At 43.0% G+C, this 121896-nt stretch overlaps 1 protein-coding gene and 1 pseudogene across 2 annotated transcripts; one reads left to right on the top strand and one right to left on the bottom strand.

Moving 5' to 3' along the window:
• Nucleotides 1-7216: 7216 nt before the first annotated feature.
• On the top strand, nucleotides 7217-54149 carry LOC311134035 (caspase-7-like; annotated as a pseudogene). Its single transcript has 6 exons — nucleotides 7217-7254; nucleotides 30488-30636; nucleotides 30896-31024; nucleotides 31406-31575; nucleotides 52830-52961; nucleotides 53916-54149. The product of its transcript is annotated as a caspase-7-like (transcript).
• A 3722-nt stretch (nucleotides 54150-57871) lies between these two features.
• On the bottom strand, nucleotides 57872-92397 carry LOC311134024 (zinc-binding protein A33; the record flags this gene model as incomplete). The annotated part of the gene is made up of 6 exons (XM_084167638.1): nucleotides 57872-58449; nucleotides 72150-72292; nucleotides 74140-74159; nucleotides 91533-91760; nucleotides 92126-92221; nucleotides 92380-92397. The coding sequence occupies 6 exons, from the start codon at nucleotides 92395-92397 to the stop codon at nucleotides 57872-57874; spliced, it is 1083 nt and encodes a 360-aa protein (XP_084023764.1).
• Between the last annotated feature and the right edge of the window lie 29499 nt (nucleotides 92398-121896).

The following is a 121896-nucleotide window of genomic DNA, read 5'->3' as shown; positions in this document are numbered from 1 at the left end:
GGCGTCAAGCTCATTGATGAACTCTCCAAGGGAACCTTGAGGGCGATAAATGACAAGGATGTTAAGCTTGAATGGGCTAGTGACTGTGACAGCATGGAATTCAAATGAGGAGATAGACAGATGGGTCGGGGGAAAAGAGAGAATGTCCACTTGGGAGAGATGAGGATTCCTGTGCCACCGCCGCGATGACCAGATGCTCTCGGGGTATGCGAGAACACATGATCAGACGAGGAAAGAGCAGTAGGAGTAGCAGTGTTTTCTGTGGGAATCCATGTTTCCGTCAGCGCCAAGAAGTCGAGGGACTGGAGGATGGCATAGGCTGTGATGAACTCTGCCTTGTTGGCCGCAGAACGGCAGTTCCAGAGGCTACCGGACACCTGGAACTCCACGTGGGTCAAGCGCGCAGGGACCACCAGATTAGAGTGGCAGCAGCCACGCCATGTGAAGCGTTTGTATGGCCTGTGCGGAGAGGAGAGAACAGGGATAGACAGACACATAGTTGACAGGCTACAGAAAAACTCTTTAGTCATATCCCAGTTTACCTATTTGCTTATGGCCTTGCCTACACCTAGCGACTTGTTTTTTAAATTATATGATCAAAAAATATTTTATTTTATTTGGAACGGCAAGCCAGACAAAATTAAACCGGTCTATTTATATAACGGAGTGCAGAATATGAATTCGGAGTGCAGAAACTATGAAATATTAAAGCATTAGACCTCTCACTGAAGGCTTCAGTGATACAAACGTTATACTTAAATCCGAACTGGTTCTCTGGCAGATTAGTAAGAATATCTCACCCCATGTTCAAGAATGGCCCTTTTCCCTTTATTCAGATGTCAACCTCTCACTTCCGGTTATTTGAAAATGAAATAATCTCCTAAATATCACTATTTTTAAAACAAGCCATAGAAAGTTGGTTGCAATTTCAGTTTAATCCACCAGAAAAGACAGAACAAATAATACAATAAATATTATGGTTAAACTCAAATATACTAATTGATAAAAAAACGTTATTTTTGGAACAAAAAATAAAATAATTATAATCTTTGTAAATTATATCATAAATAGGATTGGTGGAGTTACTGTATGTCACACATGCAGCTAACAAATATATATTTGTCTGTTCTACCCAAAATTACAACCAACTAATTGCAGCATTACAGCAAAAATAGAAGAGGCAAGTGGAAGGGAGGAAGAGTAAATAACTTGTCTGTCAGCTTCATGAGAAAATATGTTGTCCAGCAAGTGGGAGGGTTTTCAGCGGTTGAATTACATTTATTCAGCGCGCACAAGGGAACCACGCCTGCAAAGCCCGTTACACACCTGAATAAGGTAAGTCTGAATAACAATTACTAAGAAGTGCGTAGGAAAGGCGAATATTTCCTAACTCTGAATCGGGCCCTATGTGTGGATGATATTGCCAGTATGTATTTACTAAATGTGACCCTCTTGGTGTCAGTTTGGAGGAATACAAACTCTGCTTGAGCTAATTTGAATGTGTAAAACTGTGTAAAACCAAAGGACTGCACCAAAATGTTCTTACCGACACTTGCTAAACGAAAGTCTATCACCCCTCTATAGGCAGACGGGTTGGGTCCCACATTAACAATGTTACGACCTACACTACTAAGCACATACACACAACTTCTGACCACAGAACTACTGAACACTCATCTACTGACCACAACAGCTGACCAACAACCACACAACTTCTGATTTGACTTCTTGGCTCGGATTTGAAAGTTGAGTAAAAGCAAATGATATGTAGCTTTATTTGATTTATTTGAATGTTGAGTGAACATAGTTCTTAGCTGAGTCAACACTATTTCAGAATTTAAGAGAATTTCATGAGTTGTCTTAACTTCATATTTTTAGTCAACACAAATATTGTTACTTTGGTTGATATGACTTGTAGGTTCTGATTTGAAAGTTGAGTAAACACGTAGTTCTTAGCTGATTCAACTTTATTTCAGAAGTTAAGATAATTTCATGAGTTGTAGTCATATTAACTTGACAGTTTTTCAACATAATTTATGTTGCTTTAGTTGATTTAACTTTGTGGTTTTGATTTGAAAATGGAGTAAACATATAGTTCTTACCTGAGTCAACAATATTTCAGAAGTTAAGATAATTTAATGAGTTGTCTTAACCACCACAGCCACACAACTATTGACCAATCTCTAGGTAGAGCAGTTTTAGTAACCCATCGCTTGCTCTCTTCTAACAACAGGTCTCTGTGTCATTATTGAGATTCCAAAACATAAACCGTTGCTAGGATACTCACTGACACTGAGGGCCAAAATGATGAGGAGAGAAAAGAGACTGACCAATATTACTGACCACAACAACACAACTTTTGACCTCAACTGCACAACTTCTGACCACATCTAGTATCCATAGTGAAAGTTGAGTAAACACATAGTTCTTTATCATGTTTCAGGAGAAGACCCAGATGCAGGCAGTGTCGAAGTAAAATAAGTTTATTACAAAAACAGGGGGCAGGCAAACGACAGGTCAAGGGCAGGCAGAGGTCAGTAATCCAGATCAGAGTCCAAAAGGTACAGGATGGCAGGCAGTCTCAGGGTCAGGGCAGGCAGAGATCAATAATCCAGGGTGGTGTGACAAGGTACAGAACAGCAGGCAGGCTCAGGGTCAGGGCAGGCAGAATGGTCAAAACTGGGAAAACTAGAAAACAGGAATTTGAGAAAGACAGGAGCAAGGGAAAATATGCTGGTAGGCTTGACGAAACAAAACGAACTGGCAACAGACAAACAGAGAACACAGGTAAAAATACAATGGGGATAATGGGGAAGATGGGCGACACCTGGAGGGGGGTGGAGACAATCACAAAGACAGGTGATACAGATCAGTGTGTGACAGTAACACCCCCTCTAGGGGTTCCTCCTGGTGTCCTACCTGGGCGCATTCCTGGTTGACCGGGGTGCCGGCGTTTAAACTCAGCGATGAGGCCTGGATCCAGGATGTCCCTAGCGGGGACCCAGCACCTCTCCTCCGGGCCATAACCAGGTACTGGAATCCCCTGCCCAGAGGTCGAACCTTCAGGAGACGCCTCACCGTGTACGCCGGTTGGCCGTCGATGAGACAGGGGAGAGGGGTGGGCCTGGAAACAGGAGACAAAGGGCTGTGAGACATGGGTTTGATCCTAGACACATGAGAAGTGGGATGTATACTGAGGGTATGGGGCAACAGAAGACAAACAGCAGAGGGGCTAATGATCTTGGAGATGGGGAAAGGGCCGATAAACCAGGGGGAAAGTTTGCGGGACTCCACCCGGAGTCTTGGTTTTGATTGAAAAGTTGAGAAAACATATACCTCTTAGCTGATTCAACTCTATTTCAGAAGTTTAGACAAGTTGATGAGTTGTAGTCTCCTTAACTTGACATGTTTTGTCAACACAACTGTTATGTTGCTTTAGTTGATTTGACTTCTTGGTTTTGATTTGGAAATGGAGTAAACACATAGTTCTTAGCTGGTTCAATGTGATTTCATAAGTTAAGACAATTTGATGAGTTGTAGATATCTTAACTTGACATGTTTTGTCAACACAACTATTATGTTGCTTTAGTTGATTTGACTTCTTGGTTCTGATTTGAAAGTTGGGTAAACATATTGTTCTTAGCTTATTCAACTCTATTTCATAATTCAAGGCAATTTGATGAGTTCTGATTTGATGAGTTCTTTCTGATTTGAAAGTTTAGTGAACCACACATTGTTCTTTATTAACTCAATTTGATTTTATACGTTTTTACATTTTGAGTGAGTTGAATTGTAGCAAATTTTGTTGACTTGGCTAGATAAAACAAGTTATTTTGACTAAAACTGAAAACATATTCGACAGTTTAGCCGGTGCAGGCAGGGACCTGCAGGCGTGTTGCTGTGAGACCACCAAGACATATATGTTTGCATGGCGTAACTCCTTCACGAGCGGCCTGGACCCTGTAAAGGCTTTCTTGCCTGCCTGCCTGTCTGTCTGTGTTTCTTCCTTTGTGAGTCTTTTTCTCTCTATATCCCTTTCTTTGTTGGTCTGTCTGTCTCTCTCTCTGTGTTAGTTGATCAATAAATAATCAAATTCTCACCCAGATGTTTGCATTCTTAAAAAAATATATAGATATATATACAGTTGAAGTCGGAAGTTTACATACACCTTAGCCAAATACATTTAAACTCAGTTTTTCACAATTCCTGATATTTAATCCTAGTAAAAATTCCCTATCTTAGGTCAGTTAGGATCACCACTTTATTTTAAGAATGTGAAATGTCAGAATAATAGTAGAGATAATGATTTATTTGCGATTTTATTGCTTTCATCACATTCCCAGTCAGAAGTTTACATACACTCAATTAGTATTTGGTAGCGTTGCCTTTAAATTGTTTAACTTGGGTCAAACGTTTCGGGCAGCCTTCCACAAGCTTCCCACAATAAGTTGGGTGAATTTTGGCCCATTCCTCCTGACAGACCTGGTGTAACTGAGTCAGGTTTGTAGGCCTCTGTCATAAAAAATGTCAGTGTAATGCGAAGGATCGAAGTCAGGCGCAGGACACAGAACTCATTGAAACGTACTTTACTGAACAAGTAAAGAAACCAATACAAAATACCTCCACACAGGGAGGAACCATCCCACTGGACCCAGGTGGCAAAGGGGTGGACAGTGGTATGGGTGGTTGAGTAGTTGGAGGAGGTGTAGGAAAGCCACCTCTCTCCCATCGGTCCATAGCATTCACCACCCTCTCCATAGCGGTGCCGAGAGCCTGGATCATGCTCTCCTGTCGTTGAACGCGTTCCTCCATCAATCCGGACTGACTGGCTGTACCTGCTGACTCCATCTTTGGTGCGTGCTTCTGTCACGAATGTCAGTGTAATGCGGTGGATCAAAGTCAGACGCAGGACACAGAACTCATTGAAACGTACTTTACTGAATAAGTAAAGAAACCACTACAAAATACCTCCACACAGGGAGGAACAAACCCGCTCACCAACGACACACAAAACGAAAAATAAACACGCACAAAACACATTGGGAGTCACCGGGTTAAATAGGGAAGGAGTAATCACATAATGGGAAACAGGTGTGTAACAATCAGACAACAGGTAGAACATAGAAACATAGATCTGCAGAAGCTTATATTCCGGTGACGACGAACGCCGAAGCCTGCCCGAGCAAGGAGGAGGGGCAGCCTCGGCAGAATCCGTGACGGTTTTTCAGATGACTGAACGCCCTGTCCGCCTCAGCTGACCACCGCAGATGCAGCGGTCCCCCCTTCAGCAACGAGGTAATGGGAGCCGCTACCTGACCAAAGCCCCGGATAAACCTCCGGTAGTAATTGGCAAACCCCAAAAATCAGTGCACCTCCTTCACCGTGGTTGGAGTCGCCCAATTACGCACAGCCGAAATGCGGTCACTCTCCATCCTCACCCCAGACATGTGGTGCCCTAGGAAGGAGATGGACTCCTGGAAGAACAGGTATTTCTCCGCCTTGGCATACAGGTCATGCTTCAACAGTTGTCCAAGCACTTTACGCACCAGGGACACATGCTCGGCCCGTGTAGCGGAGTATATGAGAATGTCATCAATATACACCACTACACCCTGTCCGTGCAGATCCCTGAAAATCTCATCGACAAAGGATTGGAAGACTGATGGAGCATTCACCAACCCGTATGGCATGACGAGGTACTCATAGTGTCCTGAGGTAGTACTGAATGCTGTCTTCCACTCATCTCCCTCCCGGATACGCACCAGGTTGTACGCGCTCCTGAGATCCAATTTCGTGAAGAAGCGCGCCCCGTGCAATGACTCCTTCATACAAGCTATCAGAGGTAATGGATAGCTGTACTTGATGGTGATCTGATTAAGACCACAGTAATCAATGCACGGGCGTAACCCACCATCCTTCTTCTTCACGAAAAAGAAACTTGAGGAAACAGGTGAAGTGGAAGGCCGAATGTATCCCTGTCTCAGAGATTCGGAGACGTATGTTTCCATAGCCGCCTTCTCCTCCTGTGACAGAGGGTACACGTGACTCCGGGGAAGTGCAGCGCCTACCTGGAGATTTATCGCACAATCCTCCAGATGATGGAGTGGTAATTTAGTCGCCCTCTTTTTACTGAAGGCGAGAGCCAAATCGGCATACTCGGAAGGAATGTGCATTGTGGAGACCTGGTTTGGACTCTCCACCGTAGTAGCCCCTAAGGAAACCCCTACACAACTCCCTGAGCACTGACTGGACCATCCCTTGAGAGCCCTCTGTTGCCAAGAAATAGTGAAGGTCATGAGTGGTTAACCAGGGAAGCCCCAACACCACAGGATACGCAGGAGAATCAATCAGATAGAGACCAATCCTCTCCTCATGACCCCCCTGCATCCTCATTAAGAGTGGTGCGGTAACCTCCCTTATTAGGCCTGACCCTAACGGGCGACTATCTAATGCATGTACAGGGAAGGGCACATCAACACGAACAGTGGGAATCCCTAAACTAAGTGAATACTGATGATCAATGAAATTCCTAGCTGCGCCTGAATCTACTAGCGCCTTATGCTGGGAATTTGAGAAAACTCTGGGAAAACAACCTCTATACACAGCTGATCAACAGGGAGCTCTGGGTGAGTCGGGTGCTTACTCACCTGGGATGGTCGACCAGTGCTCTGCCTACTGCCTCAACTCCCTGGGGACCCTCCCCGACACCGACCCGCAGTGTCCTCTGCGGCCAGTTGGTGCAGGGGACGGCCCCTCTCCTGGTCTCCCTAAGCGCAGCACCTCCGAGCTACATGGGGGTAGGGTCGGAGGTGCTGGGAGATGGAATGAATTGGCCCTGATCAGAACGTTCGCGGGTCTCCAACAGGTGATCCAGCCTGATGGACATCTCCACCAGTTGGTCCAGGTTGAGGTTGGTATCCCTGCAGGCCAGTTCCGGCCGAACGTCCTCCCTTAGGCTGCAACGATAGTGGTCGATCAGGGCCCTCTCATTCCATCCTGCGCTGATTGCCAGAGTCCTGAACTCCAGCGCAAAATCCTGGGCGCTCCTCCTCTCCAGTCTTAGGTGGAACAGCCGCTCGCCCGCCGCTCTCCCCTCCGGTGGATGATCGAATACCGCCCGGAAGCGGTGGGTGAATCCTCGTAGGGGACAGATGTAGCGTCAATTCCTCCCCACTCGGCATTGGCCCACTCGAGCGCCTTCCCCGACAGACACGAGATGAGGACGGACACGCTCTCGTCTCCCGAGGGCGCCGGGTGAATGGTTGCCAGGTTGAGCTCTACCTGGAGAAGGAAACCCTGACACCCGGCTGGTGTACCGTCATATGCCCTCAGGAGCGAGAGCCGAAAAACACTGGGCCCAGGTGGCAAAGGGGTGGACAGTGGTATGGGTGGTTGAGTAGTTGGAGGAGGTGTAGGAAAGCCACCTCTCTCCCATCGGTCCATAGCATTCACCACCCTCTCCATAGCGGTGCCGAGAGCCTGGATCATGCTCTCCTGTCGTTGAACACGTTCCTCCATCAATCCGGACTGACTGGCTGTACCTGCTGACTCCATCTTTGGTGCGTGTTTCTGTCACGAGTGTCAGTGTAATGCGGTGGATCCAAGTCAGGCGCAGGACCCAGAACTCATTGAAACGTACTTTACTGAATAAGTAAAGAAACCACTACAAAATACCTCCACACAGGGAGGAACAAACCCGCTCACCAACGACACACGAAACGAAAAACAAACACGCACAAAACACATTGGGAGCCACCGGGTTAAATAGAGAAGGAGTAATCACATAATGGGAAACAGGTGTATAACAATCAGACAACAGGTAGAACATAGAAACATAGAACATAGATCGGTAGTAGTTAGTATTCCGGTGACGACGAATGCCGAAGCCTGCCCGAGCAAGGAGGAGGGGCAGCCTCGGCAGAATCCGTGACAGCCTCCTTGCTCACACACACTTTTTCAGTTATGCCCACAAATGTTCTATATGATTGTGGTCAGGGCTTTGTGATGGCCACTCCAATACATTGACTTTGTTGTTCTTAAGCCATTTTGCCAAAACTTTGGAAGTATGCTTGGGGGTCATTGTCCATTTGGAAGACCCATGTGCGACCAAGCTTTAAGTTCCTGACTGATATCTTGAGATGTTGCTTCAATATGTCCACATAATTTTCCTTCCTCATGATGCCATCTATTTTGTGAAGTGCACCAGTCCCTCCTGCAGAAAAGCACCCCCACAGCATGATGCTGCCACCCCCGTTCTTCACAGTTGGGATGGTGTTCTTCGGCTTGCAAGCGTTCCCCATTTTCCTCCAAACATAACGATGGTCATGATGGCCAAACAATTCTATTTTTGTTTCATCAGACCAGAGGACATTTCTCCAAAAAGTACGATCTTTGTGCAGTTGCAAACGGTATTCTGGCTTTTTTATGGCGGTTTTGGAGCAGTGGCTACTTCCTTACTGAGCGGCCTTTCAGGTTATGTCGATATAGGACTCGTTTTTCTGTGGATATAGACACTTTTGTACCTGTTTCCTCCAGCATCTTCACAAGGTCCTTTGCTGTTGTTCTGGGATTGATTTGCACTTTTCGCACCAAAGTACTTCATCTCTAGGAGAAAGAACGAGTCTCCTTCCTGGGCGGTATGATGGCTGCGTGGTCCCATGGTGTTTACACTTGCGTACTATTGTTTATACAGATGAACGTGGTACCTTCAGGGGTTTGGAAATTGCTCCCAAGGATAAACCAGACTTGTGGATGTCTACAATTTTTTTTTTGAGGTCTTGGCTGATTTCTTTTGATTTTCCCATGATGTCAAGCAAAGAGGCACTGAGTTTGAAGGTAGGCCTTGAAATACATCCACAGGTACACCTCCAATTGACTCAAATTATGTCAATTAGCCTATCAGAAGCTTCTAAAGCCATGACATCATTACCTGGAATTTTCCAAGCTGTTTAAAGGCACAGTCAATTTAGTGTATGTAAACTTCTGACCCACTGGTATTGTGATACAGTGAATTATAAGTGAAATAATCTGTCTGTAAACAATTGTTGGAAAAATTACTTGTGTCACACACAAAGTAGATGTCCTAGCCGACTTGCCAAAACTATAGTTTGTTAACAAGAAATGTATGGAGTGGTTGAAAAACGAGTTTTAATGACTCCAACCGAAGTGTATGTAAACTTCTGACTTCAACTGTATACACCACCAGTCAGAAGTTTGGACACACCTACTCATTCAAGGGTTTTTCTTTATTTTTTACTATTTTGTACATTGTAGAATAATAGTGAAGACATCAAAACTATTAAATAACACATATGGAATCATGTAGTAAACATTTTTTTTTTTAAACAAATCAAAATATATTTTATATTTGAGATTCTTCAAATAGCCACCCTTTGCCTTGATGACAGATTTGCACACTCTTGGCATTCTCTCAACCAGTTTCACTTGAAATGCTTTTCCAACAGTCTTGAAGGAGTTCCCACATATGCTGCCCGAATGGTGCAGTGGTCTAAGGCACTACATCGCAGTGCTAGCTGTGCCACTAGAGATCCTGGTTCGAGTCCAGGCTCTGTCGCAGCCGGCCATGTCCGGGAGACCCATGGGCGGCGCACAATGGGTCCAGCGTCGTCCAAGGTAGGGGAGGGTTTGGCCGGCAGGGATGTGGGTTCGTTTCCCACGGGGGGGCAGTATAAAAAATAATAAAAAATGTATGCATTCACAAACTTTAAGTCGCTCTGGATAAGAGCGTCTGCTAAATGACCAAAATGTAAAATGTAAATATGCTGAGCACTTGTTGGCTTCTTTTCCTTCACTCTGCAGTCCGACTTATCCCAAACCATCTCAGTTTGGTTGAGGTCGGGGGATTGTGGAGGCCAGGTCATCTGATGCAGCACTCCATCATTCCCCTTCATGGTAAAATATCCCTTACACAGCCTGGAGGTGTGTTGGGTCATTGTCCTGTTGAAAAACAAATGATAGTCCAACTAAGCCCAAACCAGATGGGATGGTGAATCGCTGCAGAATGCTGTGGTAGGCGTGCTGGTTAAGTGTGCCTTGAATTCTAAATAAATCACTGACAGTGTCACCAGCAAAGAAGGATTACTTTTATACTATTCCAGGTATACCTTAAAGAGGTAGGGTTTCAAGTGTCCCCGGAAGTTGGTCAGTGACTCCGCTATCCTAGCATCGTGGGGGAGCGTGTTCCACCATTGGGGTGCCAGAGCAGCGAATAGCTTTGACTGGGCTGAGCAGGAACTGTGCTTCTGTAGAGGTAAGGGGGCTAGCAGGCCAGAGGTGGATGAATGTAGTGCCCTCGTTTGGGTGTAAGGTCTGATCAGAGCCTGAAGGTAAGGAGGTGCCGTTCCCCTCACAGCTCCGTAGGCAAGCACAATGGTCTTGTAGTAGATGCGAGCTTCAACTGGAACCCAGTGGAGTGTGCGGAGGAGCGGGTTGACATGAGAGAACTTGGGAAGTTTGAACACCAGACGGGCTGCAGCGTTCTGGATAAGTTGTAGGGGTTTAATGGCACAGGCAGGGAGCTCAGCCGACAGCGAATTGCAGTAATCCAGACGGGAGATGACAAGCGCCTGGATTAGGACCTGTGCCACTTTCTGTGTAAGGTAGGGTCGTACTCTGCAAATGTTGTAGAGCATGAACATGCAGGATCTGGTCACTTTGATGTTAGAGGAGAACGACAGGGTGTTGTCCAGGGTCACGCCAAGGTTCTTTGTACTCTGGAAAGAGGACACAATGGAGTTGTTAACCGTGATGGCGAGATCATGGAGCGGGCAGTCCTTCCCCGGGAGGAAGAGCAGCTCCGTCTTGCCGAGGTTCAGCTTGAGGTGGTGATCCGACATCCATACTAATATGTCTGCCAGACATGCAGAGATGCAATTCGCCACCTGGTTATCAGAAGGGGGAAAGGAGAAAATGTATTGTGTGTCATCTAAGTAGCAATGATAGGAGAGACCATGTGAGGATATGACAGAGCCAAGTGACTTGATGTATAGAGAGAATAGGAGAGGGTCTAGAACTGAGCCCTGGGGGACACCAGTGGTGAGAGCACGTGGTGCGGAGACAGATTCTCGCCACGCCACCTGGTAGGAGCGACCTGTCAGGTAGGACGCAATCCAAGAGTGAGCAGCGCCGGAGATGCCCAACTCGGAGAGGGTGGAGAGGAGGATCTGATGGTTCACAGTATCAAAGGCAGCAGATAGGTCTAGAAGGATAAGAGCAGAGGAGAGAGAGTTAACTTTAGCAGTGCGAAGAGCCTCCGTAACACAGAGAAGAGCAGTCTCAGTTGAATGACCAGTCTTGAAACCTGACTGGTTTGGATCAAGAAGGTCATTCTGAGAGAGATGGCAGGAGAGTTGGCTAGAGACGACACACTGAAGAGTTTTGGAGAAAAAATAAAGAAGGGATACTGGTCTGTAGTTGTTGACATCGGAGGGATCGAGTGTAGGTTTTTTGAGGAGGGGTGCAACTCTCGCTCTCTTGAAGACGGAAGGGATATGGCCAGCGGTCAAGGATGAGTTGATGAGCGAGGTGAGGTAAGGGAGAAGGTCTCCGGAAATGGTCTGGAGAAGAGAGGAGGGGATAGGGTCAAGCGGGCAAGTTGTTGGGAGGCCGGCTGTCACAAGTCGCAAGATTTCATCTGGAGAGAGGGGGTGAAATAAGTCAAAGCATAGGGTAGGGCAGTGTGAGCAGGACCAGCGGTGTCATTTTACTTAATAAATGAGGATCGGATATAACTATAACTTGAGGAAAGTATTGTGGGGATATTCCCTGCTGTTTGTTAAGGATGTTTTGAATAAGATCTCTATGAATGCTAGCAAAACGTTCCTGTAATGTTTTCTCAGAACCACTTCTATATCTCCCACATTTTGTTGCGGCAATATGTTCTCAGAACATTACTGGAACATTGTGTTATTACATTCCCTGGCAACCTAATAAAAACCTTAGGGGAATGTTCTGTTGTAATTGGTAAACCGATGTTGTGCACAACATTTTAGTGAACATTAGGAGAAAATGTCAAACATTTTCTTCCTAAAAACATTTTGTTGTCAAAATAATTATTAGAATGTTTGTGGGATGTTATCATCCTAATGTTAGATCAAACCCTAACTAGTACTTAATGGGAATGCTCCCGGTTTGCTGGGTGGCTATCTGCATCCACATTGTGTTTGTCTCTGTCATGTTTTCGAAGGGATTATTTTTCAAGAAAGCATTTCCCGCTCGCATTTTAAGCCCTGCCTACCCAAAACTGGTGATTTGTTGGGAGAGTTGTCTGTCTGAAGAGCACCCTCCCCATAAATGTTTTTCCCCCATTTCGAGGTGGTCCAGAAAATACAGCATGTTAACCAGACCTAGTGCTGTTGCCCCAGGTCTAGGATTTCCGAGACTACCCCACTTATGGATTTAGTTTGCCTGTTGCCTAGAATCTTACATCTAGCCTGCTACTTATTACCATATCACCTATAGCCTGTTCTTTAGAACCATGATAACCTATAGTCTGATGTTCATAACCATACAGTAACATATTATTAGGTTATACAGTTATAACCACATATGTGATGCGCTCTATCATAATCAGTTAGATGTTCCCACGGGGGGCCAGTAACATTTTTAATTTTTTAAAATAATAATAATAATGTGTGCACTCACTAACTGTAAGTCGCTCTGGATAAGAGCGTCTGCTAAATGACTAAAATGTAAAATGTAAATGTAATGTCGCAACGGCTAATTTGCATATAAATTGTGTTTTTGTCAAAATTGAGATTTTCTGCTTTCATTTGGTTTTAACAAAACAATGTCTTTGCTTTCATAATCTGTATTACATTTACGTTTACGTCTTTTAGCAGACGCTCTTATCCAGAGCGACTTACAAATTGGTGCATTCACCTTATGATAGCCAGTGGGACAACCACTTTACAATTTGTTTTTTATTATTTTATTATTAATATTTTTTTAAATATTTTGTTGGGGTGGGGTAGGGGGGGATGTATTATTGCCAAATTCAGAATATAAATATAGTTTAGAATCTTATAAACATTGAACATAGCAACTGAGCACTTTCACATCGGTTCGGTGGATGCTAGCTTGTAACACATCACGTCAGGCTTTCGCGGCACTATCTTACAGTATCTGCACTATTAAAACCCTCCCCTATTCCGAAATGATGAATGAATTACAAACTGTCTAGCTAGCTATATATTTTGAATCAAGCTACAATAGGCTATTCAATCAGATTATTTTCCTGTTTGTCAAAGTTACTGTAGCGTATCATCCGCAGAAAAACAAAAAGTGTACCTTAGGCTACACTCTTGCATTTCAGAACCCATCATATATAGTCTAACTGTCACTACTGACTACACCTTAACTAGTAGCTAGCTAGCTTAGCTTTGTACTGTATCGATGGATTCCCAGGAGAGAGAAATCGCTAGATTTTTTTATAGTAATGATGTTGTGCTGGTAGCTGGTTCAGATGATCAGTGGCGTCAACTTATTGGCTACTACTTTTTGACCTGAGCCGAGGAGACTCCGTAAACCGCACAGACACCGACTCAGACAAGCTCACTGAAGTCGAGGCCAAACCCCTTGAGGAGGAAACCGAGGAAGATCACAGATTTTGCAGGTTTTCCTACTTACAAAGCATGTAGAGGTCCTTTCATTTCTATCATAGGTACACTTCAACTGTGAGAGACGGAATCTAAAACAAAAATCCAGGAAATCACATTGTATGATTTTTAAGTAATTAATTTGCATTTTATTGCATGACATAAGTATTTGATACATCAGAAAAGCAGAACTTAATATTTGGTACAGAAACCTTTGTTTGCAATTACAGAGATCATACGTTTCCTGTAGGTCTTGACCAGGTTTGCACACACTGCAGCAGGGATTTTGGCCCACTCCTCCATACAGACCTTCTCCAGATCCTTCAGGTTTCGGGGCTGTCGCTGGGCAATACGGACTTTCAGCTCCCTCCAAATATTTTCTATTGAGTTCAGGTCTGGAGACTGGCTAGGCCACTCCAGGACCTTGAGATGCTTCTTACGGAGCCACTCCTTGGTTGCCCTGGCTGTGTGTTTCGAGTCGTTGTCATGCTGGAAGACCCAGCCACGACCCATCTTCAATGCTCTTACTGAGGGAAGGAGGTTGTTGGCCAAGATCTCGCGATACATGGCCCCATCCATCCTCCCCTCAATACGGTGAAGTCGTCCTGTCCCCTTTGCAGAAAAGCATCCCCAAAGAATGATGTTTCCACATCCATGCTTCACTGTTGGGATGGTGTTCTTGGGGTTGTACTCATCCTTCTTCTTCCTCCAAACATGGCGAGTGGAGTTTAGACCAAACAGCTCTATTTTTGTCTCATCAGACCACATGACCTTCTCCCATTCCTCCTTTGGATTATCCAGATGGTCATTGGCAAACTTCAGACGGGCCTGGACATGCGCTGGCTTGAGCAGGGGGACCTTGCGTGCGCTGCAGGATTTTAATCCATGACGGCGTAGTGTGTTACTAATGGTTTTCTTTAAGACTGTGGTCCCAGCTCTCTTCAGGTCATTTTCCAGGTCCTGCCGTGTAGTTCTGGGCTGATCCCTCACCTTCCTCATGATCATTGATGCCCCACGAGGTGAGATCTTGCATGGAGCGCCAGACCGAGGGTGATTGACCGTCATCTTGAACTTCTTCCATTTTCTAATAAATGCGCCAACAGTTGTTGCCTTCTCACCAAGCTGCTTGCCTATTGTCCTGTAGCCCATCCCAGCCTTGTGCAGGTCTACAATTTTATCCCTGATGTCCTTACACAGCTCTCTGGTCTTGGCCATTGTGGAGAGGTTGGAGTCTGTTTGATTGAGTGTGTGGACAGGTCTCTTTTATACAGGTAATGACTTCAAACAGGTGCAGTTAATGTAGGTAATGAGTGGAGAACAGGAGGGCTTCTTAAAGAAAAACTAACAGGTCTGTGAGAGCCGGAATTCTTACTGGTTGGTAGGTGATCAAATACTTATGTCATGCAATAAAATTCAAATTAATTTTAATTACTTAAAAATCATACAATGTGATTTTCTGCATTTTTGTTTTAGATTCCGTCTCTCACAGTTGAAGTGTACCTATGTTACATATTACAGACCTCTACATGCTTTGTAAGTAGGAAAACCTGCAAAATTGGCAGTGTATCAAATACTTGTTCTCCCCACTGTATATATATATATATATATATATACACTACCGTTGAAAGGTTTGGGGTAACTTAGAAATGTTCTTGTTTTTGAAAGAAAAGCAATTTTTATGTCCATTAAAAGAACATAAAATTGATCAGAAATGGCGATTGTAGCTGGAATTTTTAGATTTTTAGAATATTTTGGAATATCTACATAGGCGTACAGAGGTCCATTATCAGCAACCATCAGTCCTGTGTTCCAATGGCACGTTGTGTTTGCTAATCCAAGTTGATCATTTTAAAAGACTAATTAATCATTAGAAAACCCTTTTGCAATTATGTTAGCACAGCTGAAAACTGTTGTGCTGATTAAAGAAGCAATAAAACTGGCCTTCTTGAGACTAGTTGAGTATCTGGAGCATCAGCAATTGTCGGTTCGATTATAGGCTCAAAATGGCCAGAAACAAATAACTTTCTTCTGAAACTCGTCAGTCTATCCTTGTTCTGAGAAATGAAGGATATTCTATGCGAGAAATTGACAAGAAACTGAAGATCTCGTACAACTATTCTTAGGTAGCGGAATGACTTTTGCTTCCTTCCAAGCCTGGGGGCACACACATTCTAGTAGGCTTAAATTGAAAATAAGGCAAATAGGAGTGGCAATATCATCCGCTATTATCCTCAGCAATTTTCCATCCAAATTGTCAGACCCCGGTGGCTTGTCATTGTTAATAGACAACAATAATGTTTTCACCTCTTCCACACTCACTTTACGGAATTCAAAATTACAATGCTTGTCTTTCCTAATTTGGTCAGATATACTTGGATGTGTAGTGTCCGCAATTGTTGCTGGCATGTCATGCCTACGTTTGTGTGATGAGTGAGTTCGAATGAGTCAAGCGTAGGAAGGTAAATCACAGAATAACAGGATTTATTCCGCAACACAAAGTTATGCAGTAAAGCGTTAAAACACTCCATTGCACAAAACAGGGGCACTGGAAACTACAAGGCACACAGGGAAATATCCCGCCAATACAAATATCAGGAGCTCCACCGAGCTTCTCTACCCTCACAATAAACAATCATACACAAAGACAAGGGGTTAGAGCTCCAGCAGCATGCCGACACCGGCCTCGGGGACGGCCAAGAGGACGCGGAGCAGGGCGAGCCAGATGGCGACGGTGAAAATCCCGCAATAGGGAGGGATCGAGGATATCCATCACCAGAACCCAGCACCGCTCCTCCGGACCGTACCGATCCCACTCCACGAGGTACTGAAGGCCCCCCAACCAACGCCTCAAATCCAGGATGGAACGGACGGAGTACGCTGGGCCCCCCTCGATGTCCAGAAGGCGCGGAGTAACCTCCCGCAACTCAGACTACTGGAGTGGACCTGCAACCACCAGCCTGAGGAGAGACCCATGGAACGAGGGGTTAATACGGTAATCTGTAGGGAGTAATAACCTATATGTAACCTTGTTTGTCCTCCTCAGGACTTTGAACGGCCCCACAAACTGCGGGCTCAGCTTCCGGCAGGGCAGGCGGATGGACAGATTCCGGGTCGAGAGCCAGACCCGATCACCCGATACCAAGACGTCAGCCAATTACGCATGGCTGAAATGCGATCTCCCTCCATCTCCACACTTGAGGTGGTAATGCGGTATCTGAGGAAGGAGACAGACTGTTGGAAAAACAGACACTTTTCTGCCTTGGCATAAAGGTCATGTTCCAACAGTTGGGCCAGCACTTTGCGAATCAGGGATACATGCTCGGCGCGCGTAGCGGAATACACCAGAATGTCATCGATGTAGACAACTACACCGCTACCAAGCATGTCCCGAAACACCTCGTTCACATAGAACTGGAAGACGGATGGAGCATTCATCAAACCGTACGGCATCACCAGGTATTCGTAATGCCCCGTGGTTGTGCTGAATACTGTCTTCCACTCGTCCCCCTCTCGGACACGCACCAGGTTGTATGCACTCCGGATATCTAATTCTGTGAAGAAGTGCATTGACTCAATCACAGATGGAATGAGGGGGTAGAGGATAACTATAACGTATTGTCCCCTTGTTCAGTGCTCGGTAATCAATGCAAGGGTGCAGACCTCCGTCTTTCGTCTTTACAAAAAAGAAACTTGAGGAGGCGGGCGAAGTGGAGGGACATATGAACCCCTGGCGCAGGGACTCGGAGAGTCCCTGCATATGTCTCCATCGCCTCCGTTTCAGCCTGCGACAGGGGACACAAATGACTCATGGGAGGCACAGCCTCTACCCGGAGGTTAATCGCACAATCCCCCGCCCGATGAGGTGGTCATTTGGTCGCCTGCGTTTTGGAAAACGCGTGCGCCAAATCGAGGTATTCGAGGGGAATGCATACAGTGGAGGTAGTGTCTGGACTTTCCACCGTGGTTGCACCAACGGAAACATCTAGACACCTACACTTACACTCTCGAGACCACCCCTTAAGAACCCTCTGCGGCCATGAAAAGGGGGGATTGTGTAATGCTAACCAGGGAAGACCTAACACAACAGGGAAATCAGGAGACTCAGTAATACAAAAAAGTGACTTGCTCTCTATGCTCTCGTGCATAACCATAGTGACTGGTGCTGTAACTTCCCTAATGAACCCGGAGCCTAATGGTCGACTGTCAAGTGCTCTGATGAGGAGTGGAATGGATAGGGGAACCAAGGTAATACCTAGACTATGTGCTAACGACCTGTCCATAAAGTTCCCAGATGCTCCTGAATCATCCAGTGCCTTACACTGGGGAACTACCAGGTAATCAGGAAAGCGGATGTGTAGGATACAGTGCGCAGCAGAGGGCTCTGAACGAGTGTGGGTGTTCGATTCCTGGGGTGACGCGAGAGTGCCCTGCCTGCCGCCTCCAGATCCGAAAGAACGCTGACGACAGCGTACAGTAGAATGTCCTTTCGTGCCACAAGATGAATGAGCAATCTGATTCAATGAATGATGGGTTCTCCAAAGCTTTTTACTATATTTCTTTATGTTATTTATCCTTGTTTCATAGTTTTCTTTTTATTCAGTTTAGTCACATGATTTCTCAATTTGCAATATGTTTGCCAATCGTTTGTCCAGCCAGACTTATTTGCCATTGCTTTTGCCTCATCCCTCTCAACCATACAATTTTTATATTCCTCATCAATCCACGGGGAATTAACAGTTTTTACAGTCATTTTCTTAATAAGTGCGTGCTTATTAGTAACTGGAATAAGCAATTTCATAAATGTGTCAAGTACAGTGTCTGTTTGCTCCTCATTACACACCATGGACCAACATATATTCTTTATATCAACAACATAGGAATCACTACAAAACGTATTGTATGACCCCTTAATCACAATATTAGGCCCAGCCTTTGGAACTTTGGTTTTCCTAGATATGGCTACTATATTGTTGCACTTCGGAGTTCGTCGAAGGAGGAGGTCGTCGGGTAAGCTTGGCGTCGGGTAAGCTTGGCTTTATACATAACTTGGGCTTTGTCGAGTAAGGCTTAAACTATGTATTTAGATTGTAGTTAGGTATTGTAGGTAGTTATCGTGGGTTGTTGTATGTAATTATTGTAGGTTAGTATTGTATTCTATGTGCCCGGTGTAGCACGAAGCTAGCTAGCTAACCCACCACCTGGACTAGCTGGCGAGTAGCTATTAGCAACGGTATAGTTGTTTCACGCCTGAGAGTGCCTGTAATTACGCCAGCTGGCTGCCTACAATAATTACATACAATAATTGCCTACCATTCAGTTGTTTTCTAACCTCATTGTCTGAACCGTTAACGTTAGGTAGAAAGTGGCTACTGTGCTTGAAATTTAGCTAGCTTGTTGCTACCTGGATAGCTACTAGTAAACAATAGCTGGAACGACCTAGCGAACAGATGCGAACTGGCTGAGTCAATTCAGTGGCTAGCTTTGCACTTGGCTAGCTAACAGTAGCTGCTAGGGGTAAGTCATAACTTACATTTGTGTTTTGTTTTTTTACATATTGGTAGCCCGAGTCGTTCAAGGAATTTGGGACATGGGTGACTAGTTAACGTTAGCATGGCTCTCTCTGTGTGTTCGTGCCGTGAAAGGAGGGGTTCTTCTTTGTCTGAAAGCAATGGCTAGCTAGCTTGCTAACTATTCTAGCTAACTAACTGGCTGAATAAGTTGACGATGGACTCGCTCAAGCTGTCGGGACTAACCCACAACGTTAGACACGGACACGAATGATCTGCTTGCGTGTTGATACACTGGTGGTTTGTTGTGGCCAAGTATTGGCGCTAAACCGTGTTGTTGGAGTCCGGCATGCTAGCTGGCTTTGGCGTCTTATGACTAGGTGCCCGGACGATTTTCATGGAATAATACTGTACCAAGTTAGCTAGCTGAATAAACTAAGTTAGTCTATTCCTATAAAACATTGAACCGCTGTAGTTTACAACAATTATAGTTTCTGAGGTGGAAGTTGGGAGAGTTATATTTGGGAGTTGTGGTGAGGGAGGCCCCGCTCTATCCTTTCCCAGATGTTTAGTTCATTTCATTCCGATCTCCTCTGCATTATTGTAGCCATTTGCTGCAGCCTGTCAACTATGCCTCTGCCTATTCCTGTTCTCTCCTCTCCGCACAGGCTATACAAACGCCTCACACCGCGTGGCTGCTGCCTCTCTAACCTGGTGGTCCCTGCACGCACCACCCACGTGGAGTTCCAGGTCTCAGGCAGCCTCTGGAACTGCCGTTCTACTGCCAACAAGGCAGAGTTCATCTCAGCCTATGCTAACCTCCAGTCCCTCGAATTCTTGGCGCTGACGGAAACATGGATTACCACTGAAAAAACTGCTACTCCTACTGCTCTGTCCTCGTCTGACCATGTGTTCTCGCATACCCCGAGAGCATCTGGTCAGCGGGGGGGGTGGCACAGGAATCCTCATCTCTCCCAAGTGGACATTCTCAATTTTTCCCCTGACCCATCTGTCTATCTCCTCATTTGAATTCCATGCTGTCACAGTCACTAGCCCATTTAAGCTTAATATCCTTGTCATCTATCGCCCTCCAGGTTCCATTGGAGAGTTCATCAATGAGCTTTACGCCTTGATAAGTTCCTTTCCTGAGGATGGCTCACCCCTCACAGTTCTGGGGGATTTCAACCTCCCTACGTCTACATTTGACTCATTTCTCTCTGCCTCCTTCTTTCCACTCCTCTCCTCTTTTGACCTCACCCTCTCACCGTCCCCCCCTACTCACAAGGCAGGAAATACGCTTGACCTCATCTTTACTAGATGCTGTTGTTCTACTAATCTCACTGCAACTCCCCTCCATGTCTCCGACCACAACTTTGTATCCTTTTCTCTCTCGCTCTCCTCCAACACTACTCACTCTGCCCCTACACAGATGGTAATGCGCCGTCGCAACCTTCGCTCTCTCTCTCCCGCTACTCTCTCCTCTTCCATCCTATCATCTCTTCCCTCTGCTCAATCCTTCTCCCTCCAATCTCCTGATTCTGCCTCCTCAACCCTCCTCTCCTCCCTTTCTGCATCCTTTGACTCTCTATGTCCCCTATCCTCCCGGCCGGCCGGCTCGGTCCTCCCCTCCAGCTCCGTGGCTTGATGACTCATTGCGAGCTCACAGAACAGAGCTCCGGGCAGCTGAGCGGAAATGGAAGAAAACTAGACTCCCTGCGGACCTGTCATCTTTTCACTCCCTCCTCTCTACATTTTCTTCATCTGTTTCTGCTGCTAAGGCCACTTTCTACCACTCTAAATTCCAAGCATCTGCCTCTAACCCTAGGAAGCTCTTTGCCACATTCTCCTCCCTGCTGAATGCCCCCCCCCCCCCTCCTCCCTCTCTGTGGATGACTTCGTCAACCATTTTGAAAAGAAGGTTGACGACATCCGATCCTCGTTTGTTAAGTCAAATGACACTGCTGGTCCTGCTCACACTGCCCTACCCTATGCTTTGACTACTTTCTCCCCTCTCTCTCCAGATAAAATCTTGCGACTTGTGACGGCAGGCCGCCCAACAACCTGCCCGCTTGACCCTATCCCCTCCTCTCTTCTCCAGACCATCTCCGGTGACCTTCTCCCTTACCTCACCTCGCTGATCAACTCATCCTTGACCGCTGGCTATGTCCCTTCCGTCTTCAAGAGAGCGAGAGTTGTACCCCTTCTCAAAAAACCAACACTTGACCCCTCTGATGTCAACAACTACAGACCAGTATCCCTTCTTTCTTTTCTCTCCAAAACTATTGAGCGTGCCGTCTTTAGCCAACTCTCTTGCTATCTCTCTCAGAATTACCTTCTTGATCCAAACCAGTCAGGTTTCAAGACTGGTCATTCAAATGAGACTGCTCTTCTCTGTGTCACGGAGGCTCTCCGCATAGCTAAAGCTAACTCTCTCTCCTCTGCTCTTATCCTTCTAGACCTATCTGCTGCCTTTGATACTGTGAACCATCAGATCCTCCTCTCCACCCTCTCCGAGTTGGGCATCTCCGGCGTGGCTCACTCTTGGATTGCGTCTTACCTGACAGGTCGCTCCTACCAGGTGGCGTGGCGAGAATCTGTCTCCACACCACGTGCTCTTACCACTGGTGTCCCCCAGGGCTCAGTTCTAGGCCCTCTCCTATTCTCTCTATACACCAAGTCACTTGGCTCTGTCATATCCTCACATGGTCTCTCCTATCATTGCTACGCAGACGACACACAATTAATCTTCTCCTTTCCCCCTTCTGATAACCAAGTGGCGAATCGCATCTCTGCATGTCTGGCAGACATATTAGTGTGGATGTTGGATCACTACCTCAAGCTGAACCTCGGCAAGACGGAGCCGCTCTTCCTCCAGGGGAAGGACTGCCCGCTCCATGATCTTGCCATCACGGTTGACAACTCTGTTGTGTCCTCCTACCAGAGTGCAAAGAACCTTGGCGTGACCCTGGACAACACCATGTCGTTCTCCGCTAACATCAAAGCGGTGACCCGATCCTGTAGGTTCATGCTCGACAACATTCGCAGAGTACCACCCTACCTTACACAGGAAGCGGCACATATCAAATTATGTTTTTTTTGTTAGTGTCTAGGAGAGAGTTAATCAGCTCTTTAAAATCCAGTTTTAACTGTTCAGAGCTGCCCTTCATAATGTCATTGAAACCCACATGGACTAAGATAGATTCGATTTGCATGGCCTGACGTAGTACATTCGGGAGCAGCTTAGTAATGTAATTTACTCAAGCTCCGGGATAGGACATTGTTTTTGCACCAGGAATGGTCACGTCTTACCATGTATCTGCCCCAAATCACGGCTGGTGAGAAGGACGAGGAAATCCGTCCACTCCCACGCTTCACAGGATGCAGGCCTCCAACAGATGGAGAAGCCCCTCCCGATCCAGAGCAGGGACGGAAGGTTGCCGACGTCGACTTCGAAATCGTAGTAGGCACTGCGGCCGCAGACACAGGCACCCCCAGCGACGAAGGTGCAGGAAGATCAGGCTCCAGGACAGCGCACTATTCATGGTTTGTATCCACGCCGGGCCTCTCGTTGGAAATGTAGACTCCCGTCTACACTTCCGAGTGGCGCAGTGGTCTAAGGCTCTGCATCGCAGTGCTAGCTGTGCCACTAGAAATCCTGGTTCGAATCCAGGTTCTGCTGTAGCCGGCCGCAACCGGGAGACCAATGGGGTAGGGGAGGGAATGGCCGGCAGGGAGGTAGCTCAGTTGGTAGAGCATGGCGTTTGCAACGCAAGGGTTGTGGGTTCGATTCCCATGGGGTATGAAAATTAAAAAGAATAATGTATGCACTAACTGTATGTCGCTCTGGATAAGAGCATCTGCTAAATGACGTAAATGTAAATGTAGACTGCTTTGCGGGAGGTCGCTGTCTTCGGCTTCCACGGCTCGTGACATGCGACCATCGTTGATTGCCTTTCTCCTCATGCTGTGCTCCTTCGACGGCGCTATCAGATGGGGGAGCTCTGGGCAACACCTGCCAGTCGGATAACGACAAACAACAAGGTGGAGATCCATCCAACAAGCGCGAATGCCATCCAGCCACCGGCATAGAAAATGTAAACATTCCACTCTGCATTTTCCCCAGTTTCTTAAGTAGGCTGGCGACCTGCGTGATCAAGGAAGCCACCTCAAGCCTATAATCCTCGGCAAGTAAACAATAGCCGCATTGGAACTCCGAATGATCAGGTTTGTCCCGAAACAAAGCGTAATCGATACAGCTCCTACAGCGCTGGAACCGTTCGTTAGCTTGATGGCTAGCAGCTTAGCGTCTCTGTCAAGCAGGCGTCAGCCTGTCTCTTAAGCGGGATTCCAGGACAAGAAATAGCGGTCTTAGCTGTTAAAAGCTAACCGAGCAGTTGTGCGTACGGCCCAGTACATCACTGGGGCCAAGCTTCCTGCCATCCAGGTCCTCTATACCATGCAGTGTCAGAGGAAGGCCCTAACAATTGTCAAAGACTCCAGCCACCCTAGTCATAGACTGTTTTCTCTGCTACCGCACGGCAAGCGGTACCGGAGCGCCAAGTCTAGGCTTCTAAACAGCTTCTACACCCAAGTCTAGGCTTCTAAACAGCTTCTACACCCAAGCCATAAGACTCCTGAACATCTAATCAAATGGCTACCCAGACTATTTGCATTGCCCCCCCTCTCTTTTATGCTGCTGCTACTCTCTGTTTATTATCTATGCATAGTCACTTTAATAACTCTACCTACATGTACACATTATCTCAATTACCTCGACTAACCGGTGCCCCCGCACATTGACTCGGTACCGGTACCCCCTTTATATAGCCTTGCTATTGTTATTTTTACTGCTGCTCTTTACTTATTTGTTATTCTTTCTTAAAACTGCATTGTTGGTTAAGGGCTTGTAAGTAAGCATTCGGCGCATGTGACAAATAACATTTGATTTGATTTTAATGTTACCGAATAGATAACAACAATAGAAATAATAATCTGGTGGCATTGGTAGAGAGTCAGGCGGAGAATGGAATGAAAGTGCACTGTCCTGTAAGTACGCAACAACGCTGTGGGCCAGGTGTAAATTGTTTAGCAGCCTTTCCAATAAATTGGAATACAAAAGAAGCCATCCACCCTTGATGGGCTATCAGCAGGACATTAGACTCCTACTGAGTTTAGGGACTTTAAATGCATTAATGGATGTTTGCGAGGCATGTCACTTCACCCATCTCTTTGCTTAGCCAACCACATGCACTGTTTTCTAACCACATCTGGATGGATCCATAAGAAATTATTATGGGAAAAAATATCACTGAATGACAGAAATGTTGAAATAAAGTAGGCTAATGCAATTAAAGGCAACAAATTGTTGCTTACTGACACACCCAAAATCATCCAAGTGTTATAATAGGATTTGAAGCTAACATCAAGGCGGTGACCCGATCTTGCAGGTTCATGCTCTACAACATTCGGAGAGTACGACCCTGCCTTACACAGGAAGCGGCACAGGTCCTAATCCAGGCACTTGTCATCTCCCGTCTGGATTACTGCAACTCGCTGTTGGCTGGGCTCCCTGCCTGTGCCATTAAACCCCTACAACTCATCCAGAATGCCGCAGCCCGTCTGGTGTTCAACCTTCCCAAGTTCTCTCACGTCACCCCCCTCCTCCGCACACTCCACTGGCTTCCAGTTGAAGCTCGCATCCGTTACAAGACCATGGTGCTTGCCTATGGAGCAGTGAGGGGAACGGCACCTCCGTACCTTCAGGCTCTGATCAGTCCCTACACCCAAACGAGGGCATTGCGTTCATCCACCTCTGGCCTGCTGGCTCCCCTTCCTCTGCGGAAGCATAGTTCCCGCTCAGCCCAGTCAAAACTGTTCGCTGCTCTGGCACCCCAATGGTGGAACAAGCTCCCTCACGACGCCAGGACAGCGGAGTCACTCACCACCTTCCGGAGACATTTGAAACCCCACCTCTTTAAGGAATACCTGGGATAGGATAAAGTAATCCTTCTACCCCCCCCCCCCCAAAAAAAATAAATAAATAAATAAATAAATACAAATTTGTAAAGTGGTTATCCCACTGGCCATAGGGTGAATGCACCAATTTGTAAGTCACTCTGGATAAGAGCGTCTGCTAAATGACGTAAATGTAAATGTAAATGTAATGAAGCAATAGCCTACCCACGTGTGGTCAACTATTTCAACACCATTTCCGCTGCTTTAAGACAAGCATGGGGACTGGTCTTGCTAAATCAATCAGATTTTTATTTTCACTGAAACTCCGTTTGGGTATTGGTTAGCCTACAATTAGGGTGTAGAAATGTTAGGATTATTTTGCTCTTCACTCACAGTTGTTTATTAGCCTAGGCCTACTCCCGACCGGTCACATTGTACAGCGCAATATATTTTCCTGACGGAAACCCTGAGGCCTACATAGGCTACTGTAAAATGCATTTGAGTTTTTTTTGTAATAATATAAACACCATAATATTAATCAATTTAATTAAGCAACATTTCTAACAGCATAAACAGCACAACAAATACTCCGTGCTCGGTCAGGCTGCATTCTTCAGTTATTGCCGTTCTCACAATATCCTCCAACATGTTTCATACTCTCTTCCAAGCCTAACAGTTCTCCTTCTTCTTCGCCGTCCAGCCCAACTCCCACTGTCACGCCCTGGCTCTAGGGACTCTTTTAAGTTGAGCCAGGGTGTGCAGAGTTTATGTTTTGTGCTCGTTGTGTCTAGTCTATTTTTTGTATATCTATGTTGGCCAGAGTGGTTCTCAATCAGAGGCAACGAGTATCAGCTGTTGCTGGTTGTCTCTGATTGGGAACCATATTAAGTCAGGTGGTTTTCCCACAGTGTTTGTGGGATCTTGTTCATTGTTGGTTTGTGTTTTGCACCTGTGGACGTCACGTATCGATTTGTTTTTTGTTCGTGTATCATTTAATAAATAAGTATGTTCACCTTCCACGCTGCGCCTTGGTCCTCTATATCCGACGATCGTGACACCCACTCACATTGCCAAACAGCAACACAATGTAATCTCAACTTGCCCTACGCTCACACATTACCAGGTAGTAGTCTTATGATTCTAACACATCTCACACAGTTTCAGAGTATAATAATTAGTCACTACCAAGAAAGTACTAATCATACTTAAAACAATTACATTTCACAACTCTATTTAAGGGTGGAACATTTAGTCATTACTTTTAACCTGTATATATATTTTAATTTCTATATCATTTTGATAGCTTGCTACTACTATAATTGATTTTCTTAAAAACAATATGTTTCTTGCCCTTGATGTATTTATTAGAGTTGTTGACCTCACAATAAGCCAGATTGAAGTAATTTACATTGTGGTGCTGAAACTTGAAAAAGCAGCCATGGCACAATCAATCGGAAATAAATAAGAGGTAGGCCTACCTGTAAGACAGACAAAATTAGACTATATGCTGCTATATCCATACATTTGTCGGTCAATTCCTCCACCCACCATGCACTCTTTAAATAGCCTACCTCCGTGTCAGTGAAGGGCTGTTAAGTTAAAACCAAGACTTGAATTGGGAGGAATGAGAGGGTATACCATAGGCCTACCTTTTATTAAAGAAAATTGCAAAAAGCACAGTTAAAAATTTGGATGAAAATAAAACGGATCCAATTATATAAAGTGATCTATAACAGCGCTTTGGTCCGCGATACTTTATGCTAGAAACAAACTTTACCTGGGAAAGATGTGACTCCGATGCGTATGGGGATATCATTGTTAAAACGGCTCTCCTGTGAAGTAGTGACCCTTAACATACGCCTAGTTTCCTGAAACCGGTCACATATATATACATTTTTACCCCTTTTTTCTCCCCAATTGGTAGCTACAGTCTTGTCCCATCGCTTGTCCTCCAAAACACGACCCTGCCAAGCCGCACTGCTTCTTGACACACTGCCCGGAAGCCAGCCGCACCAATGTCGGAGGAAACACCGTACAACTGGCGACAGTGTCAGCGTGGAGTCGCTAGTCGCATCCTGGCCGGCCAAACCCTCCCCTATCCCGGATGAGGCTGGGCCAATTGTGCACCGCCTCATGGGTCTCCCAGTTGCGACACAGCCTGGGATCGAACCAGGGTCTGTAGTGACGCCTCAAGCACTACAATGCAGTGCCTTAGACCGCTGCACCACTTGGGAGTCCAGTTTTTGAAATATTTAGGACTGTCTTATTCCTTGCCACCCATTATGAAACTTACTGCAGCTCTTTGTTAAGTGTTGCAGTGATTTCACTCGCTGTAGTAGCTTACATGTATAGTGTTGATTCATCCGCATACATAGACACACTGGCTTTACAATTAGTAAAGATTGAAAAAAGTAAGGGGCCTAGACAGCTGCAATGGAGAATTCCTGATTCTACCTGGATTATGTGGGAGAGAACATGCCTACCGTTTTCATGCAATGCTTTTACTATAAAGGAGATCTTTCCACCCCTATTCTTGTCCACGGTGGTCAGCGAACCCACAACCTTCTGGCCCTTCTGTGCGCTATCAAATGACATGTAATGCTTACAGGACAAAGAAACAATTTCTAAAACTGCATATCTAAGGCTCTGGTCTATCCAATAAGTGAGGGTAAATGGTAGGCATGTTCTCTGCTATCCACTTTTTTAAATTAGTATTTTGGAAATAGGGGAGGGTCACATTTTTTTTTTAAGCCTTCAGGGAGGGTTTAGATAAAATATGTCTTGCTGAAGGGAGAGCCATCCATTTTCATTTCAGAGAGATCCGATTTTCTCCATGTAAGCCTTATTATAAATAATGTTCACTCCCTAATTACTTTAAAAGTGGCATTAATAATTATGTGGGAACTGTTTGAAGGCATATTGTTCTATCTAGTGCTTAAAAATAACTACCATTAAGATTCACCCCTTGAAAGTAAAACTTGGTAACATTTCTTGGCAGAGGAATTTTGTTGTTGAGTTGTTTACCAGAGGTTATAGATGTAGGCCTATCCAAACAAGTTGGGCTGTTGGTGTGAGTAAAACCAACTCCATATTTAACCCTTTGAAACGTACCAACAAACGGGTGTGATCATTCTACAGTGGTCGCTGCAGTGTACGCTAAACCGGTGTGATTAGAACGCTTATTTAGAATGTCCAGTTTTGATTAACGCAACAGTCAGAGTTTGAGCTGGCCACTGTTTTTTCACAGAAAATTTTTCCACAAACACAGTCCTTAAAAAGATTTGTCCTGAATGTGACCTGTTTATTTTTGGATGCAATGTTCAGACATTGACAGAAGTAGTGACAGCATAACACAATCATCCAATCCGGAAAATGTAGGCTACATTAGTCCTAGCGCTAACTGAGGAAAGATTGACATAACACAAGCGGTCATATTTAGCTAACTCTCGGCTGACAGAAACCACAATATAAATTAGCTAATAGCAATGACTATTTACAATTCATCACATCACGGGTGAACTCACCATTGATCAAAATAATTTACTAAAACACTTTATAAAAATCGAAAGTAATTTGACGATGGGTAGTTTGTGCGTGCCACCATATTTGTTATTTCACGTCAACCAAAGATAATAAGAGGAGACAAGAAGAGTTTGGTCTGTTTGCAGTATGTATGTTGAAGGGGGGGTGTCATCTACGATCATTCACTTCCCTTCACTCACTTCCGGAAGTTTACTCGAAAGACGAGTGAACCATTCCTTCACCTCATTTTAATATCTTTGTTTTGACAGGAGTTTACATAACACCCAGAATGCATTGTACAATGTCAACAGTAGCTAGGATGGGGAGAAGTTTGTCTATAATAATGCGCTGCTCTGCATTCTTAACAGCACTATCAACAAGGCAGGTCCTACAGGCCCTAGTTTTGTCACACCTGGACTACTGTTCAGTCATGTGGTCAGGTGCCACAAAGAGCCACTTAGGAAAATTGCAATTGGCTCAGAACAGAGCAGCATGGCTGGCCCTTGGATGTACACAGAGAGCTGACATTAATAATTCATGTCAATTTCTCCTGGCTCAAAGTGGAGGAGAGATTGACTTCATCACTACTTGTATTTGAAAGAGGTATTGACATGTTGAATGCACCTAGCTGTCTGTTTGAACTACTGGCACACAGCTCGGACACCCATGCATACCCCACAAGACATGCCACCAGAGGTGTATTCACAGTCCCCAAGTCAAGAACAGACTATGGGAGACGCACAGTACTACATAGAGCCATGACTACATGGAACTCTTTTCCACATCAATTAATTCATGCCATCAGTCAAATTAGATTTAAAAAACACATAAAAATACACCTTATGGAACAGCGGGGACTGTGAAGCAACACAAACATAGACACATGCATACAAACACAAGATAACATACGCACTATAAACACATGTACACATGGATTTTGTGTTAGATATGTGGTAGTAGAGTAGAGGCCTGAGGGCACACACTTAATATGTTGTGAAATCTGTTATGAATGTATTGTAATGTTTTTAAAATGTATAACTGCCTTAATTTTGCTGGACCCCAGGAAGAGTATCTGCTGTCTTGGCAGCAGCTAATGGGGATCCATAATAAATACAAATACAAATACTTAATGTATGCTACAGTAGAAACGACAACACGATATAAGGCACTTACTTTGATAGGAACGCACACATGTCCAAAGTTATTATTGGTAAGGAAAACAACAATGAAGGCAATGAGAGCGGCATCCAGAAAATGTGCCACGGGGAAAAAGTTAGTGTATGACTGCACAAATGTCTGCATACTTGATCTGCGGAAACACTGGGGAAGTGCTTGGGCTCTCCTCGAAGAGAGAAGTTTGTCCGGCTCAGTAAAGCCTTCTATGTGAATTAATGAGGAGGCGGAACAAACCTCAAAAGTTGAAACATAGTCTATAGATAATTAGCAGGCAGCATGGGTTAACTGTCCTGTTGAGTAACAATCACATTTTGGAACAGTGAGTGCATTCTGACATCACGTGCATAAAACAACTCACGCTGGAGCAACCGTTAGCGATATTTGGAACTCACACGTGAAAAGGTTAACAGTAAAATGCTAGACATAACAGTATGTATTTGAACTGGGTTCAAATACATTTTATGTAACTTTACCTGAAACATTTATCCAGGTATATCTGCAAGTGTCTAGTGGGCAAGCCCAAACTCTTCTTCATCCAGATGAGGACTAGAGCCTAACCTGGGCTGGACAGATCCACTAAACCCAAGCTTTTGTTCTAGCTAGGCTTGATTGAAGCACTTATTGTTGAGCTTAGATTCCTAACCTTATAGAAGAGGTAGATGTGTTGTCTTTAAATTAACCTTTCTATTTTGTCTATTATGTCTTGCTCAGTAAGAAGAATAAGGATGGCCAGACGCGGGAGCAGGACTACTTTTCTGAAAGCCATTACAGAATTGTTTCACCAACATTCCAGTATAAGATGAGCCACCAGCGAGTGGGCAAGTGCATCATCATCAACAAAAACTTTGACGAAAAGACGGGTATGGCATCACCTTTTACATTGACTTGGATACATGGTTGTCTAACACATCTATATCATCCACAGCTATTCACACCGTTTTATTACATTTATACAACAAATGTATGTAACACGGTTACTCTTAATAAGATTGTTAATTTCCATACATCCCATTAGATATTGCTTGATTTAACAAGTGGCCTATTGTATAACACTGTGTAAGCTATACACTGTACATGTTGAGTATAGTGAATGTGAATGCTGTTTATATTGTTTGTCAGGGATGGTTAAACGGAATGGCACAGATCGAGACGCAGGCGAGTTGTTCAAGTGCTTTAAGAGCCTGGGCTTCGACGTCTGCATCTACAAAGACCAGACCTGTCAGAAGATGGAGTGTCTTCTCAGAGAAGGTGAGCAACACACTGGGTAGACATTGTCCTTCGGCCTTACATAAGTATCTATTCAGTGAGAGTAACCTGTCTCACTGTCGCCCCCTGTTGTTCCAGTGCGGGACATTTTCAAACAGGGGGCACCAACAGTCCATCACATTCACTGTGGCAGGTTTAATACTCATAAACCTGCCTGTTTTAGTGCTGTTACTTAGATCCCCTGATTTCCATTTGCCTGTATACCTGAGTAGCTATTTTGCCTTTTTTTTAACATACTTTTTTATTGAAATCCTACAAACATAAGGGTTACAATAAATAGGAAACTGGTAATGCCAATGCATTAAAAAGTTTATTTAAGCCTATGTCAATTGCAATTTTAAAAAATGTGCGCGTGTGTCCTAGCCTCGGAAAAGAACCACAGCTCCTGCTTTGTCTGCATCCTGCTGAGTCACGGTGAGGAGGGTATAATCTATGGCACTGATGGAGCCATGCCCATCAAGAGCATTACCTCACTCTTCAGGGGTGAAATGTGCAAGAGTCTAGTGGGCAAGCCCAAACTCTTCTTCATCCAGGTGAGGACTAGAGCCTACCCTGGGCTGGACAGATTGACTAAACACAAGCTTTTGTTCTAGCTAGGCTTGATTGAAGCACTTATTGTTGAGCTTAGATTCATAACCTTTAAGAAGAGGTAGATGATAAATCATGGTGAGATATTGTTAGTTGGCACCTAACTGGTAACAGAACGTGAAAGGTTGTCTAACCCTGGAAGACAAGATGCTGATTTTCTTTTTTATATGTTTTGATATTTTTGAATTTTAGATTTTAGGTGGGGACTATTAGGTCCTAGGCAAACTAGATAGCTTACAACAGTGTTCACCAACCTTTTCTGAGTCAAGATCACTTTCGTAGTCAAAAAGCAAGCCGAGATCTACCGCTCAGAACTGTTTTTAAACATGACTTACATTGTTTTACATTAACCTAATAAATACTGTTCTGTAGGAATTAAGTTTGTGCAGTAGGCCTAATACATTATCACAGTATATTGGCTATATGCCTGGCCTTCCAATATTGTTCTTCTCAGACCATATCTTATTTCAAAACTCGAGCTTTGATAACAAAATAGATCAGTTGGTGTAACACTTGCGAGGCACAGCTGAGCATAAATTAAAATAATTTGCATTTACATTTACATTTTACATTTTAGTCATTTAGCAGACGCTCTTATCCAGAGCGACTTACAGGAGCAATTAGGGTTAAGTGCCTTGCTCAAGGGCACATTAACGTCATTTAGCAGACGCTCTTAGCCAGAGCGACTCACAAATTGGTGCATTCACCCTATAGCCAGTGGGATAACCACTTTACAATTGGGGGGGGGGGGGGGGGTAGAAGGATTCCTTTATCCTATCCCAGGTATTCCTTAAAGAGGTGGGGTTTCAAATGTCTATTTGCAAATAGCTTTTTTAATTTTACTGGACTAATGGTACCTGCATCTGATGGTCATGGTGCTTTCAAGACAACTGGGAACTCGGGAAAAAGACTTGGTAAAATCATGACGTCAGGGATCTTCAGGTCGGAAAGTCTGCGCTCTAGAAAGATGCCAGAGTTTCGGACTTGGAATTCCGAGTTGGATGACTGTTCAAAAATATTTTTTACAGTTGGATCTCGTTTTTTTCCGAGTTCCCAGTTGTCTTGAATGGACTGAAGTGGGAAGTCAGAGATTTCTGAGTTCCCAGTTGTTTTGAACATGGCATTACTCTCAGCGGAGGGAGGGAAAGAGCAGCAGAGGGTCAGCCTCTCACGGTCCCTGTGCTCTCCTTCCTTTCCTCCTGTGAGACTGACCTGATGGCAAAACTCGAGTCGCACCACATCTGCCTCATGCACAAATTCATGTTCTTCATGTGACCAGAGAAAGCAAAATATTCCATGATATTAAAATAGACACGAAGAGCTGCTGCTAATAATACAAACGCAGGGCTATCGATACACTTGGCTGCTCATTCATTGAAGCTGCAGCACTAGTGGAAGTAGGGAGAAGTGCGTTTTATGTTTTATAAGTGTTGAATAAAAACAGTGTTTATAGAAGAGGTAGATGATAAATTATGGTGAGATATTGTTAGTTGGCACCTAATTGGTAACAGAACGTGAAAGGTTGTCTAACCCTGAATAAAAAGTTAGACATGAACTCACTTATAAAAACAGCAGCTCTTTGCTGTATTCTTTGACAGTCTCTCTCTGGTCATGGTTTTAAAAGTTATGAAATCTCACGTAGGCTAGTATCAAACTTTGCTGTGGCCGGGGTCATGAATTTAGCCACAGATCTCCCAGTCCGCCAGGTAGGCTGAGTTTGTCTTTTCAGACAAATGACACCCTGCGCCTACCCGGGTGCGCAGGGTTCTGAATCAAGTGCACCTACCGCCAACAGCGCAATATGAGAAAAAAAACAGCGCAAGCCTTTATGCCTTTATCGTTGGCTTTTCTACAGAAATGTTTGGTGGCTGCTGAGGGGAGGATGGCTCATAATAATGGCTGGAACGGAGTTGATGGAATGGCATCAAATCTTGTGTTTGATGTATTTGATACCATTCCACTTATTCCGCTCCAGCCATTACCACGAGCCCGTCCTCCCCAATCAAGGTGCCACCAACCTCCTGTGCTAGAAATGCCTTGAAGTTCGACTGGTTGGTGACTACTGGCTTACACAATATCTGTAAGTAAGCTGTGCATTTGGGTCTTTCTATAATTAATGGGGCCAATGTGTGACATTGGGATAAAAATGTCTAAATGGTTTGAAACAAAAATAATAATACAATTATGCAGTTCCATATGGAATAAAAGTGAATGCAAATTGACCCAGACTACAGCTATACAACAACATAGGCCTCCCTAAAGTCGATATCCGCGCACCCGCGGAAATCAATTAGCATAATAAACGAATCCCCATAAAAATCTGTCAGTTTAAGCTAGAGATATCAGTTTTTTTGCATTGGATGTGTCTCAATCCACCACTTTCGCCTATGTAACACTTCCACATCTGCGGTGAAAGGTGACAGAGCTAGAACGGTGTTTGTCAGATCATGAGACATGCCGAAAAATCGGTCTTCTTACAAAATCATCTGTAGAGTCCAACGGTGTGGCCTACAAACTCTGGTGTTCTCTGTTTTGCTCTACGACCCCTCGTTCAGCCACGTAGTATGTGTCACAAAACGAGTCTGAAAACATAGGTGTCTGAATCTCCTATAAATTACTTTGTCCCGATGTACTATTTAGCCACATTTTAAAGGGGAAGTGATGTGACTCGTCTGAAATCGGTACAACCGATCTGCCAACTTCTTTCTGTAGCGTCCAAACTATTTGGGCTACACACTAATATGACCTCTCTGTGGAAAGGTGAGACTCTCACGAACACGTTGGTTGTTTTGCTCTAGGATGACCACAATACTCATCTGAAGGTTCTCCGGTACCAGTTAAAATGTTTTTACGGAAGTACAGTATATATGTGACTCTTTTCAGGAAACTATGCGTATGTAGCGTGTCACTACTTAACAGGAGCGCCATTTGAACGTAAAGTTTTTTAACAAATCTAAATGTATTTTTTGGCAGAAATGCCTTCTGGAACATGTGAACTTTCATGTGCCTTAATAACAAACTTGTATGCCATCTGTAAATATGAATAAATTGTTAAATTAAGAGTTGGTTTAGCCACGGAAAAAGACAGAAACCTTCCCGCTAGCCATGATTGGCTGAGATAATGAGTGGGCTGGACATGCCGAGAGTTGAGTTCGGATTGGCATGTAGCACGCTTCTTTCCATAACATGTGTAGGTAATCCTTTCTAACATGTATTTTTTAAAAAGATATCACGTAGTAGATTTGCATAAGTGTTGCTCTCCACTTTCTGGAGGACCGAGTTTTGAAATCAGTGGAATTAGAGTATGATAGCTAAGAAGATGGAGAAAAGTCTGGCGTTTGATTGCAAATATGCAGACTGAGTCGAAAAGAGAACACACAGAAGGCTGTTGTATAAAACACCTGTCTCCGGATTACATCTTCTTCAAACTAAGGGCAACCATGGCATCCGTGACAGAGAGGGAGAAGCGTCCATCCATGTATACGGGTAAGAGAGTCTAGCTAGCTACATTTTCAGATATTACACATTTCTAATTTTGACAGAAAGGAGTTTTAATTTCAAGTTAAAGTGTACTATTAGCTAGCTAGCTAACGTTAGCTGGCTGGGTAGCTAGCTAACGTTACGTGTATTATCTGAGTAGTAATATTATTCGTATCTCAGAGCCATTTGCATTGCTAGTTATAGCCTAGTGTTAGCTAGCTAACATTGAAGTTGGTTGGTTAGCTACCTGCAGATTCATGCAGGGTAGTAACGTTATGAGTTGGGATTATGATTCATTGTTTAGCTAGCTAGCTACATGTCTAAACAAAAGACTCCACTATGCAAGTAACCATTTCAATACAATGTTCATGGTGTCACTGCGACAACTGTCGGTAGATGTAGCTGGTAGGTTCGCTCTGGCTATCAACCTTACTCCTCGGTCAGAGCGTCCAGTGTGCGATCTGAACGCTCCAAGACCGAAACGCTCTGAGTTTACGAAAGGACAATCTGACAACGCTCTGAGTTTACGAACGCCCAGAGCACACTCTGGCATTCCAGATTAAATTTACGAACACACCCGTAGTATAAACCAACCTTTAGTCTTGAAATCTTTGGTTGTTTAGTACATAGCCTCACATGTGAATCCTTAAAGAGATGGGTGGGGCTAAAGCTTAAGAGGGTGTGAACGATGCTGAATGGCTGTAGACAAAGAAGTGGACTCCAGTAGGCACCAAAACATTCAAGGGCCATTTTCACAAAAGTGAGGTTACAAGTTGATCAACTTTCAAAGCAGAATTACTTTCCCATTGTTCCTCAACTGTAGTGTATGATATACCATTTTCTAGCTCTAAGTCTCTACTTTTATCCAATGTAAAAAACACAATTTCAATTTTTGCTACATAAGACCGAATCGAGCCGGTCGGTCACATATGGCGACTGTTTAGTTCCAAAAATAAGGGGTTAAATACATGTCCAAAAAAAAACAAATGTTTCCTTATCTGTCTTATATCTCTCAGATATAGGACAGACACTTCAGAACAAACTTCCTTTAGATTTTTTGGGGGGACATTCTGTTGTTCCGTGTAGTGAATCTGTTTTTCAATGCATTTGTATGGGCTAATAGCAGTAAGGCCAAAAATACTTTTTCATCAAATAATTGTATATTCAGGGGACTTACATTTTCAAAATCAAAGAGCAAAATGATCCTTGGTATGACCTTTTTAAAACAATTCCATATAGCTTAGACAGTGCTTAGACTCTTAGTCAGGGTTCATACAGACATTGGCAAGTCAAATTTAAGGATTTCAGGGACTTTTTCAAGAACTTAATTGTAATTTTCAAGGACCTCAATGTTATACAATTGTATAAGTTATATAATTGTAGATATAGGGTCTATTATAGAACCCCTCTCCCCAAATATGCATGCAAAGAGTGCAAAAAAAAGTAGGCCATTACCACTTTAAGATTATTATTATATTTTGGGCCCTGCCAATTATTATTACATTCTAAAATATGTGAGAATAATGTGGACATTGCCTGACTAAGTAGATTGGATTCATGCATGGCAATTTGTCTGTAGCCTATGTGGTCGACGCAGCCACACATAATATAAAACCATGAAGAGTGGTAGCATTAATCTCACCATTTGAATCTCACTATCGCTGTTTTTACAGTGGCTTGCGAAAGTATTCACCCCCCTTGGCATTTTTCCTATTTTGTTGCCTTACAACCTGGAATTAAAATAGATTTTTGGGGGGTTTGTATCATTTGGATTTACACAACATGCCTACCACTTTGAAGATGCAAAATATGTTTTCTTGTGAAACAAACAAGAAAAAAGACAAAAAAACAGAAAACTTGAGCGTGCATAACTATTCACCCCCACAAAATCAATACTTTGTAGAGCCACCTTTTGCAGCAATTACAACTGCAAGTCTCTTGGTGTATGTCTCTATAAGCTTGGCACATTTAGCCACTGGGATTTTTGCCCATGCTTCAAGGCAAAACTGCTCCAGCTCCTTCAAGTTGGATGGGTTCCGCTGGTGTACAGCAATCTTTAAGTCATACCACAGATTCTGAATTGGATTGAGGTCTGGGCTTTGACTAGGCCATTCCAAGATATTTAAATGTTTCCCCTTAAACCACTCAAGTGTTGCTTTAGCAGTATGCTTAGGGTCATTGTCCTGCTGGAAGGTGAACCTCCGTCCCAGTCTCAAATCTCTGGAAGACTGACACAGGTTTCCCTCAACAATTTCCCTGTATTTAGTGCCATCCATCATTCCTTCAATTCTGACCAGTTTCCCAGTCCCTGCTGATGAAAAACATCCCCACAGCATGATGCTGCCACCACCATGCTTCACTGTGGGGATGGTGTTCTCGGGTGATGAGAGGTGTTGGGTTTGCGCCAGACATAGCGTTTTCCTTGATGGCCAAAAAGCTCAATTTTATACTCATTTGACCAGAGTACCTCCTTCCATATGTTCTCTTGGCAGGTTTGTTGTGGTGCCATATTCTTTCCATTTTTTTATAATGGATTTAATGGTGCTCCGTGGGATGTTCAAAGTTTCTGATATTCTTTTATAACCCAACCCTGATCTGTACTTCTCCACAACTTTGTGCCTGACCTGTTTAGAGCGCTCCTTGGTCTTCATGGTGCTGCTTGCTTGGTGGTGCCCCTTGCTTAGTGGCGTAGCAGATGCTGGGGCCTTTCAGAACAGGTGTATATATACTGAGATCATGTGACAGCATGTGACACTTATATTGCACACAGGTGGACTTTATTTAACTAATTATGTGACTTCTGAAGGTAATTGGTTGCACCAGATCTTATTTAGGGGCTTCATAGCAAGGGTGTGAATACATATGCACGCGCCACTTTTCTGTTATTTATTTTTTGAAACAAGTAATTTCTTTAATTTCACTTCCCCAATTTGGACTATCTTGTGTATGTCCATTACATGAAATCTAAATAAAAATCCATGAAAATTTCAGGTTGTAATGCAATGAAATAGGAAAAACGCCAAGGGGATGAATACTTTTGCAAGGCACTGTATAATGAGAAAGTGACCAAAAACCAGGTTCCTTTTTTAATGGAAGGATTTGTATGGAAAGCCAGGTTAAAGCCAACATAAGATGTTGTCATCCTCATAATAACCACACGTGGTTTTACTGTAGCGCAACACCCTTCAATTGAAGCGGTGGGGAAAAAACTAAAGTGGCCACCTCTCTCACAAAAACAGATAAAAAAATGAAATCACGGATAATTATAAGGGAGCAAGATAACTTATAAATTGGCTACAATAATTACAAGGACTTTTCAAGCACCAAATCGAGGGAATTTCAGATTTTCAAGGTAGGCCTATTCCAGCACTTGAATTTCTGAGCTCCAAATTCAAGTTTAAGTAGGCTACTTCAAGCCCCTTGTATTGTTTAAAATTGCAGGTGTAACATGGAAAACAAAATGTATTTGTCATGTTATTTCATTACCCGATCGTATTGTGAATAAGCACACTAGGCTGTCATTTGTTGTCATTGTATCCAGAACAATTGATAGTATTAGCGTTGGGTGTTGTGCAATAGTCTATGACAATTGCACACAGTCCAATCTGAGGCAGAAAAATATATGAAAACATGAACACATTACCTTGATGCTTTTCTGTTAAATCTAACAAGACCCTGCTGTAAATCAAGCAGACAACAAATTGATGATCAACATCAATTCACTAGGGATATTGGATCGGAGAGTACGACCCTGCCTTACACAGGAAGCGGCACAGGTCCTAATCCAGGCACTTGTCATCTCCCGTCTGGACTACTGCAACTCGCTGTTGGCTGGCCTCCCTGCCTGTGCCATTAAACCCCTACAACTCATCCAGAATGCCGCAGCCCGTCTGGTGTTCAACCTTCCCAAGTTCTCTCACGTCACCCCCCTCCTCCGCACACTCCACTGGCTTCCAGTTGAAGCTCGCATCCGCTACAAGACCATGGTGCTTGCCTATGGAGCAGAGAGGGGAACGGCACCTCTGTACCTTCAGGCTCTGATCAGTCCCTACACCCAAACGAGGGCATTGCGTTCATCCACCTCTGGCCTGCTGGCTCCCCTTCCTCTGCGGAAGCATAGTTCCCGCTCAGCCCAGTCAAAACTGTTCGCTGCTCTGGCACCCCAATGGTGGAACAAGCTCCCTCACGACGCCAGGACAGCGGAGTCACTCACCACCTTTCGGAGACATTTGAAACCCCACCTCTTTAAGGAATACCTGGGATAGGATAAAGTAATCCTTCTACCCCCCCCCCCCCCCAAATTGTAAAGTGGTTATCCCACTGGCAATAGGGTGAACGCACCAATTTGTGAGTCGCTCTGGCTAAGAGCGTCTGCTAAATGACGTTAATGTGCCCTTGAGCAAGGCACTTAACCCTAATTGCTCCTGTAAGTCGCTCTGGATAAGAGCGTCTGCTAAATGACTAAAATGTAAATGTAAATGTAAATCCAACGTGGATCCAGGCACAACTGTCTTCACCGGAGTAATGAATGAGACACCAAAATATTGTTTTGCATGCATTGCATCCGCTATCACAACAGCTGTTCGTCACTTGACTGTCATTTGGAAAATTCCTTCCTAGATCAGATTATTATTATTATTATTATTATTATAATTTCACGGTGCGACTAATCAGCTGGATACCAAATGCGCATCCAACAAGTGTTATGCATAATTATTGAAGAACCACGTTAATGACAGTATCGATTTAGGTTTTAAGTATCAAGGTAAGGTGAGTGTTAGAAGCATTACATTTTGCAATCGCATTTATTATTTTGGATTTTTGTGCCCATGAAAACTGTTTTCACTTTGTAGCATATATAAGAAAACGCGAAATGTTACGTAGTTACACTGCATTTCTGAGCTCTCTATACAAAAAACTGTCCGACAGCGAGTTCCAGGATTCTTATAGGGTTCAAGTTCAATGTTTAATTCAACTGATTAATGCTCAACCTTTTGACACATACCAACAAATGGGTGTGATCATTCTGCAGTGGTCCCTGCAGCGTACGCTCAAATCGGTGTGATTAGAATGCTTATTTAGAACTCGTTTCGATTGATGCAACAATCAGTATTTGAACTGGCCACACTGTTTTTTCACAGAAACATTTTGCACAAACACAGTCCTTACATTTTACATTTACATTTTTTAGTCATTTAGCAGACGCTCTTATCCAGAGCGACTTACAAAGTTATGTCCTGAATGTGAGCAGTTTATTTTTGGATGCAATGTTCAGACATTCACAAAAGTAGTGACAGCATAACACAATCATCCAAACCAGAAAATGTAGGCTACATTAGTCCTAGCACTAACTGAGGAAAGATTGACGTAACACAAGCGGTCATATTTTGATAAATCTCGGCTGACATAAACCACAATATGAATTTTTATAATAATATGCCATTTAGCAGACGCTTTTATCCAAAGCGACTTACAATCATGTGTGCATACATTTTTACGTATGGGTGGTTCCAGGGATCGAACCCACTACCCTGGCGTTACAAGCGCCATGCTCTACCAATTGAGCTACAGAGGACCAATTTGCTAATAGCAATTACTATTTATAATTCATCACATCACGGGTGAGCTCACCATTGATCGAAATAATTGAGTAAAACACTTTCTAGAAGTAATCCAACGATGGGTAGTTTGTGCGTGCTGCCATGTTATTGAGGAGACAAGATGAGTTTGGTCTGTTTGCAGTATGTATGTTGAAGGGGGTGTGTCGTCTACCATCATTCACATCCCATCATTCACTTCCGGAAGTTTACTCGAAAGATGAGTGAACCCTCCCTCACCTCATTTTGTTATAACATCTTTGGTCTGACAGACGTTTACGTGAAACCCAGAATGCATTGTCTGTCAACACACATGGTTCCGCACAAAGCTGGAATTAGCTTAGCTCATCATAATCAGTACAACCTTCAAAAAAGTATTTTACATACATCATATGTGTCCATTACAATCTATGCAAAAATCGGAATGCATGATTTGTCACCATGTGAATAAAACAGTAAATATTCTGATAGTGATTTATTGATACAAGTGGCGCGTGCCGGCAGTCAATCATGTACCTCTGACACCCACTCTGAGCCATTCATTGTTGTTGTTTATGTATGTAGCTAGTGGGCTAAGCTGTAGCATTAGCAATGTCTTTCAAAAGGACACAACTCACAAATGCGGAAATTCTGGAGATTTTTGTAAATTCTGACAATGAGTCTGAGTTTGAAAGTCAGGAATCAGATTCTAACAGTGAAAAAGACAGTGAGGTGCTTCCCCCCAATCTTGTAGCCATTGAGAACCCTGAATTTGATGACCCCTTGCCCACTGACGAAGTCCCAGGTCCCTTTGAAGATGTTGGTGGTGATGGAGGCAGACCAACAGTGGATGAAGTACAGGAGGTCTGTGGTAGCTGGAAGGCCGGCAGCCATTTCACCCCTCCTGGCCCTGCTATTTGCTTTGATGAGTCCCAGTCTGGAGTGCAAAGTCCCTTGCGATTTCCCTCTGAGGCAGAGTGCTTCAAGCTGTTTCTGACAGAGGAGCTGGTGGGAGACATAGTGGAGGAGACCAATCACTATGCCTTGGAGATACAGGAGAAGAGAGAGCCAGGAGTGAGGGGGAAACTCGCTAAATGGGTGACAACCACAAATAGTGAAATGTATACCTTCCTGGTGACAGTCCTTCTCATGGGAATTGGAAGAAGAACTCCCTAAGAGAATACTGGAGCACAGATCCTATGTTTGCGACTGCCTTCTTTGCCACCCTCTTTTCCCAAGACCACTTCCTAGTTCTGCTATGATGGCTACGTTTCGTCAACAATGCAACTGCCAACCTAAATGACCCGTTAATAAGAAATGTTCTTACCAGCCTGACATCAGCATTTGGTTGGGTATTTGTTCCATACAAGGACCTATGCATTGATGAGTCCCTGATGTTATGGAAGTGTAGGCTGGCGTTCCATCAATCTATTCCCTCCAGAAGGCACAGGTTTGGGGTCAAGTTCTTTGTTAAGTGCGACGTGAAGACATGATTTCTCCAGGACAGTATAGTCTACACAGGGTCCACCACTGACATCCAACATTATGAGGGGCTTGGGGTGTCCAGGTCCATGGTGATGACCATGCTGGCTCCTCATCTCGGCAAGGGACACACTTTGTATGTGGACAATTGGTACAGCAGTCCCACACTCTTCCAGCATCTGCTCTCCAACAGCACAGGGGCCTGTGACACAGTCAGGTCGAACAGGAAGGGGATGCCGGCATTCGGATGCAAGAAAATGCAGAGAGGGGAGGTGGAGTTCAAGGAGAACAGTGAACAGCTGGCAGTAAAGTGACAAACGGCATGACAAACGAGATGTTCATGTCCTCTCCACTGTCCATAGAGTAACCATGTCAGCCACAGGGAAGGTGGACCACCTGATGGGAGAGAGAAAGATCAAACCAGACTGTGTGCTTGACAATAACCTAAAAATGGGGGCAGTGGATAAGGTGGACATGATAAACAGCTTTGTGGAATGTGCTCAGAAAACTACCAAGTGGTATAAGAAGATATCTTTCCATCTGATTGACACTGCTGCCCTCAATGGCCACATAATTCACCGCCAACTAACAGTTGAGATGATTACCGAACAAGGTATTACCTACCAAAAGTACAGAGAAAACCTAATGAGAGAGCTGCTGGAGGAGTACCACACCCCTTGGCGTTCATCCACTGGGGGCCGTCCTGCTGCAGACAATCCCCTACGCCTCACTGTACAGGATTTTCCCTGCGAAGTCCCTCAAACTGCTGATCAAGGCAGTCGCACACGGAGGCACTGCAAAGTCTGCCTGTCTGGCACCAGAAGAAGGAAGCAGAGGAGGTTGACAAAGTACAGGTGTTTAGCTTGTGACACATCTCTATGTTTCACCATGCTTTGGGGAGTACCATATTCACAAGCACTATTGAGCACATCTGCTGCAATTACTGACTGACTTGACAGGTGACTTGACAGGTGACCTGCCATGATACTATGCCTTTAGAGGTGGGGGGTGGAAATGCAGTTGTTGTTCAATCACTGCATGAATATGAAATATGGGTTGTGCATTTTCATAAGTTGTCTGTCTTTTCTTGCAGTTTTTTTCCCTCTAGTGAAACAAGTTTTTGTTGTTGTTGTTCAACCACCACCAATACTTCAATAAAATAGATAACTATTACATATAGGCCTATATGTTTTCTTGCTGTGTTTTAATCCAGTAAAACTGTTAAGTAGTGTACGTTCAAACAGTATGTTGCTAGCATACAAAAGCTGGCCTCAATCTTCAGCTCGAAAGATGTCCAGTTCCAGTTAATATATTGGCAAATAATGGCAAATAATGGTTTCTGAAAGTACAGAATAAAGAGGAATTATTAGTAATTAGAATACAACATCAGGATATATAAATGAAAAAATATTACAAAGAAGTAACATAATAACACTGCTATAAAAATAATAAATTGCATTGACAAAATCACAAATATGAGAAACAGTAACTTTGAGCTCCACAGTGGGGCAGAGCAGGGCAGGGCAGAATAGAGCTATGCTAAACAGGCCAAATGAAAACAAACCATGGTCATAAGGCCAGGGTAGCTTTAAAAGACAACACGAACTAATACTTCTCTGATGCAATTAGCATTGTTTTACAGATCTAATAGAATAATGTAGCTAGCTACATAAGCACAATTTAGTATAACACCATAAAGGTTATGAAATTAGTACCTCGCGTGTCCGCGGTTATAAGGAATACACACAAATATATTATGCTCCATTAATACAGTGAACTACAGTAGAAACGGCATAACACGACATACAGAAACTATTATAACGTAATAAGGCACTTACTTTGATAGAAACGCACACATGTCCAAAGCTATTATCATGTAGTAAGGAAAACAACAATGAAGGCAATGCGGACACCAGCCGGAAAGTGTGAAAACGTTTGTGTAGGTCCTGTTCTGACTGGAGATGCTCAAATGTCTGCATACTTGATCTGCGGAAACACTGGGGAAGTGCTTGGGGAAGTTTGTCCGGCTCAGTAAAGCCTAAAAATGTGGAGGTGGAACACAGCTCAATTCAAACTGTTGTTAGAAAATAAAACTTGTTCGAAAATCATTTTAAATTAACAAGTTGAAACAGCCTATAAATAAAAGCAGGCAGCGTAGCGTGTCTTGGTTTGAGTGCAGCGCGGATTAACTGTCACATTTTGGAACAGTGAGTGCATTTTGACATCACGTGCATAACAAACTCACGCTGGGTCGACCGTTAGAGATATTTGGAAGTCACATGTGAAAAGGTTAATATATGATATAACGACAACTTAAACTGCCATAAATGCATAGACAGAAAAGTAATGTTTTATGTCACACGATTTTGGACAAATCCGTCAAGACACAACAATGATAAAGGATTAAACATTTAAATAAACTTGTGAATTTGATTGAATATAGCAATCCCCCCTTATATCTTAATGTAAGTTGTCCAGTGTAGGAAATCCTCATTGGTACCCTAGTTTATAAAAAGACCAATTTATGCCAGTGGTTTAAAGTAAAGTGACTTGTAAATAATTAATGGTGTTCCACAAGGCTGAATTCCAGGCCCTCTTCTTTAAAAAAATGTATATAGATTATGGTGACGTGTGCCACATTTATATGAAAGTGACTGTTGTTTTTTCTTGATGGACAGATAACTATACAGTGGGGAAAAAAAGTATTTAGTCAGCCACCAGTTGTGCAAGTTCTCCCACTTAAAAAGATGAGAGCGGCCTGTAATTTTCATCATAGGTACACGTCAACTATGACAGACAAAATGAGAAAAAAAATTCCAGAAAATCACATTGTAGGATTTTTTATGAATTAATTTGCAAATTATGGTGGAAAATAAGTATTTGGTCAATAACAAAAGTTTCTCAATACTTTGTTATATACCCTTTGTTGGCAATGACACAGGTCAAATATTTTCTGTAAGTCTTCACAAGGTTTTCACACACTGTTGCTGGTATTTTGGCCCATTCCTCCATGCAGATCTCCTCTAAAGCAGTGATGTTTTGGGGCTGTCGCTGGGCAACACGCACTTTCAACTCCCTCCAAAGATTTTCTATGGGGTTGAGATCTGGAGACTGGCTAGGCCGCTCCAGGACCTTGAAAGACTTCTTACGAAGCCACTCCTTCGTTGCCCGGGCGGTGTGTTTGGGATCATTGTCATGCTGAAAGACCCAGCCACGTTTCATCTTCAATGCCCTTGCTGATGGAAGGAGGTTTTCACTCAAAATCTCACGATACATGGCCCCATTCATTCATTCCTTTACACAGATCAGTCGTCCTGGTCCCTTTGCAGAAAAACAGCCCCAAAGCATGATGTTTCCACCCCCATGCTTCACAGTAGGTATGGTGTTCTTTGGATGCAACTCAGCATTCTTTGTCCTCCAAACACGACGAGTTGAGTTTTTACCAAAGAGTTTATTTTGGTTTCATCTGACCATATGACATTCTCCCAATCCTCTTCTGGATCATCCAAATGCACTCTAGCAAACTTCAGACGGGCCTGGACATGTACTGGCTTAAGCAGGGGGACACGTCTGGCACTGCAGGATTTGAGTCCCTGGCGGCGAAGTTTGTTACTGATGGTAGACTTTGTTACTTTGGTCCTAGCTCTCTGCAGGTCATTCACTAGGTCCCCCCGTGTGGTTCTGGGATTTTTGCTCACCGTTCTTGTGATCATTTTGACCCCACGGGGTGAGTTCTTGCATGGAGCCCCAGATCGAGGGAGATTATCAGTGGGCTTGTATGTCTTCCATTTCCTAATAATTGCTCCCACGGTTAATTTCTTCAAACCAAGCTGCTTACCTATTGCAGATTCAGTCTTCCCAGCCTGGTGCAGGTCTACAATTTTGTTTCTGGTGTCCTTTGACATCTCTTTGGTCTTGGCCATAGTGGAGTTTGGAGTGTGACTGTTTGAGGTTGTGGACAGGTGTCTTTTATACTGATAACAAGTTCAAACAGGTGCCATTAATACAGGTAACGAGTGGAGGACAGAGGAGCCTCTTAAAGAAGAAGTTACAGGTCTGTGAGAGCCAGAAATCTTGCTTGTTTGTAGGTGACCAAATACTTATTTTCCACCATAATTTGCAAATAAATTCATTAAAAATCCTACAATGGAATTATCAATGGAAATCAAATGTATCAACCCATGGAGGTCTGGATATGGAGTCACCCTCAAAATTAAAGTGGAAAATCACACTACAGGCTGATCCAACTTTGATGTAATGTCCTTAAAACAAAATTAGGCTCAGTAGTGTGTGTGGCCTCCACGTGCCTGTATGACCTCCCTACAATGCCTGGGCATGCTCCTGATGAGGTGACGGATGGTCTCCTGAGGGATCTCCTCCCAGACCTGGACTAAAGCATCCGCCAACTCCTGGACAGTCTGTGGTGCAACGTGGCGTTGGTGGATGGAGCGAGACATGATTTCCCAGATGTGCTCAATTGGATTCAGGTCTGGGGAACGGGCGGGCCAGTCCATAGCATCAATGCCTTCCTCTTGCAGGAACTGCTGACACACTCCAGCCACATGAGGTCTAGCATTGTCTTGCATTAGGAGGAACCCAGGGCCAACCGCACCAGCATATGGTCTCACAAGGGGTCTGAGGATCTCATCTCGGTACCTAATGGCAGTCAGGCTACCTCTGGCGAGCACATGGTGCGGCCCCCCAAATAAATGCCACCCCACACCATGACTGACCCACCGCCAAACCGGTCATGCTGGAGGATGTTGCAGGCAGCAGAACGTTCTCCACGGCGTCTCCAGACTCTGTCACGTCTGTCACATGTGCTCAGTGTGAACCTGCTTTCATCTGTGAAGAGCACAGGGCGCCAGTGGCGAATTTGCCAATCTTGGTGTCCTCTGGCAAATGCCAAACGTCCTGCACGGTGTTGGGCTGTAAGCACAACCCCCACCTGTGGACGTCGGGCCCTCATAGCACCCTCATGGAGTCTGTTTCTGACCGTTTGAGCAGACACATGCACATTTGTGGCCTGCTGGAGGTCATTTTGCAGGGCTCTTGCAGTGCTCCTCCTGCTACCCCTTGCAAAAAGGCGGAGGTAAAGGTCCTGCTGCTGGGTTGTTGCCCTCCTACGGCCTCCTCCACGTCTCCTGATGTACAGGCCTGTCTCCTGGTAGCGCCTTCATGCTCTGGACACTACGCTGACAGACACAGCAAACCTTCTTGCTACAGCTCGCATTGATGTGCTATCCTGGATGAGCTGCACTACCTGAGCCACTTGTGTGGGTTGTAAACTCCGTCTCATGCTACCACTAGAGTGAAAGCACCGCCAGCATTCAAAAGTGACCAAAACATCAGCCAGGAAGCATAGGAACTGAGAAGTGGTCTGTGGTCACCACCTGCAGAACCACTTCTTTATTGGGGGTGTCTTGCTAATTGCCTATAATTTCCACCTGTTGTCTATTCCATTTGCACAACAGCATGTTACATTTATTGTCAATCAGTGTTGTTTCCTATGTGGACAGTTTGATTTCACAGAAGTGTGATTGACTTGGAGTTTTTGAGCAGTGTATGTTGAATATGTTTGCAGTCCACATTGTTGTAATTGAATTGATTCAGTATGGAAATACATTGTTAAACATAGCCTATAGCATTCGCACTGATATAGGAGATAGGCCTGCATTGCAGTCTGGACATCGACATTCCAAACGTAGTCAATAAGCAAGATTCAATTCACTCGGCTATTGATAAGGTCTAAAAATACTTTAAATAGGCTATGCGTAAATACAGTTGCAGGCACCATAACTGCTCCCTGTGGGCCTATAATACAGACAAGGCAACTTAGACTATGGAGGGTTTTACGCAAGTCCAAACTTTTCACAGGAGCATCATGGAAACATCTTACAGATTTTATTTGCACTTCTCCAGGAATAGCAGACGGAATTGCATTGCATTTGAGCAATGTACGTTCTCAACATAAACCCATGAACGGTGAATCTTTCTAATAAGTTTGTATTTTAATCAAATTAAACAAAAAATGATCAATCTGTTTTTTAAAACAACAATATTTCTAAATAGGATCGGGTCAGAAGCATGATATCATAAATCGCATCTCTCGTTCCATGAGCAATGGGTGCACAAGTAGGCCTAAGGGCTCTTCGGCAGGAGATAGTTGAAGATAGTTTATTAAATAGTATACAGTAATCCTACAATAGGCCTAGTTATAACAAACATGTAGCCAATCTAGTGTTTTTATTAGCTTTAACATGGGAATATTCGTCGACACACATTTGGAAAATGCACTGCATGTTCGAGCCATGGACAATTGGACATTTGTCACACCCTGGCTCGGGGACTCATTATGTTGAGCCAGGGTGTGTTCATTCTATGTTTTCTGTTTCTTTGGTGGGTGTTCTAGGTTCTCTATTTTCTATGTTTGCCGGTGTGACTCCCAATCAGGGGCAACGAGTGTCAGCTGTCGGCTGGTTGTCTCTGATTGGGAGCCATATTTAATCAGTCTGTTTTTCTTTCGGGTTGTGGGATTTTGTTCGTGTGTGTTCATGTTGTACACTGGACGTCACGCTTTCGTTGTTTATTGTTTTTGTTCTTGTGAGCATTTAATAAATATAATATGTTCACTCGCAACGCTGCGCCTTGGTCTCCTGTTCTAGACGATCGTGACAGAAAATCCCACCAGTACCAGACCAAGCAGCGTGAGGAGGAGAAAGGAAGGACCTGGGATCAGGGGAGTAGGAGTTTCGGCTGGGCCACGCTAAGTGAAGAGGAGAGAGGCTGGTCTATGAAGCAATGGATCGAGAGTCTGGCGAGAGCTAGGGAGGCCTGGTCCACGGGGAGGAGAGAACCCCAGAAATTTTTTAGGGGGGGGCTCACGACGTGGACGACGGGGCAGCAGGAGGCCGCGATGGAGCGGTCCAGCGGGTGTGAAGAGGAGGCCGCCAGGTTAAGGGGGCCACTGGTCACAGAGGAGAGGGAAAGTGTGGAGGCACGGCGAGTACTGGGGTGTGTTACCAGTCCGGTCCGGCCCGTTCCTGATCCCTGCGTAGGGCCAGTGGTGTGTGTCCCCAGTACGGTCCGGCCTGTTCCTGTTCCTCGCATCGAGCCTGTGGTGCGTGTCGTCAGCCCGGCCCGGCCTGTTCCTGCTTCCCGCATCGAGTCTGTGGTGCGCGTCGCCAGCCCGGCCCGGCCTGTTCCTTCTCCCCGCACCAAGTCTGTGGTGCGCGTCGCCAGCCCGGCCCGGCCTGTTCCTTCTCCCCGCACCAAGTCTGTGGTGCGCGTCGCCAGCCCGGCCCGGCCCGTTCCTTCTCCCCGCACCAAGTCTGTGGTGTGCGTCGTCAGTCCGGCACGGCCCGTGCCTGTTCCCCGCACCAGGTCAGGGGTGCGCTTCGACGGCCCGGCTCGGCCCGCTCCTGCTTCCCACACCAAGCCAGTGGTGTGCGTCGTCAGTCCGGCACGGCCCGTGCCTGTTCCCCGCACCAGGTCGGGAGTGCGCTTTGACGGCCCGGCTCGGCCCGCTCCTGCTCCCCACACCAAGCCTGTGGTGCGTTTCGTCAGCCCTGTTCGGCTCGTTCCTGCTCTCCGCACCAAGTCTGTGGTGCGCGTCGCCAGCCCATTCCGGTCCATTCCTGCTCCACGCACCAAGCCAGGGGTGTGTATCGTCAGCCCGGTCCGGTCCGTTCCTGTTCCACGCACCAAGCCAGGGGCGCGTGTCGTCAGTCCGGCTCCGGCCAGTGGGGCTAGACAGGACCAGGGGTACTTTGGGGGGTTGGAGAGGAAGTGGGGATCAAGCCCGGAGCCGGAGCCGCCGCCGAGGAGGAATGCCCACCCAGCCCTCCCCCTGTTTTTGCTCGTATTTAGGCGCGGTCGCAGTCCGCGCCTTTAGGGGGGGGTACTGTCACACCCTGGCTCGGGGACTCATTATGTTGAGCCAGGGTGTGTTCATTCTATGTTTTCTGTTTCTTTGGTGGGTGTTCTAGGTTGTCTATTTTCTATGTTTGCCGGTGTGACTCCCAATCAGGGGCAACGAGTGTCAGCTGTCGGCTGGTTGTCTCTGATTGGGAGCCATATTTAATCAGTCTGTTTTTCTTTCGGGTTGTGGGATTTTGTTCGTGTGTGTTCGTGTTGTACACTGGACGTCACGCTTTCGTTGTTTATTGTTTTTGTTCTTGTGAGCATTTAATAAATATAATATGTTCACTCGCAACGCTGCGCCTTGGTCTCCTGTTCTAGACGATCGTGACAACATTGTCCAAACGTTATAATAAGGTTAGCCTACCATTGCCGTTGATATGGCCTGTTAGTGACTTAGCCACGTGAAAGGTAAAAAAACGAACAGGAAAATAGTCTAGGCTACAAGTGGATTCAGCACCAAGGACAGCAATCAGAATTCCAGTGATTTGACAGTTGGGTCCAACAGATGAAAATGGAAGATGCAATTTTTCAAACAATATGATCAAGGAAAAACAATAAAGCAGTCTATATAACTTGATGTTCCTAAACAGACTTCCTACTGACACATTTCATTCAATGGGCATCACACATAGGCCTAATGTGTCCAAACTTTTCACAGAAGCTGCATGGACAAAAATAATGTCCAATACAGTGAGGGAAAAAAGTATTTGATCCCCTGCTGATTTTGTACGGTTGCCCACTGACAAAGAAATGATCAGTCTATAATTTTAATGGTAGGTTTATTTGAACAGTGAGAGACAGAATAACAACAACAAAATCCAGAAAAACGCATGTCAAAAATGTTATAAATTGATTTGCATTTTAATGAGGGAAAGAAGTATTTGACCCCCTCTCAATCAGAAAGATTTCTGGCTCCCAGGTGTCTTTTATACAGGTAACGAGCTGAGATTAGGAGCACACTCTTAAAGGGAGTGCTCCTAATCTCAGCTTGTTACCTGTATAAAAGACACCTGTCCACAGAAGCAATCAATCAATCAGATTCCAAACTCTCCACCATGGCCAAGTCCAAAGAGCTCTCTAATGATGTCAGGGATAAGATTGTAGACCTACACAAGGCTGGAATGGGCTACAAGACCATCGCCAAGCAGCTTGGTGAGAAGGTGACAACAGTTGGTGCGATTATTCGCAAATGGAAGAAACACAAAATAACTGTCAATCTCCCTCAGCCTGGGGCTCCATGCAAGATCTCACCTCGTGGAGTTGCAATGATCATGAGAACGGTGAGGAATCAGCCCAGAACTACACGGGAGGATCTTGTCAATGTTCTCAAGGCAGCTGGGACCATAGTCACCAAGAAAACAGTTGGTAACACACTACGCCGTGAAGGACTGAAATCCTGCAGCGCCCGCAAGGTCCCCCTGCTCAAGAAAGCACATATACAGGCCCGTCTGAAGTTTGCCAATGAACATCTGAATGATTCAGAGGAGAACTGGGTGAAAGTGTTGTGGTCAGATGAGACCAAAATGGAGCTCTTTGGCATCAACTCAACTCGCTGTGTTTGGAGGAGGAGGAATGCTGCCTATGACCCCAAGAACACCATACCCAATGTCAAACATGGAGGTGGAAACATTATGCTAAGGGGACAGGACAACTTCACCGCATCAAAGGGACGATGGACGGGGCCATGTACTGTCAAATCTTGGGTGAGAACCTCCTTCCCTCAGCCAGGGCATTGAAAATGGGTCGTGGATGGCTATTCCAGCATAACAATGACCAAAAACACACGGCCAAGGCAACAAAGAGTGGCTCAAGAAGAAGCACATTAAGGTCCTGGAGTGGCCTAGCCAGTCTCCAGACCTTAATCCCATAGAAAATCTGTGGAGGGAGCTGAAGGTTCGAGTTGCCAAACGTCAGCCTCAAAACCTTAATGACTTGGAGAAGATCTGCAAAGAGGAGTGGGACAAAATCCCTCCTGAGATGTGTGCAAACCTTGTGGCCAACTACAAGAAACATCTGACCTCTGTGATGCCAACAAGGATTTTGCCACCAAGTACTAAGTCATGTTTTGCAGAGGGGTCAAATACTTATTTCCCTCATTAAAATGCAAATCAATTGATAACATTTTTGACATGCATTTTTCTGGATTTGTTTTGTTGTTATTTTGTCTCTCACTGTACAAATAAACCTACCATTAAAACTATAGACTGATCATGTCTTTGTCAGTGGGCAAACGTACAAAATCAGCAGGGGATGAAATACTTTTTTTCCCTCACTGTATATAGAAAAAACGGAATGTCTGTTGACTGTTATGCTGCTCGCGATATTTAAAAAAACATTGGTTATAGGCTACTGTACAGAATCGATGCCATAACCAATTGCGTTACCGCTAAGACCAGCCTTTGTTGAGTCTTAAATATCACCAGTGGCGCTGCTTGAAATTGGCACATTGGCAAAAAAAATGAAGGACACACCTTCAAATATTTCCACTCCTCCCACCTTAGCGCAAGCGAGCTGATATAAGACAGGTATATTACCAACTCTGGCGCCTGAGTTGGAAAATAGCATAGCGCTGGCTTTTACAAATTGAAATTGCCAAAGAGTGTGCGTTTGACACTAGCGCCGGCTTAACGGCAGCTGAAAATAGAGCCTCTTATGTAATGCCCCTTCTTTTACCAGGTTGTCCTTGAAACTCTGTTAAATAAAGGTTGAATAAAATGTCATTTCATTTGATTCACCAGGCTTGTCAGGGTTCTGAGTTCGATGATGGCATACAGACGGATTCCGGGCCCCCCAATGATACCCTTGAAACGGATGCAAATCCCAGGCACAAGATTCCTGTCAAGGCAGATTTCCTTTTCGCCTACTCCACCGTGCCAACATTCCCATACATTTTCCAGCTAACCTAGTCCGTCTGCTCCTAAATGTTCCCTGCACAGATAGTCTGACAGAAATCCCATAGTTACTATCTCCGCCTCAGACCCTCCCAGGTTGTGTCTGGGACCATGGTAGCTGGTAAAACACATCCACTATCCAGTTTTGATACTGTGTGAGAGAATCTGTTTGTGAGACTGTCTATAGCTAGGTTTTAATCCAATTGGTGACAGATTTTCAATCAAATGTTCTCAAATCTGCATAAATAAAATATGCACATTTTCCCAGCAGTGGTGTGTTTCCACCAAACATACTTTTTGCAGGCACTGCACACAAAAATTTACTTTTTCGCTTAAGTTTTCATGTACTGAATAAGTTCAATGTGTTTCCATCGCATTTTGAACTCTACCAATAGTTTTGTCAAAAAAACTGTTCCGTTAAATAGTAAATGTGTCTACTCTGGTCTTGGCACTTGCGCTCTAGCCAACAGCTTGTAGATACAGTGTGGGTAGGCTAGTCTACATGATGAGAATATTATGAATAAGAGCGAGAATGTTATTATTTGTCAAACGGCAGTCAAGCATCGATCATCATGTCACCAGAATAAGACCCTCGATATTTTTTGGAAAGGAGTATCAAGCTCATCACCGTGCACTTTCACCACCCTGTGATGTTCATCATATTTTATTTATTCTGTAGCCTAATAAACTGCATGGTTTCCTGAGTCGTAGAACCACACACCATATCATCTCGTGACTCCAAATGTACTTCGATATGATGGCTATTTGATCCATATTTGTGCATAAAGGCGTATCCATCGCCATTTCTCACATAATTAATTTTACAGACACAAAAAGATCCCACCATGTCGAATGAACAAATTATCTGTCTGCATTTATAAAACTGTACCAAAACTAACATCAGCGCCAATTGGAGAGAGTGATGTGGCTGCTCTTCCAGGGTACTACTCATGGAGAAACCCTGGGCATGGCTCCTGGTTTGTCCAGGCACTCTGCTACGTCCTCAATGAGTTTGTCAAGCAGCTGGAGATCATGCAGATCCTCACATGTGTCAACTAAATGGTGGCCACCAGTTTCGAGTCCTGGTCCGAGGACCCACACTTCAGCGAGAAAAAGCAGATCCCATGTGTGGTCACCATGCTGACAAAAGAGCTGTATTTCAACTGACTGCCAATGACCATCACAGACTGACAGAACGTAAGGACGGAATCAGTTATATCTGAAAATCTGTTATATCTGAAAATGGTCTAATTTGTTTTCCAGCTTGTCCAAATTTGGACATGCATACAAGCATTTGATTTATTGGCAAATATCCCAGCTAACAGTATTTGTGCCAAAGGGCATTTATTTTAGGTTTGGAGGGAAGGGAACATTTCTTGACATGAAGAGGTAGTTTTCCTGAGCCATGGTACTTGAACATTGGAGTCAACATGGGCCAGCATCCATGTGGAATGCTTTCGACACCTTGTATAGTCCATGCTCCGACGAATTGAGGCTGTTCTGAGGGCAAACGGGGGGTGGGTGCAACTCAATATTAGGAAGGTGTTCCTATTGTTTGGTATACTCAGTGTTTCAATGTCTTATCAATGGCCTTGGTTCATTGAACTTGTCTTATGAATTACCTCTTTCTGTTGACGAATTCACTAATTTCATTGTTTTTGTTTCTTGCACAACACTATTGGTGAACATTTTTCAAATAATGTTGAGTTAGAAGTAAAACAACATATGCCTGAATCTGGTCTCAAAGCACAAATGACGACATTGTTTCACTGTACAGTACCAGTCAAAAGTTTGGACACACCTACTCATTCCAGGGTTTTTCTTTATTTTTACTATTTTCTACATTGTAGAATAATAGTGAAGACATCAAAACTATAAAATAACACATATAGTTGTAACCAAAAAAGTGTTAAACAAATCAAAATCTATTTTATATTTGAGATTCTTCAAAGAAGCCACCCTTTGCCTTGATGACAACTTTGCACACTCTTGGTATTCTCTCAACCAGCTTCATGAGGTAGTCACCTGGAATGCATTTCAATTAACAGGTGTGCCTTCTTATAAGTTAATTTGTGGAATTTCTTTACTTCTTAATGCGTTTGAGCCAATCAGTTGTGTTGTGACAAGGTAGTTTTGTGACAGAAAATAGCCCTATTTGGTAAAATACCAAGTCCATGTTATGGCAAGAACAGCTCAAATAAGCAAAGAGAAATGACAGTCCATCATTACTTTAAGACATGAAGGTCAATCAATACAGAATATTTCAAGAACTTTCAACGTTTCTTCAAGTGCAGTCGCAAAACCCATCAAGCGCTATGATGAAACTGGCTCTCATGAGGACCGCTACAGGAATGGAAGACCCAGAGTTACCTCTGCTGCAGAGGATAAGTTAACTGCACCTCAGATTGCAGCCCAAATAAATGCTTAACAGAGTTAAAGTAACAGACACATCTCAACATCAACTTTATGCTTTATCTTGGCCAGGTCGCAGTTGTAAATGAGAACTTGTTCTCAACTGGCTTACCTGGTTAAATAAAGGTGAAATAAAAAACTGTTCAGAGGAGACTGTGTGAATCAGGCCTTCATGGTCAAATTGCTGCTAAGAAACCACTACTAAAGGACACCAATAAGAAGAAGAGACTTGCTTGGTCCAAGAAACACGAGCAATGGACTTTAGACCGGTGGAAATGTGTCCTTTGGTCTGGAGTCTAAATTTGAGATTTTTGGTTACAACCGCTGTGGCTTTGTGAGACACGGTGTGGGTGAACGGATTATCTCTGCATGTGTATTTCCCACCGTAAAGCATGGAGGAGGGGGTTTTATGGTGTGGGGGTGCTTTGCTGGTGACACTGTCTGTGATTTATTTAGAATTCAAGGTACACTTAACCAGCATGGCTACCACAGCATTCTACAGCGATACGCCATCCCATCTGGTTTGGGTTTAGTGGGACTATCATTTGTTTTTCAAAAGGACAATGACCCAACACACCTCCCGGCTTTGTAAGGGATATTTTACCAAGAAGGAGAGTGATGGTGTGCTGCATCAGATGACCTGTTCTCAACAATCACCCGACCTCAACCAAATTGGTTTGGGATGAGTTGGACCGCAGTGTGAAGGAAAAGCAGCCAACAAGTGCTCAGCATATGTGGGAACTCCTTCAAGACTGTTGGAAAAGCATTCCACGTGAAGCTGGTTGAGAGAATTCCAAGAGTGTGCAAAGCTGTCATCAAGGCAAAGGGAGGCTATTTGAAGAATCTCAAATATAAAATATATTTTGATTTGTTTAACACTTTTTTAGTTACTACATGATTCCATATGTTATTTCATAGTTTTGATGTCTAGAAAATAGTAATAATAAAGAAAAACCCTTGAATGAGTAGGTGTGTCCAAACTTTTGAGGCACCAGGCATTGTCCTTCAATTTCAAAATCAAATGCATTCATATTTTACATATTTATGATCTTGAAATTTACAGAAATGTGAAATTGATCAAAATTGATACAATTGAAACATAAAAAACGGTCATGCTAAATGTTATTCTCATGGCATTTGATAAATGCTTTGAGTGCCAAATATCACATACATTTGATCATGAATACCTTCAATATCCAGTACATAGGAAGCTATTACTGGTGGTACAAGTCTTACCATTCACAACTCACCGTTCCTAATTCGCAAACTGCATTCTTCCAATTTACAGGATTGCTACTACGGATTGCTAGTAACTTATTTTATACATTTTTACATGTTATTACATTTTAGTCATTTAGCAGAAGCTCTTATCCAGAGCGACTTACAGTTAGTGAGTGCATACATATATTTTTCCATACTGGCCCCCTGCGGGAATCGAACCCACAACCCTGGCGTTGCAAACGCCATGCTCTACCAACATCCCTGCCTGCCATTCCCTCCCCTACCCTGGACAACGCTGGGCCAATTGTGCGCCGCCCCATGGGTCTCCCGGTCACGGCCGGCTACGACAGAGCCTTATACATGATTACGCAATAATTCTATAAGCCATAGTAGTGAACAGTACGCTGGCGACCGAGTAGACATGTTACCCATTCTACACATACCTGTCAATCACATACATGGCACTCTTGAATCCTCTCGACACATGAATCTCTTATCAGTGATGTAGTGCCCAACCTGTACTGAAAGGAGTGTTTGCTCCACTTGTTTTGGAATGGAATTGAAGGGGAAAATCATATTTTAAATGCTTTCCAGGTTTAAATGCTATTGACCTCAGGAATATGTTTGAAAATAAAAAAATAAAAATTATTATATACTGTAGAATAGGAAGACAAATTCCCTAAAAAAGGAAATATTGTGAATCTACTAAATATTGCCATAATCTACGGCTCCTTTTGAATCTGGGGCAATACAACGTTTAAATTACTTCACATCAAAGGAATGCCTATTTAAACACTACTTTATTGTATTAAACATGAAGAATTTTATTGTAAAATGAATAGTGTGGTTATTTTTGTCGTACTAACATTGCATACTCATGCTAATCCTGGATTTACAATCAATCAATTCAGTTAAATGAAAACTTTGCCTAAGGGCCTGCACACCAAGTCCGAAAGGTGTAGAAACAAATGTTTCAACATTAGGTGGGTGTTTCAAGCTCCTGGAAATGTATATAGGCTAGTCAGCCTGATATGCTATAGGTCAGTGAATTTTTTTATACACTTTTTTTTTTTTACACATACAGAAGTCAAACTTGTTTGGATTGGAAGCGGACATACCATTGCAGCACCAGACAGTCGGGCCAGGTGTGCAGAAAAAAAATCAGACTTGGTGTGCATGGTTCATAACACACAAAAAACACATGACAAAAGTTATATGCCACCTCCATTCCCTCCACACTTGGCATGTGTCCTCCATCAGAGGGTAGGGGCAGACCGTGAGGCATCGCAAATCTTAAGGGGCTTCCAGTTGGACCCCTGATTGTCGTGCCCGGGGCACACCGCCTGGTGGAGGACATTGGTGAAGGTGGCGACATAGAAGCAGTGGAGAGGGGTCATGGTGTCAGCCACAAGGAAGCACACCAGGCCCCCGGGGAAGCTGGAGTAAATACCGATGCGAGTGAAGTGCTGTCCGGCCACCACAGGGAGCGCGTGGGCCACCCTGTCATGCCATGCTGTGTAGTCCCCATTAAAGAACTCCACTGCCCAAGACTCGTCTCCACGGCCCAGCCAGCAGTCCTCCTCACGGCCCTTGCGTGGGATGCTTGGGTAGGTGAGGCCTATCTCCCAGTAGGTCTTCCCACTTACCTGCACCTCCCAGTAGTGACGGCCCTCTCGGAAGCCCTGCCGGCTGATGGCGTTGAGGGTGGTGTCGAAGCGTGAGGGGTTCTCTGGGACTTCTTGCCAGGTGTCCGTGTACTCTACCAAGTCACCCTTAGGGGAGATTATAAGTTTCGGGTGGGCAGTGGTAGGGTCAAGGACAACATCAGAGGCATCTAAGTAAAACACATAAATTGAGCAATTAAATACATATTTCTAATAAGTTTATAAAGAGAATAGGCTCAATGTTTTCGCCTTCAATAGCATTCATCAAAATATTTTTTTATTGCGTGACCAATCAAACCGTTAATAGATTAATACATGTTTTTATTATTTTGTGATTTATAGTGGCCCATACAGTAATGTTTGATATACAGCACCAGTCAAAAGTTTGGACACACCTACTCATTCCAGGGTTTTTCTTTACTTTTACTATTTTCTACAATGTAGAATAATAGTGAAGACATCAAAACTATGAAATTACACATATGGAATCATGTAGTAACCCAATTTTTTTTGCAACAAATCATCAATATTTTGTTTATATTTGAGATTCTTCAAATAGCCACCCTTTGCCTTGATGACAGCTTCGCACACTCTTGGCATTCTCTCAACCAGCTTCATGAGGTAGTCACCTGGAATGCATTTCAATTAACAGGTGTGCCTTCTTATAAGTTAATTTGTGGAATTTCTTTACTTCTTAATGCGTTTGAGCCAATCAGTTGTGTTGTGACAAGGTAGTTTTGTGACAGAAAATAGCCCTATTTGGTAAAATACCAAGTCCATATTATGGCAAGAACAGCTCAAATAAGCAAAGAGAAATGACAGTCCATCATTACTTTAAGACATGAAGGTCAGTCAATACCGAAAAAAAGTGCAGTCGCAAAAACCATCAAGCGCTATGATGAAACTGGCTCTCATGAGGACCGCGACAGGAATGGAAGACCCAGAGTTAACTGCTGCAGAGGATAGGTTCATTAGAGTTACCAGCCTCAGAAATTGCAGCCCAAACAAATGCTTCACAGAGTTCAAGTAACAGACACATCTCAACATCAACTGTTCAGTGGGGACTGTGTGAATCAGGCCTCCATGGTCGAATTGCTGCAGAAAAAACACTACAAAAGGACACAAATAAGAAGAAGAGACCTGCTTGGGCCAAGAAACACAAGCATTAGACTGGTGGAAATGTGTCCTTTGGTCTGGAGTCCAAATTGGAGATTTTTGGTTCCAAATGCCGTGTCTTTGAGATACGGTGTGGGTGAACGGATGATCTCCGCATGTGTATTTCCCACCGTAAAGCATGGAGGAGGAGGTGTTATGGTGTGGGGGTGCTTTGCTGGTGACACTGTCTGTGATTTATTTAGAATTCAAGGCACACTTAACCAGCATGGCTACCACAGCATTCTACAGCGATACGCCATCCCATCTGGTTTGGGCTTAATGGCACTATCATTTGTTTTTCAACAGGACAATGACCCAACACACCTCCAGGCTGTGTAAGGGCTATTTTACCAAGAAGGAGAGGGTTGGAGTGCTGCATCAGGTGACCTGGCCTCCACAATCCCCCAACCTCAACCCAATTGAGATGGTTTGGGCTGATTCGGACCGCAGAGTGAAGGAAAAGCAGCCAACAAGTGTTCAGCATGTGCAAACTCCTTCAAGACTGTTGGAAAAGCATTCCATGTGAAGCTGATTGAGAAATGCCAAGTGTGCAAAGGTGTCATCAAGGCAATGGGTGGCTATTTGAAGATTCTCAAATATAAAATATACTTTGATTTGTTTAACACTTTTTTGTTTACTACATGATTCCATATGTGTTATTTCATAGTTTTGATGTTTTTACTATTATTCTACAACGTAACAAATAGTACAAATAAAGAAAAACCCTTGAATGTGTAGGTGTGTCCAAACTTTTGACTGGTAGTGTATTTAATTGGGTATTATAGCAAACGGCAGGGCAGGGAAGCGAAACCGGGTGAATGGCGTGAAAGGCAAACACCCTACGCATGGCGCCAATACCACTTGGTGGGATTTGTAGCATGGGTCATATAGCGAGGATAGCTACACTGCCCCCTCCAAACAGGAATGCACATCCCCTTGATTTGACTACTCAGCCCCCTGACATGTCCGGGCTGTGCGTTCCGATGCCCTCAAAGATGCCATCCCACTTCTGACACCAACATAGTGAACGGTGGGGCAGGGAAGCGAACCCAGGTCATTGGCATGAAAGGCAAATACCCTACATATCGCACCACTTGGTGGGAATTGTAGCACGACTCATAGTTAGGATCGCTACACTGCCCCCTACAAATGGGAAGACACATCCCCTTGCTTCAACTACTCAGCCCCTTCACACATCCGAGCTGTGCGTTCCAATTGCCTCACAGCCATCATCCCACTTCTGACACCAATGTGGCGAACGGCGGGGCAGGAAAGCGAACCCGGGTCGCTGGCATGAAAAGCAAACACCCTAAGCATTGCGCCAATAGGATTAACCTACTTGCTGGGAATTGTACTGGGCTCATATAGAGAGGATCTCTACATTATGCTTTTAAATACCATTTCCGGAATGAACTTTTCCCAGGATTCTCAGATTGGAAAATGTTAAGATTTTTGGTAAAATATTGGTCCCTTTTTGAGGAGCCCTGCATTACAAGACCAAGCAATTACACAATCAAGGCAGGAGAATAGGAAACACACAAAGGAAATTACAAAGGAACTAGGGCTGTCCAAGTTAATCAGTTAACTCGAGTTCTTTTTGTAATTTTAGTGCACACTTTTGTTTTCTTGTGATAAATCACATTGTCTGAAAGCATTCAAAATACACTGAAAACATCCCAAATAAATAATCTTTACAGCTAAAAACAACAATGCAATGTAAATAGAAGTTGACATTGAGGTTAAAGAAAGTGTGTTTTCTCAATTCAACCTAATCTCGTCCACCAGCCAGCTCTCTGTCGAACCGTCTGGTTTCAGAGTGCCTCAGAAAGGGACTTGAATTGAGGCTATGGCAGGAGTGGACGAAACAATAGCTGATTTTAATTGGCTGATCTCTCATTCCATCACTATCTAGCGCTACCCTTTCTAAGCACAACCCTTAGAACCTCCCCCCTACATTGTGGACTTCAAAGCATGAGCAGCGCAAGTGATTTAAATAAGGAAGTGAGTTTGGAAAATCTGAAAGCAGTATAGAACAGTATAGAATAGTTTTCACTTTATATGCCCGAACTCAGAATCAATTGGGCTTCACAAAAATTATATGGTCAATATGATAGACATTTTTCGGCAATCAAAATAAATGTTCTAAGTCCCTATGAAAGTCCCGCCTACTTCCTGGTTCCAGTCCCATACAGTGTTTGAATGGGCTTCAAGCTTATACAGTGAGGGAAAAAAGTATTTGATCCCCTGCTGATTTTGAACGTTTGCCCACTGACAAAGACATGATCAGTCTATAATTTTAATGGTAGGTTTATTTGAACAGAATAAAAACAAATAAATCCAGAAAAAAGCATGTCAAAAATGTTATAAATTGATTTGCATTTTAATGAGGGAAATAAGTATTTGACCCTTCTGCAAAACATGACTTAGTACTTGGTGGCAAAACCCTTGTTGGCAATCACAGAGGTCAGACGTTTCTTGTAGTTGGCCACCAGGTTTGCACACATCTCAGGAGGGATTTTGTCCCACTCCTCTTTGCAGATCTTCTCCAAGTCATTAAGGTTTCGAGGCTGACGTTTGGCAACTCAAACCTTCAGCTCCCTCCACAGATTTTCTATGGGATTAAGGTCTGGAGACTGGCTAGGCCACTCCAGGACCTTAATATGCTTCTTCTTGAGCCACTCCTTTGTTGCCTTGGCCGTGTGTTTTGGGTCATTGTCATGCTGGAATACCCATCCACGACCCATTTTCAATGCCCTGGCAGAGGGAAGGAGGTTCTCACCCAAGACTTGATGGTACATGGCACCGTCCATCGTCCCTTTGATGCAGTGAAGTTGTCCTGTCCCCTTAGCAGAAAAAACACCCCCAAAGCATAATGTTTCCACCTCCATGTTTGACAGGGGGATGGTGTTCTTGGGGGTCATAGGCAGCATTCCTCCTCCTCCAAACACGGCGAGTTGAATTGATGTCAAAGAGCTCGATTTTGGTCTCATCTGACCACAACACTTTCACCCAGTTCTCCTCTGAATCATTCAGATGTTCATTGGCAAACTTCAGACGGGCCTGCATATGTGCTTTCTTGAGCAGGGGGACCTTCCGGGTGCAGCAGGATTTCAGTCCTTCACGGCATCGTGTGTTACCAATTGTTTTCTTGGTGACTATGGTCCCAGCTGCCTTGAGATCATTAACAAGATCCTGCCGTGTACTTCTGGGCTGATTCCTTACCGTTCTCATGATCATTGCAACTCCACGAGGTGAGATGTTGCATGGAGCCCCAGGCCGAGGGAGATTGACAGTTATTTTGTGTTTCTTCTATTTGCGAATAATCACACCAATTGTTGTCTCCTTCTCACCAAGCTGCTTGCCGATAGTTTTGTAGCCCATTCCAGCCTTGTGTAGGTCTACAATCTTGTCCCTGACATCCTTGGAGAGCTCTTTGGTCTTGGCCATGGTGGAGAGTTTGGAATCTGATTGATTGATTGCTTCTGTGGACAGGTGTCTTTTATACAGGTAACAAACTGAGATTAGGAGCACTCCCTTTAAGAGTGTGCTCCTAATCTCAGCTCATTACCTGTATAAAAGACACCTGGGAGCCAGAAATCTTTCTGATTGAGAGGGGGTCAAATACTTATTTCCCTCATTAAAATGCAAATCAATTTATAACATTTTTTACATGCATTTTCTGGATTTTTTTGTTGTTATTCTGTCTCTCACTGTTAATTAAAATTATAGACTGATCATTTCTTTGTCAGTGGGCAAATGTACAAAATCAGTAGGGGATCAAATACTTTTTTCCCTCACTGTATCATCATATTCATGAAAATTCTTGAAAATGCGGTCATTTAAGATATACTGTATATACAATTATATTTGTATTTGTGTATCAAAACATTTGATGCTCAAGAAGTAAGACACATCAGCAAAATTTAGAAAAGTCTCATTTGAACTACAATTCTTGCAGCCTTGTTAGCATGCTCGAGCGTGCCTGCTTGAGTTGAGGACTCACAGGATGATAAAAACCCGTTAGTCCGTTTAATGTGTTTTACAGCGCCTTCGGAAAGTATTCAGACCCCTTGACTTTTTCCACATTTTGTTACGTTACCGCCTTATTCTAAAATTGATTAAAAAAATAATTATCCTCAGCAGTCTACACACAATACCCCATAATGACAAAGCGAAAAGAGGATTTTAATATTTTTTGCAAATTTGTTATAAATCAAAAACAGAAATACCTTATTCATTTAAGTATTCAGACCCTTTGCTATGAGATTCGAAATTGAGTTCAGGTGCATCCTGTTTCAATTGATCATCATTGAGATGTTGCTACAACTTGATTGGAGTCCACCTGTGGTAAATTTAATTTATTGGAAATTATTTGGAAAGGCACACACCTGTCTATATAAGGTCCCACGGTTGACAGTGCATGTCAGAGAAAAAACCAAGCCATGAGGTCGAAGGAATTATCCGTAGAGCTCCAATACAGGATTGTGGCGTGGCACAGATCTGGGGATGGATAGCAAAACATTTCTGCAGCATTGAAGATCCCCCAAGAACACAGTGGCCTCCATCATTCTTCAATGGAAGAAGTTTGGAACCACCAATACTCTTCCTAGAGATGGCCGCCCGGCCAAACTGAGCAATCGGTGGAGAAGAGCCTTGGTCAGGTAGGTGACCAAGAACCCGATGGTCACTCTGAGAGAGCTCTAGAGTTCCTCTGTGGAGATGGGAGAACCTTCCAGAAGGACAACCATCTCTGCAGCACTCCACCAATCAGGCTTTTATGGTAGAGTGGCCAGACGGAAGCAATTCCTCAGTAAAAGGCACATGACAGCCCGAGTTTGCCAAAAGGCACCTAAAGACTCTCAGACCATGAGAAACAAGCTTCTCTGGTCTGATGAAACCAAGATTGAACTCTTTGGCCTGAATGCCAAACAAAACGTCTGGAGGAAACCTGGCACCATCCCTATGGTGAAGCATGGTGGTGGCAGCACCATGCTGTGGGAATGTTTATCAGCGGCAGGGACTGGGAGACTAGTCAGGATCGAGGCAAAGATTAATGGAGCAAAGTACAGAGAGATCCTTGATGAAAACCTGCTGCAGAGCGCTCAGGACCTCAGACTGGGGCGAAGGTTCACCTTCTAACAGGACAACGACCCTAAGCACACAGCCAAGACAACGTAGGAGTGGCTTTGGGACAAGTCTCTGAATGTCCTTGAGTGGCCCAGCCAGAGCCCGGACTTGAACCCGATCTAACATCTCTGGAGACTTGAAAATAGCTGTGCAGCAACGCACCCCATCCAAGCTGACAGAGCTTGAGAGGATCTGCAGAGAAGAATGGGAGAAACTCCCCAAATACTGGTGTGCCAAGTTTGTAGCGTCATATCCAAGAAGACTTGATGCTGTAATCGCTGCCAAAGGTGCTTCTAGAAAGTATTGAGTAAAGGGTCTGAAAATTTATGTAAATGTCATATTTCCATTTTTTTTTATTTTATAAATTAGCAACAATTTCTAAAAACCTGTTTTTGCTTTGTCATTATGGGGTATTGTGTGTACATTGATGAGGGAAAAAACTATTAAATCAATTTTAGAATAAGGCTGTAACGTAACAAAATGTGGAAAAAGTCAAGGGGTCTGAATAATTTCCGAAGGCACTGGGGCTTTTTGACTGAACGTTGCCAGCCAGTATTTTTTTTAAATTAAACAATATATATTTTTGTAGACCGGCAAGCTGTCGAACGTGAGACATATACAGCTGGTGGGAGTAGTAGTTCATGTGTGTAGGTCTGATGAAACGGTTGTAACATTTTGGCTTCGTGCTTTTTCTTGGTCGTTAAATACGTTGAAAAACGGCATATGGTAAGTAATAAAGGGGAGTATATATATAAAAAATATATTAAAATTTAAAAACATGGGGGATTGGAAGTGATGCAGACAATTACATTGATAGAAGATACAATCTATCTGCCCCCCAAAAAAAAAAAAAAAAAAAAAAAAAAAAGTAAATTCACTCCGAAACACGTATATATTTTAATATACATTGAGTATACCAAACATTAATGAACACTTTCCTAATATTGAGTTGCACCCCCCCCCCCCCCCCCCCTTTTACCCTCAGAACAGCCTCAATTTGTCGGGGCTGGGCTATGTTGACTCCGATGCTTCCCACAGTTGTGTCAAGTTTGCTGGATGTCGGGTGGTGGACCATTCTTGATACAGATGGGAAACTGTTGAGCGTGAAAAACCCAGCAGTGTTGCAGTTCTTGACACAAACCGGTGTGCCTGCCACGTACTACCATACCCCATTAAAATGTTTTGTCTTGCCCATTCACCCTCTGAATGGCACACATACATCATTAATGTCTCAATTGTCTCAAGGCTTAAAAATCCTTCTTTAACCCGTGATGTCAATAAGGGATCATAGCTTTCACCTGGATTCACTTGGTCAGTCTATGTCATGGAAAGAGCGGGTGTTCTTAATGTTTTTTTATGTTATATGACCGTGTTTTCATGAATTTGACTATGCAAATTTGAAGCAATTTCTTAGCCTACAAAACGAGGAACCAGGAAGTACCACTGTCACGGCGTATACAGCTGTGGCAGATTTGTTCCCTCTCCTGCCTCGATTTTAAGCCGCGCCCCCTTTTAAGTCCCACTTTGTTGCAGTGTTACCAGGCTCTGTATGCGGTAGCAATTGAGCCTGGGGATAGGGTTACAATTTGCCTAATCTTGCTAACCGTTACTTTAGACAAAATCAAGACGTCAATATTCTTGTAATGTTTTTTAATCACAGCAAATCCTGCGAAGAAATCGATTACATTTTTCACAGCCCTAAAAAAACCACAATCATAAAAAACAACCACATTCCTCAGTGAAGAGGTTCTCTACCAACAATCTGAATTGCCCGAAAAGCACTGTGTCCAACTGTAGGGTCTTCTGAAGATTGTTCCATAAGGTAGTTCGAAGAAACTAAAAGCCGTTTTACCTAAATCTGTAGTGACAGAAGGAATTTCAAGAGTTCCCTGTGACCGAGTATGGTATCTCGTACCTCTATAGGTTAGTAACGATGTTAGATAATGCAGGAGTTTTTGCAGAAGGGCTTTATAAATAAACATAATGCATTGTTTCGACCTATACCCGACATCAGAGAGGACCAGCCTACTTTCTGATACACTTTAAAAAATGCTGGATTGTTTGGATGACCCAACTGCTGGGTTGCAGGCATTGGGTCACTTAGTTGCGTTGTTTTATTTAAAAAGAGCATGGTTAGGTTGTTAATACTGGGTTATTGATGCTGGATTATTGAGATATGACCCAGTGAGTGAGTTACACTACCGTTCAAAAGTTTGGGGTCACTTAGAAATGTCCTTGTTTTCGTCCTTGTAAATTGTCCATTAAAATAACATCAAATTGATCAGAAATACAGTGTAGACATTGTTAATGTTGTAAATGGCTATTGTAGCTGGAAACTGCTGATTTTTTTATGGAATATCTACATAGGCGTACAGAGGCCCATTATCAGCAACCATCAGTCCTGTGTTCCTATGGCACGTTGTGTTTGCTGATCCAAGTAATCATTTTATCATTACATTCGCACAGCTGAAAACGGTTGTGCTGATTAATTAAAGAAGCAATAAAACTGGCCTTCTTGAGACTAGTTGAGTATCTGGAGCATCATCAATTGTTGGTTCGATTACAGGCTCAAAATGGCCAGAAACAAAGAACATTCTTCTGAAACTCGTCAGTCTGTTCTTGTTCTGAGAAATTAAGGCTATTCCATGCGAGAAATTGCCAAGAAACTGAAGATCTCGTACAACGCTGTGGCTCTAACCAGAACAGGCGCAAACTGGCTCTAACCAGAACAGGCGCCTCACAGGTCCTCAACTCGACGAACAACACCCGTTCCAATATATCCTCCAAACACCGGCTTCTCTGGCATTATCACTATTTAATATTTAATATGTAATACTGTAAACCAGAGGTGGGAAGTAACTAATTACAAATACTCTAGTTACCGTAATTGAGTAGCTTTTCAAAGTACTTTTTCCCCCAGAAATGTTACCTCTACTTGAGTAAAATGGCATTGAAGTAACAGTACTTCTACTTGAGTAGGCAATTTCAGTACTCTTCCCACCCCTGTTGTAAACCAAGCACAAAGTGGCTGGACTCAGCTCAATGCAGATTAACGTCCTGCACACAGCAATAGACTGTGTAGGAGTATAGCATGTTCTGAGCAATAGGAAAGGCCACAATTTGTGTGTGTGTGTATGGCATTCACCATCATGAATGGGCAGGCTCTGGAGCAGAAGACATAATGTTTCGTTGTTGTTGTTGTTGTTTTACATCAATTCCTATTGAAAATGTATACCTGGTAGTGGTTGGGTGAGTAGAGGGTAAAGTGTTTACTTTTCTTCAGCCCCTTTCCTCAGCTTTAATTGGTAGGGATGCTATGATTTTGAAATTATGGAAAGTCTTTTTTTATTTGTTTAAAAATATATATTTTGCATGACTTAGCTGAAATAGCTGAAATGAATATCTGAGAATAAACATTTTGTATTTTACTACAATTTGTCACGATTGGCCATATGTCATTTTAAGAATTTCATAGACTGTGTAGTAACGTTGTAACATTGATTGTTATTGTTAGACGTATTTGTACCTTTAGAAAATGTACAGACTCTGTAACAGAGAGAAGGTATATTTTTTTTTTACACAGCGATAAAGTAAGAAATAACCCACTGCTGGGTCAAAAACACATGAATAACAATAATCCAGCAAAAGAGTAAAAAGCAAACCACTGCTGGGCAAAATAACCACATTTTTTGTTAAATAAAGTAACCCAACGTGTTGGGTCGTTCACGTAACCCAACAGTGCTGGGTCAAAATAACCCAGTGCTGGGTATATACTATAGTGACCCAGCGCTGGGTTAGAGAAATGACCCAAATTGAGTCATTATTCACCCAGCATTTTTTAGAGTGTAGAGAATGAAATGGTGAGTGCAAAACCTGTCGCCCTTGATAAAATGAGCGGCAGCTGCATTTGTGTAGATGATGTCGCCATAGTTTAGAACTGGTAGGAAGGCCGACTAAGTGATCTGCTTTCTAGGGGTGTGCTGACCTGGCCATACTCGTATTTGTAATTGTATTCGTAAATTGACATTTGATCAGTGGCGGCTGGCCGATAGAGGGCGCTAGGGCGCCGCCCCCTTAAATAAAATTATTTTAAAAAATAAAATAAAAAATAAATAAAAATAATAATAATAATAATAAAAACATCAGTATGTCAATATTTGTGTGTTTGAAATATGGAATGCACACAGTAATATGTGTAAGATATGATAGAAAATCATATTCGCAATCGCAACCTTTCCTCTGCCTGTCAAACGCCTCGTCAGCTCTGGGCGATACAGAAAGTGCCCCGAGGAGGCGGGTCTACGTAGCAGTTAAGCCAATTGCTAATTTAAGATATGAATGTATGACATAAAATGTAGCTAATCAGCGATTTTAATTCGAATCCAAGGAGGGCGATTATTTTATCGCCCCAAGCTCGCCCCTGATAAAATAAGGACCGGGCTCCAGTGGCGCCAATTTTACTAGACGACAATGGCGAACGCAAACGTTACTCCTCCAAGACCCAACCCTAACTCGGTGAAATCTCTCCTCCAAGATCCGTTTGAGAGGAGAACTTTGTCAGAGAAAGTTCGGGTGAAAGAGCTGGGCCCAGATCAACCTGACCTCTCAATCAGACAGCAGGCTAGCGAGAAAGGGAAGCAGTATATGCGCGGCTTCTCCCGTAGCTGGTACACCAGGAAGGCTTGGCTAGCTGGGTGCACTGATGCTAATGCTTTATTTTGCTTTCCGTGCTTGCTTTTTAAAACGACGGGGTCAGATTCAGCATGGACAGGTACCGGAGTGAGGGATATGAAGCACCTGTCAGAGAAGGTAAAGAAACATGAGAACACCAGGGCACACATGGACAACTCTGTAAAGCTAGCTGTATTAGGAAGGGTGAACATTGCTACGCAGCTGGATGACGGCCACAGGATTGCGGTGAGGAAACACAATGAGGAGGTGGATAAAAACAGGCACATTCTATCCAAAATTATCGATTGTGTGAAGTTCTGTGGGGCTTTTGAGTTGACCTTGCGTGGGCACGAGGAGACTGACTCCTCGGACAACCCCGGCATTTTCCGGGGCTTAGTGGATTTTGTTGCCTCCCTCGACAGTGTGCTGGAGGAGCACCTGAAGACAGCTACCGTTTTTAAGGGCACGTCAAAGACGATACAGAACGAGCTGTTGGAATGTATGCTGTCAGTGCTTAAGGATTACATCCTGGAGGAAGTAAAGAGTGCTGATTTTATCGCCATTCAAGCTGACGAGACGACTGACGTTTCCACCCACTAACGTGTTTCCAGACCATCAGAGACTCTGGGAACTTTGATGCCCCGACTGTCAGAGAGGCGGGGGGCTTTGTGAGGATGCTCGAAGACGAGGCTTTCTGTTTTTTCCTGGCACTGTTCCACAAGATCATGCCAAATGTGGACATGCTTTTCAGCCAGCTGCAGAAGAGGAACATCGACCCTGTCTTCATTAAAGCACTTGTCCAGAGGTTCACAGACAGCATGCTAACAATCAGGTAAATAACTATGTTTACTATTGGCTGATAAAGATGTTGTTAGAAAGATGAATAGTTCACTTACAACAGTTTAAAAGCCTAAATGTGTCTGGTCATCAAAGTGAGTGATTATCATAGAGCCGTCACAATTATATTTGTTTTAGTATTTTAAAAGGAAAGAGAAGACACAATCAGACGTTGATAATAATGCAGGAAAGTACTACACAGTTTGTAATAATTATTCAGGTGTCCACCAGGTCAATTTCTAGAAGAGGCCTAGTTGTTATTGAAGATTAACTTTATTGCTAAGTGCACAGCAGAACAAAGTATGTTGCATCCCTCTCACAAATGTAATAGAAAAAGGCTTTAAAACGTAATAACATCAGTTAATTATGTACATCACAGGTTAAAAGCAGTTACTAGACATAGTTTGTGTGTATATACACACTATCTGTCTGTCTGTCTGTCTGTCTGTCTGTCTGTCTATATATATATATAAAATTCCTGTACAAATAAGATGACAGACACACACACACAGAGCAGCTCTGGCCGCATGTTTCTTTGTATATAGTTGACCTTAGCATAAAAAATCCAGTTATATATGGTACTCTAGAAAGTCTTAATAGTGTCTTTGCTAATATTACTGTATATATGTTGTTTCGTATCAATTAATTGTTGCAGTTCTGGAGCACATTAACAATTAGTCACATTTAGTATGATCATAAAATACTGTATGCTATTCTTCCAGTCAAAGGTTTGAGTTCATCCACTTGATATCCATTTCTATATTATACATCCTTTTATACAGTGTAAGATTTCCTATAAACTTTATAATAATTTCATGTTATTGTCCACTTTCCACTCTGTTCTGACAGCATGCCTGTTGCGTTGCCTGTTTACTACCAATGGTGAAAAGTTCACTTTAAATGCAAATGAAAGGCTTGGGTTTGTGTAATATGTTTTTGTGTAAGAATGCCTCAACTTTTTAATATTGGCATTAAATAATTACTGAATGTTTCACTGAGCACTGCTGTCCTGCAGTTTGTGTTAAAATATATTGCGATGGTTACAGGAAAAAAAAAGTATGGCACAGCCCCACCGAGAATATTTTTCACCAGCCGCCACTGCATTTGATAGTCGGATGATACTCGTGATCAGAAAACATGAAAGTGTTTTAATATGCCTAAGTAGATGTTGGCAAAATTCCAAAATCTCCCTGCACGTTTATAGACCTAAAAAGCAGCAGATTAGGAGCAGTGTGCGGATGTGTGTGTTTGTGTCTGTGTCCTCAACTTGCATCAGGCAGACAAGTTGGCTGTCACTCAGTCAGAATGCGCATTAGCGTTTGATCTTTTTACCCTCGCCCCGCTTGTTAGATACTATGCTAGCAAACGTCCTCACAATTTGGTTTATCATAGCAATCTAAATGATCAGAACGAAACATGCGAGGAGAAGTGATCGGGTGATCACTTCTCTATCCAATCAGTGCAGGATCTCTTTACAGACAGGCAAACTAGCCAGTTGAGTTATTTAGACCACGTAGCACCTTGCACTTAATTGAAAGATTTGTGCTGACACCCAGAAATCTCCCGATCACGGATAATAACAAAAAATACTAGGATCCTTATTGTATCAGGACAATTGCCCATATCCGTTGCGATACTCGTTTTATCCGACTACAACAACCGTAATACACGCGACAACTCATAGCTTCCCAAACGACCAAATACGAGGATAAAGCTAGTTAAATTATTTTGGAGAAAAGTAATGTCCAAAATACATTGCCAACGCCAACATGAATTACAACATTCCACAATAATGTTTGATGGTTAGTACACCCATTTACGATGTTTAAGTGCCTACAGCATGGCTGAAAAAGGGAATGAACCACAGCTGTGGTCCTGGACAATAAATCTCCTCCTACTTTCCCAGCGTAAAAGCAATCAATCTATTTAAGTTTAAAAAATGTTTTCATATTGTAAAAGTATTTTGGAGTAAAAAATATTTGGAAAAGTGTTTATAAATCTTTATCTTATGGCTTAATGAACACTTAATGTAATAAAAAGTGATTGCACAGGATCTTTAAATAAATTGATTTGAACTCACAGCTCTGAAAGAGTTTCTTGGTGACAGGGACCTGGGACCGGATGAAAAGCAGGAGGTTGATGGTTAAACTCAAGAGCTGTTCATTCTTAAATTCATCCTCCTGAAGCAGTTCTGGATCAGTAGCCTTCATCATCTCTGCTATTCTGGAGACAAGGAAGCAGAAAAATTGGTACATACACACACATACTCTTAGATTTAGGTTTATTTGACCATTGTGGTACATATGCAGAAACATACATAAAATGTGATGTTAAACTCACACAGCAAACACTATTAACAGAAAAATGGGTAACACGTTATATTACCTTTCATGAATAAGCACAGTAAGCAAGCATAATAAGTAAGTAAGCATTAAGACTTTGCTCCAAGTGTGGCCTATCAAAGAAGATCCGCCCTGGTTCTGCCGCCTGCACCAATCTCAACATCCTAGAACCAGTGCTCATGCAATATTTCATTCTGGGTTGCCGAGATTTGAGCCTTTATAATGTCTTATGAGAAGGCTTATTATAGGTTATCTTTCCCTATATATCAATTTCTACTCAAGATGGCTGATACTTAGTCAGGATCATTAAGATGTACAATATAAAATATGCAATAAAATACATTATACAGTGCTATGAATAAGTATTTGCCCCCTTTCTAATTTTCTCTACTTTTGCATATTTGTGATACTGAATGTTATCAGATCTTCAACCAAAATGCTTGAAAACCCACACGTCACTGAGTTAAAGCAGTTCTGCATGGAAGAGTGGGCCAAAATTCCTCCACAGCGATGTGAGAGACTGATCAACAACTACAGGAAGCATTTGGTTGGAGTCATTGCAGCTAAAGGTGGCACAACCAGTTATTGAGTGTAAGGGGGCAATTACTTTTTCACACAGGGAAATTGGGTGTTGCATAACTTTGTTTATGAAATAAATATGTAATTGTTGTGTTATTTGTTCACTTATGTTCCCTTTATCTAATATTAGGTTTTGGTTGAAGATCTGATAACATTCAGTATCACAAATATGCAAAAGTAGAGAAAATTAGAAAGGGGGCAAATTATGAGCCGTCCTCCCCTCAGCAGCCTCCACTGAAATATATATTTTGTATGCTAATTTAGGTCAACATTACCATATGCATTTAGCCTACATGACAACATAACCTAGCCTACATGTAACTTGTAGCCTAGTCATGTCTTTACATTGCATTGGGGCAAAATAATCTGTGTTTTACCCATAAATAACATAAAATTGTTATTTTACTTCTCAATGATCATGCAACACACAATTTATTGGACAGCACATCATTGAAATTTGCAAGAGTAGCCTTTTCCACTTCTGGGCAGCCAAACATTTGGCGCCTAGCGGTAACCAGTTTTTCTCAACATGTGATCAGTCTGCTGCACTCAGGTTAAAATGTGTGTGGCCGGTAAATTAGATTTGTATGGTTAATCATGTCGTTTATAGTTACAACAGACAAATATGTTTGTACAACATGTCTTACAACAGACAAAGACATCTGATCATCACCTCAGGGTGAGTAGAACAAGAAGGGAGGGGGGAGCAGAAGCGGAGCTACTGGAGATAGGTTAAAAACAATTGTTTGTAAAGTAGCACATGCGCATGCGTATTTCACCCCCCCCCCCCCCCCCCCCTTTTGCCCTCAGAACAGTCTCAATTGGTCGGGGCATGGACTCTACAATGTGTCGAAAGCGTTGACTCCAATGCTTCCCATAGTTGTGTTTTTGACACAAACCGGTGTGCCTTGCACCTACTACCATACCCCATTGAAAGGCACTTAAATCTTTTGTCTTGCCCATTTCACTCTCTGAATGGCACACATACACAATCCATTTTTCAATTGTCTCAAAGCTTAAAAATCCTTGTTTAACCTGTCTCCTCCCCTTCATCACTTATTGAAGTGGATTTAATAATAATGTTTTGTACACTGGCTTATTCATGAAAGTTCCAAATTGTAACCAAAACATTTGTTTCCTGATACATACCTTCTCTCCGTTTCAGCATCCTGTGTGGAGATAACGAAGCAGTTAGAGGCCAGAGATCAAATCGTAATCAATCTGAAAGTTATATTGGTTTATTGCATCCACATTCAATCAAATCTACCAAATAGGATCCACGCTGGTTCCCAATTCTACCGCAATGCTAGCTCCCACCTGTAAGAAGGACATTTAAAACATGATATGTTCTTGCCTTGCCATTCAATGAGCCACACAGCAACATCTGCCTCTACTGCCACCCTTCAGCTAGCTTGTCAGCTAGCTTTTGGTAGAATTTTTTTAGCATTCGCTATATCTATAGGATTTCCCATTGTAAAGCTTGTGATTTCCAGACATTTACACTCATTCACTAACAATGATGATGAAGAAAAAGGGCCCACATTTAACTTCAGCATGAACATCTACCACTGGAATCATTTATAAACTAGAGATTTTTGTAAGTAGTTTTTACAAACAATATTTGGTAGCACTTTATAATAACTTAATCATTACTCCATTCATAAGATGTAGGTCGTTATAAACCATTTACTAATAATTAGTTAAGTCTATTTGCGTGGCCTCATTAAAAGTGTGGGCCATTTATACCTCATAAATATTTTGAGTGACCAGTGTAATTTCTCACAAAAAGATGCATATGCCATTGGTAGCCTAAATTGTATCAATGGTAAAAGAATAAGCACAAAAAACTGGATGTTAAAGGAAATATATAGAACATTTTATTCACAAAAACGGTTGTGAAATAACTGTTGCAAGGACATGAGGAAGAGCTTCCTTTTGCTGAGGGTGGAGACTTCGCAAACCGGAACTCCCAATTTCTAACTCCTATGGACCCAGAATTTAATCACACAGCTGACCAAATTACGCAAGATTTTACTTCTAGGTTAACCGAGATTAGACTGCAATCCACACTTTGGTTTTGGTAGAAAAGTCACGTATGTTCAATATACTGTATGTTCTTAACCTTTTCACTCCTATCAACAAACAGGTGTGATCATTCTACAGTGGTCCCTGCAGCGTACGCTCAAACCGGTGTGATTAGAATGCTTATTTAGAATGTCCAGTTTTGATTGACGCAACAGTCAGCCACACTGTTTTTTCACAGAAACATTTTGCACAAACACAGTCCTTACAAAGTTATGTCCTGAATGTGACCAGTTTATTTTTGGATGCAATGTTCAGACATTCATAGAAGTAGCTACAGCATACACAATCATCCAAACGTAGGCTACATTTGTCCTAGCACTAACTGAGGAAAGATTGACGTAACACAATCGGTCATATTTACATTTTAGTCATTTAGCAGACGCTCTTATCCAGAGCGACTTACAGGAGCAATTAGGGTTAAGTGCCTTGCTCAAGGGCACATCGACAGATTTTTCACCTAGTCGGCACCGGGATTAGAACCGGCGACCTTTCGGTTACTGGCATAACGCTGTTTACCACTAAGCTACCTGCCGCCCCGTATTTAGAGAACTCTCGGCTGACAGAAACCACAATATGTATTAGCTAATAGCAATTACTATTTATAATTCATCACATCACGGGTGAGCTCAACATTGATTGAAATGATTGAGTAAAACACTTTCTAGAAATTGAAAGTAATCATACGATGGGTAGTTTGTGTGCGCCGCCATGTTTGTTTTTTGAGTCAACCAAAGATAATAAGAGGAGACAAGATGAGTTTTGTCTGTTTGCAGTATGCATGTTGAAGGGGGTGTGTGGTCTACTATCATTCCCTTCCCTTCATTCACTTCCGGAAGTTTATTCGAAAGCTTCACCTCATTATAACATCTTTGATCTGACAGACATTTACGTGATGCATTGTAAAATGTCAACAAACATGGCACCACACATAGCTGGCAAATAGCTTAGCATTAGCTCATTATAATCAGTACAACCTTCAAAAAAGTATTTTACAAACATCATAGGTGTCCATTTCAATCTATGCAATAATCGGAATGCATTATTTGTCACCAGTACCATGTAAATAAAACTGTAAATACATTATGCTCCATTCATACAGTGGGGAAAAAAGTATTTAGTCAGCCACCAATTGTGCATGTTCTCCCACTTAAAAAGATGAGAGAGGCCTGTAATTTTCATCATAGGTACACGTCAACTATGACAGACAAATTGAGATTTTTTTTTCCAGAAAATCACATTGTAGGATTTTTAATGAATTTATTTGCAAATTATGGTGGAAAACAAGTATTTGGTCACCTACAAACAAGCAAGATTTCTGGCTCTCACAGACCTGTAACTTCTTCTTTAAGAGGCTCCTCTGTCCTCCACTCATTACCTGTATTAATGGCACCTGTTTGAACTTGTTATCAGTATAAAAGACACCTGTCCACAACCTCAAACAGTCACGCTCCAAACTCCACTATGGCCAAGACCAAAGAGCTGTCAAAGGACACCAGAAACAAAATTGTAGACCTGCACCAGGCTGGGAAGACTGAATATGCAATAGGTACGCAGCTTGGTTTGAAGAAACCAAACCAAACCAAACTGTGGGAGCATTTATTAGGAAATGGAAGACATAAAAGACCACTGATAATCTCCCTCGATCTGGGACTCCACGCAAGATCTCACCCCGTGGGGTCAAAATGATCACAAGAACGGTGAGCAAAAATCCCAGAACCACACGGGGGGACCTAGTGAATGACCTGCAGAGAGCTGGGACCAAAGTAACAAAGCCTACCATCAGTAACACACTACGCCGCCAGGGACTCAAATCCTGCAGTGCCAGACGTGTCCCCCTGCTTAAGCCAGTACATGTCCAGGCCCATCTGAAGTTTGCTAGAGTGCATTTGGATGATCCAGAAGAGGATTGGGAGAATGTCATATGGTCAGATGAAACCAAAATAGAACTTTTGGGTAAAAACTCAACTCGTCGTGTTTGGAGGACAAAGAATGCTGAGTTGCATCCAAAGAATACCATACCTACTGTGAAGCATGGGGGTGGAAACATGATTTTTTTTTCTCATTTTGTCTGTCATAGTTGACGTGTACCTATGATGAAAATTACAGGCCTCTCTCATCTTTTTAAGTGGGAGAACTTGCACAATTGGTGGCTGACTAAATACTTTTTTCCCCCACTGTACATACATATATACTGTATGCTACAGTAGAAACGACAACACTATATACAGAAAATAAGGTCCTTACCTTGGTAGGAACGCACACATTCCTCCAAAGTTATTATTTGTAAGGAAAACAACAATGCAACAATGCGAGCTCCAGCCAGAAAATTTGCCAGTTCGTGCAAGACTGCGCAAATGTCTGCATACTTGATGTGCGGAAGAAATGGGGAAGGGCACTCCTTTTGTCTGGCTCAGTAAACCTTCAAACATAAATTGTCCGCAACACTGAAATGGGCTACTTCTATGTGAATTAATGAGGAGGGGGAACACACCTCAATTCAAACTGTTGTTAGAAAATACAACTTGTTAGAAAATTATTAGACATTTGAAATTGACAAGTTGAAACATAGCCTATAGATAATTAGCAGGCAGTGCATGTTAACGGTACCTCTCTTAGCATAAATAAACATTTTCACTTTTTGCAATGTAAAGATTACAATAAAAGAGATCAAAGTTAATTTGAGTTTCCTCTTCGTTAATTCTCTTGCCCTCCAAAAAGCCCATAATTTGAAAAAGTAGATAATCATTCCGGGCCTGATAGTCCAAAAGTTGATTCGGGTTGGGCCGGCCTGGGCTTATGGTTTGCGCAACATTGTAACCTACAGTAAGTTTGAGACCAACGGGTGGCCGTGTGAGAAGCGCACCTGTTTCTCTCAAAGAACTAGAATGAGATTCACTTTTTATGATCTCTCTCCATCTTTCTGTTCTGATAGACATGAGCCTGCAACTCTCATCTCTCCAGCGTTGCATTTGTCATCTACAGTGGGGAGAACAAGTATTTGATACACTGCCGATTTTGCAGGTTTTCCTACTTACAAAGCATGTAGAGGTCTGAAATTTTTATCATAGGTACACTTACATTTATATTTTAGTCATTTAGCAGACGCTGTTATCCAGAGTGACTTACTCAACTGTGAGAGACGGAATCTAAAACAAAAATCCAGAAAATCACATTGTATGATTTTTAAGTAATTAATTTCCATTATATTGCATGACATAAGTATTTGATACATCAGAAAAGCGGAACTTAATATTTGGTACAGAGATCATACGTTTCCTGTAGGTCTTGACCAGGTTTGCACACACTGAAGCAGGGATTTTGGCCCACTCCTCCATACAGACCTTCTCCAGATCCTTCAGGTTTCGGGGTTGTTGCTGGGCATTACGGACTTTCAGCTCCCCCCAACGATTTTCTATTGGGTTCAGGTCTGGAGACTGGCTAGGCCACTCCAGGACCTTGAGATGCTTCTTACGGAGCCACTCCTTAGTTGCCCTGGCTGTGTGTTTCGGGTCGTTGTCATGCTGGAAGAACCAGCCACGACCCATCTTCAATGCTCTTACTGAGGGAAGGAGGTTGTTGGCCAAGATCTCGCGATACATGGCCCCATCCATCCTCCCCTCAATACGGTGCAGTCGTCCTGTCCCCTTTGCAGAAAAGCATCCCCAAAGAATGATGTTTCCACCTCCATGCTTCACGGTTGGGATGGTGTACTTGGGGTTGTACTCATCCTTCTTCTTCCTCCAAACACGGCGAGTGGAGTTTAGACAAAAAGCTCCATTTTTGTCTCATCAGACCACATGACCTTCTCCCATTCCTCCTCTGGATCATCCAGATGGTCATTGGCAAACTTCAGATGGGCCTGGACATGCGCTGGCTTGAGCAAGGGGACCTTGCGTGCGCTGCAGGATTTTAATCCATGACGGCGTAGTGTGTTACTAATGGTTTTCTTTGAGACTGTGGTCCCAGCTCTCTTCAGGTCATTGACCAGGTCTTGCCGTGTAGTTCTGGGCTGATCCCTCACCTTCCTCATGATCATTGATGCCCCACGAGGTGAGATCTTGCATGGAGCCCCAGACCGAGGGTGATTGACCGTCATCTTGAACTTCTTCCATTTTCTAATAATTGTGCCAAAAGTTGTTGCCTTCTCACCAAGCTGCTTGCCTATTGTCCTGTAGCCCATCCCAGCCTTGTGCAGGTCTACAATTGTATCCCTGATGTCCTTACACAGCTCTCTGGTCTTGGCCATTGTGGAGAGGTTGGAGTCTATTTGATTGAGTGTGTGGACAGGTGTCTTTCATACAGGTAACGAGTTCAAACAGGTGCAGTTAATACAGGTAATGAGTGGAGAACAGGAGGGCTTCTTAAAGAAAAACTAACAGGTCTGTGAGAGCCGGAATTCTTACTGGTTGGTAGGTGATCAAATACTTATGTCATGCAATAAAATGCAAATAAATCACTTAAAAATCATACAATGTGATTTTCTGGATTTTTTTTAGATTCCGTCTCTCACAGTTGAAGTGTACCTATGATAAAAATTACAGACCTCTACATGCTTTGTAAGTAGGAAAACCTGCAGAATCGGCAGTGTATCAAATACTTGTTCTCCCCACTGTATTTCCTTATAGAATCATAGCCCTGCGAACGGTTCTGGAGGAGCTGCAGCACCCCTGATAAATTGAAATAAATCTGCCAAAGTTATTGAATTACTGCTGTCTGTTCAGAAATAAATGAAATAATTCAGAATAGCCTACTACACCATGAGAAGGCCTATAATTTAGCCACAGAGATTCGATCTCTTCTTTTAAAAAATAGCTTTTGAGAAAATGGACCTTGAATGTTTTGGTACACCTACTTGAGAGCTCTTCGTTGTCTACACCCATTCAGCATCGTTCACACCATTCGAAAGCCTTAGCCCCACCCATCTCTTTAAGGATTCACATGTGAGGCAATGTACTAAACAACCAAAGATTGCAAGACTAAAGGCTGGTTTATACTACAGGTGTGTTCGTAAATTTTATCTGGAGTGTCAGAGTGTGCTCAGAGTGCCCTCTGGGCGTTCATAAACTCAGAGCTTTGTCAGATTGTCCATTCGTAAATTAAGAGCGTTTCGCTCACTGGACTCTCTGGCCGAGGAGTAGGGTTGATCCGAGTGTTCTGACCTAACAGCAGTCAAGTACCCAAGCTAACTACGCTAACATTGGCTAGCTTGCTAGCTACTTCCAGACACAAATGAGAGAACAGCTCACTGACCATTTTACTCGCCCTAGCAGAGCTGGTTAGGCTGTTTTTATGTTATCCAGAGCGTTGGTGACTGTAACTGTGCTGCTGGCAACAATTTAATTACGTTTTTTTGCCAACGTTTACTGTCACCGGCCATATTCAACACATGTTGAGCATTTGTAAATTTGTCAGTTATTCTGCGCTCTGACACACTCAGAAAATAGTGCTGTGAAATCGGAGTAGATAGCCAGAGCAAATTTACCAGCTACGTCTATCGTCAGTTGTCACAGTGACATCATGAACATTCTATTGAAATGGTTACTTGCATAGTGGAGTCTTTTGTTTAGACATGTAAATAGCTAAACAATTAACCATACTCATAACTCATAACGTTACTACCCTGCATGAATCGGCAGGTAACTAACCAGCCAGGTTCAATGTTAGCTAGCTAGCTAACATTAGGCTATAACTAGCAATGCAAATTGCTGCGATACTAATAATATTACTACACAGATCATACATGTACCGTTAGCTAGCGAGCCAGTCTTCTGTGTGTTTTATTTTCGACTCCCACTACATATTTGCAATCAAACACCAGAATGTTCTCCATCTCCTTAGCTATCATACTCTAATTCCACCTGGCATTCCACTGATTTCAAAACTCGGTCCTCCAGAAAGTGGAGAGCAACACTTTTGTAGTTCTACTATTTTATATATATCAAAAAAGCAGCGTTAGAAAGGATTACCTAGGCATACTGACCCACTCATGTTATAGACAGAAGCGTGCTACATGGCAGACCAATCCGAACACATCTCTCAACATGCCTAGCCCACCCATTATCTCAGCCAATCATGGCGGGAAGGTTCCTGTCTTTTTCTGTCTCTAAACGAACTAGGCTCGTAATTTAACAATTTCTGCCAAGAAACGCATTTTGATTTAAAAGAAAAAAGTTTACATTCAAATGTCTCTCCTGCGAAGTAGTGACACGCAGCATACGCCTAGTTTCCTGAAACGAGTCACATATCCTAAAAACAAAACAGGTAAAAGTAAAATGGACAATATGGAATGGACAATCAGGCTACTCACAACTGCTGTCCAGGAGTTTCATACCGTGGACTAAATTATCAGTGGTTTAAAGTTTGTATCCTTACGAGCTGATCATAGCGAAAAAGAAAATACTTCTGCATTTCCCGCTGCGTAAACACAATGCAAATAGGCTCAGGATAACTCCTCCTGATAAAGTTGGGTAGCTGATATTCAGAGCTTAAATAGCCAAATTGATTAGTCACGGGGAATCAGGACTAATAAAGCCAATGCAATGGCCTGTTTTACAAACGGTGGGCCTACCACATGGATGGAAATTCATAAAATTCCATTGCGGGCCGAACTGGTTGGCTACACCCCAGTAAGCACGGACCAACGCCGACGCCTTTTGGACCGGCTATATTTTTTGGGGTGTTTTACAAACGGTAGGCCTACCACATAGATGTGCATTCCTAAAATTACATTTCAGGTGACACTGTAGGCCAGAGATGGGCAACTCCAGGACTCTGGGGCCTGATTGGTGTCACACTTTTACCCCAGCCCCAGCTAACACATCTTACACCAATAATCAACTAATCATGATCTTCAGTTTAGAATGCAATTAGTTTCATCAGCTGTGTTGACTAGGGATGGGGAAAAAGTGTGACACCACTCCGCCCCCGAGGACTGGAGTTGCCCATCCCTGCTGTAGGCTATACCTCAGTAAGCACGGACCGACGCTGACGACTTTTGGACATATTTTTTTTGTGCAGTAGAGACCGGCCTTGATTCCATGTCCACGGACAGTGTTTGTTGGTCTGGTCCCTACCAAATCTGAATCAATCATAGACGTATATGTTCCGTTCAGATTTGGACCAGACTTGATTTGGCCCAAACATAGGTGTCTATAAATTACATATTTTCAACTTTCATTGAGAACCAAAAATTTACCTGATTTCAACGTCCGGAAAATACATATTTTCAACGGCCGGAGAATATGTATTTTCAACGTTTGGAAAATACCTATTTTCAACTTTCATTCAGAACCGAAAATGAACCTGATTTCAATGTCTGTAGCTGTGGTCAGTAGTTTCGGTCAATACTTGTGTGGTTGTGAACAATAGTTGTGGTCAGTAGTTGTGTGGTTGTGGTCAGTAGTTGTGGTCCTTAGTTGTGTGGTTGTGGTCAGTACTTGTTGTCGGTAGTTGTGGTCTGTAGTGATCAGTGATTATGGTCAGTAGTTTTGTGGTTGTGGTCAGTAGTTTTGTGATTGTGTCAGTTGTGTGGTTCAGTAGTTGTGTGGTCAGTAGTAGTGTTTACTTGTTGCGATCAGTAGTTGTGTGGTTGTGGTCAGTAGATGTGTGGTTGTGGTCAGGAGTTGTGGTCAATAGTTGTGGTCAGTAGTTGTGTGGTTGTGGTCAGTAGTTGTTGTCAGTATTTGTGGTCTGTTGTGGTCAGTAGTTTTGGTAAGTAGTTGTGTGGTTGTGGTCAGTAGCTGTGATCATGTAGTTGTGGTCTGTTGTCAGTAGTTTTGTGGTTGTGCTGTAATAGTTGTGTTGTGTGGTTCAGTAGTTGTGTGGTCAGTAGTTGTGCTCAGTTGTTGTGGTCAGTAGTTGTGGTCAGTAGTAATAGTATGTAGTTATGTTGTTGTGGTCAGTAGTTGTAGTCAGTAGTTGCGGTCAGTAGTTGTGTGGTTGTGGTCAGTAGTTGTGTGGTCATGGTCAGTAGTTGTAGTCAGTAGTTGTGTGGTTGTGGTCAGGAGTTGTGTTCAGTAGTTGTGATCAGTCATTGTGGTCATTAGTTATGGTCTGTAGTTGTGTTGTTGTGGTTAGTAGTTGTGCTCAGTAGTTGTGCTCAGTAGTGCTGTGGTTGTGTTCAGTAGTTGTGTGGTTCAGTAGTTGTGTGGTCATAAATTGTGTGGTTGTTGTCAGTAGTTGTGTGGTTGTGGTCAGTGTCTAAACTGCAGTTGTTGCGTGTGAAAACTGAAAGAAGTGATCGGTGGCAGTTGTTGTCCGAGGCAGTTGTTGCTTAGTAACAGTTGCCTTGAAAGGACTGCTTCCTTCATGGCTAAAGGCAGTGTGAGAAACTTGCTAACAAACGTTAGTGCTTTGAAACTAAATAAATACTGCTCTCTCACCTACGAAACTTTGCTTCATGATAGTGTTTTTAGACAAAGCAAGGAAAGTGAACTTCAAAACTTGCAGCTGTTGTTGGTAAGTAATAAATCTGCTAGCTTCTGACATGACTTACTGCATCTATAAAGAGAGCAGTTGATGAGTTACTAAAATAGCTCTATCTATTGATTGGTAGAAGGTATTCCTAATCCACTTCCAGATTTGAAAAGCAGAGAATTAGAGGAAGATTTCATACGCTCTAGGTTTTTGTCTGACTTGTTGGGGGAGTGGTCAAAATGGCAGTAGTTTGGAAAAAGTTGGAAAATAATGTTGTTGATGCTGTTACTAAAACAGCTGTAACTTTTTATCAGAATAATATATTTTTGTTCCGCGTTCAGATTTGAAAAGCAGAGACTTTTTGTCTAAATTGTTGGCCAAGTGGACAAAGTAGCTGATTTGTGTCAAAAGTTGCATTGTTGCATTTACAGTGAATGGAATGTTTAAATTATGATGTCATAATGTGGCCTTTAGAATGTTGAGGAAATGTCAGGAATTTGAAGGAGGACAAAAAGAAGGACAAAAAAAAGTATAACTTAAAAAGTATGAAAGATACTGAAAAGTTGTATGCCACTTTAAGAAATGGAACACTAGTCAAATTAATAATGTTTACATATCTTGCACTACTCGTCTCATTTGTATATACTGTATTCTATAATATTCTATTGTATCTTAGTCCATGCCGCTCTGTCATTGCTTGTCCATACGTGTATATATTCTTAAATTCCATTCCTTACTTAGATTTGTGTGTATTTGGGTAGATGTTGTGAAATTGTTAGATATTACTTGTTAGATATTACTGCACTGTCGGAGCTAGAAGCACAAGCATTTCGCTACACCCGCAATAACATCTACTAAACCAGTGTATGTGACAAATAAAATTTGATTTGATTTGATTTAACGTTACATTAATTCTTGCAATCAACAGCCAGAAGGCTTAATATGTTATAGGATTCATATCACGGATAAACAGACACCTAATGATATACAGCCATGTAGTCATCAGGGGATTACTTCATGGCTATGAGGGATATGACAAGCTATTAAAATATACTCGTCCAATTTTTGTTCACAGCACCTCTTTCCCTTTTGGCAGGCTAGTAAGGGACAAAATATAATCACTAGCCAGTTTGTTTTTAGCTCTAAAACCTAATGACACATTTTATTTTGTACAGTTATCAAAGAAAACATTAACATCAAAAGACAATACGAGTTAAATCAAGTAGGCTACCTTGCTCAGTTTTGGGTGACTGACTTGAACAACACATGCTAGCTAGCCATCATAGTTAGCTAGGTGGCTAGCTAGCAATCTAGCTAGATAGCTAGCAATCTGGCTAGATAGCTACCATTATCTGAGGAGATTTTTTAAAATGTCTGATTCACTTCATAAAGCTTTTCATGTACTTAAAAAATATCGATGTCATTGATCAGATAATATTAACTTTTACCTCAGAAATTGTCAACTCATGTTCCAGCTGATTCTACTTTTAAAGTTGGCTACTCGGCTTGGTAGCTAGTTAGCTCACCAGGCATCAAAAGTTAATTTCAGAGACTCATCTAATCAATCTGAAAAAATACTCTAAAATGTAAAAATGATCATTACCAACATAAAACCAAATTATTATTGTGATTTTTGTCCAAATTTGAATGATGGAGCTTCCAAAGTCAAATCGAGTGAGGTAGAGGCACCTCCCTGTGGCAGCAGCCTCAAATTAGCCATTTGCGTATTGAGGTTTCCCTTTTGAGAGATATGCTAATTCCCACCCCTTAACCACTAAACCAATCTTATATCAATAATGCAGACATTTTAACCTATCAAAAGAAAAAATTGGTGATTGTAGCACAGAGATATTGATGTGACAATCACTGGAAACATGTTTTTGAAAAAGGTTCACCATTGGTATGTTCGAAGGGCCATTTTGAGACCTTAAGGAGCATCAGGTACATCTGGGATCTACCAATGGCATATCCATCTTTTTGTGAGAAATTACACTCGTCACTCACAAAGTATTTATAAAGTATACAGTGAGGGAAAAAAGTATTTGATCCCCTGCTGATTTTGTACGTTTGCTCACTGACAAAGACATGAGCAGTCTATAATTTTAATGATAGGTTTATTTGAAAAGTGAGAGACAGAATAACAACAAAAATATCCAGAAAAATGCATGTCAAAAATGTTATACATTTATTAGCATTTTAATGAGGGAAATAAGTATTTGACCCATCTGCAAAACATGACTTAGTACTTGGTGGCAAAACCCTTGTTGGCAATCACAGAGGTCAGACGTTTCTTGTAGTTGGCCACCAGGTTTGCACACATCTCAGGAGGGATTTTTTCCCACTCCTCTTTGCAGATCTTCTCCAAGTCATTAAGGTTTCGAGGCTGACGTTTGGCAACTGGAACCTTCAGATCCCTCCACAAATTTTCTATGGGATTAAGGTCTGGAGACTGGCTAGGCCACTCCAGGACCTTAATGTGCTTCTTCTTGAGCCACTCCTTTGTTGCCTTGGCCGTGTGTTTTGGGTCATTGTCATGCTGGAATACCCATCCACATCCCATTTTCAATGCCCTGGCTGAGGGAAGGAGGTTCTCACCCAAGATTTGACGGTACATGGCCCAGTCCATCATCCCTTTGATGCGGTGAAGTTGTCCTGTCCCCTTAGCAGAAAAACACCCCCAAAGCATAATGTTTCCACCTCCATGTTTGACAGTGGGGATGGTGATCTTGGGGTCCTAGGCAGCATTCCTCCTCCTCCAAATACAGCGAGTTGAGTTGATAGCAAAAGCTCAATTTTGGTCTGATCTGACCACAACACTTTCACCCAGTTCTCCTATGAATCATTCAGATGTTCTCATGATCGTTGCAACTCCACAAGGTGAGATCTTGCATGGAGCCCCAGGCCGAGGGAGATTGACAGTTCTTCTGTGTTTCTTCCATTTGCGAATAATCGCAGTAACTGTTGTCACCTTCTCACCAAGCTGCTTGGCGATGGTCTTGTAGCTCATTCCAGCCTTGTGTAGGTCTACAATCTTGTCCCTGATATCCTTGGAGAACTCTTTGGTCTTGGCCATGGTGGAGAGTTTGGAATCTGATTGATTGATTGCTTCTGTGGACAGGTGTCTTTAATACAGGTAACAAGCTGAGATTAGGAGCACTCCCTTTAAGTGTGCTCCTAATCTCAGGTCGTTACCTGTATAAAAGACACCTGGGAGCCAGAAATCTTTCTGATTGAAGGGGGTGTCACGCTGTGACCTATGAAACTCTTGTTTGTTGAGTCAGGGTGTGAATGTCTATTGTAGTTCTAGGTTATGTATATCTATGTTTAAGTTCTAGTTGTTCTATGTCTATGTTTGGCCGGGTATGATTCCCAATCAGAGGCAGCTGTCGCTCATTGTCTCTGATTGGGGGTCATACTTAGGTAGCCTATTTCCTACGTTGCATTGTGGGATCTTGTTCCGTTTAGGCTTGTATGTGTATAGCCTGAGGACTTCACGTTACGTTGTTTCTTGTTTTGTTGTATGTTTATTGAGTTAATAAACATGTACGCTTTTCACGCTGCACCTTGGTCTGACCCGTCTCTCAACGATCGTGACAGAAGATCCCACCACAAAAGGACCAAGCAGCGTGCCGAGGAGGAGTGAATAGCTTTGTCACAGGTGGGCAAATGGTGGTCATGGGAGAAGATATTCACTGGGAAAGGACCCTGGACGAAGGTACAGGCCCTGGCAAGAGAGGATCAACGACGACACCAACGGGACCAAACGCTGAGGAAACCCGAGGGGCAACCCCAATAAAAAAAATTGGGGGGCACCCGGTGGGGTTCCAGTTGGAGTCCCTACGACCATGGGAACAGGAATGGGAACAGTTTTGCACGGAGGAGTCGGAGGATGACGAGGACAATGAGGTTCTGTTCCCTAACTCGTGGGGGCTCCCAGAGGAGTCCTCACTGGAGGAGGATTGGCGAGAGAGAGAAGGACTGGAGCAGTCTGAGAGAGGAGGCCACCACGTTACGGGGACTGTTAGCTCAGAGGGAGCAGGAGTTATCCTTTCAGAGGGAGGCGCTGCAGGAAGACCTTAGGGAGAAGGAAGTGGTGGATGCACGGAGAGAGGAGCTGGTCAGGCAAAAAAAGGAGCATGTGTTCATTGAGGAACCTAAGTATGCGGAGATACGCACTGTGTCACCAGTGCGCATTCACAGCCCAGTGCGTCCTGTGCTAGCGCCCCGCACGTGTCGTGCGAAAGTGGGCATCCAGCCAGGACGGGTTGTGCCGGCTCAACGCTCCTGGTCTCCAGTGCGCCTCCACGGTCCAGTATATCCTGCGCCAGTCCTACGCACTGTGTCACCAGTGCGTGCTCACAGCCCAGTGCGTCCTGTGCCAGCGCCCTGCGCGTGCTGTGCGAAAGTGGGCATCCAGGCATGACGGGTTGTGCCAGCTCTCCAGTGCGCCTCCACAGCCCAGTTCAGCCTGTGCCAGCTCCTCGCACCAAACCAGTGGTGCCTGTCGCCAGCCCGGTAAGCCCAGTACCTTCTCCCCGCACCAAACCAGTGGTGCGCGTACCAAGTCCGGCACGGCCCGTGCCTGCTCCCCGCACCAAACCAGTGGTGCGTGTTCCTAGTCCGGTACGGCCCGTACCTGCTCCTCGCACCAAGGTAGTGGTGCGTGCTCCCAGTCCAGTACGGCCCGTGCTGCTCCCCGCACCAAACCAGCGGTGCGTGTCCCCAGTCCGGCCCGGCCCGTGCCTTCTCCTCGCAACAAGCCAGTGGTGCGTGTTCCCAGTCCGGCACGGCCCGTGCCCGTTCCACCGGTGCCTGGTCCAGCACCGGTCAGCTGCTCCACTCCGGAGTCAGAGCAGTCCGCTCCACCGGTGCCCAGTCCAGCTCCAGTCAGCGGATCCACTCCGGAGCCAGAGCAGTCCGCTCCACCGGTGCCCAGTCCAGCTCCGGTCAGCGGCTCCACTCCAGGCCCTGACGTCAGCCCCTCTCCAGGTTCGGGGCCTCCCACACCAGGGTCCAGACAGGGCTTGGTACATCGTGGGAGGAAGGAGAGGGGAAGCATCGCGCTGAGGTCCAGGCCAGACAGGGGTGCAACGCGGAGGCAGCAAGGGAGAAGATGTCACGCCCGGAGCCAGAACCGCCACCGAGGCTGGAAGCCCACCCGGACCCTTCCCTGTTAGGTCAGGTTTGTGCGGCCGGAGTCCGCACCTTTGGGGGGAGGGGTACTATCACGTCCTGACCTATGGAACTCTTGTTTGTTGAGTCAGGGTGTGAATGTCTATTGTAGTTCTATGTTATGTATATCTATGTTTAAGTTCTAGTTCCTGATTCTGTCTCTTCAACCCTCCTCTCCTCCCTTTCTGCACCTTTTGACTCTCTATGTCCCCTATCCTCCCGGCTGGCTCGGTCCTCCCCTCCTGCTCCGTGGCTTGATGACTCATTGCGAGCTCACAGAAGAGGGCTCCGGGCAGCCTAACGGAAATGGAGGAAAACTAGACTCCCTGCGCACCTGTCATCTTTTCACTCCCCCCTGCGGACCTGTCATCTTTTCACTCCCTCCTCTCTACATTCTCTTCCTCTGTTTCCGCTGCTAAAGCTACTTTCTACCACTAAATTTCAAGCCTCTGCCTCTAACCATAGGAAGCTCTTTGCCACCTTCTCCTCCCTGCTGAATCCCCCTCCTTCTCCCCCTCCCTCCTCCCTCTCAGTGGATGACTTTGTCAACCATTTTGAAAAGAAGGTTGACGACATCCGATCCTCATTTATTAAGTCAAATGACACCGCTGGTCCTGCTCACACTGCCCTATCCTATGCTTTGACTTCTTTCTCCCCTCTCTCTCCAGATGAAATCTTGCGACTTGTGACGGCCGGCCGCCCAACAACCTGCCCGCTTGACCCTATCCCCTCCTCTCTTCTCCAGACCATTTCCGGAGACCTTCTCCCTTACCTCACCTCGCTCATCAACTCTTTGTTGACCGCTGGCCATGTCCCTTCCATCTTCAAGAGAGCGAGAGTTGCACCCCTCCTCAAAAAACCCACACTCAATCCCTCCGATGTCAACAACTACAGACCAGTATCCCTTCTTTCTTTTCTCTCCAAAACTCTTGAGCGTGCCGTCTCTAGCCAACTCTCCTGCAATCTCTCTCAGAATGACCTTCTTGATCCAAACCAGTCAGGTTTCAAGACTGGTCATTCAACTGAGACTGCTCTTCTCTGTGTCACGGAGGCTCTCCGCACTGCTAAAGTTAACTCTCTCTCCTCTGCTCTTGTCCTTCTAGACCTGTCTGCTGCCTTTGATACTGTGAACCATCAGATCCTCCTCTCCACCCTCTCCGAGTTGGGCATCTCCGGCGCTGCTCACTCTTGGATTGCGTCCTACCTGACAGGTCGCTCCTACCAGGTGGTGTGGCGAGAATCTGTCTCCGCACCACGTGCACTCACCACTGGTGTCCCCCAGGGCAAAGTTATAGGCCCTCTCCTATTCTCTCTATACACCAAGTTACTTGGCTCTGTCATATCCTCACATGGTCTCTCCTATCATTGCTACGCAGACGACACACAATACATTTTCTCCTTTCCCCCTTCTGATAACCAGGTGGCGAATCGCATCTCTACATGTCTGGCAGACATATCAGTGTGGATGTCAGATCACCACCTCAAGCTGAACCTCGGCAAGACGGAGCTGCTCTTCTTCCCGGGGAAGGACTGCCCGCTCCATGATCTCGCCATCACGGTTGACAACTCCATTGTGTCGTCCTCCCAGAGTGCAAAGAACCTTGGCGTGACCCTGGACAACACCCTGTCGTTCTCCGCTAACATCAAAGCGGTGACCCGATCCTGCAGGTTCATGCTCTACAACATTCGCAGAGTACGACCCTACCTCACACAGAAAGCGGCACAGGTCCTAATCCAGGCACTTGTCATCTCCCGTCTGGATTACTGCAATTCGCTGTTGGCTGGGCTCCCTGCCTGTGCCGTTAAACCCCTACAACTTATCCAGAATGCTGCAGCCCGTCTGGTGTTCAACCTTCCCAAGTTCTCTCATGTCACCCCGCTCATCCGAACACTCCACTGGCTTCCAGTTGAGGCTCGCATCTACTACAAAACCATGGTGCTTGCCTACGGAGCTGTGAGGGGAACGGCACCTCCTTACCTTCAGGCTCTGATCAGACCCTACACCCAACCGAGGGCACTACGTTCATCCACCTCTGGCCTGCTAGCCCCCCTACCTCTACGGAAGCACAGTTCCCGCTCAGCCCAGTCAAAGCTATTCACTGCTTTGGCACCCCAATGGTGGAACAAGCTCCCCCATGACGCCAGGACAGCGGAGTCACTGACCACCTTCCGGAGACACTTGAAACCCTACCTCTTTAAGGAATACCTGGAGTAGTATAAAAGTAATAATTATATCCCCCCCCCCCCCCCCCCCATTGTCCCACTGGCTATCATAAGTTGAATGCACCAATTTGTAAGTCGCTCTGGATAAGAGTGTCTGCTAAATGATGTAAATGTAAATGTTTATAAATGTGTGAATAACCAGGTTACTAACATTTACAAATGTGGGAGTAATGATTCATAAATTATGAATAACTTATCCATTATAAATGCTTTATTATGTGGAGTTATTATAAAGTGCTACCAAATTTCTTTTTCAATACATTTGACTAAATTAGCCTCTCCATTGACACCCATGTAGATTGTAGCATCCTAGCATAACTTTTGGAATTTGCAAGGTAACTCGAGTATGAATATCAGGACTTGGTACAAACATGACATTCATGTAGGGTGAACGCTTCATTTAATTAAATTATATTTCCTATACTGGAATTCCTATTCTGCATCCTGGAGACTATTTCATTTGAATTGCAATCAATAATTGAATTTGATCAGCAATTGAATTTACAAATGACTCAAACCCTGCTTCTACGGGCCAAATCCAAACATGAAGTAAGTGTGTTTAACTTGCTGTCGCACTCTTTATGTGAAAGTTACAGGCACGTATGTCAAATTAGAATGTCCCTATGTTATGTTCAGACGGCCTTCACCTTGTCGTATGTCTGCTCTTTCTCCATTTGGGTGCTGAGCTGGGCTATCTCCTGGTCAAGTTCCTGACTGAGGTGGTAGCAGCGCTCCATTCTGTCCTCAATGGTGCACTCTGTGGCTTGATACTCCATGTCCAGCTGGGTCAGCGTGATCCGCAGGTCCTCATCCAGAACCTTCTTCATGTCCTCATACTTCTTCTTAATCTTCTCCTTCAGTGCGTTGGTCTTCTTCTGAAGTGGGGGAGGGGTCACGTGAAATGATCAGAATTAGCAGTTTGAAAAAATAATCCTAATTAGACTACATTTGGCAGCAATGCAATGGAGATACCATTTTAAAGATACAGATTTACAGTGACAAGTGACTATGAATTATTTGTAAAGCCTTTAAAACCATTGCTGCATTTCAACCCATTTCAGGTTTGTTTCACCATCTCCCAAATCTCCCTATCCCTCAGACATAATGTTCCATAAACATTATTGGAATGAATTGCAATTGAACTCACCCCAGCTGTGAATCTTAATGAAATAGAATAGGATGCTAACAAGTGTTCTTCAGGCATCTGACGAGAGACTTCAGCAGACAATCATTGACTTACTGTAACGTCAACCTGCTTTGCTGCCAGCTTCTTCATCCTGTATGCGACAACATCCCTTTGCCTCTGTAGGTGCTGTTGATGTTTCACAAGTGTTTCCTGTGAAAGAGTGGAAAGCAGCAAAGAGATAGGACATATAAAGTGAAAAGACAAGAGAAGGTTAGAGAAGCAGAAAACAGAAGTAAAATAATTGTTGCTTTAATCAAACCAATGGTGGACTTTTCTTTTGAGGAACAACTGATTTACAAAGGATTTACTTGCGTATGGCCCTTCATGACAAACTCCTGTATGTATGACTGTCTGTCCTCCCTCCTTCTGTATCTCCTAGCCCTCTTCCCCAGAAAAGGATAACTGCAACTCACCAGCACAAGTATTATTACCCAAGCTTTTATACCCCTGTATCTGATGCCAAGGCATTGTTGTTGGGGGAGTTGGTTGGAGGGAGCATGGTATCTATCCCTCCCCCACCCCCCCCCCCCAATGTCCTCATGCCCTGGGAAGCATGTGCCTTGTTCCGTGTAGGGGTTAGGGAGCGTAAATCTCAGCTCTGGAGACAGACACAAGGGTGACTTCTCGAGCCCTCTGGAAGGATCAGTGGGCTTGGTCACAAGAGAGCGTGGCTTGCTGCGTGCTCCTGTGACTGAGCAGTCAAGAGGAGCACTATTTATATCTACCTGCCCCTGAACCCAATGAGGCTTTTGTTTGTGTGTGGGTGTCACTTGTCAGGCCAGTGTGTGTGGATTGAGTAATTGAGTGTCAGACTGCTTAATATTGAGAGCTCCAAGTTTACAACAGCTTTCTAAGGAATTCGGTCCCGCTTTAAATGACGTGCAGCTTGTAAAGGCTTCATAAAACCTTTATAAAGCCTTCATAAACACTACATGCATGTGTTATAAATAATCTATAACTCTATGTCATGCTTTATAAAGGGTTCATAAATGTGACAGAACTGTGTGACATAACCATCAATGTCAAATATGACATAAACCTGTGCTTTAAAAAAGGGTGGCAGAAGCACTGCTTAATAAAGGCCTCATAAATCATATTAAATATATAAAAGCATTTATAACCCTGTCATCTTGGTAGAGCACTGCATCGCCAGGATATTGGGTTCGATTCCCGGGACCACCCATACGTAAAAATGTATTCACGCATGACTGTAAGTCGCTTTGGATAAAAGCATCTGCAAAATGTTATATATTATATTATATTTCACTAAAACATTTCCAAGATGGCACAATCTCTTTTCCTATTGGGTGCATAGTCAGTATTGGACCTGACCTCAACTACCCACAAAATGCAGTGCTGCAGGATGACACACACTCTAAAGTGCAGTCATGCACAGAAAAAAACGCTGGTAAGGCATTTTAAAATCATTTTTATTTTTTGCCACCTTTTTTCCCCAAAATTTCGTTTTCTTTATTTTGTTTTTCCAGTTTTCGGATTTCCCCAATTTTCTGGTTTACCGCAGTTTTTCACACTTTTTTAATAGAACAACAACAACATTTAGATTTTTTGTGTTCACAATAATGCTTAAAACACAAAAGGGGATGACTTTTGAGGTCTGGTAAAAATGTGAAGTAGTTGCCCTTTAAATCAGTGAGCATGCCCTGGACTGTTGTTTGGTTAGCGGAATTCTGTACTGCAGTAAGCGCACGTGATGTTATTTGGCCGCCAATGGAATGGGTGGAGTAAAAGGCCAGCATCACTCCATATTATTCAAAGCCCCATGAAATGACACCATATATACATTCTACAGACCCTACTGAGTATTCCCTTCAATACTTCTACTGTGGCACCCAGAGTAGTTCTTGCTCTAAGCCAATATGTCTTCCATATACTGTGATTAGCATTGGGGGCATTTATTTGACCTTGGAACATGTTTTAAAACCCAAATGTAATGCAAATGTCACTTCAATATGAACAAATATGAATAATTGTTAATGTTTAGACTATTATTTTTCATATATCATGAATGTTTATTGACACTTCTCTACTATTATGTGGGGCACTTGGGGCAAATTCCGTGATCCGGAAGTACTTCTTTAGTGTTGTTGACAAGACGCTGATCATGTGATGAATTCGCAAATCAAATGCCCACTTGTGCTGCCACTGGACAGTGAAAAACAAGTTAACCTTTATTTATTGTAATTTAAATTAGTTTGTAGTAGTTAAGTGTTGAGTTAGATTACACACTGTAGCTAACTCAATCATTATTTCAAATAATTTCAGTGACTTCACAGCAATTGCTAGCTACCCGAAATTTAGCTAGCTAGCAGGCTCGGCTAAATACAAACCCCCCTAGATACAGCCACGTCGCATAGTCACGTCATGAGATTTGTAAACGAAAGAAGACTATAATAATGCGAATTGAATGGAGTTTCCTATCTTCACATTTAATGTTTCTGGTGCAGCACAGAAATGCCCTTATCCAGATGGTGTGACAAAGGCATTTCCTAACAGACCTGCTAACTTTCTTTGTTGTTACTTTGAAGGTTGGAACATGCAGTACCTCCAGGTGGCAGAGAGGCAACAACCATTCGTCCGCCAGCTCAGGTACAAGCTACACTATTCACAGCCCTGTGTAATGTTCAATGTAATTGCATTGCTGGACTTTTTGTATGGTTTAAACATGTCTTTAATGTTTATTTGTTTTAGCTGTTAGTGATAATGCCCTTAGTGTTAATATATTTGTGTTTAAATCATTAAGCCTTTACGTATGTGTTATGAATGACCAAATGGGTCTGACTTTATTGTAAGTACAGCATCATATGATATAAGGCATTTATGTATGTGTTATGAATGACCAAAGGTGTCTGACTTCATAGTAAGTACAGCGTCATATGATACAAGGTATTTATGTATGTGTTATAAATGACCTGTCTGACTTTAAATTAAGTACAGCGCCATGCGATATAGAGTTAAGGATATGTTTATAATGACTGAAGGTGTCTCACTTCAAACTAAGGATTACAGGACGCTACTTAAAGTGTCAATAAATAGGTTATTAACATTCTGCTGATTTATGAAGGTTCTCTCATGATCCACAGGTTACTGTAGGGTGTGAGAGCTATTTCAATGGGTTGATGGACCTGCAAATCTTGCGTTTGTGTGTGTGTGTGTCAGAACCAAGATGATTTGGAGTAGTCCAACCTGAGACTACCGCACCAGGTATTCCTCTTCTGTTCCCATGCTGGAGACCAGGGCTTGATTACAACCTGTTACAATGGTGCCAACATTTTGTGGCTGATCTTTCAGCGGGGGAGTGGGTGAACGTGTCAAAGACCTGACTGGGCCCAGCACCACGCAATTTGGCTTGTTTTTGTTGTGTGCGTGTTTGTGTACTGAAAAACATGTAACTTGGTTCCGGAAGAAAGCCACTTTCAATTTCTTTGGTGAATTGTTGTCCCCAGGCTATTGCACACACATCACATATAAGCCTGGGATGTCAACCATTCAAAATTGGCCTAAGTGGGAGTGACCATAGAATTCTATAGGAGTGACCTCACTGATTAAAGTATTTGTCATCGTCACTACTTAACACAGTCAAAAAGTCATATTTATTGCTAAATCCTGCCCATTTCCACAATTGATCTTGTTAAAATGTTATTTTAAACCTAACCCTAACTAATGAAGGCCAAGTTTTATGCGTTGGTCCACCAGACCTTCCGCACATTTGGGCAGAATTGTCTGGGAATTAGATTGGGTGTAATGTGACTAACATGACATCACTTTAGAGCATATGCCATCCTTCAGCACAACATGTCACCCTTTATAAAGCACATGTATATGATATTTGACATAGTGGGTTATGTCACATTTGACATTGGTGATTATGTCACACAGTTATGCCACATTTATGAACCCTTTATATAGCATGACATACGGTTATAGATGTTTTGTAACACATTTATGTAGTGCTTTATGAAGGCATTATGAAGCCTTTATAAGCTGAACGTCATTTAAAACTGGACCAGGAATTCTAAGAATGCACAATTGTTATACTCTTGAATGTGTTATGAAATCATTATATAGGACACTTACAGTAAAATTACACTTTGGGTGACATTTTGCATGAGCAAATGGCAGTGAGCAAAATAACTATAACATTTCACAATATGTCTGTGTTTCACGGGGAGCATATCACTCTCGACTCACACTCAGCAATGCGTCCAGTGTAACAGGTCTGAAAATGTGTGTGTGTGCCGTGGTGTGCATCTGGTATACAGCACTATGTGGGTGTGTGTGTGCCTGTCCATTTGAGTATGAGGGTCGATGCCAGGGTGTTCCAATTTTAGGCCTATATGCTGACCATAACAGCCATAGTGGATTGTGTACACACATGCTGCAAATGGTGTGTGCATGTGCAACCAGTAAAGACATGCCAAATGTACCATCTGCAGCTGCCTCTTGTCCCTTCACAAAGCCTGATTCAGACTGACATGATCAAATCCCATTGACAACCTCACCCTTCACCCACCCAATAAGCTTATCCATACAGAGTATGGTACTCCAACATGGCACTCCAAAGGGCATCAGTCTAACCAGGTTGATTAACAGTAAACTAACCTGGAATGAGGGCATATGGGCAGTGACAGGAACAGCAGTGCCATGTGCATCTGAATGCCACTGTGTTTATGAGCCCTTTGACAGACAGGGAACATCACAAGATGTTTGGGAACTAGGCCACAGGTGGGTCTAACCAACTGGGGATTTGCCTCTGTCAACTGTCTCTTAGGTTTATGACCCTCATCAGTGCTTTGCAGAAATCTAATTAGTCGATTCCTGTATGCATTCTCATGTTACACGTTGACATTACCCTGACCCTCAGAATCTGGCTGGAGTGTGTGTGTGTTTGTTTCTAAAGAAACTGAATTCATAAATAGCCAGTAACTCTGCCTTTCCCTGGTGCCACCACAGTTAGTGATTTACAGTATCATCCCCAAACTTCCTTATGCCCCACATCACATACATGGTGAAAAGGATCTACTTTTACAGAATGATCAGATAAGGCGATTGTGCTATTTGTCTGATGAGCTCTGCAAATTCTTCACGTGCCTCTTGCAATTAAATAATCAGTAGAGTACTATACAATGCGTTTAGGCTTCCATTTGCAATTTGAAATAATTGGACGTGGTTTTGCTCACATGGGCATGTCAGAGAAGGATGCGCACAGTAGAAAATGTGCAGACAATTGCTTATGATTGATTTTGCCTACCCTGTAATGTGGACTAGTCACTAGTGGCTATTTACAAACCTTGCAACTGATATTTGTGAAAAAATAGAAGACATTAACCTGGCTTAGGCTATTGATATGAAATTGTTGAATTAATCGAGCCTAATAGGTGTACTGTTAACAGAGAGACACAAAATAAAAGGAAGGTAAAACGTTTTCACAGTTAAATAAAGTGTTTTGAAACCCCCCCATAAATATCTTAAGCTGTCACAATTCTGCGGTTGTTGGGAAACCTGAAAATGAGTTTTATGCTGTATACAGGTAAAGTATCTATTGTTACATTATAATTCATAAGATTTATATAATGTAGCATAAAACACTGTTGGCCTACACTCAGAAAAAAAAGGTTCCAAAAGGTTCTTCAGCTCTCCCCATAGGAGAACCCTTTTTGGTTCCAGGTAGAACCCTATTGGGCTACATGTAGAACCCTCTGTGAAAAGGGTTCTATATGGAACCAAAAAGGGTTCTATCTGGAACCAAAACGTTTTCTTCAAAGGGTTCTCCTATGGGGACAACCAAAAAAAACCTTGTGTATGTAAAGTATAATATGCAGAAAAAAATGTGAACTCCTCTTTAGGTGTTACCCAAACACTGTCAAAATGGTTGCAGCGTACATATTGTACATAACTTTTTTCTAACAGTGTTTTATAAGAGGGCATTCAATGGGCGGTGTTCTATATAGGGCTAAGAAACAGACAGCTTAGCATTCTGTTGCCAACCTCCCAGATAAGGTCTGCATAGGCCTATACAAAGTATTCACCCCCCTTGGCATTTTTCCTATTTTGTTGCCTTACAACCTGGAATTAAAATTGATTTTTGGGGGGTTTGTATCATTTGATTTACACAACATGCCTACCACTTTGAAGATGCAAAATATTTTTTATTGTGAAACAAACAAGAAATAAGACAAAAAAACAGAAAACTTGAGCGTGCATAACTATTCACCCCCCCAAAGTCAATACTTTGTAGAGCCACCTTTTGCAGCAATTACAGCTGCAAGTCTCTTGAGGTAAGTCTCTATAAGGTTGGCACATCTAGCCACTGGCATTTTTGCCCATTCTTCAAGGCAAAACTGCTCCAGCTCCTTCAAGTTGGATGGGTTCCGCTGGTGTACAGCAATCTTTAAGTCATACCACAGATTCTCAATTGGATTGAGGTCTGGGCTTTGACTAGGCCATTCCAAGACATTTAAATGTTTCAATTAAACCACTCTAGTGTTGCTTTAGCAGTATGCTTAGGGTCATTGTCCTGCTGGAAGGTGAACCTCCGTCCCAGTCTCAAATCTCTGGAAGACTGAAACAGGTTTCCCTCAATAATTTCCCTGTATCCATCATTCCTTCAATTCTGACCAGTTTCCCAGTCCCTGCCGATGAAAAACATTCCCACAGCATGATGCTGCCACCACCATGCTTCACTGTGGGGATGGTGTTCTCGGGGTGATGAGAGGTGTTGGGTTTGCGCCAGATATAGCGTTTTCCTTGATGGCCAAAAAGCTTAATTTTAGTCTCATCTGACCAGAGTACCTTCTTCTTCATATGCTTCTCCCACATGCCTTTTGGCGAACACCAAACGTGGCAGGTTTGTTGTGGTGCCATATTCTTTCAATTTTTTAATAATGGATTTAATGCTGCTCCATGGGATGTTCAAAGTTACAGATATTTTTTTATAACCCAAACCTGATCTTTACTTCTCCACAACTTTGTCCCTGACCTGTTCGGAGAGCTCGTTGGTCTTCATGGTGCCGCTTGCTTGGTGGTGCCCCATGCTTAGTGGTGTTGCAGACTCTGGGGCCTTTCAGAACAGGTGTATATATACTGAGATCATGTGACAGATCATGTGAGATTGCACACAGGTGGACTTTATTTAACTAATTATGTGACTTCTCAAGGTAATTGGTTGCAACATATCTTATTTAGGGGCTTCATAGCAAAGGGGGTGAATACATATGCACGCACCACTTTTCCGTTATTTATTTTTTGAAACAAGTAATTTTTTTCATTTCACTTCACCAGTTTTGACTATTTTGTGTATGTCCATTACATGAAATCCAAATAAAAATCCATTTAAATTAAAGGTTGCAATGCAACAAAATAGGAAAAACACCAAGGGGGATGAATACTTTTGCAAGGCACTGTAGTCTTTGGCAGGAATGTTACCCCATCTAAAAATGTCATTATCCAAAACATTCTTAGTGTGTCAAATTCATTAACCTACCGATGAAGAAATGTTTCCCCATCCGTAAGTGGAACCGAGAATGGCTAAACATTGAATCCTTCCAGATGGAGCAGGATGGAGTATGATGATGCCTCTTCGTTTTGACAAATCCTGCAAGGAAACATGCACATTTAACTCAGACACAGGTGCGTGTTTCAGAGACTGACACTAAGTGATAATTGAAATGTAGGCTAAGTAATTATATTACATTAAATTCCATTCTACTATGATTGTCAATTTACTTTTTCAGTAGCAGTAGGAATACATCCACATTGTTGGAAATAGAAGAACAAAAGCTTTCCAGACAGAGATGAAACATCTTGAGTGGTAGGCTGCAGGCCAAAGGTAGACCATTTACATTTTAGCAGACTCTTATCCAGAGTGACTTACAGGAGCAATTGGGGTTAAGCACCTTGCTCAAGGGCACATCGACAGAACTTCATCCTAGTCGGCTCAGGGATTTGAACCAGCAACCTTTCGGTTACAGTCTCAAGGCCCCAATTTCGTGAAATCCAATTGGTAGTTACAGTCTTGTCCCATCGCTGCAACTCCCCTACCGACACAGGAGAGGCGAAGGTCAAGAACCATGTGTCCTCCGAAACACAACCCTGCCAAGCCGCACTGCTTCTTGACACACTGCTCGGAAGCCAGCCGCATCAATATGTTGGAGGAAACACCATCCAGCTGGCGACCGAAGTCAGCTTGCAGGCACCCGGCCCGCCACAAGCAGTCGCTAGAGAGCGATGGGACAAGGAAATCCAAACCCTCCCCTAACCCGAACGACACAGGGCCAATTGTGCGCCGCCTCATGTGTCTCCCGGTCACGGCCAGCTAGAATTGAACCCAGGTCTGTAGTGACGCCTCAAGCACTGTGATGCAGTGTCATAGACCACTGCGCCACTCAGGAGTCCCAAGACTCTTAACCACAAGGCTACCTGCCGCCCCAGAGGGTGTGCGTCTCCTAAACTCTTCACTTGCTCTACATGGGCTTGCAGTCCTGAGTGTCCAGAGTTGGAATGCAGCCTGGACACAGAAGAGAGCAAGCCCTTGTAGAAAGACTGGAAATCAAATTTCTCGAACAGCACAAACACAATTATGAAGGACACTGGCCACTGGAAAGCTTAGATTCTTCTCTTCAATGCATGTTCATAGCAACAAAACAAAAAAAGTGTTCTGACTTGTGAAATGATAATGTCTCAATGTCACCCCGGTTAGCTTGGTCGTGTACACGTCTAGTACCTATGAGACTAGCTAACTAGGCTACATACCAGGATGAAAGTTAGATTCACTTAACATTTAAATATTCAAACTTTTCTTACAGTACTCCTCATTTCAAACTTTCCCAAAGTTCTCGAGGCCAATCAATACCCGTTGTAAAGTTAACTTACCATATGTATCCAACTTTGCTCGCATGGCAGATCATTTTCTGCTTGTGGCCACAGATAGGACACCTCACATATTTCTTGAGCAGGCCTTTCTTCTGGAGGTATTTGATAACCTTTTTTGTTTTTCTGCTGTTTTTTTGCCAACAATATATCACTTAGCACACAAGCCATGTTACATTCAAAATCCTTGGGTCAGGCAAAAACACTATTGGATTTGGACGCGCAATTTAAGAGTTAAAATTTGTAAGCAGCTGGAAATTGTAGAAATTGTCGTAAAATATCCACGTTCAGAAATTTGTAGTAACGTTACTGGTTCAGCTGATGTTGAGCGACATCGAGGACAAAATCGCAGTGAAAGTCAACGTTGACCAAGGAGAACCCAGGTAAATAAGCAGGAAGATATTAATGTAGTTAAAATTTAGAATTGTCTTGATAATCGGTTGATTTCATGTGACATCTCAGTGAAAATGAGGCACCTTTTGTTGGACCATTTCGTTCTCGGTCCCAGCCTGTCGTTAGCAACATAGCTAGCTAGCTAACGTTAGCTAAGGACTAAGTGACACAGCTGGAATTTAGCTGGTTTTCACAAACAGTAGCTAGTGTTGGGATCTATTTTCTTATGGCTGGATGTGATGTCTAGCTTAGAAGGAATGCATTAATGATTAAACATAATGGGTTTGTACTGTACTGATATAAATTTTTTCACATAGCAAGCTGTGATTCATGTGAGGAACGTTGGGGAGTAGGGGGAGATAAGAACTTGTGTCTCACATGTCTCACATACACAAACACTGCCTCTTTGTTAAACTGCGCTCAAGGACGTGTACTGCAAAAAGGTGCTGACTCTACAAGTTGTGATGATAACAACTTATGCCTGGCAACAGTGTGCAATAGTGAAGCGCCAAGGGCCTGGGACCAGCCTGTGCGCCAACGATAGGCTGAATAAGTCTAAACCACGCTCAGTCTCTACTCTGATTGGCCAGCAGGGAGCGGGAACTATCTCTGTCAGAGTATTTTAAGAAGAACTTAGAACAATGGATCAGTTCTCTGAGTGTCCTGCGTGGTATTTCAGTGTACCCGTATATACGAACATCATATTTACCATTGAAGTGTTTTGCATTAATTAAAATACAAGTCTATTTTAGAAGACGTGTATTGACCTCTTTTGTTCCTAATACCAGATTTGAATTGACGCAACTTAACAATTGGTGACCACCGACTGTGATCTGGTAGAATGGACTTCGCTGGGTATTGTCCGGCCCATTGGACATCTCTGTCATTGAACGGTGTGTTTCACAAAGAGTCCGGACTACTAAAAACAGGTAAGCAGACACCTATTGTTATATAACTAAAGTTCTGCACATTGGCTTTATCCAAATTAATTTCGTGAAACACCTGTCTGATGTAAGTGAACTAAATTATGAATTATTATACGAATTATTATGAGTAGATAAGCACCATATTGTGACATGCAAACTTGTGGTGAATGTGAGGTTAAACCTTGGTACCATAGAGTATTGTTCCACCGGCACGTACCAGAAGGCTAGGTACGGCTAGGATCGGGGAAAAATACTGAAATCCCCAGGCTAGGACCACCAGGTGTGGGAACTGGGGGTACAGGGAATGATTGGCTTAAAAGTGTTGCGCTATTGACACGTATCAGAAGGCTAGATACGGCTGGGATCATAGGGACACTTACATTTTAGTCGACTCCAGGCTAGGATCACAAGTGGTGAGAACTGGAGGCGTAGGGAATTATTGGTTAAAAGTGTTGCGCTATTGACACGTATCAGAAGACTAGACACGGCTAGGATCATAGGGACACTTACATTTTAGTAGACTCCAGGCTAGGATCACAAGTGGTGAGAACTAGAGGCGTTTGGAGTGTGGGGTGTTGTTGTATGCATGAGAGTGCGAATGATCCCAGTGTAATAAAAGAGTGTTTGCAGACGAAATAAAAGAGTGACTGCGGGTTACTAAAATTAATAAACCTGTATACCTTGATAGAAAACTAATTAGGAATTAAAGACGTCTGTGGCTGTCCAAACTGTACAATTTGTGAATAACTGTTGGGTTTGTGGTTGCTTAAACCCTATAACCCGTTAATAACAATTGGGAACATAAAGGTAAAATAATGAATAACTAGTATGACTAAACTGAAACGTTTGAACTGATATAATTGAACTGTAAGGTTTGATGTTTGACATAGCATAATACTGGTTTTAAATAATTATGTTGAAGCAATTTGGTTTATTATTTGATTTAATGTTTGATGTTCGACATAGCATAATACTGGTTTTAAATAATTAAGTTGAAGCTATTTGGTTTATTATTTAATTTAACGGTTGATGTTTGACCCTGCAAAATACTGGTTAAATAATTAGACTGAAATAATTTGGTTTATCGTTGAAATATAAATATGCACCAACGTTAACTAATTAGGTGGGAATAATTTGATTTAAATAAACAGACTAATGTACTTTAAATAATGGCAGAATATTGGAAACGCTAAAACGAAAAGCAGACAAAGCCTGTTCCGACTGGACACAGAAGGGAGAGCCACGAGGGGAGGGGCTGGAGACAGCGAGAGTGTGGCTTTTGGAGTCAGGAAAGACTGGGAGTTGGCTGGGAACACCACGGGGCAATTGTTTGAGAGGTGCCTGGGGTTTCTGACGATATATACATATGCACTTGCTCACCCGAACGTAGACGTACATCATGGGTGAGAAAGTAGAGAATATTTACATTTGCGGTCATTTAGCAGACGCTCTTGTCCAGAGCGACTTGCAGGAGTAATTGTGGTTGAGTGCCTTGCTCAGGGGCATATCGGCAGATTTTTCTCCTGGTCGGCTCGGGGATTGGAACCGGCGACCTCTCGGTTGTTGGCGCGGCGCTATTGGTCACTAAGCTGCCTGCCGCCCCATATGAGTTTAAGGTTGTACCGTTGTTTGATCATGTGATAAGGTTTAATGGGTAATCGGACCATAACTAATGTGGGTATGGAAGTAATGTATAAACAGTGGAGAGCCAATAGGGGGCTCCATTGAACTATTATGTTTTGTTGGGCATTTCGGTGGCATGAGGTGAAGTCTGTGTGTATGAGTGAATTCAACAGCTGGTGTGGGTGGTGACCGGATGCTACGGAATGTTTGGTTTGGTGATGTTGAATGGACGATTTTTAGCTTGTTTTGGGGTTAAATAGAAAGACTCACTTATTCAATAGAGAATGGGTGAAGGGAGAGATAGCATTACTTTGTGTTACTAAATGAGGTGAGAGCTAGTGCGATTTTCATTTGGTGACGTTACTTGCTCTATGAACTGGAAGTATTTACTTTGAAAGCATCGCGGAATGTGTGGGGTGACTGGCAATGTATCTAAGGGTCCGGGTTCGAACACAGGTAGGGACAGTGGGTAAAGCTTTCGCATTGGGGCTATAGACCTAGATTACTACGTGGATTGAGAAATGTGAAAGGTTGAATTAGATAGCTTAAGTAGAAGTATTCTAAAAAGGTCTATGAAAATATGTTACAAGGTCCCCTTGCGCCTTCCCCGTTGGATAGAAAGGAGCAAGGGGAGGGGTGAGAGATAGTTCAAATGATAGGAATATCTTTAAATGTATGCTTATCAACGATAGCAAGAATTTGTTTTATTAATTAGGGCTTAATCAGAGAGAACAGTTAAAGAAATTGAATAGCGAACTGAAATGACGATAGAGCTGTGAAAATTGAGTTGAGGACAAAGGAGAGTATTTTATGGCTCTGGTTAGCGGGAGAATTTTTTTTATAAAATAGAGACAGTCAAGCGAGTTAGATTGAGCTGTGGGATTTCAAGTAGAGGTCTAGATACTTGACTGGAAGGCAGTGCTTTAATAAATTCTAATTGTTATTATTTTATTCGATAGGTTGCTTGATGCCAGTAGTGTATGCAAATAGTTGGTGAATTCTAGAACAATAATTTATTTTCGTTACGGGGACCAGGGGATGCAAGTGGCTTTGACTGATGTGCTGGGGGAATAGCGCCAGCCTGTGGTGGGTTCTGGATTTGTTAAATAAACAAACTTATATTTAAACTATAGTAATGCAATAGGCTACAATTATAACATTATCACAAAAAGGCACAATTTAATGTGAAATAGTTATTACAATTATTATTAATAGTTATTACAGTTATTATCATTGATCCAGTAATGATAGAAGGATAGTAGAGGAAAGGCAAGGGATTAAATCTAATTTAGGGAAAGAAGAGGAGTATGAAGATATATTAGGGAGAAACTACCATTAACTGAGGGAACATTTGATGTAACTGTGATTGTATTGGCTAAAAAGTTAAATATGGCATTTACAGGGGGGACAGGAACAATAGAAGGGGAGACAGATTTTCCTAGGGGGTTGAACAAATAATTGATAATGGATCATTTGAGATGAGATCACATGTAGCAGATTTAGGGTAATCAATTAAATAATCATTGTATACTTGAGGAATTTTGAGTGGTTTTATGGATTAGTTATGAGGAATTAGATTGATACAAACAATTATTGATGGGTTAGGACTGGGGATATCTGTATCATGTTTTGTGTGCTACCATCTTTAGATTACTGATGGTAATTGAAGGTTAACAACAATTATAACCAGGAGAAAGAGAATTGGCTTATCTCATTGGAATGTTGCCCAGGGCTAGGGGGAGCAGTAGTGAAGTTAGGCAGTATTTAAGTGGGGCCTGGCTATTTGTGGTTGTTGTTTTTCAAATTGGGTTTTTCAAACAAAAAACAACACACCTAGTATGATATTTATAAAGCCTTGTTGTTTAAATTTTGGGGGGGTTTCAGCAGGTCAAGGGTGATAAGTCTTGGAGGAGCACGCACAGTGAATTTTATGGAGTTTTTCGGTTTTGGCTGAGTTTGGGGTATATATGATTTCTTATGAGAATGAATGTCATGAGGACTTAATGTACACTTGGGATAAGTAACATTTATGAAATATTTAGAATAATGGTAATGTTTAGTATACTATGGGATGGAACAGTTCGTTGAATGATTTCAATGGCCTCTGAACTTTGTTTTAACTTTCTGGTGTTAATTAATCATCCACACTAGTAAATTCTAAAGGCATGAGAGGAGGACTTTAAGATAGTTTATTTTACTAAGTTGAGGGTAATTTATAATACTGTGAAAAGTGTGAAGAAGATTATAATTTGGTAATAATATATATGATTTGAACCATAAAATAACAGAAGAGAGAGAGAGCTTTCCCTGAATGAGGGATACCTGTTGATAGTCAATTGTACTAATCTTGGATTACTTTTACGGGTAAATTGAGGTATTATCAAATGTTGTCATTTAAATTAAATTTTTAGTATGATTTAATAAACAACAAGTTGGTATTTGAAACTAAATTAATGCAATGAGCTGCAGTAATCAGAGGAAGGCACAATCTAATGCGAAACAGCTATTACCTAGATCATTTATTTAATAATGAGATCAGGAAGATAGGAGCAATAGAGAAGCAAGGGACAGTCAAAAAAAATAAAAAATAAAAAATAAAAATAAGGGATGATGAATTATCAATATTACCTAAGTGATTGTTTAGGTAGGTGGTAATATTGACACATGAGCAGAACATGTGTCAAAAGGGGGATGGTAGAATTAAATAATAAATATATATGAAGGAGAGGACAAAATACTTTTAAAAAACAAAAAACTACAAGAATAGAAATTGAGAGCTGAACATGTATGTGTGAAGATAGTTTATTAACCACACCCATATGTCAGAGGTTTTGTGCCCCACAGGTGAACTAAAGGAGAAGGTGACCCACTCTATCTAACCAGGTGACTGGTGAGCATCCAGTCCCTAAAGAAGAAAAACTGGAAGCAGGCCTGTTGGGAAGGGCCCTATCAGGTTATATTGGTCACTGCCTTTGCCATTAGAATAGCTGAGAGATCCACCTGGGTGCATGTCCCACACTGCAAAAAGGTAAACCCAGCTACACCTGACGAACAAACACAGACTTAGGAGAAAGAACCGATCACCACTAGGGCTCAGGGGTTGGCTCCTTAACGAAGATTCCCTTACCCTGTCTGATCATCCCTGTGTGAGTTCGATAGAAGGTAAAGCAATGGGTTGGCCTCTGGCGTCTGACATGTTCTCAGGGCGAGGGTGGGGATTCACAGGTCTCCTGACTGTAGGTAGCTGTCTGATTGTGGGGGCCATATTCCTAACACACTCAAACCCTCCTGATCCGCCAGAAGTAGTTGTTAACCTAACACAAGTTGATAAAATAATACCTGAGCACAGTTTACGAAGGCATAGGAGACAGCTAGACGTAGGGAAAGGGGTAGTACTAGGGACTGTAGGGAAGGACATCACCTTTTGAGGTCTTTGCGGACCAGTTGGGGAGTTGGGGACTACTGGCTGGTAGTATCGAAAAGGATGGGAGATATATATGTATGTCACCATGTAAATCCTGGGACTATGTAGTTGCTCATACCGAGCGGGGGGGGGGGGGGGGGGGGGAGATATGTCAATCTCCATACACAGTTTAAGGACAGGTGTAGTATTGTGAAAGTAGGGAATTACCAGAAATGGCAGTGCGACCCATATAAGGGTAGGTACTGTCTGAAAGTCTGAATTACGCTAAAACAGGTTACAGACCTGACAAGTGAGATATCCTCTTCAACTGGGGCACCCTATAGAGTAAACCTCTCTGAGGGAGGTAGTGAGACCGGGGCTGTGGTGAAGATAGTGCAAACTATAGACCTGAAGGAAGTAGTACAGGTGGAGACGGGGTACAGAGATCCTAACCTGTGGTTGGAATGGATTCAGTATACGGCAAGAACTATGTCTAAAGAGGACTGTTATGCCTGTGGGACAGCCAAACCAAGGTTAACAACTACTCCGTTCCCCTTGACAGGCTTTAACTCTCCGTCAGGTTTATCCTCCATGTTTAAAATTGTTCAAGCCACCTGGGAATGTGGTGAAGGAGTCTTGTAGTAACTTGCACTATCTGTATCCCCCGATAACAAAGTCACCCCGACCTAGGTTGCCTCCGTTTGAAGCCTCAGGGGATTCTTATTATTAGGGGTGTAACGATTCGTATCGATTTGTAACGATTCGTAACGATTTGTATCACGATTCGTGGTTGTCGATACGATTCAAGGACGATATTGGTTCATTTAGAACGATACGATCCGAAACGATTCAGTGACTTGAAATCGATTCAGTAACCTTTTAGCCAAAAATTCAACCAGTGTGACTGAAATAAATACCTGGATACTGGACAGTGCAGGTGAAGTTTCCTAGATTCCTGTTTCTTGTAAGGACCGCAATGGTGGCTTGATAATTTCTCGCTCATCGGCTTCTCCTCTGTCGTCCGCCATGCTATGTTTTGTTGTCTTTGCGCCTTTGCGCTGCTGCCTTTATCATTAAAAGTGCTAAGAAAAAACATCCATATAAAGTCTGACGTGCTTAAATCCAATGGGTTATTTCCTAGTATCGATACAATCGATTTATTACATTTTAAAACAATGTTAGATTGATATATGTTGTCCAAAAGGCCAACTCGCCGAGCACAGGTCGATGTAGTTGGATCATAGGAATATAAATCTATACATCGATGTAGTAGATGGATCGTTACACCCCTACTTATTATTGTTTTTCTAGGACTAATAAGATAGGATACAGGGTAGGGCATCTTAGCTCCTACTCCCACACAGAGAATGTCACAACTAAAGAGACCATGACTAATCTCTCCTCTTTGTTGCAGCCAGAGGATTTTATGAACCAAAACCAGGCCTGTGCTGACATCTGATGGTTGTGTGGTGATAACAGATTGTGAACTCACCTACATACGCAAACAATGAAACGTGTCAGAGACTGGTGAGTTGTCACGTAGAAAGTGGGACCTCCTCCCAGGATCCTTTGATGAAAGGATATATATTGATGGGATAGGAGTACCTCGAGGGGTTCCAGAAGAATTCAAAGCTAGGAATCAGGTCGCAGCTGGGTTTGAATCAAGTCTTTTCTGGTGGTCAACAATTAATAAAAACTTAGATTGGATAAATTACATTTACTATAACCAGCAAAGATTTATAAACCACACTCGTGACGCAATAAAGGGATTGACTGAGCAGACAGCGGCAACTAGCTTAATGGCATGGCAGAATAGAATAGCTTTAGATATGCTTTTGGCTGAGCGGGGCGGAGTTTGTGTTCTGTTTGGATCTATGTGCTATACTTTCATCCCCAACAATACAGCACCGGACGGGTCCGTGACCAAAGCGCTTCAGGGACTCACCACGCTGGCGAACAAACTGGCTGAGAACTCTGGTATTGATAGCTCCCTAAACGGTTGGTTTGATAACATATTTGGTAAATGGAAAACTATTGTTGTAACTATTCTGGGTGAAGTTATAGCTTCTATGGGTATACTTGTTCTTTGTGTATGTTGTCTTATTCCCTGTGTCCGAGGGTTGGTGAGAAAGGCGATGGAGAAGGCGGTTTCCCAACAGATGGTGAGATACGGCCCAATCCCGGACTCCGACCTAAGGAATGAAGGATATGACCTACCAGGCTTGGTGGAGTGACACCTTAGAGGGTGTCTAAAGGGGGCCAAAATGTACTTCCCTGTTTGTGTTTTATGTTTTAATAATCTTGTGTTTTGTGTTCTATTAATCCTGTGTTTTATGCTTTATTAATCAAGTTAACCATTGTGGATGTTTGTCTTTCCTTATGTGAAGGTTTGACGTTCTGAAGGCCTTTTTATTATCATTATTGCCTATTAATAAAAATGTGTGATTATTTTTGTTTGTATTGTATTTTAATGAGTGACACCCTAAAATGTTATTTTGGGTTCATACCCAGTGGGTGTGAAAAGGGGGATTGTTGGGATCAATTTTCTTATTGCTGGATGTGATGACTAGCTTAGAAGGAATGCATTAATGATTAAACATAATGGGTTTGTACTGTACTGATATAAATTGTTTCACATAGCAAGCTGTGATTCATGTGAGGAATGTTGGGGAGTAGGGGGAGATAAGAACTTGTGTCTCACATTTCTCACATACACCAACAATGCCTCTTTGTTAAACTGCGCTCAAGGACGTGTACTGCAAAAAGGTGCTGACTCTACAAGTTGTGATGATAACAACTTATGCCTGGCAACAGTGTGCAACAGTGAAGCGCCAAGGGCCTGGGACCAGCCTGTGCGCCAATGATAGGCTGAAAAAGTCTAAACCACGCTCAGTCTCTACTCTGATTGGCCAGCAGGGAGCGGGAATTATCTCTGTCAGAGTATTTGAAGAAGAAATTAGAACAATGGATCAGTTCTCTGAGTGCCCTGCGTGATATTTCAGTGGACCCGTATATACGAACATCATATTTACCATTGAAGTGTTTTGCATTAATTAAATACTAGTCTATTTTAGAAGACGTGTATTGACCTCTTTTGTTCCTAATACCAGATTTGAATTGACGCAACTTAACACTAGCTAGTTGTATTTTGCTAATTATATTATCTTCACTTGGTTTGTTATTTAGCTAACTATGTAACAGACGCAAAAAGCATGTTCATTGTTGTCATAGCAGGATAAGCCAGTTTTCTGGCAGTGGTTATCCAACTGTCAGCTAACTTTTTGATGGCTAGCTAACTAGGTAGCTAGCTAGTGCTAATTACATTATAATAGCATTAGCTAGGACCCTGACTATAGCTTGGCCATATGTAGCCATTTGCCATGTGTAGCCTGGCTATAGCTTGGGCATGTGTAGCCGAATAGAAGTCCACTCAAATAGTCTGGATATAATTTAATGTCCTTCATAAGCAAATTTAAAGTCACTAGCCTATACAGTAGCCTAGTTAGCTAGCAACCTCAGTTAATAAACTGACTAAGCCGGTTAATGTTAATAGCTAGGCTAGTCTACTATCAGTGTGGTGCTAGCTAAGGTTAGCTTAGCCAAACCATTTGCTAGTAGTTAGCTAGACAAGCTGGGTGCTTTAGCTTGCTAGCTAGTTGTATGTCATAGCTCTAGCAAGCTCATTAGAGGTTGTTACCAACATTGTAGTTACTTAAGAAGTGATATACCAATTTCCACATAAGTAATAACTTAATACAAAAAAATTATATACAATGTAGACATACAGTACTATCTCCTATGTGATAATATACTGTATCTGTAATTACATATGCATTCCAACAGTAATACCTGATGTATTAATATAATTGGCCTTAGAAGTATTATGCAGTGTTACACTTGTAATAACCATAGCTAGAATGAATACCAGCAATTACATAAAAGTACATTTTAGTACCTTTTTAGATGAGAGCCCACTAGACCCTTAGTGATTCTAGCTCAATTGGCAGAGCATGGCACTTGTAACGCCAGGGTAGTGGGTTCGATCCCCGGGACCACCCATACTTTAAAATGTATGCACGCATGACTGTAAGTTGCTTTGGATAAAACTGTCTGCTAAATGGCATATCATTATTATTACTGAAAACCATGTTTGTATGTCCCACACATTTATATTGGATTCTTTTTGAAAGGCATGACACATTTTTCAACAGTACTTGTACACTGAAAATGTGTTTTTTGTTCATCTACAATGCAAGAAGTTGGCCTCATCAGCAGAGGATGATGCCATAACCGAAGTGGTAGATGTCGAGATCCCTAAGCAAGAGGTACAGGAACCCACTGTGGTTGCTGTAGATGATGATATATATCCTATAGATGATAAGTATTGCTTGATTCATCATCATTTTTGGTTCCAGTAGAAATAACAATACAATTATTTTTGGGAGTTAAATATCTGACCTAACCAAAGCACCAGACTCTGTTTGCTCTTTGATATTGTTTATGTGACGCATCTGTAATATTGACATTGCAAAGTGCTAGATAGTAGATAGAACCTTTGTAAGTCCCCCTTAATACCCCTTTGTAAGTCCCCCTTAATTTGGCCCCCCTTTCCCCCTTCTGATAACCAGGTGGCGAATCGCATCTCTGCATGTCTGGCAGACATATCAGTATGGATGACGGATCACCACCTCAAGCTGAACCCTGGCAAGACGGAGCTGCTCTTCCTCCCGGGGAAGGACTGCCCGTTCCATGATCTCGCCATCACGGTTGACAACTCCGCTGTGTCCTCCTCCCAGAGTGCGAAGAGCCTAGGCGTGACCCTGGACAACACCCTGTCGTTCTCCGCCAACATCAAGGCGGTGACCCGCTCCTGCAGGTTCATGCTCTACAACATTCGGAGAGTACGACCCTGCCTTACACAGGAAGCGGCACAGGTCCTAATCCAGGCACTTGTCATCTCCCGTCTGGACTACTGCAACTCGCTGTTGGCTGGCCTCCCTGCCTGTGCCATTAAACCCCTACAACTCATCCAGAATGCCGCAGCCCGTCTGGTGTTCAACCTTCCCAAGTTCTCTCACGTCACCCCCCTCCTCCGCACACTCCACTGGCTTCCAGTTGAAGCTCGCATCCGCTACAAGACCATGGTGCTTGCCTATGGAGCAGTGAGGGGAACGGCACCTCTGTACCTTCGGGCTCTGATCAGTCCCTACACCCAAACGAGGGCATTGCGTTCATCCACCTCTGGCCTGCTGGCTCCCCTTCCTCTGCGGAAGCATAGTTCCCGCTCAGCCCAGTCAAAACTGTTCGCTGCTCTGGCACCCCAATGGTGGAACAAGCTCCCTCACGACGCCAGGACAGCGGAGTCACTCACCAACTTCCGGAGACATTTGAAACCCCACCTCTTTAAGGAATACCTGGGATAGGATAAAGTAATCCTTCTACCCCCCCCCCCCAAAAAAAATAAAATAATTGTAAAGTGATTATCCCACTGGCTATAGGGTGAACGCACCAATTGGTGAGTCGCTCTGGATAAGAGCGTCTGCTAAATGACGTAAATGTGCCCTTGAGCAAGGCACTTAACCCTAATTGCTCCTGTAAGTCGCTCTGGATAAGGGCGTCTGCTAAATGACTAAAATGTAATGTAAATGTAAGTAAGCTTCAGTTCATATTTCAGTTGAGAAGTGCGGCAACAATGAATTGATCAGAGGGAGTCTCGCCCCATACAAATACTTATACCCCTTTCACACCAAGAACCCTGTATATTTGAAGTGGGTTTAACCCATGTCAGACCCATTCATACTAAACCTATGACACAGGTATTAAGCATGCAAGGCCGTTCATGAAAAAGAAAAAATACATTACTGACTACGTGTCAGTGAACACAGGTCGACCCATACAGACAAATGGCTCACCCATGTTTTACACGTGTTATTAGGTCGACCTTAAATCCATCTTGATTGTTTGTGTTTTTAATATTGTAGAGGAAAGAATGGTTATCCAACCTGTTTGTGTGTATCACAGATCTGTGCATCAGCCAGGCTATAAACTATAAAAAGGGCAGGCCGGTACACAGCCTAGTGGTTGCGAATCCCTAGTGTAACCAATCATCTGTTGGCTGACATTAGCCTGAATGTTCTCTTTGTTTCTCCCTTTAGGACAAGGTCAGACTCCCTCCCTAGGACAACCAAGTCCTGCCTCATCTTTTGGTCAGTGTGTTTGCATTGTTTAATGACGTCTTTAAACAATTGTTCTGTAGAATATCATATAAAGTTGTGACGAATGCACTTTGTTAGATTTTTTGTGTCTGTATCAAGTCCCTCTGACCATACAACTGAAAAGATAAAAATGTAGATACTGAAGATGAAGATCAAGATGGAGGCTTTGGAAGAAGATAGGGACTTAACAAACTGTTAACCAGTTGTATGGTAAGATAACGTCAGTAGTCTATTTCCATATCTGTCTGGGTTTTTGCCAACATAATCCTTTCAAGCCAACCCAATTTGTCATTAAAGAAGGGAAGGTGGCTTATATCACAGACTGTCACTGATAATGACTGTAACCAATCATCTGTTGGCTGATATTAGCCTTGGGTCTCCCGAGTGACGCAGTGGTCTAAGGCACGGTATCACAGTGCTAGCTGTGCCACTAAAGATCCTGGTTCGAATCCAGGCTCTGTTGTAGCTGGCCGCGACGACCGGGAGACCCATGGGACGGCGCACAATTTGTCCAGGGTAGGGGAGGGAATGGCTAGCAGGGACGTAGCTCAGTTGGTAGAGCATGGCGTTTGCAACGCCAGGGTTGTGGGTTCGATTACCACGGGGGGCCTGTATGATTTAAAACAAAATTTAAAAAATAATAATGTACAGTGAGGGAAAAAAGTATTTGATCCCCTGCTGATTTTGTAAGTTTGCCCACTGACAAAGAAATGATCAGTCTATAATTTTAATGGTAGGTTTATTTGAACAGTGAGAGACAGAATAACAAAACAAAAATCCAGAAAAACGCATGTCAAAAATGTTATAAATTGATTTGCATTTTAATGAGGGAAATAAGTATTTGACCCCCTCTCAATCAGAAAGATTTCTGGCTCCCAGGTGTCTTTTATATAGGTAACGAGCTGAGATTAGGAGCACACTCTTAAAGGGAGTGCTCCTAATCTCAGCTTGTTACCTGTATAAAAGACACCTGTCCACAGAAGCAATCAATCAATCAGATTCCAAACTCTCCACCATGGCCAAGACCAAAGAGCTCTCCAAGGATGTCAGGGACAAGATTGTAGACATATACAAGGCTGGAATGGGCTACAAGACCATCGCCAAGCAACTTGGTGAAAAGGTGACAACAGTTGGTGCAATTATTCGCAAATGGAAGAAACACAAAAGAACTGTCAATCTCCCTCGGCCTGGGGCTGTGAGACAAAATCCCTCCTGAGATGTGTGCAAACCTGGTGGCCAACTACAAGAAACATCTGACCTCTGTGATTGCCAACATGGGTTTTGCCACCAAGTACTGTCATGTTTTGCAGAGGAGTCAAATACTTATTTCCCTCATTAAAATGCACATTAATTTATAAAAATTTTGACATGCGTCTTTCTGGATTTTTTTGTTGTTATTCTGTCTCTCACTGTTCAAATAAACCTACCATTCAAATTATAGACTGATCATGTCTTTGTCAGTAGGCAAACGTACAAATCAGCAGGGGATCAAATACTTTTTTCCCTCACTGTATGCACTCACTGACTGTAAGTTGCTCTGGATAAGAGCGTCTGTTAAATGACTGTAAATGTAATGTTCTCTTTATTTCTCCCTTTACTGTAGGACAAGGGGTTCAGACTCTCTCACTAGGACCAAGTCCGGCCCTTTTCTGTCGGTTCGTTTATTTGCTTATACCCTAACTTTCACACATATAGATGGCATGGCTGGGTGGGTGTAGAGCCAGAGACAGCAAGGGTTCAAACTGTAGAACCCAGTTCCTACATCTGAATATAAAAATTGATTTTATCAAACAAAACTGCACCATTTTATCTCTGGGACCCTCAGGATGACAAATCAGAGCAATATTACTGAATGTAAGTACATTATTTACCTTCAGAGGTGAATGTATCAAAGTGTTTGGTTGTTGTGCAGTATCCTCAAACAATAGCATGGTATTTTTTCACAGTAATAGCTACTGTAAATTGGACAGTGCAGTTGGATTAACAAGGATTTATGCTTTCTGCCCATATAAGACATGCCTGTCCTGGAAAGTTTTCTGTTACTTACAACATTCACCCTATCTAATTAAAAAGCTCCTGAGTACTTTAAGGGCTGCTTAACTCCCACCTTGATACCATTTGTACTAGGGCTTTACCAGACAAAAATAAATCTTGGTCGACCAAGAGTTGTCAGTTTTTTTGATCAATCGATTGGTAGAAAAAAAATTACGTTTATTTTTCCATATATAGACACATCCTATGTGTTTTAATTAAATCAACTATATTCACTGAGCTTGTCTGATGCTTTAAGCACACTGTTTGGTGAAATAATTAAGACACAGAAATGACTAGAGGGAGTCAGACCAGCAATTGATTTGATTGTGACGGGCCGGGCTCAGACTTGCTGCACTGTGTTAAAAAAAGACAGTGAGTGACTGTGTGACTAGCACTAGTTGTCTCTCTCTCCTCCCTGCAGCAGCGACCACCTCAGTGTTTATCGCGCTGTCCGTGTTGCTGAAGCTGCAACACATTTACAGACATTTCTGACTGAAAAGTTCTGTTACCGAAATCCATCATTTGTTTAGAAAAAACATTCCCTATTCCCTCAACACTTGCTCTCTTTACGTTACACATATATGCATCGCATGCACGTGACCAACAGGGCCTGACCTATAGCATATCATAATCACATCAATAAATTGGTTATAACAAACTCTGAACACCGCACGAGCAAAATGGATGCTGTTAGATTACAATATAATTTTTCTAACCGTTTGGAACAATGCAAACAACAGTAAATAAATGATAAGCGTACCAGAGAGTCTGTTGTAAAGTTTTTTTAAGCCTTTATTACAGCAAAGACTAAAAACTGTCGTATTCATTTGTGAACGCAATTTACGAAATGGACAGTTTATTTATTGTTTAAGCTAATTATTCAAGGCTCGCTTTATGTTATTTTAAAACTAAAATGCTTGATTGCATTTCAAATCATGAATGACTCGTATGCTGTGTGATGACATGAACGAACGAATGAATGATTGATTGATAGAGTAGCCTTTATACTGTAAGTATTTAAATATAGGCCTAATTAAGTTTGTATTAAGACTAAAGAGGTTGCAATCTTAGGCCTAAAGCTCAAGGGTGGTTATACAAGGATGTTATACTGAGCCTACTAATGATAATGACATTACTTATTGTTATAATAATGATCATAATAATAATAGTAATATTAACAATAAGAAGGAGATCAAGAAAAAGGGGCATTATTATTATGAATATTATTTTTCTGACAGTTTGGAACAGTGTAAACAATACAAAATAAATCATAAATACAGTGGCTTGCAAAAGTATTCACCCCCATGGCATTTTTCCTGTTTTCTTGCCTTACATGATTTTTGGGGGGTTTGTATCATTTATTGTGAAACAAACAGGAAATAAGACAAAAAAAACAGAACTTGAGCGTGCATAACTATTCACCCCCCCAAAGTCCAATACTTTGTAGAGTCACCTTTTGCAGCAATTACAGCTGCAAGTCTCTTGGGGTATGTTTCTATAAGCTTGGCACATCTAGCCTGGGATTTTTGCCCATTCTTCAAGGCAAAACTGCTCCAGCTCCTTCAAGTTGGATGGGTTCCGCTGGTGTACAGCAATCTTTAAGTCATACCACAGATTCTCAATTGGATTGAGGTCTGGGCTTTGATTAGACATTTACATTTTAATCCTTAAACCACTCGAGTGTTGCTTTAGCAGTATGCTTATGGTCATTGTCCTGCTGGAAGGTGAACCTCCATCCCAGTCTCAAATCTCTGGAAGACTGAAACAGGTATCCCGCAAGAATTTCTCTTCCCTGTATTTAGCACCATCCATCATTCCTTCAATTCTGACCAGTTCCCCAGTCCCTGCCGATGAAAAACATTTTACATTTACATTTTAGTAATTAAGCAGACGCTCTTATCCAGAGTGCATACATTTTTTCATACTGCATAATGCTGCCACCACCATGCTTCACTGTGGGGATGGTGTTCTCGCGGTGATGAGAGGTGATGGGTTTGCGCCAGACAAAGCGTTTTCCTTGATGGCCAAAAAGCTCAATTTTAGTCTCATCTGACCAGAGTACCTTCTTCCATATGTTTGGGGAGTCTCCCACATGCCTTTTGGCGAACACCAAACGTGTTTGCTTATTTTTTTCTTAAAGCAATGGCTTTTTTCTGGCCACTCTTCCATAAAGCCCAGCTCTGTGGAGTGTACGGCTTAAAGTGGTCATATGGACAGATACTCCAATCTCCGCTGTGGAGCTTTGCAGCTCCTTCAGGGTTATCTTTGGTCTCTTTGTTGCCTCTGATTAATGCCCTCCTTGCCTAGTCCGTGAGTTTTGGTGGGCGGCCCTCTCTTGGCAGGTTTGTTGTTATTTCTTAATAATGGCTTTAATGGTGCTCCGTGGGATGTTCAAAGTTTCGGATATTTTTTTATAACCCAAACCTGATCTGTACTTCTCCACAACTTTGTCTCTGACCTGTTTGGAGAGCTCCTTGGTCTTCATGGTGCCGCTTGCTTGGTGATGCCCCTTGCTTAGTGGTGTTGCAGACTCTGGGATCTTTCAGAACAGGTGTATACATACTGAGATCATGTGACAGCATGTGACACTTAGATTGCACACAGGTGGACTTTATTTAACTAATTATGTGACTTCTGAAGGTAATTGGTTGCACCAGATCTTATTTAGGGGCTTCATAGCAAAGGGTGTGAATACATATGCACGCACCACTTTTCCGTTATTTATGTTTTAGAATCTTTTGAAACAAGTTATTTTTTTCATTTCACTTCACCAATTTGGACTATTTTGTGTATGTCCATTACATGAAATCCAAATAAAAATCTATTTAAATTACAGGTTGTAATGCAACAAAATAGGAAAAACGCCAAGGGGGATGAATACTTTTGCAAGGCACTGTAATACCAGAGAGGTTGTTATAATGAAAAAAAAGTTTAAAGCCTTTATTACAGCAAAGCAAAGATTAAAAACTTGTGAAATTGTTTACTTCAGTAAGCTATTAAACAAGCACTACAACAGGCAACAGAACAGGCTCTGTCTTATTTCTGTAGATGTACAGTGCCTTCAGAAAGTATACAAATCCTTGACTTTTTCCACATTTTGTTAGGTTACAGCCTCATTCAAAATGTATTACATCTTTTTTTTCCCCCTCATCAATCAACACACAATACCTCATAATGACAAAGCAAAAACAGGTTTTTAGAAATGTTGGCTAATATCACATTTACATAAGTATTCAGACCCTTTACTCAGTACTTTGTTGAAGCACCTTTGGCAGCGATTAGAGCCTTGAGTCTTCTTGGGTGTGACGCTACAAGCTTGGCGCACCTGTATTTGGGGAGTTTCTCCCATTGTTCTCTGCAGATCCTCTCCAGCTCTATCAGGTTGGATGGGGAGCGTTGCTGTACAGCTATTTTCAGATTTCTCTAGAGATGTTAGTTCGATTTCAAGTCCGGGCTCTGGCTGGGCCACTCAAGGACATTCAGAGACTTGTCCCGAAGCCACTCCTGCATTGTCTTGGCTGTGTGGGTTGTTGTCCTGTTGGAAGGTGTAACTTCACCCCAGTCTGAGGTCCTGAGCACTCTGGAGCAGGTTTTCATTAAATATCTCTCTGTACTTTACTCCGTTAATCTTTGCCTCAATCCTGACTAGTCTCCCTGTCCCTGCCACTGAAAAACATCCCCACAGCATGATGCTGCCACCACCATGCTTCACTGCAGGGATGGTGCCAGGTTTCCTCCAGACGTGACACTGGCATTCAGGCCAAAGAGTTCAATCTTGGTTTCATCAGACGAGATAATCTTGTTTCTCATGGTCTGAGAGTCTATAGGTGCCTTTTGGCAAACTCAAAGCGGGCTGTCATGTGCCTTTTACTGAGGAGTTGCTTCCGTCTGGCCACTCTACCATAAAGGCCTGATTGGTGGAGTTCTGCAGAGATGGTTGTCTTTCTGGAAGGTTCTCCCATCTCCATAGAGGAACTCTAGAGCTCTGTCAGAGTGACCAAGTGTCACCTCCCTGACCAAGGCCCTTCTCCCCCGATTGCTCAGTTTGGCTGGGCGGCCAGCTCTAGGAAGAGTCTTGATGGTTTCAAACTTCTTCCATTTAACAATGATGGAGGCCATTGTGTTCTTGGGGATCTTCAATGCTGCAGACATTTTTTGGTACCCTTCCCCAGGTCTGTGCCTCGACTAAATCCTGTCTCGGAGTTCTACGGACAATTCCTTTGACCTCATGGCTTGGTTTTTGCTCTGACATGCACTGTCAACTTTTGGACCTTCTATAGACCCGTGTGTGCCTTTCCAAATCATGTCCAATCAGTTGAACTTACCACAGGTGGACTCCAATCAAGTTGTAGAAAATCTCATTGATGATCAATTGAAACAGGATGCACCTTAGCTCAATTTCGAGTCTCATAGAAAAGAGCCTGAATACTTATGTAAATAAGGTATTTGTTTTTTATTTTTAATACATTTGCAAAATTTTCTACAAAAACAGTTTTTGCTTTTTCATTATGGGCTATTGTGTGTAGATTGTTTTATGTAAGCCATTTTAGAATAAAATGGCACTGTATATGGATGATTTATAAAGCTGGGGTTTTGTCTCTCTGTACACTTTTCTTAGACAATAAGGCAAGGGCTGTTTTCTCAGCTCCTCATTCTGCTGCTGCATCTTCTGCATTGTTCTCAAAGCTGGTTAACTTTGCTATTATGCACATAGCAACATGGTCTAGGAAAAGGCACCAATTCAACAGCGCACTGATGTGTCACATGATGAGGTTGGACACAGGAGAATAGACCAAACGAGGAATCAGTTGTAGTAAACGTAAATACTTTACTGAGTATAGGTTACAGCCTGATTACAGTAATGTTGTGAAAACAGCAAACACTAGAACTAGAAAACTTACTCAGGAGGCAACCACACATGACAAACGAATCAAGTTACTGCAAAGGGAAACAGAAAACACACCTCTCTTAAAGGGGAACTCGTAATTAGAAAATAGAAAAAACCTGAGTGTCATAATAGTCTCTAGGACAGTCTCTGTCGCCCTCTGATGACAGGTTGAACCATGACATGACGTGTTTCAGAACTGCGGACAGCGACCACTATCCAACGCGGGAGAAAGTGCATTTGTTATTGTAGTATCTAGACAATTTCTGACTTTGCTGATGTTTGCAAATGGTGTGTTAGAGGAAGTCTGTTATGTGGAGGACAGGGATTGGTCTGTAGGGGAAACCACCCATATCAGGTTACATAGGATATATATACAGTGGGGCAAAAAAGTATTTAGTCAGCCAACAATTGTGCAAGTTCTCCCACTTAAAAAGATGAGAGAGGCCTGTAATTCTCATCATAGGTACACGTCAACTATGACAGACAAATTGAGAAAAGAAAATCCAGAAAATCACATTGTAGGATTTTTTATGAATTTATTTGCAAATTATGGTGGAAAATAAGTATTTGGTCACCTACAAACAAGCAAGATTTCTGGCTCTCACAGACCTGTAATTTCTTCTTTAAGAGTCTCCTCTGTCCTCCACTCGTTACCTGTATTAATGGCACCTGTTTGAACTTGTTATCAGTATTAAAGACACCTGTCCACAACCTCAAACAGTCACACTCCAAACTCCACTATGGCCAAGACCAAAGAGCTGTCAAAGGACACCAGAAACAAAATTGTAGACCTGCAATTTCCCAGAACCACACGGGGGGACCTAGTGAATGACCTGCAGAGAGCTGGGACCAAAGTAACAAAGCCTACCGTCAGTAACACACTACGCCGCCAGGGACTCAAATCCTGCAGTGCTAGACGTGTCCCCCTGCTTAAGCCAGTACATGTCCAGGCCCGTCTGAAGTTTGCTAGAGTGCATCCAGAAGAGGATTGGGAGAATGTCATATGGTCAGATGAAACCAAAATATAACTTTTTGGTAAAAACTCAACTCGTCGTGTTTGGAGGACAAAGAATGCTGAGTTGCATCCAAAGAACACCATACCTACTGTGAATTATGGGAGTGAAAACATCATACTTTGGGGCTGTTTTTCTGCAAAGGGACCAGGACGACTGATCCGTGTAAAGGAAAGAATGAATGGGGCCATGTATCGTGAGATTTTGAGTGAAAACCTCCTTCCATCAGCAAGGGCATTGAAGATGAAACGTGGCTGGGTCTTTCAGCATGACAATGATCCCAAACACACCGCCCGGGCAATGAAGGAGTGGCTTCGTAAGAAGCATTTCAAGGTCCTGGAGTCTCCAGATCTCAACCCCATAGAAAATCTTTGGAGGGAGTTGAAAGTCTGTGTTGCCCAGCGACAGCCCCAAAACATCACTGCTCTAGAGGAGATCTGCATG

Source organism: Coregonus lavaretus (assembly GCF_964263955.1).
Source record: "Coregonus lavaretus genome assembly, chromosome: 1".
In the NCBI taxonomy this organism is placed as follows: Eukaryota; Metazoa; Chordata; class Actinopteri; order Salmoniformes; family Salmonidae; genus Coregonus; species Coregonus lavaretus.
This window is presented reverse-complemented; position numbering and strand designations above follow the sequence as displayed.